The sequence below is a fragment of the Mauremys reevesii genome, linkage group 4 (assembly GCF_016161935.1).
Source record: "Mauremys reevesii isolate NIE-2019 linkage group 4, ASM1616193v1, whole genome shotgun sequence".
NCBI classification, from domain to species: domain Eukaryota; kingdom Metazoa; phylum Chordata; order Testudines; family Geoemydidae; genus Mauremys; species Mauremys reevesii.
Genome location: NC_052626.1, coordinates 120473892 through 120585406, shown reverse-complemented (window position 1 = coordinate 120585406; position 111515 = coordinate 120473892). Strand labels below are relative to the sequence as shown.

Here is a 111515-nt window from a genome sequence, read left to right as displayed (position 1 = left end):
ACTATATCACCATACAGAGATGCCTGCTGGGGAGTGGGTGATAGCAGGGTAATACCCGCATAGAGCCCCTTGCTGGGGAAGGAGATAGTAACACATGCACAATTCCTTTGCTGTGGGATGGGGGGGAAGGGGGATGGTAACAGAATAACACCCGCACAGATCCCCCTGCTGCGCGGGGGTTGGGGGAGGGGGAGGGGAAGGGGAATGGTAGCAGAGTAACACCTGCACAGAGCCTTCTATGGGGGAGGGGATGGTAACCATAGAATCATAGAAGATTAGGGTTGGAAGAGAACTCAGGAGGTCATCTAGTCCAACCCCCTGCTCAAAGCAGAAACAACCCCAACTATCTCTAGCTTGCTTCTTGCTTGCCTATATAAACCTGCCCCTGGAAATTTCCACTACTTGCATCCGAAGAAGTGGGTATTCACCCACGAAAGCTCATGCTGCAAAACGTCTGTTAGTCTATAAGGTGCCACAGGATTCTTTGCTGCTTCTACAGAACCAGACTAACACGGCTACCCCTCTGATACTTAACCCCAACTAAATCATCCCAGCCAGGGCTTTGTCAAGCTGGGCCTTAAAAATCTCTAAGGAAGGAGTTTCCACTACTTCCCTAGGTAACCCATTCCAGTACTTCACCACCCTACTAGTGAAATAGTTTTTCCTAATATCCAACATAGACCTCCCCCACTGCAACTTGAAACCATTGCTCCTTGTTCTGTCATCTGCCACCACTGAGAACAGCCAAGCTCCATCCTCTTTGGAACCCCCCTTCAGGTAGTTGAAAGCTGGTATCAAATCCCTCCTCACTCTTCTCTTCTGCAGACTAAACAATCCCAGTTCCCTCAGTCTCTCCTCATAAGTCATGTGCCCCAAGCCCCTAATCACTTTCGTTGCCCTCCGCTGGACTCTCTCCAATTTGTCCACATCCCTTCTGTAGTGGTAGGCCCAAAACTGGACACAGTATTCCAGATATAGCCTCACCAGTGCCAAAGAGAGGGGAATAATCACTTCCCTCGATCTGCTGGCAATGATCCTAATAATGCAGCCCAATATGCTATTAGCCTTTTTGGCAACAAGGGCACATTGTTGACTCATATCCAGTTTCTTGTCCATTATAATCTCCAGGTCCTTTTCTGCAGAGCTGCCGTGTAGCCAGTTGGTCCCCAGCCTGTAGCAGTGCATGGTATTCTTCCATCTTAGGTGCAGGATTCTGCACTTGTCCTTGTTGAACCTCATCAAATTTCTTTTGGCCCAATCCTTCAATTTGTTTGCGTCACTCTGGACCCTATCCCTACCTTCCAGCATATCTACCTCTCCCCCCAGCTTAGTGTCATTCGTGAACTTGCTGAAGGTGCAATCCATCTCATCATCCAGATCATCAATGAAGATGTTGAACAAACCTGCTTGATACCGGCTGCCAACTAGACATGGACCCATTGATCACTACCTGTTGAGCCCGATAATCTAGCCAGCTTTCTATCCACCTTATAGTCCATTCATCCAATCCACAGTTTTTTAACTTGCTGGCAAGAATACTGTAGGAGACTGTATCAAAAGCTTTGCTAAAGTCAAGATATATCACATCCACTGCTTTCCCCTCATCCACAGAGCCAGTTATCTCCTCATAGAAGGCATTCAGGTTGGTCAGGCACGACTTAACCTTGGGGAATCCATGTTGACTGTTGCTGATCACCTTCCTCTCCTCCAAGTGCTTCAAAATTGATTCCTTGAGGACCTGCTCCAAGATTTTTCCAGGAACTAAGGTGAGGCTGACTGGTCTGTAGTTTCCCAGATTCTCCTTCCTCTCTCTTTTAAAGATGAACACTACATTAGTCTTTTTCCTAATGTCTGGGACCTCCCTTGATAGCCATGAGTTTTCAGAGATAATGGCCAATGGCTCTGCAATCACAACAGCCAACAACCTCAGCACCCTCAGATGCATTGTATCCACCCCCATGGACTTGTGCATGTCCAGCTTTTCTAAATAGTCCTTAACCTGTTATTTCACCACTGAGGGCTGCTTACCTCCTCCCCATACTGTGCTGCAGTCTGTGAAGACCGAGGCAAAAAAAAAGCATTGAGTACTTCAGCTTTTTTCACATCATCTATCACTAGATAGCCTCCCCCATTCATTAAGGGTCCCACATTTTCCCTGACCTTTTTCTTGTTGCTAAAATAGCTGTAGAACCCCTTCTTGTTACCCTTCACATCCCTTGCTATCTGCAACTCCAGTTGTGCTTTGGCCTTCCTGATTACACCCCTGCATGCTTGAGCAATATTTTTGTACTCCTCCTGAGTCATCTGTCCAAGTTTCCACTTCTTGTAAGCTTCCTTTTTGTGTTTAAGCTCATTGAAGATTTCTCTTTAGCCAAGCTGGTCGCCTGCCATATTTGCTATTCTTTCTGTACATCAGGATGGTTTGTTCCTGCATCCTCAATAAGACTTTTTTAAAATACAGCCAGCTCTCCTGGACTCCTTTCCCCGTCATATAAGCCTCCCAGGGGATCCTGCCTATCAGTTCCCTGTGGGAGTCAAAGTCCGCTTTTCTGAAGTCCAGGGTCCATATTCTGCTGCTCCTCTCTTCCTTATGTCAGGATCCTGAACTCAACCATCTCTTGGTCACTGCTCCCCAGATTGCCACTCACTTCTACTTCCCCTACCAATTCTTCCCTGTTAACACACGCACAGATCCTGCTGCTGTGGGAGAGCGGGGGGAGGAAGAAAGGGAATGGTAGTAGAGTAACACCTGCACAGAGCCCCCTGTTGGGGAGGGGATAGTAGCAGAGTAACACACACACAGATCTGGCTGCTGTGGGGCCTGTGGGAGGGTGATGGCAGCAGAGTAATACCCACACAGAGCCCCCTGCTGCGGTGGGAAGGGGGAGGTAAGCAGAATAACACCTGCACAGAGCCCCCTGCAGAGGAGGAATGGTAGCAGAGTGACGTTCCTACAGAGCCCTCTGCTGAGCAGGTAGTAGACAGGGGCCCACACAGGGCCACTTACAGAGGAGAGGCATCAGCAGCTGGGATATTTCTTTTCCTCTGCCCCTCCAGCTGCCTGAAGGAATGTGCACCAGACCTTCAGGGTCTCCTGCTCCCACTGGTTTGCTGTAGTGCCAGGAACAATCAGTTGCACACATACAAAATGGGAAATGACTGCCTAGGAAGGAGTACTGCAGAAAGGGAGCTGGGGGTCATAGTGGATCACAAGCTAAATATGAGTCAACAGTGTAATGCTGTTGCAAAATAAGCAAACATCATTCTGGGATGTATTCGCAGGAGTACTGTAAGCAAGACATGAGAAGTAATTCTTCCGCTCTACTCCGCGCTGATTAGGCCTCACCTGCAGTATTGTGTCCAGTTCTGGGCACCACATTTCAGGAAGGATGTGGACAAATTGGAGAAAGTCCAGAGAAGAGCAACAAAAATGATTAAAGGCTAGAAAACATGACCTATGAGGGAAGATTGAAAAAATTGGGTTTGTTTAGTCTCAAGAAGAGAAGACTGAGAAGGGACATGATAACAGTTTTCAAGTACATAAAAGGTTGTTACAAGGAGGAGGGAGAAAAATTGTTCTTCTTAACTTCTGAGGATAGGACAAGAAGCAATGGGCTTAAATTGCAGCAAGGGCCGTTTAGGTTGGACATTAGGAAAAACTTCCTAACTGTCAGAGTGGTTAAGCACTTGAATAAATTGCCTAGGGAGGTGGTGGAATCTCCATCATTGGGAATTTTTAAGAGCAGGTTGGACAAACACCTGTCAGGGATGGTCTAGATAATACTTAGTCCTGCCATGAGTGCAGGGGACTGGACTAAATGACCTCTCGAGATCCCTTCCAGTTCTATGATTCTATGAATATGCAGCTGACACACAGTTCTACCTTCCTTCACTGCATATGACCACACCACTACCACCAATATGAGCCAATGTTTGGATGAGATCAGCTCATGGATGTAGGGTTGCCAGGTGTCCCAGTCAAAAAGGGAAACCATCTGTGTCCAGTCAGTTACACAAAAAGTCCGATTACATGCAGTAACTGGCCACCACCAGGGGGCAGTAAGAACAGCAGCTGCTGCTGGAGTCTGGAGGAGCTCTGCTTACTAGCCGCTGCTGCTCTTCCTGCCCCACAGCCTGATGGAGAGAACCGGCTGGCTCCTGGACCGGGCTCCAAAGTAGGTACCTGCGCTGCCCAGGGAGTGGAACCTGTCTGCCCCCCCCACTCGCTGTGCCCCAATTTCCCCACCTCTCGCTCCAGGGATAGATCCCTGCCACCTTGCTGTGCCCCAGTTTCCCCATCCCAGCCCCTCGCTTCAGGGACTGACCCCTGCCGTGCCCCGCTGTGCCCCAATTGGGCAGGCGGGTAGGCTCCGCATCAGCTCCTCCAAGCCTGGCTCTGCAGGGCATAGGTGAGTCCCATGGGACAATGGGATTGAGAAACTTGCCTCATGTGAAACTGTTCCTGTCCCATAAGGCATTGCAAACCCTTCCCAAAGCACCCTGCGATAGTTTCCCACAGTGTACTGCTCTCTGTGCCGATGCAAGAGCTGCTAGTGTGGATGGGCTCTGCTGACACAAGGAGCATAGTGTGGACATGCAACAGAGGTTTAGTTAAAACGGTTGCTGTATGTCGGCATAACTTTTGTCAACAAAACTCTGTAGTGTAGACAAGGCCTACATTACGACAAACTCCTCACAGGTGCCTTGCTGGGTGCTGTGAAAGGGAGCAGTGTTGGGCTGTGCAGACCCAGCACTGTTCCTGCACGGTGGGAATGCCTTCAGGGGACACTGCAGCCCTTGCACACCACTGGAGAAGAGAAGAGGAGCTGCAGGTAGGGCTGGACTCTGAAAGCTGAAGGACTGTGGACAGCAACACTGTGATTTGATGGATAAGACTGGAGATCTACGTTTTCTTCCTGGTTCTGCCACTTTACCTCACTGGGCTTCAGTTACTTTTTTGTAAAATAGTTCCCTGCCTCATAAGGGTGCTGTGAGGCCTCCCTAAGTAAGGTTTTGGAAGTGCACAATATTGCTAGGCCAGGCAGTGATGGTGATGCAATGGTGAGAAGTGCCATGGAAATGTCAAGAAATCAGAGGTGAGTTCTGGTTCAGCCCCCCTGCTCCCAGCCCAGGGCCCCAGCTTGCATGCAAATGAGCCATGCATTCTTGAAGGAACAATGGGTCAGGCCTCTCTCTACACAGTTATAGAACTTTTCACCATGTGGAGTAACTCTCCAGGTTACAGTACAACAGGGTTTGCACCATGTGGAGTACAGTGCAGTTTGTAGTGTAAAGGGGAGGTTGCACCATTCTGAGTAACACTGTATCTTAAAGTCTAACAGGGTTTGCACAATGTGGAGTAACACCACAGCTTAAGTAAAATGGGATTTGCACCATGCAGGATAACACAGCAGCTTACAGTGTACCAGGGTTTGTACAGCACAGGGTAACTCTGCAACTTACAGTGTAATGGGGTTTGCACCACACAGAATACCATTGCAGCTTACAGTTTAATAGTGTTTGGACCACATTTCAGTGCGGGGAGGGTAACATTGTCCTTTAAATCGGCTTCGGTACCCAATGACTGGAAGTTAGCTAATGTAACGCCAATATTTAAAAAGGGCTCTAGGGGTGATCCCGGCAATTACAGACCTAAGTCTAACGTCGGTACCGGGCAAATTAGTTGAAACAATAGTAAAGAATAAAATTGTCAGACACATAGAAAAACATAAACTCTTGAGCAATAGTCAACATGGTTTCTGTAAAGGGAAATCGTGTCTTACTAATCTATTAGAGTTCTTTGAAGGGGTCAACAAACATGTGGACAAGGGGGATCCAGTGGACATAGTGTACTTAGATTTCCAGAAAGCCTTTGACAAGGTCCCTCACCAAAGGCTCTTAACGTAAATTAAGCTGTCATGGGATAAAAGGAAAGGTCCTTTCATGGATTGAGAACTGGTTAAAGGACAGGGAACAAAGGGTAGGAATTAATGGTAAATTCTCAGAATGGAGAGGTGTAACTACTGGTGTTCCCCAAGGGTCAGTCCTGGGACCAATCCTATTCAATTTATTCATAAATGATCTGGAGAAAGGGGTAAACAGTGAGGTGGCAAAGTTTGCAGATGATACTAAACTACTCAAGATAGTTAAGACCAAAGCAGATTGTGAAGAACTTAAAAAAGATCTCACAAAACTAAGTGATTGGGCAACAAAATGGCAAATGAAATTTAATGTGGATAAATGTAAAGTAATGCACATTGGAAAAAATAACCCCAACTATACATACAACATGATGGGGGCTAATTTAGCTACAACGAGTCAGGAAAAAGATCTTGGAGTCATCGTGGATAGTTCTCTGAAGATGTCCACGCAGTGTGCAGAGGCGGTCAAAAAAGCAAACAGGATGTTAGGAATCATTAAAAAGGGGATAGAGAATAAGACTGAGAATATATTATTGCCCTTATATAAATCCATGGTACGCCCACATCTCGAATACTGTGTACAGATGTGGTCTCCTCACCTCAAAAAAGAGATACTAGCACTAGAAAAGGTTCAGAAAAGAGCAACTAAAATGATTAGGGGTTTAGAGAGGGTCCCATATGAGGAAAGATTAAAGAGGCTAGGACTCTTCAGTTTGGAAAAGAGAAGACTAAGGGGGGACATGATAGAGGTATATAAAATCATGAGTGATGTTGAGAAAGTGGATAAGGAAAAGTTATTTACTTATTCCCATAATACAAGAACTAGGGGTCACCAAATGAAATTAATAGGCAGCAGGTTTAAAACAAATAAAAGGAAGTTCTTCTTCACGCAGCGCACAGTCAACTTGTGGAACTCCTTACCTGAGGAGGTTGTGAAGGCTAGGACTATAACAATGTTTAAAAGGGGACTGGATAAATTCATGGTGGCTAAGTCCATAAATGGCTATTAGCCAGGATGGGTAAGAATGGTGTCCCTAGCCTCTGTTCGTCAGAGGATGAAGATGGATGGCAGGAGAGAGATCACTTGATCATTGCCTGTTAGGTTCACTCCCTCAGGGGCACCTGGCATGGGCCACTGTCGGTAGACAGATACTGGGCTAGATGGACCTTTGGTCTGACCCGGTACGGCCTTTCTTATGTTCTTATGTTCTTATTGCATCTTACACTGTAAAAGGGTTTGTATCAGGCGGAGGTAACACTGACGCTTCCAGTGTAACAGGGTTTGCACCACATGGGGTGTAACACAACTTATAGTGTTAACAGGGTATGCACCACATGAGAGAGGGTGGTAACTCTACAGTTGACAGTGTTTGCACCACATGGGGGTGGGGTAATACTTCAGCTTACAATGTAACATGATTTGCAGGGGGTGGTGGGGGTAACACTGTAATATATAGTATCAGAGGGGTAGCCGTGTAAGTCTGGATCTGTAAAAGCGGCAAAGAGTTCTGTGGCACCTTATAGACTAACAAACGTATTGGAGCATGAGCTTTCGTGGGTGAATACCCACTTCACCCACGTACATGCATCCGACAAAGTGGGTATTCACCCACGAAAGCGCATGCTCCAATACGTTTGTTAGTCTATAAGGTGCCAAAGAACTCTTTGCCGCTACTGCAGTATATAATGTAACGGCCTGCACTGTGCATGACAGGATTGCATTGCACAGGATAACACTACACCTTATAGTGTAATTGCACCATGCACGGGATCAGTGCAGTGTACAGCGTAAAAGGATTTGCATCCCATGGAGTAACATTGCAGCTGACAGCAAAGTGGGGTTCGGGCCTCGGCTCAGTGACCCGCAGCTTACAAAGCAAGCTACAAACGTGCTCCCTCCCGTGGATTGGCCAGTGTGCAGAGCGTGGTCATTTTATCCCCACGCACGCCTCGCAGCTCTTGCAAGCCTCTTGCTCCCGGGCCCGAACGGAGCAGAGGCCATTTTGGAAATCCTGGGAGGTGGGTGGGCGCACACACCCTCCAGGGCTGGGGTACAGGGTCTGTTGCTGGGCAACAGGAGAGGGTTCCGTTGCTGGGTAACGAAGGGCGGGGTCTGCGCGGGGTCACGTCACCAGCGTGCGCCGGGTGGTGCCGCGCGGCCGCAGCGGAGCCCAGAGCTGGCGGTTGGCGCGGCGGAGGCGGCTGGGCCCCGGCGAGCAGCTCTGGGTGCGCTGCTGCCCCCGCCCACGTTCCGTTTAGCGGGATCGGGCCCCGCGCCAGCCTCCGCGCGCAGGGGTCCCCTCAGCTGAGCCGCCCGGCCCGGGGGCCGCCGTGACTCTCCCGGGCGCCCCCAGTGCTGGGAGAGCCCCGGCCAGGCGCCCGGGAGCTGGGCCCTCCCGTGCCGCCATGGCCCCCAAGGACATCATGACCAACTCCCACGCCAAGTCCATCCTGAACGCCATGAACGCCCTGCGGAAGAGCAGCACGCTCTGCGACGTGACTCTGCGCGTGGAGCAGAAGGACTTCGCCGCGCACCGCATTGTGCTGGCGGCCTGCAGCGACTACTTCTGCGCCATGTTCACTAGCGAGGTAGGGCGGGAGCCGCTTGCTGCGCCCAGCGCTGGCAGGTGTCTTGGCCAGAGCGCTCTCGTGCCGAGCCCCAGGATGGCTGCGTTGGGGTTTTGTCAAACTCCTGAGGGCTGAAAGGTTTTGCTGAGAGCATCCCCCGGCGCACTGCCATGGTAGCGCTTAGCCCCCTTGTCCTGAGTACAGCCAGAGACAGTCCCTGTCCCTCAGAGCTTACAGCCTGTCATAGAGAAGACTGAGAAATGGTTGGGAGGGAAGAGGTACAGACAAGAGAGGGGATTGGCTTATGGTCATACAACAGGTCAGTGGCAGAACCATAGCGCTGAGCTCCAGGTCTAGTGCCCTATTCACTGGACCAGGCTCTTCTTCATAATATTTGATAATGATTTACACTAATTGCACATTCTTTCTTTGCAAAATGCTGAAAGGCGATAATGTTTGAGCTGCAGTTCACTGTTTGGTTCAGATTGCTAAATAGGCATGCTGTCTGTGGCTTTGATTCAAACTTAATGCTGGAGCAGATAGAAAAAAAACATGAAGGGGGCAGTAAGGGATTGTGGAACTGGGTTTATAAAAGATACATTTCTGTTGCCTCTTCTTACCAGAGAAGAGAAGATAATTTCCTTTTTCTAGTAGCCTCCGAGTTGGTATGGAGAGAACATGCTGAAGCAAATGGAGAGTCTATCTCCCTACAATGCCAGTAGCCCTTTCTGGAGATACCATTTCTCCCCAGATCTTAGCAAAAGATGTAAATAGATATATGCCTTTACCTTATGTTTCCTCATTTTCACGATTTTCAATTTTGCATTGTTGTCCTTCAGCAACCTTGGCTGGCTTTTATGCAGTGTTTGTGTAGCTGAATATGTGATTTTAAAAAATTGGAGTGAATTTATTGCTGGTAAATATACAGGATTCGCTTTTCTGGAGATTGATGCTCTCTATCCAACAATAGTCACAACATGGGCAGCAAGCAATACAAATTTCCCCGTACACCAGCCACTAACTCCCTGTCAGTGAAATTTAGCCCTTATCAGAGGGAACACACCTAGCAGTAGCAAAGTCAGTCCTTGGGACCTCTGCTGAGACTGCCAGTAAGGGCCAATGGCAGCAGTGATTAGTGTGCATTAGGAACTAGGCTGAAACCGTTTCTCCATGACCCCCACAACACACCTTTCAAGATCCATGGGTCCTACACATCATGTGGTATACCTCATCCAGCGTATTAAGGGTATGTCTACATTGCAGTCAAACCCACGGCTGGCCTGTGCCAGCTGATTTCAGCTCATGCTCCTTGGCCTAAGGAGCTGTTTAATTGCCGTGTAAATGTTTAGGCTGGAGCTCAGCCTCTAGGACCTTGTAAGGTGGGAGGGTCCCAGAGCTTGGGCTGAAACCCATGCTGAACCATCTACACTGTAGTTAAACAGCACCTTAGCCTGAGGCCCACAAGCCCAAGTCAGCTGGGACGGGCCAGCTGCAAGTGTCTAATTACCGTGAAGGCATATCCTAAATACCCCAATAACTATGTGGGTGAAATGAAACAATCAAACTCTCAAATGAACTCTCACAGGGCAGGTCTACAGTTAAAATGCTGCATCAGTGCAGCTGCGCCGCTGTAGCAGTTAAATGAAGACATTTCTGTGTTGACAGGAGAGCTGCTCCCATCGGTGTAGTTAATCCATCTCTGCGATGCGGAAGCTACGTTGATGGGATAAGCTCTCCTGCCGACATAACGTTGCCTACATCAGGGGTTAAGTCAGTATAACTATGTTGCTCGGGTGTGGATTTTTTGTAGTTATACCAATATAAGTTTGTAGTGTAGACCTGGCCACAAAAAAATGAGAATACAAAAACACCATATTACTCGTGGGTGGACACGTCACAAAATGATCATTCCATACCTGACCTCTTAGAAGAAACCTGCACAACATCTTCAAAAGATGAGCCTGGGAGCTTACATTCATAATTTTGTTAGATAGTAAAAATGAAGAACTCAATAAAGACATTGGATTTATAGCTCATTTCAACAATCTGTAATCCACTATCCCTCTTTTGTCCTACCACTGCGAGGTATTAACTGTTCACTTCACCTTGAATGGTCTCTTGCAACATGTTAACGCCTTTCCTTAAGAATATGTTCCGTCTTGTATTAAGCTGTGGCACTCTGAGTACCTTTTCCAGACCTGAAGAAGAGCTCTGTGTAAGCTCTTCAGGAAAGATTATTTCCTTTCACCGACAGAATTTGGTCCAATAAAAGATACTACCTCACCCACCTTTGTCTCTAATAACCAAATAGAATCACAGGCCATGCTTCTGTCTAGTTTCCTTCTTCTCCCTGAGTTTTTAATATTTACTTTAAACATTTTAAATCCCTGTTTTAATGTTAATTTTTCTCCTTCTCTGCTTTACAGGAGGAGAAGAAGCCACTGATCAACTGTTGAATCCCTGGCTGTTGACAGCACTTTTTCGCTGCCTCTGTGCTGAGTGGAGTGGGGAAGCTAAAACAACCCTTCAGTTTTAACTTCAAAGTTCTTCCTCATTGTGAAAACTGAGGGGCGGTTTCAGCGTGTTTGTACCCCTACTTCCTGATTTTGCACTGGGACTTCTGTCTCTGAGGAGTCTATCACAACATCCAAGGATGCTCTAAGAGCTGATCACTGGCTCCGATCCTGAAAAGCCCGTATGGTTTCAATGATTAGCAAAAGTCCTCTCTAGAAACTGTTTTGTCTGGTAAAAACAACATGTAGAAACATCTTTCTCATTTTGAAAATAAACTACCTTTGAGTCTGTTCAGGTTTTTGTTTGGGCATCATCACTGTAGCGTGAGCACTTTCCAATAGTGCATTAAGCCGCAGGACTAGCATTTGTCATGTTTCTTTTTTCTCTCCAAGATGAAATTGTAGTTTTTTGTTTGGGTTTTTTTAATCATTTAATGTGTCCTGTGTGTCTATATCAGCAAAGGCAAGGTGGAAGAAAGCCTTGCAGTCAGAGCAGAAGGTGGTGATGCTTTGGTTCGATGACCTTGGGCTTGCCCTAAGAAAGCCCTGTCTCCTGCACAGGATGAGCAGTACTCCTGGGGGACAGCAACTTTGTGCCTGAGAAATGGAGCTGCCTGCATTCCTTGTCCAGGAGCTTTAAGTGATCTTTTAGGTATCCTAGGCCCAAACCATTGATGTTGCTAAAGGTCTTATAACTCCTTGAACCTTTTCTAATAGCACTAAACCATATTGAGATGTGCTTTCCTGGACCTTCCTAAGGCATTCAGGAAAGCATGGGTTTTTGGTTTATTGCCTGAATAAAGATAGTAAAAATTCTAATCCTGGTCCCTTGTCACCCTAATTGGTGCTGGATGAACAGAACTAAGTGAATGCACTTGATAGTAAATATGAGGTAAATGATCTTAAATATTTCCAAGATATAGAGCTACATTAGGTGATTTAACAGCACTACATTTATACTAAAGAGAAACTTACCAAATCTCATTCCATTCTCTTAGCAATAGTCTGAATATCATTTGCTGTGCACTTGTGTGTAGACAATAACTGAATCCAGTATAAGCAGCAAAGAATCCTGTGGCACCTTATAGACTAACAGACGTTTTGCAGCATGAGCTTTCGTGGGTGAATACCCACTTCTTCGGATGCAAGTAGTGAAATTTCCAGGGACAGGTATATATAAGCAAGCAAGAAGCAAGCTAGAGATAACGAGGTTAGATCAATCAGGGAGGATGAGGCCCTGTCCTAGCAGTTGAGGTGTGAAAAGGATAAATGGACACAAATCAGACATTAGGAATGGCAATATACAAAAACCTGTAGGAGAACACTTCAACCTCCCTGGCCACACAATAGCAGATCTTAAGGTGGCCATCCTGCAGCAAAAAAACTTTAGGGCCAGACTTCAAAGAGAAACTGCTGAGCTCCAGTTCATCTGCAAATTTGACACCATCAGCTCAGGATTAAATAAAGACTGTGAATGGCTTGCCAATTACAGAACCAGTTTCTCCTCCCTTGGTTTTCACACCTCAACTGCTAGAACAGGGCCTCATCCTCCCTGATTGATCTAACCTCGTTATCTCTAGCTTGCTTCTTGCTTGCTTATATATACCTGTCCCTGGAAATTTCCACTACTTGCATCCGAAGAAGTGGGTATTCACCCACGAAAGCTCATGCTGCAAAACGTCTGTTAGTCTATAAGGTGCCACAGGATTCTTGAATCCAGTATGTGTTCAGTATTATTAGGTTTGTTCTTGGTCATTTTTTTTTTAAATGATGATAATGGAAAAATGATGGTAGGGTCCCCTCAGATACCCAGTCTAACTTCAAACTACCCATATATTGATTAATGGAGATGAGACTTTCATCCTAGATGCATGCACTCTGATTTCATAGCACTGTTTGCTGCCTGGGCTGGTGAATGGAGGCTAAGGCAGAACATTCTCAAGAAATAAATGATTCCAAAATAATACAGATTTATAAAGCAAGGTCAGCTCCTCACACTGAATGTGTTAAAGGTCTTCATTCAACAGGGCATTGAGGCAGAAGGAATCATGGTGATGCAGTGGCTTATAATCTCTTTTATGGAAGATCATTTACAAGCAAGCTAAATGTTTTTGTGGTATTTGAAAGAGCCAAAATGAAGCAGAGTTTGGATGTCCTTGAATAAAAATCCCACCTGATAACCACAGAGACAGGCGGTATAGTTCTTGCAGATTGTAGGTGCTGTTCTTGATAATCTGGGCATTGAATTACTGCCAGTGTGTTATGAAATAGTAGCTATTGCTACCTTCTCATGATTAAAGTTGCTAGTGAGTATCTGAGTCCAGCTTTCCCCAACTGCCCTTCTTCCTGGTCCACAAGCAGAGGCTTCCAAATTGGTAGACTGGGTTTGGGGCCAAGGAAGAATTTTTCTACCAGATTTAAAGTGAATTGGATCAAGAGTGTTTCCTAACTATTCTAAATACTGGAGCTCTTCAAAATCTGAAAAGTTTGTGTGTTTTGGCACTTAGTTTCAAGAAAAGTTGAGAGAGAGAGAGCATGCATGCTTAGTTTTCTGGTCTCATCTAGTTTAAGAGTTGATGTCCAAGTCCAAAGCTTAGGTGAGTAAAAAGCTAAGAATTTAAATAGGAGCTTCACGTGCCAGCCCAGAAGGCAGAGGAGGTAGCTGAGCAGGGATGGGTTCTTTGCTCCTCAGGACACCTGTATGCACTGTGTAAAGCCGAGGAAAATGACTGTGGGGAGCAGACTAGGAAGTCTTTGCCCCTTCACTTTCTTGGCATCCCTAGTCCCCCTTCAGATCCTGTCTCCTTGCTTTGCTTCCTGTACCTATATCATCCTCAGCAGACCTGCTAAGATGTTTACTTCCTGCTTATTTCAGGATGTTTACAGAAGTTGGAGAGGTATAGGGAAAGTATAGCGCTTGGGGACAGTAAGGTCAAAGATGGGAGAGTCACTCCTTCCTCTTTTTCATGAGCCTTGGGTGGGGCTCTTCAGGGACGTCCTACAATCCTTATTCTGTTCCTCAGCCCCCAACAAGACTACACATTGGCTTTGCATGGTTGACAACTCTGTCTAGTTCACTGGAGAGAGGGGTGTGTGCTTTGATTCTCCAAAGCATTGGCCCAAGTGCAGCACCATTCCTGCACTCCTTAGATTTTCATGTTTGGCTTTCCATCATCCACTCTTCTCAGTTTCCCATCCTCATCCTTGGTGACCTCAATCTCCACATTGATACCCTCCCCACCACACACACACCTGACTTCTTGTCCTCCTGTCTTATGATTTTAAACCATGATATAGCTTGCTCACTTACCAAAATGGCCAGTCACCTGATTTTGTTTTCACTAAAAAACTGGTTCCTTCTTGATTTCTCTGTATCCAAAAGCTTCTTCAGTCAGAAAATCTGTCCTGGTAAAGAAGGGATGTGAAAGCAGCAATTTTATCAAATGGAAAAAGAGAAAGTTGATAGTAGTAAATTAGCAGTTATGCAGTGCAGACAATTGATAAGGCAGAAAGTAAAAGCATTATTGGGGGAAAAAAATACACAGTAAGATGTTAGTTGGCTAATTTATAATCCATTTGACAGATCTCAAAAAGTAACTAAATGGGGACTCATCATCTAAAAACATATTTAATAGTGTAACTAACTTACCTTGGGACATGCTGGATTCTCCATCTCTTGGAGTCTTTAAATCAGGAATCGATGTCTGTTTCTAAGAGACATGCTGTAACTCACCAGAAGTTATGGGCTTGAAGTCCTGCACTTAGGAAGGAAGAATCCCATGCACCGCTGCAGGCTGGGGACTGACTGGCTAAGCAGCAGTTCTGCAGAAAAGGACCTGGGAATTACAGTGGATGAGAAGCTGGATATGAGTCAGCAGTGTGCCCTTGTTGCCAAGAAGGCCAACGGCATATTGGGCTGTATGAGTAGGAGTATTGCCAGCAGATTGAAGAAGTGATTATTCCCCTCCATTCGGCACTGATGAGGCCATATCTGGAGTATTGTGCCCAGTTTTCGTCCCCCTACTACAGAAGGTATGTGGACAAATTGGAGAGAGTCCAGCGGAGGGCAACAAAAATGATTAGGGGGCTGGGGCACATGACTTACAAGGAGAGGCTGAGGGAACTGGGGTTATTTAGTCTGCAGAAGAGAAGAGTGAGGGGGGATTTGATAGCAGCCTTCAACTACCTGAAGGAGGGGTTCCAAAGAGGATGGAGCTAGACTGTTCTCAAGTGGTGGCAGATGACAGAACAAGGAGGGGAGACGGTTGGGAGAGGTCCTGGTGCTCTCCACGCCAAATTTATACATTGGGAGCGAGAACAACAAGATAACAACAGATATAGCCAGAGGGGGGCAGGCAGGTGTAAGGAAGAGGCGGGGGACGGATACTAGATCTACAGGTCATACTGGTAGTACTGTGTCCCTACCGAGTTGGGTGAAAAGAGTGAGAGGAGCCCAACAGCAAAAATTAGGATGTTTGTTCACCAATGCAAGAAGCTTAGGTAATAAAATGGAGGAACTGGAGCTCTTGGTCCGAGAATTGAAGCCGGATATCGTAGGAATAACCTAGTGGAACGGTAGCCATGACTGGAGTACAGGTATGGAAGGGTATGTGCTGTTTAGGAAAGACCGATGCAAAGGTAAAGGGGGGGGAGTAGCATTGTATATCAATAATGAGGTGAAATGTAATGAAATAACTAGCAATGCAATGGATAATACGGAGTCTGTCTGGGCAATGGTCACATTGGGGAAGAAAACTACTAGAGCCTCACCGGGATAGTGATTGGGGTGTGCTATAGACATGGGATCTACCCTAGAGACGGATAGAGAGCTCTTTAATGTTTTTAAGGAGGTAAACACTAATAGGAACTGCTTGATCATGGGGGATTTTAACTTCCCGGATATAGATTGGGAAACAAATGCTAGTAACAATAATAGGGCTCAGCTTTTCCTAGACGTGATAGCTGATGAATTCTTTCATCAAGTGATTGCTGAACCGACGAGGGGGGATGCCATTTTAGATCTGGTTTTGGTGAGCAACGAGGACCTTGTTGAGGAAATAGTTGTAGGGGACAACCTTGGCTCGAGTGATCATGAGCTAATTCGTTTCAAAATAAATGAGAGGATAATCAATAGTGCATCTGAGACTAGGGTTTATGATTTCAAAAGGGCTAACTTTACTAAACTAAGGTGACTAGTTAGGAAGTAGACTGGCCTAACATATTTAGGGATCTAAGGGCAGATGACGCCTGGGGTTACTTCAGGTTGAAGTTGCAGGAGATGTCAGAGGCATGTATCCCAAGAAAGGGAAAACGGCTCGTAGGTAGCAGTTTTAGACCGAGCTGGATGAGCAAGCGTCTCAGAGGGTCATTAAGAAAAACAGAAAGCGTGCAAGGACTGGAAAATGGGAGGGATCAGCAAAGAAACCTACCTTATTGAGGTCAGAGGGTGTAGGGAAGCAGTGAGAAAGGCAAAGCAGCGGGTGGAGATGGACTTAGCGAAGGGGATTAAAACCAATAGCAAAAGGATTTTTAGCCATATAAATAGGAAGAAAACCAAGAAAGAAGAAGTGGGACCGCTTAAAACTTTGAACGGAGTGGAGCTTAGGGATAATCTTGGAATGGCACAATATCTGACCAAATATTTTGACTCGGTCTGCAATGAGGCTAATGAAGGGCTAAGGAATAGTGATACAGGGACCGATGGGAATGAGGATATGGGGTAGACATTATGGTATCGGAGGTGAAAGCCAAACTTGAACAGCTTAACGGAAGTAAATCGGGGGGCCCGGATAATCTTCATCCTAGAATATTAAGGGAACTAGCGAGTGATATTGCTAGCCCGTTAGCGATGATTTTTAATAAATCTCTAAATTCGGGGATTGTACCGTTGGACTGGAGATTAGCTAATGTAGTTCCTATATTCAAGAAGGGAAAAAAAGTGACCGGGTAACTACAGGCCTGTTAGTTTAACATCTGTAGTATGCAAAGTCATGCAAAAAATTTTAAAGAGAGAGTGGTTACGGAGCAGGAGGCCGATGGCAACTGGGATAGTTTACAGCATGGATTTACGAAGGTAGATCGTGCCAAACCAACCTGATCTCCTTCTTTGAGAAAGTAACAGATTATTTAGACAAGGGAAATGCAGTGGATCTAATATATCTAGATTTCAGTAAGGCGTTTGATACGGTACCGCATGAGGAATTACTGGTTAAATTGGAAAGGATGGGGATTGAAATGAAAATCCAGAGGTGGATAAGGAGCTGGTTAAAGGGGAGACTGCAGAGGGTCATATTGAAGGGGGAACTGTCAGGTTGGAGGGGGGTCACTAGTGGAGTTCCTCAAGGTTCAGTTTTGGGTCCAATTTTATTCAATCTATTTATTGCTGACCTGGGAACCAAGAGTAGGAGTGGGCTGATAAAGTTTGCGGACGACACCAAGTTGGGAGGTATTGCCAATTCGGAAAAGGATCGGGATATCCTCCAGGGAGATTTGGATGACCTTGTAAGCTGGAGTATTAGTAACAGGATGAAATTCAATAGTGAGAAGTGTAAGGTTATGCATTTAGGGATGACTAACAAGAATTTTAGTTATAAGCTAGGGACGCACCAGTTGCAAGTAACGGAGGAGGAGAAGGACCTAGGAGTCCTGGTTGATCGTAGGATGACCATGAGCAGGCAATGTGATGTGGCCGTTAAGAAAGCAAATGCGGTATTGGGATGCATTAGACGAGGTATTTCTAGTAGGGATAAGGAAGTGCTAGTCCCGTTATATAAGGCGTTGGTGAGACCTCATTTGGAGTATTGTGTGCAGTTTTGGTCTCCCATGTTTAAGAAGGATGAATTCAAACTGGAACAGGTACAAAGAAGGGCCACTAGAATGGTCCGAGGAATGGAAGGCCTGTCATATGAAAGGAGACTTGAGGAGCTCGGTTTGTTTTCCTTAACCAAAAGAAGGATAAGAGGAGATATGATTACACTCTTTAAATATATCAGAGGGATAAATACCAGGGAAGGAGAGGAATTATTTCAGCTCAGTGCTAATGTGGACACGAGGACAAACGGATATACATTGTCAGTTAGGAAATTTAGGCTAGAAATTAGACGAAGGTTTCTAACTATCAGGGGAGTGCAATACTGGAACAGCCTACCGAGGGAAACAGTGGGGGCGAAGGACCTCCATGACTTTAAGACTAAGCTAGATAAATTTATGGAGGAGATGGTATGATAGGATACCGGGCTTAGTCAATAGGTTAATTAAGTGCCACACTGGTAAATAGTACAATGGGTCAATGATATGTTATTCTTAACCTTTTTCCAGAGGGTATGGCTGGAGAGTCTTGCCCGCATGCTCGGGGTTCAGCTGACCGCCATATTTGGGGTCGGGAAGGAATTTTCCTCCAGGGTAGATTGGCTGTGGCCCTGGAGGTTTTTCGCCTTCCTCCGAAGCATGGGGAAGGGGTCGCTTGCTAATGGAGTGGGGAGATCGGCTAATGTGGCCTGCATCTTGCAGGAGGTCAGACTAGATGATCATATTGGTCCCTTCTGATCTATGATTCTATGATTCTATGAAGGAGAAATGGCCTCAAGTTGCAGTGGGAGAGGTCTGGGTTGGCTATTAGTGAAATAGTGTTTCCTAGGAGGGTGGTGAAGCACTGGAATGGGTTACCTAGGGAATCTCCCTCCTTAAAAATCTCCAAGGCCTGGCTTGACAAAGCCTTGGCTGGGGTGATTTAGTTGGTGTTGGTCCTGCTTTGAGCAGAGGATTGGACTAGATGACCTCCTGAGGTTTCTTCAAACCCTAATATTCTATGATGTGAGAATCACTGGGTGAAGTTCTCTGGCCTGGCCTCTGTAGGAGATCACAGTAGATGATTTTAGTGGTTCCATCTGGCCTTAAGTTTTATGAATCCTCTCTCTCGGATTGCCACTCAGTCTCATTGTATATGGTCCACTCACCTTCTACATCCCACTTCTCTGCAATCCTCAGGCTGCTGCCTTCCTACACTCTTCTTACCCACTTTCTTTTGCACCCTCATTCTGCTTTCTCCATCACCTTTGACTCCTGTTCCCCTCTCTTCTACTGTAAAGTGCATCCCAGTAACCCACGGCACTGGCTCAGTCTGTTTCCTCCGCTCCTGTGTTGTCTGCACCTTAGGAAGGCCCAGGACTACACTGATTTCCTCCACTACTGGATTATTTTCTTCTCCTTCAACTCTGGCAGTTCTGTGGCCAAGCAACAATCCTTCCTCACTGAATCCTTATCCATAACCATTTAATCTCATCGTTTACCAGAGACGCTCAAGTGCTTTTCTCTGAATCATACTCGTCTGGTGCTGACACTGCCACCTTTAGCCATATACAGGCTTCAGGGGAAAAAAATCTGCTTCACAAGTCACATCCTGAAGACCTCATTAAAGGCCCGTGCATACTGACAGGAGATCCTCAACAGCTTGCAGGAGCAGGTTTTGTGGTTCTGTATGCTAGCCCATAGTGATTAGGTCCTATGATGGTGTCACTTGAATAGATATGTGGACAGAGTTGGCATCGGGCTTTGTTGCAAGGAAAGCTTCCTGGGTTAATGTTTTTGTTGTATGGTGGGTGGCTGCTGGTGAGTGTTTGCTTCAGGTTGGGAGGCTGTCTGTAAGCCAGGACAGGTCTGTCTCCCAAGACCTGTGAGAGTGAGGGATCATCTTTCAGGATAGGTTGTAAATCTTTGATGCGCTGGAGAGGTTTTAGTTGGGGGCTGAAGGTGACGGCTAGTGGTGGTGTTACTTTCTTTGTTGGGCCTGTCCTGTAGTAGGTGACTTCTGGGTACTCTTCTGGCTCTGTCGATCTGTTTTTTCACTTCAACAGGTGGGTATTGTAGTTGTAAGAATGCTTGATAGAGATCTTGTAGGTGTTTGTCTCTGAGGGATTGGAACAAACGCGGTTGTATCTTAGAGCTTGGCTGTAGACAATGGATCATGTGGTGTGTCCTGGATGGAAGCTGGAGGCATTTAGGTAAGTATAGTGGTCAGTAGGTTTCCGGTATAGGGTGGTGTTTATGTGACCATCGCTTATTAGCACAATAGTGTCTAGGAAATGGACTGCTTGTGTGGACTGGTCTAGGCTGAGGTTGATGGTGGGATGGAAATTGTTGAAATCATGGTGGAATTCCTCAAGGGCTTCTTTTCCATGGGTACAGATGATGATGTCATCAGTGTAGCGCAAGTAGAGTAGGGGCATTAGGGGATGATACAACCACAGGTTGTAAGAAGATATTTATTTGGGAGCGAGACCTGTCCTCGCTTACAGACAGCCCCCCAAACCTGAAGCAAACACTCACCAGCAACCACACACCATACAACAAAAACACTAACCCAGGAACCTATCCTTGCAACAAAGCCCGATGCCAACTCTGTCCACATATCTATTCAAGTGACACCATCATAGGACCTAATCACATCAGCCACGCCATCAGGGGCTCGTTCACCTGCACATCTACCAATGTGATATATGCCATCATGTGCCAGCAGTGCCCCTCTGCCATGTACATTGGCCAAACCGGACGGTCTCTACACAAAAGAATAAACGGACACAAATCTGACATCAGGAATCAGAACGTTCAAAAACCAGTAGGAGAACACTTCAGTCTCTCTAATCACTCAGTGACAGACGTTAAGGTGGCAATTTTGCAACGGAAAAGCTTCAAAAACAAACTCCAACAAGAAGCTGCTGAACTTGAATTAATATGCAAACTAGATACCATTAACTTAGGTTTGAACAGAGACTGGGAATGGCTCGGTCATTACACTAATTGAATCTATTTCCCCATGTTAAAGTATTCTCACACCTTCGTGTCAACTGTCCGAAATGGGCCATCTTGATTATCACTTCAAAAGTTTTTCTTCCCTGCTGATAATAGCTTCTCTTAACTAATTAGCTTCTTGCAGTTGGTATGAGTATTTCCACCTTTTCATGTTCTCTGTATGTATAAATATCTTACTGTGTGTTCCATTCTATTCATCTGATGAAGTGGGCTGTAGTCCACGAAAGCTTATGCTCAAATAAAATTGTTAGTCTCTAAGGTGCCACAAGTACTCCTGTTCTCTTTATTAGAAACAGAGTCAGCAAGTTTACAATAGAGACATGAAACCAATTATAAACTGATGCTCTGTGAAGCACAATTTCAAGTATTTCACCTGCACATATATAAGTACTATGGCTTCTCAGAATTTAATATGTCCATATTTGATGAATCCTTTAAAGCCTTTAGAAAAAGTATTTGATCCAAAATAACACATTTTAAAAAATTACAAAAGGAAGATGGAAGGTTGGCATTGCCAAGTTGGCCAGAGTTAAGGTTGATTGGGTACCTTAACTGTGCATTTCTCTATTTTCATGTTTTTCATGTAAATTTAACCTTGGCTCTGAAATTCCTGGCTTTTTAATAGAACGACGAAGTTCTTGTAAGGATTTTTTTATCCTTAAATTACTGATCTGTCCCTTCAATCTTAACTCTGGCTTAATGGAATATTTTGTGGTGTGATTATAAAGACAGGCGTGAGATGGCTGCTCCACACAACCCATAATGTGTCAGGTAGCCAGTCCAAGGTGAAGAGTTGGGGGCAGGGGACGGGACTCTCCTTCCCTCCTCACATCTGCATATCAAATGACACAGGTGCTGACTTCTATTTTTCCCGGTGGGTGTTCCACCCCAAGGCCCCACTCTTGCTTGGCCTGTTCTCCCAAGGCACTGCCCTCGCTCCACCTCTTTCTGCCCCACCCCCTCCCCTAAGTCCCCCTGCCTACTTGCTGCTCCCTCCTCTCTTCCCCCGAAGGGCCCCCCCCAGCCTGCCCACCCACTGGTCCCTTGTCTCTGCCCCCTCTCCCAAGTGCTTACCAAATAGTTGATCAGGCCACCAGCACCAGGGTGAAACCACTGTGGATAGGGCAGTGCTTAGCACTGCCCTATTTTTTTCCCTGGGTGCTTGAGCCTTGGAGCACCCGCCAGGTGATGTTAGTGAGTCTGCCATTCATCTTAGGTTAAATAGTACCCATTAAGCTTCTGTTGTGTCAAATCTCATCTGGCTTCTTCCAAAATACAGTTTCCCTGAGGCATCCTTCTACACAAAATAAATACTGTCTCCTCTACACACCCTGAATTCTCCAAGGGAATTCCTTCATCTTTATCTTTTCCCTTTTTACATGCACTGAAAAGGCAGAGTACTCTGAAAGGACAACTGGATTTTTGGTCTGACTTCTGGAAAATAAACCATTATCTCCCTTGCTTTTAATTTGTAGCTTTCAGAAAAAGATAAACCATATGTGGATATCCAAGGGTTGACAGCCTCTACTATGGAAATCCTGCTGGACTTTGTGTATACAGAAACGGTTCATGTGACAGTAGAAAATGTCCAGGAATTGCTCCCAGCAGCATGTCTGCTTCAGCTGAAAGGTAATTGCAAACCAATTAACCATGCAGTTGATGCTGTTTAGAGCTCTGGAATGTCTGACTTGTAAGTAAAGGAAAGATTGCAGAAGGCAGAATAGGCTGCTGGGCTGTTTCCAGACCTAAGTCTTTTTGTCTTGAAATTGCGTAATAGCTGTTTGTCAAATGTGCTGCTGCGTGTACTCTGTTCTCACTGATAAGAAAGTTTGAACCTCGTGGAGATATGGTGATAAAACAAATAAGTGTCCCAGGGCATCTCCCACTCTCAGGTCTTATAAATCCCCAAGCAGTGTAAGACTTCCTTTTGAGTCTCTCCTATATCTGTCAAGTTATTTTTAATATGTATAAATAGTCAATGGCCTAAACATACAGTCTGTTGCTTTATTTTTTTCCTGGCCCCTGAAGAAATGTTTGCCTATATGCCCCTTTGTGTGTGCATACCTCTAAGCAACGCTTTGGGGTTTACTTTTCAATATAGACTAGAGCTTAGTTTTCTAAATTACTTTCCAAAGCAGTGATTGGATAGCAGAAGTGCATGAGCTCACTCACTCATCTCATTTCCATAGGTGTGAAGCAGGCTTGTTGTGAGTTCTTGGAAAACCAGCTGGATCCATCAAACTGTTTGGGCATCCGAGATTTTGCTGAGACACACAACTGCGTTGATCTAATGCAGGCAGCAGAGGTCTTCAGCCAGAAACACTTCCCAGAGGTGGTTCAGCATGAAGAGTTCATCCTCTTAAATCAGGAAGAGGTGGAAAAGCTCATCAAATGTGATGAAATTCAGGTAAAGGTAGCAGGAGCTGTTGTGCAAATCAGTGAGAGCAAAATACTACTTGAAAGAAAAGCAAATCGCGGTATGTCTAGTGCCATTGGTTAGCTCAGCCACTCCAAGAGTATTATATCTCAGGCAGGCTCTGAATGCTCTACTGACATCTGCTTCTTACTGAATCAGCTGCATAATCTGAAACTGAGGGGTAGAGTGTAACCTCCCCTCTACAGCAAGGTAGCTGTCATTGGAGCATGGAGAATGAAACATTGGTTACTGTGTTGGTTACTAGCTGATATGAAAAGACCAGTACTACAAACCGGAACCAAATTAGTTACAATCAAGGAGAAAAGCTAAGACACAACAGCCACGGAGGCTATTTCTCTTTGGTGTAGAACAGAAATCGTGAACGCTGGCCTGGGCTTGACAGTTGGTGATCGGTTGGGTTAAAAGTTGTAGTGAAAACAAAAATAGTTACAATGGGATATATTTATTAGGCATCAGGTTATGCTTAGGCCAGTGTTGATTGTTGATAGGATAGTGCTTGTGGATTCTGCTTTCATCTCCAGTGTGTTCTGTACAGACAGGAAATATCTCACTCTTCTAGTTTCACTGGCATTCATGGGAGTGAAACCCATGTCCCGGGATAAAGTTGTACCCCAACATAGCAGACACTTATGGAGCTGGTTTACATTAACTTTAGAAGTTCTGGAACAGAACAAATTTAGAGCAAATTAAAAAACACCCTGGCATTTGTATTGCTATTCTATAGGCATCACTAATAAAATAGTGATTTTAAATTAATTGAAAGCTTCTTAATCCAGCTGCATTTTGTGAGGTGTGCTTGGCCAGCCCAATGTTGGGTAATGTCCTCTGTGGATGTGAAGTCTGAGCTCTTCCCCCTTGTCTCCCTTTGCTCATAGGCTTTAAGGCCAGAAGGGACCATTATGATCATCTAGTCTGACTTCTTGCACATCACAGGCCACAGATTTTCACCCATCCACACCTGCAATAGGGCCATAACCTCTGGCTGAGTTACTGAAGTCCTCAAATCTTGATTTAAAAACTAAAAAGTTAGAGAATCCATTGCTTACTCAAATAATCAATTGACCTGTGCCCCACACTACAGACAAAGGTGAAAACCCCCCAGGGTTACTGCCAATTGGACCTGGGACGGGAATTCCTTCTCAATCCCAAATATGGTGATCAGGTAGATCCTGAGCATGTAGGTGAGACCCACCCACCAACCAACCTCCTGGGAAGAATTCTTTGCAATAACTCTGAGCCTTCCCCATCTAGTGTCCATCTCTGGCCACTGAAGATATTTGTTAATAACAGTTGCAGATGGTCCATATGCCATTGTAGGCTACCTCATTGTACCATCCTCTACATACATTTATCAAGCCCAGTCTTGAAAGAGGTTAGGTTTTTGCCCTTACTACTCTTCTTGGAAGGCTGTTCCAGAACTTCACTCTTTGGTTTCAAGCCTAAACTTGTTGATGGGCAGTGTATATCCCTTTTCTTTTGTGCCATCATTGGGCCTTAAGCACCAGGGAGAGAGAGGAGTTAAGTTATCCCTCTGATAGCAATTATATCTCCCTTCTGCCTTCGTTTTGTTAGGCTAAACCAGCCAACCTCCTTAAGTCTCCTCTTATAAAGTTGGTTTTACTTTACTCTGATCATCCTAGTAGCCCTTCTCTGCACCTGTTCCAGTTTGAATTCATCTTTCTTATACATAGGAGACCTCACCTGATGCATCCTAGGATTGTGTGAGCATTTTTCATGGCTGCATCACATTGGTGGTTCATAGTCATCCTGTGATTAACCAGTCCATCCAGGTCTTTCTCCTCTCTGTTGCTTGCAACTGATAAATCCCCAGCTTGTAGCAAAACTCCTGTTGTTAATCCCTTAATGTGTGATCTTGCACTCTCCACTATTAAATTTCATCCCATTTCTATTACTTCAGCTTCAAGGTTGTCCAAATCTTGTATGATATTCTGGTCCTCCTCCATATTGGCAATACCTCCAACTTTGTGTCATCTGCAAAATTTATTAGTACACTCCCACTTTTTGTGTCAAGGTCATTAATGAAAATGTTAAATAAGGTTGGTCTCAAGACTGATCCTTGAGGTGTTCCACTTGTACTTTCTCTCCAGCCCAATAGTTCACTTTTCAGTATGACCTGTTGTAGTTTCCCCTTTAACCAGTTTCTTACCCGCCTATCGATTCTTGTATTAATCCTCATCTTTTCCAATTTAACTAATAATTACCCACATGGAACTGTATCAAATACTTTACTGAAATCCAGTTAGTTTAGATCGACTGCTTTTCCTTTGTCTAGACTAAAAGTCCTATCTCAAAGAAAGAGATCATGTTGGGTCTGGCACAATCTACCTTTTTGTAAAACCATGTTGTATTTTATACAAATTACCATTTATCTCTGTCTTTAATTACGCTCTCTTTCAGAATTTGTCCTAACATTCTGCCTACAACTGAGGTCAAACTACTGGGCTTGTAGTTTCCCTGATCACTTCCTCCACTTTCTTAAATATAGGTACAATAGTTGCAATTCTCTAGTCATAATGTATGAATCCTGAGTTTATTGATTCGTTAAAAATCTTTGCTACTGGGCTTTCAATTTCATTTGCCAGTTCCTTTAATATGCTTGGATGGAGATTATCCCGGCCTCCTGATTTGGTCCCATTAAGCAGTCTGAGTTTGGCTTCCACCTCATATGTGGTAATTTCTACTTCCATTTCCTTGTGCCCGTTAGCCATCTGGCCACTGCCCCCAAGATCCCCATTAGCTTTATTGAAAACTGAGGCAAAGTATTCATTTAGATGTTGGGCCATACCTAGATTATCTTTAATCTTTATGCTGGATTCCCCCTTCTTTTGTTGTTTTCTTTTTATTTATATGGCTAAAGAACCTTTTATAATTGGTTTTAATTTCCTTTGCAAGATCCAGCTCTGCTTGGCTTTTGGCAGTTCTCACTTTATCCTTATGCTTCCAGACCTCCAGGAGGTAGCTTTCCTTGCTAATCCATCCCTTCTTCCATGCCTTTCTAGGCTTTCTGCTTTCTCTTAGTAACCTGTTTGAGATGTTTGGTCTGCAACCCTTCCCTATGAGTTTTTCCACCCCCCTTGCTTGGGTTGCAAGTTGCAGGTGGTTTCTATATCTTTGACTTAAAATAATTCCAAGCCTCCTTCATGTTTGCTGTTGTATACATCAGCTCTGGTCAGAGGGGCGAGTGTACAGATATTTTGGCTCCAAAAGCAGTGGAGACTTTCATGTTAGGAGCATTTTCTGCAAATAAATTAATAGCATTTTCTACCCAGTATTTTTGGTTGACCTAGAGAGCTCTTTTTGGTTCTTATGCAGAGCATCTTTTTCTCCATTTCCTGAAGGAGCTATCAGACATTCCAAAAACAATTTGTGTTGGTGCCCAGTGTCCTATTTCAGAAAGAAATTAAAGACCTAAATGTATATCAGTCGTTCTTTGTATGGTGCTCAGCAGCATTAGGAGTGCATGCACCATTCCCATGAATGTGGTTTTTTCCACCTAGGTGAGCAGTAAACTGCAGGAGTGTATAGGGGATCTGTGATCTTCAGGAATTTAGGACCAGATTTACAGTCCCGCAAACTTAGCCTTTGTGTTTTTTTTTTTTTTTTGAAGGTTTATTGGTTGCCTGAAACCTGGCAAATAATTGGTCTCAAGTTTTCTGGGAAAATTGATTCTTTTTCATAAATTAAAATAAGTAAAACATTCCCCTGTATAAGAAACTCTGGTGAGTGTTACTTTTAATAGAATAGTTTACTTATGTAGCTTAATACATTGATACCAACAGTTACAAGATTGAAAGGGGCAATATTTGCGTGAAATGACTCTGCATTAACTGGACCAATGTGTAGATGCCTCTGCCTCTTCTCACTGTGTTACAGGACTGGCCCACCTGCTCCAGTAAAGATTTTGAACTCTACATTGGGTTTTGTGGCCTTAAATTATAATTAAAGCAAAGAAAAGTTAAATATGAAAAAATGAATTAAAATAACATTGAAGGGCCGTCTTAAATTCACCACTGCGGGAAATTCATAATTAATGTTTAAAGAGCCCAGCTGAGATTGGGACCTCATTGTGCTGGACGCTGCACGGGCAAAGATTAAGAGACAGTCCCTGCCCTAAAGATCGTAGAGTCTCTAACTAAACCAAACATGGTGTGGGGGAGTGGCAGAACTCATCAGCAGAATGACAGGTGGCAAACGGCATGGTAATGCCACAATGTCTTTTAAGCTCTTTTGAGGGAAGATTTTCAGCCAAACAGAAAAGGAGGGAGAAGAGTCACTGAAGACAGAGAGGCAAATGGTGTAAGAGAGGGGAGAAAAGGGAGAGGGATGGGAAGGGAGGAGGCTAGAGTGAGGCAGAGGTGAACTGACCATGGGCGGGGAAGCAAACAGCCAATCAGCAGATGGGAGAGACTGTCTAGTAAAGCTGTGAAACAGTCTGATAACATCAGGAGTCCCTGCTGCAGCCAATATCGGGTCAGCCTGGGCTGTCCTAGGCATACACATAGAAATTTGGGGCACCACTGGGTCTTAGTGTCCACCCTCTCCCCCCCCCCCGCCAGCCTCTTCCTATCCCTGTTCTGACCCTTCCTGCAGGCTCCCACAGCTGGCTGTTGCTCCCTCCTGACTCTTATTACAGAGAGCATCTAGTAACTTAAAAGTCAAAAAGCCTGCCAGATCTATTAGCACAACATCAAAACTGTTAAAGAGCCATTCAATTGGTAATGAGGCCATTTAACAGGCATTTGCCAACCCCTACAAGGTGCCACAAGTACTCCTGTTTTTTTTTAAAGTATATACTGTCACTTTCAGAATTTACTGACAAAAACAGTTGTGCATCACTGTAGTAAGATCAAGTGTTTACTCAGAACATGTTAGTCTACAGGACCTTAGTTTAAAATTTGTTTTAAAAATATTTCATTAGTGAGTTGGTGTAACAATGTTGCCTCTGGCAGGACACAACTGAGAGTATCAATTCAGGACAGATTGCTTAGAGCAGTCATAGCCCCAGGCTGGTGATTCTCCACCTCTAAGGCAAACCAAACCAGCCAAACAGAGAGGACTTCGGTCTCACCCCACTGGTTAACCTTAAATCATACAAGCAATTCCCTTAGACACGCCAGTTTCCCAGTATCACCACCAGTGCCACTCATTATGGGGATGAATGATTATGAAAACCAATACCCCAGTAAAAGAAAAAAGGTTCGCCCGATCCCAAAGGACCAGGCTCCAGACCCAGGTCAATATACCAGTCAGATCTTACCCACAAATCACACTGTTGCCAATCCTTTAGAATCTAAAATCAAAAGGTTTATTCATAAAAAGAAATAACCATTTCTAGCTCTCATCTATATTTAAGTGAAATCAATTACATACAATAATGACAAAGTCCTTGGTTCAGGCTTGTAGCACTGATGGAATAAATCAAGTCTCTGGAGTACATTCACAGTTGGGATGGGTCATTCAGTCCTTTGTTCAGAGCTTCATTTTCTAGCAAGTTTCCTTCAGAAGTAAGAAGCAGGACTGAAGACAAGATGGAGGAGATGCAGCAGCCTTTTATAGTCTCTTGCCATATGGCGTTTGCTTTCTTTGTTCCAAAACAAGCTATCCCGCACATGGCATGGAAAAAAATCAAAATTCTGTCCATAGGCATGACCCTGCATGCCTTACTGAGTCACAAGGTGGATCTGCCTTCTCTCAATGGGTTAGTTGTATAGCTGATGGTCCTTAATGGGCCATCAAGCAAACTGGACAGCGCTGACGCCAAATTGTCTGGGGTGTCACCCAGAAGCACAGAACAAGTTTGAAATACAGACCGTATAGAGCCAATACTTACAACTTTAAATACAAAAATGATACATGCATACAGATAGCATAATCATAACCAGAAAACCATAACCTTGTCTTAGACACCTTATTTGACCCCCTTTTATACAAGATTTGGTGCCACTACAGGACCTTGGTTGCAACAATGATCTATACAGTCCCAGTTCATGTCAATAACGTCACAGTTGGTGAAGATTATAAAATCACATCTGTAAAAAATCCTTGCATAGATTTTTAGATGCACAATCATCTTTAGCTTTAAATGCTTGAATCTTCTCAAACACTTTTTTTTAAGTAAATCCTTCAAAAGACCATCCTTCTCTAAAATACTTATTTGTGTTTAAAAAAAAAATTGCTTCCAAAGTCTTCCTGTCCTTTGTCCATCCCTTTCTCCCTTCACCTCCCCCCCACCCCTGTTGAAGAGAGGCTTTAAAGGGACAACACCCCTTTCTTTCCACATAGCTGGATAAAGAGTTTCCCTTTCTTTACTTCTGATTATCTGATGAACTAGTTTTAAGAGAACCCTCCAGCAAAATCAGTACCTAGTAAGATATAAAATCCTTTGTTATGCCTAAAATCTTTGGAAACATATTTTTTAAAGTTGGTGAAACTTCATAAACGTCTATTGTTATGGAGATCACACACAGTAAATTAGCGTTCCCTTTTTCTAAAAGCAATGAACATTGTTATGAACAGACTAAATCTCTGTGACTGATTAATTTAAAATAATGTCTTTGTTTCAGTGAGTTAAATATGTAGTAAACTGGAATGATTACTTTATAAAGGCTTAAGAGTACATTTAAAATATAAAATCAGCTTAGAAATACTGATGAAGAAAATGTAAAACAGAGAACTGCATCATGTATTTCATAATATTTAATGTTGTATTCAGCAAGACAGCTGACTCACCCTTACTACAAAGTTTTTGTAAATAAATCTCTGACAAACTTCAGGGTATATCAAAAAACCTGTGACTGACATTTTTAATTCCAAAATTTAGTGCTTTTAATTAGGTACTTTCTGCATAGCCAGTCTTCACCTTCTGGCATGCAGTGGAAAACATGCCCCATTTTCTTTAGAAAGAAATTGCAGAAGAGTGTTCTCCCCCCCCCCCCCATGTCATTTGCTTCATTTGGGTTCAGGGATTTGGCTGGAAGGGGATGAGCGTGGAGTGGGAGGGAAGAGAGGAGGGAGAGGGAGAGGGTGGGGCCTGGGCAGAGTGAGGGCGGGATCTGGGGCAGAGCCGGAGTGGAGTATGGGCAGGGCCACAGGCAGAAGAAGTGGAGAGCTACCATTCCCAAGCAGCAGCTTCACCCACTCACCTATGACAGCAGGTAAGAGCAGGTTAGCTCCTGGACACCCAGTGCGCACTGCAGTCTCCTTAGGCAGGGGCCATATTCACAGAGCCGAATGCACCAGCACCGCACATTCTGTATGAGGGAGAGGATACAGGGCTCTCTGTGGGGAACTGTGACTCTCCACCACCGTGAGGTGGGCCGGGCGGCTTGGTATCCTTGCTGCCTTGTGTGTCCCCCCCCACCCCCTCCCCTGGCTGTGAGCCCAGGCTGCCGTAGGGCATAGGGGCACCAGTTTAATACTACGTAGTGCCCCATAAATCCTAAGGATGGCCTTAATGTCAGCAGCACTGTCTTGGAACTTCTGTCTTCCCCACACCTACATGGTTGTGGGGCTGGGTGGTTCCACATAGATTTCAGTGGAGTTCCATTCTATGCATCCGAAGAAGTGAGCTTTAGCTCACGAAAGCTCATGCTAAAATAAATTTGTTAGTCTTTAAGGTGCCACAAGTACTCCTGTTTTTTTAGTGGAGGAGGAGTCTCTTCTGCATAGCTCTTGCACAAAGGGTGCTTTGGGTGGAGGTATGCCTGTTTGTAGAAATGCAAAAACAGAAAAGACCAAGTTAGTGCTGATTACTGGTTAGATAGTGAAGGTGAGTCAGTAACAGAGATGATGAAACAACTTGAAAAACTAAATTGCACTATGTCACCAGATCAGGATGGTGCTGAAAGAGGCTTAATTAAAAGAAGCCACCCTCCAGTTGACTTGCTGGATTAACTGAATTGTGATCGTCTAGCCTGACCTTGTGTATAACACAAGCCACAAAACTTCCCCCCCAAAAAATTTGTAGTGAGTATCTTTTAGAAAAACATCCAACCTTAATTTAAAAATTGCCAGTGATGGAGGATCCACCATGACCATTGGTAAATTGTTCTGATGGTTAATTATGCTGACTGTTGAAAAATATATGCCTTATTTCCTGTCTGAAGTTGTCTAACTTTGATTTCTAGCCATTGGATTGTGTTATATCTTTCTCAGCCAGATTGAAGAGCCCATTATTAAATATTTGTTCCCCATGTAGGTATTTACAGGCTGTGATCAAGTCACTCCTTAACCTTCTTTTTGTTAAGCTAAATAGATTGAGTTCCTTGAGTCTATTACTGAAAGGCATATTTCCTAATCCGTTAATCATTCTCGTGGTTCTTATCTGAACCCCCTTCAGTTTATCAGTATCCTTCTTTCTGTGAGCACCAGAACTGGACACAGTATTCCAGCAGCAGTCACATCAGCGCCAAGTATAGAGATAAAATAACCATTCTGCTCCTACTCGAGATTTCCCTGTTTATGCATCCATGGGTTGTATGACCCCAGGGGTCTCAAACTCAATTTACCTTAGGGATAGTGCCAGTCCTCAAATCCTCCCAGAGGACCAATAATGTCACTGAAGATTGTGTTCATGCCACCTCCCAGCCTGTTTCCCACCCTTTTCCCTCGCTCCCTTGGCCTCATGCTGCCCTGACTGACTCTGCCTGGCGATTAGTGACGCTGCCTCCATGGCTGACCTTGCCCAGCGACTAGTGATGGTATCTCTGTCCCTCTCCCCCAGCCAATGGGAGTTGTCGGGGGGGGGGGGGGCGGCTTCTGCAGCTGACAGCTGGCAGCATGGCTGAATTGTTCTCTCCTCGGCGGCTCCACCAGCAACAGCAGGGATCGGGAACTGCTTGCAGGGAGCCGAGCTGCCTGAGTTGAATGACATCAGGATGGAGCAGTGTTGTGAATCTCTCCTGCCCGCTCCCCTCCTGTCCCCTCGGGCCACGAGGGCCGGATGAAAGAACTTTTTAAAAAGTTTCCGTGGGCCACAGTGGGGAGGTTCTCTGGCTACAGATGGCCCGTGGGCCAGGACTTTGAGACCCCTGTATTAGCCGCTTTAGCCTTAGAATTACACTGGGAGCATATGTTCTTCAACTGGTTGCTCATGTGCATTCCAATAAGTGTGAGCGTGTGCTGCGTGCATGATCATTGGAAGGTTTTTCTCCTAGCAGTACTTGTTGGGTCAGCTGTGGAGACCCCTGCAGTGGCGCCTTTATGGCAGTGTATATAGGTCCCTGCTGACCCGCTGCCTGCTAGGTTCCTTCTTACCGCCAGTGACGGTCATTGGAGCAGCTCAGTCTCTTGCATTCGCAAGTGCCTATCTAGTGGTTCCCTTTTCTTAGTTGTTAGTTCATTATATAGTAGTTTGTAGTTGGACTGGACTCTTACTAGCTTCCCCAGGCACCGTGGCATGCCTTGGTCTCAGGGATTTAAGGCATGTGAGAGGTGTGCGAAACCTATGTCCACAGGTGATCCACATGCTACCTGTCTCAAGTGCCTAGGAGAAGGCCATCAGACAGATAAGTGCCCAATTTTCAGGAGTTTCAAACCTAGGACTAAGAGCAAGACTATCATTTGAAGCTCCTCCTGATGGAGTCGGCCTTCCATCCACAGCTGGCACCAGAAGCAGCACCGGAATCATCGGTAATATCAGAACCCAAGGCCTATGGCCCCACACAGAATTATCGCTGCATATCAACGTGAGGGAACTGAGGGTGGTTTGTCTGGCATGCCAAGTGTTTTAGGCCCACCTGAAGGGTGCACATGTGTCAGTGCTGACAGACGACACTGCAGCGATGTTCTATATAAACAATAGGGTGGTGCTCACTCCTCTCCCCTGTGTCAGGAAGCCCCTGAGCTGTGGGATTTTTGTATCGCCCACTCAATACACCTAGAGGCATCCCATCTTCCGGGAGCGCAAAACAAACTAGCTGATTGCCTCAGCCATTCATTTCATGGTCACGAATGGTCCCTCAGGCTCTCCCCACATAGACCTGTTCGTGACGCAGAGCAACAGGAAGTGAGAGCGGTTCTGTTCTTTCCTGAACCACAGCTCAGGCTCCATTGTGGACACCTTTCACTTTTCAAGGAAAAGTCACCTGCTGTATGCGTTCCCGCCCTTCTCTCTCATGCACAATGTCCTCCTCAAGACTCGCTGGGACGGGGCTTCCTTGATCCTCATAGTGCCAGTGTGGCCCCACCAGCAGTGGTTCACCGTGTTGATGAACCTCTCAGTGGACAGGCCAGCGGTGCTTCCTGTATGCCCGATCACAAGGACCACGGCCATTTGCAACACCCAAACCTGGAGTCCCTCCACCTCACGGCGTGGAAACTCTATGGCTGAACTCTCTTGAGCGTCAATGTTCGGACCCGGTAGGAAGTAGGAAACCCTCCACTCATGCCATGTACCTGGCAAAGTGGGAAGCGTTTTTCCATCTGGTCTTGACAAAGGGGAACTGAACCGCAGCTAGCATCAATTCCCCTTGTTTTGGACTACCTGTTATACCTTAAGCAGCAGGAGTTAGCAATATCCTTTCTCAGGGTACACCTTGCTTCCATTTTGACTTTTCACTAGTGGGGGCAGCGGGTAGGTCAGTCTTCGGTAATCCCATGGTGGGCAGGTTTATCAAGGACTTAGACAGACTTTATCCCCAGGTATTACAGCCCGTTTCCCAGTGGGACCGTAACGTAGTCCTGTTTGCACTCATGGGGGCCCCCTTTCGAGCCCATGGCAACCTGCCCTCTGTCCTACCTCTCCTAGAGGGTGGCCTTTCTGGTGGTCATAACCTTGTCCAGAAGGATATCCGAGCTCAGAGCGCTGACTTCTGAGCCCTTCAGACGGTATTTTATAAAGACAAGGTGCAGCTATGCCCTCACCCTGCGTTTCTGCCAAAGGTAGTCTCTGTTTCATGTGAACCAAGACATATTTTTACCTGTGGTCTTCCCTAAGCCTCATGCCAGTAACAGAGCACATGTTCCAGTCCCTGGATGTTAGGCGTGCCCTAGCATTCTACATTGAGCGACAAAGCCATTTCGTAAGTCGCTGCAGCTCTTTATTGCAATCGCAGAAAGGATGAGGGGGCTCCCGATCTCGTCTGAGTGCATTTCATCATGGATCATGTCCTGTATCAGGACTTGCTATGACCTGGCAAAACTTTCAGCCCCTCCGCTTACAATGCAGGTGCAGGTGTTGTCAGCGCAGGTATTGTCAGCAGCGTTCCTGACGCAGGTCCCTATCCAGGACATATGCAAGGCAGCAACATGGTCTTCCATCCAGACCTTCACGTCACACTACGCCATTACTCAGCAGGTGAGGGATGATGCAGCCTTTGGCAGGGCAGGCCTGCACTCAGCAACCAGGTGAACTCCAACCCCTCCCCCAGGGAAACTGCTTGGAAGTCACCTATAGGAATGCACATGAGCAATCACTCAAAGAAGAAAAAGCAGTTACCTACCTCTCGTAACTGTTGTTCTTCAAGATGTGTTGCTCATGTCCATTCCAATTCCTGCCTGCCTCCCCTCTGTCGGAGTGTTCTGGCAAGAAGGAACTGAGCAGGAGGCGGGTTGGCAGGGACCTATATACACTGCCATAAAGGCGCCACTCCAGGGGTCTCCACAGCCGACCCAACAGGTACCGCTAGGGGAAAAACCTTCAGACGATCGTGCACACGGTGTGCTCACACACCTATTGGAATGGACATGAGCAACACATCTCGAAGAACGACAGTTACGGGAGGTAGGTAACCGTTTTTAAAGATGATTATCATGACTCCCAAATCTGTTTGAGTAATTACTTCCAAGGATAGAGTCCCCATCCTGTAAGTATGGCCCATGGTCTTTGTTCCTATATGTTTACATTCACATTTAGCCATATTAAAATGCATGTTTGCTTGCACCCAACTTACCAAGTGATCTAGATTGTACAGTGTTAGTGACCTGTCCTCTTCATTATTTACCACTCTCCCAATTTTTGTGTCATCTTTTGTGGATCAAAGTTCTAACAGATAAAACACAACATGGGGTATTAGTTGCAGGGCCAGCTCTAGGTTTTTTGCCGCCCCAAACAAAAAAAATTTTTGGCTGCCCCAACCCCAGCCCTGGGCCCCCCACCCCTGCTGCCCCCCCCTGGGCTCTTCCCCCCCGACCCCACCCACCCCCCCCCCCCCCCCCCCCCCCCACCCCACCCCCCCCCCCCACACCTTGCCCCAGCACCACTCCCCTGGGTCACAGAACACAGACAGGATTGGTTTTATGGTTACAGAACTGATTGGAGGATATCTGGATGCATATTATAAGTGTCCTCCATAAATGGAAAAGTTGAGGTGCCTTTATTATTCTTTGTTCCACTTTTTGTTTCTATGGGAATGCCAAACCACTCGGAAGCATTTCTTGCTCAATTTTATCCTACTTTTCTACAGCAAATTACAGTGGATCAGTTATATTTGATTTGGAGAAATGCAGTAACAGCTGGTGTTCAAATCTGGAAGACTGGTGCTAGATTCTTTCTGAATATTAGCTGGCTCAGAAGTGGAAATCCTCCTATGTGCCTGGTACTGTATCTAAAGCTGCCGAAGTCCCCTAGCAGAGCCTCCCATCCCTTACTTTTCATTTTAAATTCTAGTGGGATCCACATACCTCTCTTACTAGGTTTCAGATAGAGAGGGGCACTGTCCATTTAGTCCACACAATTCCTCCTTTGGGGTCTGCAAGGTGAAGTTACACCAGTATCCCTAATCCAGTCTGGGGATGGCTTCTGAAGGGGATATCTGGGCCAAAGCCTTCTACTCCTTGGGCACACTTGTTCCCCATTCACAGTGCCACCCTGCTCTAGCAGTGAGCTCTCCATTCACAGCAAGCTGCAGCATGGAGTTCAGCTGCCATACTCCCTCCCCCTCCCTTTCCTGTTGATAGCGGCCAAGGGCATGCTGGAAAATGTAGTTCTTTCCCTGCTCCAGGGCTGGCTCTATAGGCAGGGAGCTAACCAAGGAACTACAGCTCCCAGGGCCCCCTGTTGGTTCTCTGCTCCCAGGCTCGATCCCTGTGGGCTGCCGCCCCTGCAAATGGGCTGCCCCAAGCACCTACTTGCTTTGCTGGTGCCTAGAGCCGCCCCTGATTAGTTGGTGTCTGCCACAAACCCATAAATCACACTAGGGAACAGAATAGTGCTCTCCTTATGAATCTTTCCAGATCTAATACATCCAAGGGTGCTGAGGGAGTTGGCTGATGTGATTCCAGAGCCACTGGCTATTATCTTTGAAAATTGGTGCCAATCGGAGGAGGTCCCAGATGATTGGAAAAAGGCAAATATAGCGCCCACATTTAAAAAAGGGAAGAAAGAGAACCCGGGGAACTACAGACCAGTCAGCCTCACTTCAGTCCCTGGCAAAATCATGGAGCAGGTCCTCAAGGAATCCATTTTGAAGCACTTAGAGGAGAGGTCATCCTGTTTATCCTTTTTAACAACTAGCACAACATTAGGTCTCTTCCAGCAGGGCTTTGGAGCTGTGCAAAAACCTGCAGCTCCACTGCTCTGGAGCTGCTCTGGCCTCCACTCCAAAGCCCTGTCTTCCAGTCTTCTGGAACTTCCCCATCCTCCAAGTTTGATTGAAAATCAACGTTAATGATCCAGCAGGCTCCTCAGACAGCTCTTTTTAAAAAACTCTTTGATGGATGTAATCCAGACCTGCTGACTTAAAAATGTCTAACTTTAGTAGCTGCTGTTCGACATCCTCCTGAGGTACTAGTGGAATGGAAAGAGTGTTATATGATATAACTACATCATCTGTGTTTTTTTCCCTATTACAGAACAGAATAATTTTGTGAACACTTCTGTCTTTTCTGCACTATTATTGATACTTCTACCATTTCCATCTAATAATGGACCAATACCATTGTTAGAATTCTTTTTGTTCCTAATATATTTAAAACACTCCTTATTGTCCTTAATTCTGCTGACCATAGATTTCTCCTTTTGTTCCTTTTCTCTGATCAATTTTCTATAATTGTTTGCTTCTGATTTATATTCATTACTATTAACTTCCCCTTCCTTTCATTTGTTTATATATTTATTTTGCGTGGTAGGGGTGTGGGGCAGCACTTACATTAGGGGAGGCTCCCTGGCTTCCCCTCTAAATCAGTATTTTTAACTAGTACAGCCCATCTTCCTCAATTGTAGGATTGTGGCTTTTGGGTATCTAGAAAAGTGTTATTAATTCCCAAATATCATTCACATTTTTCTGATTCTTCTTCCCAGCTGATTTGGCTAATAATTGTTTCCAGCTTTATAAAATTGGTTCCTTTTAAAGCATCAAGTATGTGTATCACTGGTCTATAGTTTATTCTGCTTCCACATTATAAATGTGATCGACTTACGATCAGTTGTTCCTAAGCTACTGTATATTTTTAGTTCTGTGATCAGTTCCTCTCATCAAGACAAGGTCTAATATAGAATTTCCCCCATGTTGGATGCAACACTTTTTGAATTAGGAAATTCTCATCTACAGTGTTTAGAAAGGCAGGCAGCCCCTGGGCCAGCAGCAGCAGTTTGGGTGTGTGGGAGGGAGCTCAGGGCTGGGGCAAGGGGTTGGGGTGTGGGGCGGCGCTTACCTCGGGGGTGCTCCTTGGCTCCTACCGGCATGTCCTTGCAGCTCCTAGGCAGAGGGGCAAGGGAGCTCCGAGCGCTGCAGTGCACCACCCCTGTACCTCCCATTGACTGTGGTTTCTGGCCAATGGGTGCTGCGGAGCTGGTGCTTGTGGCAGGAGTCTCCCTGGCCACCCCTGCACCTAGAAGCTGCGGGGACATGGCGGTCAGAGCCAGGAGCCTGCCAGCCCCACCAGCCTCACACACACGCCGGCCCCAGCACAAGTCCCAACCTGCGCGCCTCAGGGCTGGGACAAAGCGTGGTAGGGGTGTGGGGCAGCACTTACATTAGGGGAGGCTCCCTGGCTCCCACTGGCATGTCCCTGCAGCTCCTAGGTGGATGGGCAAAGGGGCTCCGTGCACTACCTGCCCCCCGCAGGCACCGCCCACCACAGCTCCCATTGGCTGCGGTTCCTGGCCAATGGGAGCTGCAGAGCCAGCACTTTTGGTGGGAGCAGTGCTCAGGGCTGCCCTTCCCCCTAGGAGCTGCAGGGACATGCCGGTGGGATCTGGGAGCCTTCCAGCCCTACCCACTCTCCTGCCCTTCCTCCACCAGCACCAGCAGGGGTCCTGGGCTGTGTGTTGCTGCCTGCCCTGCCCCACCCTCATGCACCAGCAGGAGTCCCGGGTGTCCCCCCTCTCCCCCGCCGTAGCTGTGCCGTCCACCCTCCCGAGCACCCACAGCCCCCTGCCCCAAGTTTTTAGTTAGGGGTATATTGTTTAAAAAAAACAATACCCATGACTAAAATGTAGCCTTAGTTATGAACTGTAAAGCCTCTTCTCTGACTTGACCTCTCTCACCACTTCTTGATGGCCAGCTCCTTTCGGTACTGATGTTTCCTGAACCTGGCTGTCAAGGAACTCCTCAGCTTCTCTTATTCTTAGTAGTGTCTCTACTTGTTCCTCCAATCCAAGAACCTTTTCTTCCAGCACAACCAGCAACTTTCATTTCATGCACAGGAAGCCCCCTCTGGAATCAGGCAGGAAAGAAAACATGGCTAAATCCATTGCAGAACACCATCTTGTTCCATTATTACATTACTGGTCACCTTGAAATCACACACAGAGCTGAACCTTGCGGGAAAGCCTTTCTAAAATCCTCCAAAAGTCTTTTTGTTAGCTGCCTCTGTTCGTCGCTTTCAAGTTCACTTAGCAAGTGTCTTTTTATACCAAATCTCCCTGCTTTGCTCATCTTTGCCTCTGCCTCCTCTCTACCATGAAGAGATTGACCACTCAGAGACGTCAGAAAGCAGGGCAGATGGCAGCTCTAAGGGTCAGAGATATGCAGCCCTTTCCAAGGCACCGATCAACAGATCTGTCTCAGAGGCTTACTGTGAGGTCCATGGCCCAGCTATGCAGCATGTACGCACAAGTAAACAAACAACCCACAGACAGACCAAATGCACCACTTACCGAGTCTCACTACCTCCAAGCACAGAGTCCACAGTTGTGCCCTCCAAAATTCTCATGTTAGCTGCCTCTCTTCGCTTAGAGGAGCATAGAATCATAGGTACAAACCAACAAGTATATAACACCTGTTTGAAGTCTGAATAAACAAATATAATAACAGCTAGAGGAGAACTGTTGGGTACCCAGTTTGCTCTTCCCTTATATCTTACTTAATAATTTCCTCAGGCACTGGTGTACATGGGTCCCTTCTAGTCTCTGCCTATAGTACATAGTATTCTTGTCTCCTGTGGGCTGTAATAGTAGGTCTAATTTTAGTTGTTGGGTTTAGTGTGTGGGTGGTGGTGATGGGCTGTGATATAAGGGAGGTCAGACAAATGATCTGGTGGTCCTTTCTAGCCTTAAACTCCATGACTCTGCGACAGTTCCCAAGAGCATACTTGCTAATCGCAATATAAGAGGTCAAGTCCTGGCATCTATGGAAACCTGTTAAAGAAAAAGGAAGCAAAGTACAAGAAATTTTTTTGTCATGACGCAAGATTAATAGTGGGGTGCCCTGCAGATCTGTGCTAGGACTAGAATGCTATATATTTATGCTCCAAAAGAGGAAGTGACAGTAAGATGACAGAACGTATTGACCTAACATTTTTGGTTAGTCAACATGAGAGAGGAATTCCAGAAGGACCCAACCGAAAAAACTCAACCCAACTTGTGGCTATGCAACGAGAAATGAAGTTCAGTATGGGGAAGTGCTAGATAATATTCACTGGAAAGAACAGTTCAGGCTCTGTATGCATGCTGCTGGCTTCTGAATTAGTTATGTCTTCAGTATTTGCCAGGAGTAAATCTCAATATCTGTGCGCAGCTCATTGTATAGGAGCCACCAAAACAGTGAATATCATGTTAGCATTTATCAAGGCAGTGATAGAAAATACTATGGAAAACATTATATTGGAGTGACATTTCCCAGGGTACAATCTGGACTGTTGAACCACTATGTCCAGGGCCGGCACCAGGCACCAGCCTACCAAGCACGTGCTTGGGGCGGCACCTTGGGAGGGGGCGGCACTCGGGGTTTGTTTTTGGTTTTTTTTTGTTTGGCCAGGCGGTGCTGGCGGGAGGCGGGGCTTAGGAGGTGTTGGGGGGCGGGGACGTGGGCGGGGCAATGCTCAGGGTGGAGCCTGGGCGGGGCAATACTCGGGGGCGGGGCTTGGTTGACGCTCGGGGGCGGGACTTGGGTGACGTGACACTCAGGGGCGGGGACTTGGGCGGGGCAATGCTCAGGGTGGGGACTGGGCGGGGCAATGCTCTGGGGCGGGGCTTGGGTGACGCTCGGGGGCAGGGCCTTGGGCAGCGTGACGCTCGGAGGGGGGCGGCGCTCCTTGTTTTTGCTTGGGGCGCCAAAAATGTTAGAGCCAGCCCTGACTATGTCCCCTTAAATCTCCAACCTGGGGTGCCTTTTACACTGCTGTGACAACAAACCATTCCTGGTCCTGCTCACACACAGCCTCTGTCATGCAAAATCACTCCCAGCTGAATTACATGAATGCTCAAATCAGCCACTCATGAATTTCATACAGGGCAACACCAGCAAACTCCCAGTCCCAGACTTGTCCCCAGAAGTGTGCATCTTGTACTGCTCAGCTCTCTCCTTCTGGGCAATACAAGCTCATAGAAAGTCCATCATTTCATCAATGGAAAATGATCTGCACCAGCCCTATTATCTCAAGTGGAGGTTCCCAAACAAATACACACTGTTTTAGGTAAAACAATAAAAGTTTATTAACTACAGAAGGATAGATTTGAAATGATTGCAAGTAAAGAGGCATAAAAGTCAGAATTGGTTACAAAGAAAATAAAAGGTAAAATGCAAACTGATATCTAATTTAACAAGCAAAGTGAATTGAAAAGCAAAAGGTTTTCTCACCACAAGCTTACAGATGGCTGGATTGCTTCAGCCAGGACCTTCCCTGAGTTTAATGATGCTTCCTTTGTCTTTCAAACATTGTTGGTGTCATGACTAGAGATGAAGGGAGAGAGGTGATTTGAGAGCCTCTTTTTCTCATTCTTATACCCTTCTCCTCTCTTGGAGGATCACCCCCAGCTGGGGTTCAGGCAACAGTCACTCTGTTTGCACAGAAAACCCCCAATTGTTCCAGTGCCAGTATGTGAAGTTCTCGCTCACACCCTCCTTCCTGCCAAAGAATGGCCATGTAACCAGATGATAGCTCATGATAATCTATTTGATTATTCTGATACCTGGCCGGGACATCAGTGTGTCTTTTGTCTCTGAAAAACTGGTTTGGGCCTGCTTTTCTAACTTTGGAACATGTCACAGCAATATTCTACATTAGAATCTTATAACCTTACACACAATGTTGATACACAGATTTTACCAGAACAATAATGTTCAGCACATTGAGTTTTGAAATAACTCACAAGGCATACTTTGTATAAAATTTATCATGGTCTTGTAAAAAGGATAAATATAGGGGTACAGTCTGTCACAATGGGCTATTACAGAAACTTGAGGGCAGGTTCTCACCTGGAACATTATGTTCAGTTTTGCTCATCACAAATCAAGCAGAGAAATAATGACTAGAAAAGGTCTACAGAAGAAGAAGAAGAAGAAAACTGATAGATCTATCACAGAACATTCAGTTCAATAAGAGCTGAAAAAAGGCTACCCTTACTTAGTTTTCAAAGTAGGTGGGGAAAAAAGAGAAATGCTCACTACCGTAATGAACTCCTAGTCATCCATTCCCAATAATACAAGCATAAAAGGCCATTCAAAATTAAAAAGTGGCAAATTTAAAATTGATGCAGTGGAAGAATTGTCTTAGGGTACGTCTATACTTACCTGCCGGGTCGACGCGTAGCGTTCGACTTCTCGGAGTTTGAACTATCACGTCTAATCTAGACGCGATAGTTCAAATTCTGAATTGCGCTCCCGTCGACTCCGGAATTCCAGCACCGCGAACGGCGGTGGCGGAGTCGACGGGGGAGCCACGGACTTCGATCCCGCGGCGTCTGGACGGGTGAGTACTTCGAACTAAGGTAGTTCGAGTTCAGCTACGCTATTTGCGTAGCTGAACTTGCGTACCTTAGTTCGACACCCCCCGCCCCTTAGTGTAGACCAGGCCTTACACAATTAACCTGTAGAGTGCACTGCTGCAAGAAACTATTGAAATAAATCACTTTAGGCTTGGCTTGAAAATGTAACAGACACCTACTAGCTGGACAACTATATCTACCAACCAGAAAATATTTCTGTCTTTCTCTTTATCTAATGCCAGCTAACAGACACCTTAATAAGAAATTAGCAAACAAAATCTCTGTATAGTGAATCATAGAATATCAGGGTTGGAAGGGACCTCAGGAGGTCCAACCCCCCACTCAAAGCAGGACCAATCCCCAACTAAATCATCCCAAGCCTGATATTAAAAACCTCTGAGGAAGGAGATTCCACCACATCCCTAGGTAACCCATTCCAGTGCTTTACCCACCCTCTTAGTGAAATAGCGTTTCTTAATATCAAACCTAGACCTCCCCCACTGCAACTTGAGACCATTGCATCTTGTTCTGTCATCTGGTACCACTGAGAACAGTCTAGATCCATCCTCTTCGGAACCCCCTTTCAAGTAGTTGAAAGCAGCTATCAAATCCCCCCTCAGTCTTCTCTTCTGCAGACTAAATCATCCCAGTTCCCTCAGCCTCTCCTCATAAATCATGTGCTCCAGCCCCCTAATCATTTTTGTTGCCCTCTGCTGGACTCTTTCCAATTTTTCCACATCCTTGTAGTGTGGGACCCAAAACTGTGGGTATGGCTACACTTACGGTTTGCAGCGCTGGTAGTTTGCAGCGCTGGTCATCCAGCTGTGTAGGAGCAGCGCTGGTGTGTGGCCACACTCACAGCTACCAGCGCTGGTGTGTGGCCACATTTGGAGCATTTGCAGCGCTGTTGGGAGTGCTGCATTATGGGCAGCTATCCCAGCATTCAAGTGCACCAACGTGCTTTTCAAAAGAGGGGGGTGGAGGGTGGTGTACTGTGACAGGAAGCGGGGAAGATAGAGAGATTTTTTTTTTGACACCACTGTGTGTTAGCTTCCTGATTGGATCACAAAATGTTCATGAGCCCTTAGTCTTAACTCTAATTGCAAACAGCCTGCCTCCAACACGGACTCCCCCCTGTTTCACTCACTCCCTGTGGTGTACTGTGACAGGGAGCGGGGAAGAGAGAGATTGGAAAAATCACAAAATGTTTGCGAACCCTAACAGCCTGCATCCAACACTGTTTCCCCTGCCTCTCATTTGATCGTTCACAGCCAGGTACAGATAGCTCCTGTTTGCTGTGATCAGTGTTTGTTTTTATAGATAAGCAGTTCAAACGGAGCTCCGATCGGCTCCGTTCTGTTTCATTCACTCTCCCTGCCTCTCATTTGATTGTTTACAGCCAGGTACAGAACGGAGCTCCGATCGGAGCTCGTTCACAACAAAACAAAGAGAGGCTGCATAACAAAACAAAGAGATTAATTTATAAAAGCATTCTGGGATACACCTTATTTCCTGGAGGCCAATCACAGCGCTGGTGTGTGGCCACACTTGATGACCAGCGCTGCAGCACCAGCGCTGGAATCCTTATTCCCCATGCCGAGTGAGGTATACGGCCAGCGCTGCAGCCAGGGAGTTGCAGCTCTGGAAGTGCCCTGCAGGTGTGGCCACTTACTAATTGCAGCGCTGGTGGAGGCTTTCCAGCGCTGCAAATCGCCAGTGTAGCCATACCCTGTACTCCAGATGAGGCCTCACCAATGCCGAATAGAGGGGAATGATCACGTCCCTCGATCTGCTGTCAGTGCTTCTACTAATGTAGCCCAAAATGCCGTTAGCCTTCTTGGCAACAAGGGTACACTGCTGACTCATATCCAGCTTTTCGTCCACTGTAACCCCTAGGTTCTTTTCTGCAGAACTGCTTCCTAGCCATTCAGTCCCTAGTCTGTAACAGTGAATGGGATTCTTCCATCCTAAGCGCAGGACTTTACACTTGTCCTTGTTGAACCTCATCAGGTTCCTTTTGGCCCAATCCTCCAATTTGTCTAGGTCCTTCTGTATCCTATCCCTATACTCCAGCATATCTACCACTCCTCCCAGTTTAGTGTCAAACTTGCTGAGAGTGCAGTCCATGCCATCCTCCAGATCATTAATGAAGATATTAAACAAAACTGGCCCCTTGGTGCACTCTGCTTGAAACCAGCTGCCAACTAGACATGGAGCTCAACTACCCGTTGAGCCCGATGATCTAGCCAGCTTTCTATCCACCTTAGAGTCCATTCATCCAGCCCATACTTCTTTAACTTGCCAGCAAGAATACGGTGGGAGACTGTATCAAAAGCTTTGCTAAAGTCAAGGAATAACACGTCCACTGCTTTCCCCTCATCCACAGACCTCAGTTATCTCCTCATAGAAAGCAATTAGGTTAGTCAGGCATGACTTGCCCTTGGTGAATCCATGCTGACTGTTCCTGATCACTTTCCTCTTCTCTAAGTGCTTCAGAATTGATTCCTTGAGGACCTGCTCCATGATTTTTCCAGGGACTAAGGTGAGGCTGACTGTCCTGTAGTTCCCCGGATCCTCCTCCTTCCCTTTTTTAAAGATGGGCACTACATTAGCTTTTTTCCAGTCATCCGGGACCTCCCCTGATTGCCATGAGTTTTTAAAGATAATGGCCAATGGCTCTGCAATCACATCCGCCAACTCCTTTAGCACCCTTGGATGCAGTGCATCCGGCCCCATGGACTTGTGCTCGTCCAGTCTTTCTAAATAGTCCCGAACCACTTCTTTCTTCATAGAGGGCTGGTCAGCTCCTCCCCATACTGTGCTGTCTAGTGCAGCAGTCTGGGAACTGACCTTGTTTGTGAAGACAGAGGCAAAAAACCCATTGAGTATATTAGCTTTTTCCACATCCTCGGTCACTAGGTTGCCTCCCTCATTCAGTAAGGGGCCCACACTTTTCTTGTTGCTAACACACCTGAAGAAACCCTTCTTGTTACTCTTAACATCTCTAGCTAGCTGCAGCTCCAAGTGTGATTTGGCCTTCCTGATTTAACTCCTGCATGTCTGAGCAATATTTTTATACTCCTCCCTGGTCATTTGTCCAATCTTCCTGTTCTTACAAGCTTCTTTTTTGCATTTAAGATCAGCAAGGATTTCACTGTTAAGCCAAGCTGGTCGCCCACCATATTTACTATTCTTTCTACACATTGGGATGTTTTTTTTCCTGCAACCTCAATAAGGATTCTTTAAAATACAGCCAGCTCTCCTGGACTCTCCCCCTCATGTTATTCTCCCAGGGGATCCTGCCCATCAGTTCCCTGAGGGAATCAAAATCTGCTTTTCTGAAGTCCAGGGTCCGTATTCTGCTGCTCTCCTTTCTTCCTTGTGTCAGGATCCAGAACTCGACCATCTCATGGTCACTGCCTCCCAGATTCCCATCCACTTTTGCTTCCCCTACTAATTCTTCCTGGGTTGTGAGTATACAAGTTGATATCTAGATTGTTCAGCCATCTAACTGCTGCATTATCGAGTATAGCATGGTCTTGCAGTTCACCTTCCAATCTTCTAGTTGTGCACTCCTCCATCAAGTGTTGACTATATGCATTGCTGCCCTGCAGTCATTCTTGTAAAGATTGGGCTAAACCAAATTTATGTATTGTAGCAGCCATGATGGCTATTCCAGGAACAGTCCAAGATTTGCGTCCCAGGTTGCAAACAAGTGGGTGTAAATTTGGGCTTCTGAAGTTCACCAGCATGCCTGGATTGGGATTGTTGTTGCTCATGTGCTGGTCCTGTTGTCCCTCTGTTTTCCCATTTGCCTATTTTCTGTTTCAGTGGGGTTGGGGAATGGATGCAATGAGCTCTAAGTGTTTCTGGCAGCAGGAGGAGTGTTGGGGAGAGCAGGAGACAGCAACCCATGTGTGGATGGTAGTTTTACTCAGCTCAGGAGCTGAGATTTTAATGCTGTACCAGCCCTTACTCTGGAGATTGATTTTTTTTTTTATCATGGGGACACTATATAAGTGGCAATATCACTTGTTTTCACAGAATTAAGGATCCTGTAACATTCAGATCTGCCTCAGCCATTATTTCAGTGAGTGCTCTATAGACGTTACAATGGGGAGGAAATGAAGCTGGTGTTGTTCAAATTCCTGGGGTTTACAGCAGCTTCTCCTGTCTCTAAAGTGGGATTTTAGCAGCAGATTTGTTAGGTATGGGGATCTGCTGTTCGGGTATTAACAGAGAAGGGCACGATCACTTCTACTTGCTTATGTATTTCAAGGATGCTCTCAGAGTATCAATTCATGCCTTTGATATGTTTAGATTTTATGCTGTGTTTTTGATCAAGCCCACCAAGTACAATACTGAAAGGAAGAAAATTAACTTCAGATATAGTTTTAAAGGGAAGTGACCAATCTTGGCTGTATGCTTTATGTTTCAGAGTGAGTTTCTGTATGTAGAACTGCCCCCTTATCCCTGGGACTGTGCTCTCTGAGCTCTCCTGGTAAGAGCTTTGCCTCATCTTTAAACCTACCGCATCCTCCAAGGGTTTGCTGATATGCTCACTTGGTTTGGCTGGGGTATCTATCTTGTGGCTGAAACCCATGAGGTTTTACCAGACCCCTACATCTGCCTAATATCTGGCCTGCCCTTACTTCTGAAGCAAGACCCATCTGAGATGCAGAATCCAAAGCATAGGCAGTGGAGCTGACTTTCCTATATGACTGGAATGAAATCACTAGTCGTGTTGGCAGTAAGGTGGGTACTCATGTCCCATTGCTGTTTCTTGCCCAACCCCAGTGACTTACTGAAACCTTAATTACTTACGAGCCTTCTCCTTAGTGGTTGCACTTTTAGAGTGCCCTGGAATTACCGACAGTCAAACAATTTGTATTTTCAGAGCCTAGCTAAAGTGCTCTAGGCTGTCTGCAACAGATTTCAGTTTTACAGAGTCAGTAAATATCTCTGGGAGGGGGTGGGTATTTGAAGGTTGGTTTCTTCAAGTGGGGAGAAATGGACCAAGAAAGCCAGAGCATCTGGTGTTAAGAGATTAGTGTTTGGGCATTTGAACATGGGCTGCAGAGGGTTAATGGGAGCACGATGAGTACATTTTAATGGCTATAGAAAGTTCCAGAAAGCTATTGGGAGTAGGGTGGTGATATAAAAGGAAACAATTGGGTGGCACTTTAAATAGGAAAAATCAAAGAGAACTTCTTGGTGATCATTTGTAAATATCCTCATGATAAACCGTTGCTTAAGAATTCAACCTTTTTGCTAACTGAGAAGCAGAGTCAACAATTTGGAAAGTTATTGTTCATCCCAAATCCAGTCACTGGAACAACCCTCTCTGAAGTCTGATCAATGCTTTTTCTTTTTAGGTGGATTCTGAAGAACCTGTTTTTGAGGCAGTTATAAATTGGGTGAAACACTCAAAAAAGGAACGGGAGGACTCCTTGCCAGAGCTGCTGCAGTACGTGCGCATGCCGCTTCTTACCCCACGCTACATCACAGATGTCATAGACACCGAGGTATAAACAGCACAGTGATCCTGTGATATAGAAAGGTTAAGAGTCAATATTATTCCTTTGCATCCCATAGTTCAGCCCCACATATCTCAATAGAACACACTGGGGAGTCTTTCCATACTGTTTCCCTTCAGCGATGGCCTATAATTAAGGCTACGTTTTAGTCACGGGTATTTTTAGTAAAAGTCATGGATAGGTCACGGGCAGTAAACCATGAACATGACCTGTCCATGACTTTTACTATATACCCCTAACTAAAACTTGGGGCAGGGGGCCGTCGGTGATCTGGGATAGCAGTCTGGGGGTGCTGGAGGGAGCAGGTTGCAGCGCGCAGCCCAGGCTCTGTGCTGGGGAGGGAGGGGCGGGTAGGCCCCCGTTGATGCTGGGTGGGAAGGGTTGGTGGGGCTGGCAGGCTCCCGACTCCTACTGGCATGTCTCTGCAGTTCCTAGGGGGAGGGGTGGCCAGGGAGGCTCTGTGCACTGCTCCCAACACAAGCGCTGGCACTGCAGCTCCCATTGGCCAGGAACCGCAGCCAATGGGAGCTGTGGGGGCTGTACCTCCGGGCATGGGAAGCGTGCGGAGCCCCCTGGCCCCTCCACCTTGGAGCTGCAGGGACATGCACTCCGCCCTGCACTCCAAGCCCCAGCTCTGAGCCCTCTCCCACACAGTCAAACTTCAGCTGCTGGCCCGGAGGCTGCCCATGTTGTTTCCTGTGGCAAACTACATTAGAATGGTTTCACTGGTATAATGAAATTGATCTAAAACTAATATTATTACCTTGATGCCAATCCTCAGCATAGACGTAGTTGAACTAGTTTAAACATTGCTTAAATTGTTTTATCTTAGTTTGGTAATTTACTCGGTCTTGTTTGTTCAACCACAGTTAGGGAGCCCTGCAGTATCTGGCACTGTGCAGGTTTTTGGCCTTTTTTCGTCTGTAGCACTTGCAGCCTTTCTCTGTTGCCAGCAGGTCATCATGCAAGCCAGAGTTTTAATGTCATTTAAATCCAGTGGAACTGGTTCTAACATGATTGTTTCTAGGGAATTTAAAACAAATCAAACATACAACATATGCATGTTTTCTCCCAGCCTTTTATACGGTGCAGTTTGCCGTGCAGAGACCTTGTTGATGAAGCTAAGAAATTCCACTTAAGGCCTGAGCTCCGGAGTCAGATGCAGGGACCCAGGACCAGAGCACGTCTAGGTGAGCAACAAAGGAAAAGACACTCAGGAGGTTCTCTGGGACATTGCCAGGTATTGTATTTAGATGCTTGTCTACTGCCTTCTGACTGATGATCTCAGTGCTTCACAGATACCAATGAGCTAACTCTCACAACCCTTTGGGAAGCAAGTAATAGTCATCTAGTCCAACCCCCTGCTAAAAGCAGGACCAAGTCTAGGTTGGATATTAGAAAAAACTATTTCACTAGGAGGGTAGTGAAGCACTGGAATGGGTTACCTAGGGAGGTGGTGGAATCTCCCTCCTTAGAGGTTTTTAAGGCCTGGCTTGACAAAGCCCTGGCTGGGATGATTTAGTTGGGGTTGGTCCTGCCTTGAGCAGGGGATTGGAATAGATGACTTCCTGAGGTCTCTTCCAACTCTAATCTTCTATGATTCTATGACTCGGACCCTCCAGCCCTGCAGGGTCCTGGGATCCTGGGTCTGAGCCCTAGGTTAGCATATTTGCAGTGTGTATGCAAGAGGGGTTTGGCTTGAGCCTTGCCTGAGACCTGGGCTTAAATTGTTGTGTAGACATACACTCAGAGAACAGGCAGAAATCAGACAGAAATAGGAGAGAGCTCTGTGGAGCTTTGGGATAAAATACATGCTTCAAAATAATTTGCTTGTTTACATAGTTTTAAGGTGACTGCAAAGGAAAGAAATAGTTTGATTTTTTTTCCCCTTCTCTGTGATGTACAAGGAAGGATTAGGCAGAATATTTAGCATTTTTTCTTTTCAGGGCTTGGCTATCCTTGTTTTACTTGGCACTATTATGGACAACTGGGGAAGTAGTAGGATGATGATGGAATGAGTAGCAAGGAGGTGAAACTGGGCAACTGAGTGGGGGAAGAGATTTTAAAACGATTACACTGTTCTTTGATGTATTTATTTACTTATTTAACTCAAACTCCTGACAAACATTGGAGGGAAAATAAGTTTCCTTGTTAAAGATCCAACACTGCTCCCCTTTAAGTAGGGGCTCAACAGGCTCCCATTCCACTAATCTGCACCTTCAAGAGACCTCCAGAAAAAAACAGAAGAGGAAACATTATATTCTTGATATTTCTAAGCTAAACAGAACAGGCAGGAAAAATCCTTTCAGGCCTTCTTTATACATGATAAAGAAGCAAAAAGGGCACAGAACTCTTTTCTTTCCTTTATAGGAGAAATATTCAACACAATTAACTTCATGGTCACCTGAAAATGACTTTATTTGTAATTTAATATTTTCAGAAAATAGTTCTTCCCCCAAATCATCCCTTCTGCCTTTAATTATGAGTATTTTGTAGCTGACTTGCTTCCTTCCATCAGGATAGGTCTCCTAACGTGCTTCAGTGGGGTAGCTAGGTAAGTACAGCAGCAACTCTGGTTGCATGAGGAGGGGATAGGGCATTGATGCTCACAGTGAAATGGTGAATGAGGGAGGGTGCTCTCTCTGGCCTGCATCTGAGGGGTAGCTTAGATGATGAGAAAGGAGAACAATTCTTGTGAGAATAAGCTAGGAGGAGCATGCACCCTCCACCAGCCGCTTTGAGGTGTGGGGAAGGCTGAATATTGTCTGTATGGAGTGGGGAGGGAGACAAAGAGCAGTGACAGCAATATTCAGTTAAAGAGGCAGCTGTGCCCCATCATTCCTGGCACAGACCATCCCTCCAGTGGATCCAAAAGTTTCATTAAAGGATTCTTTCTAGGTGACCTTTTGGTGGCAGAGGAATTAACTTGACTCTGGACTTTTCTTCTACAGGGGCTAACGAGGTTCTGCTAGTGATTGGAGGCTTTGGTAGTCAGCAGTCACCTATTGACGTGGTGGAAAAATATGACCCAAAGACCCAGGAGTGGAGTTTCTTGCCGGTAAGGAATCATCTGCTTTCCCACATTTTTCACCACCAGTAGGTCCTGCAAATGTAATGGATCAAAATACTGATAGGTCTAAACATTATGATAAGGGGATAATTGCTTAGTGTTCCCCATATGGACTGTCAATTCTCTTCCGCTTAGAATTGGAGATTTATGTTCAGAGGGACTGCTGAGGTTTAGATGTTGCCAGAAGTATTAATGATTCAGCATCCTTCCTCCGCTTGACTGAGATTTGCACCGGTGCCCCAACTCAGTACCAAGGCTCTTTGCTGTTTGTGAGACTGTCTTTTAGGTGAGATATTAAATTTAGATCCCAAGCTCTTATGGCTGTTAAAAATTCCCCTGAAACTTTTTGCAACTGTTTGTATGAGTTTCTGTGTTCCAGCTTGGATGATTGTAATCTACCTCCTTAAATTACGACTGCAGTTAGATTCTGTATTCTCCATTTCCTCTCCTAAGCTGTTGTGTAGTGTTGCTATTAGCTGTTAAACAGCTGCCACGCTGGAGGCTGTATTTCAGTGGTGAAATGATGCTAGTGTATAAACAGTGTGTAATAAATGAGAGAAGTTTGTAGAGCACAGTAAGATGTGTGGAGGAAAGATGCCACTAATTGATGGTCATTAGTCTTAATATTGATAACATAGACATATCAGGTATTTTGGAAAGATTAATTAAAATATCATCTCAGGAAATATACATTGAGAAAAATGTCTTCATAGATTAATAGATTTCAAAGCCAGAAGGAACCACTGCATAACACAGGCTGTATATCTTCCCCAAAATAATTCCTAGAGCAGATCTTTTAGAAAAACATCCAATATTGATTTTAAAATTGTCAGTAATGGAGAATCCACCACAACACTCAGTAAGTTGTTCTAATGGTTAATTACTCTTGCAGTCAAACATTTACACCTTGTTTTCAGTCTAAATTTTCTCTAGCTTTCAGCCATTGGATTGTTTTTTACCTTTCTCTACTAGATTGAAGAGCCCATTCTTCTTCAAAATGAGTGTCCCTGTGGATGCTCCCTGTGGATGTGTTGGTGCGTCCCTGCGCCTTCGCTCAGAGATTTTTACAGCCGTACTCGCACGGGCCATTCATGCGCGGTGCCTGCCTCATGCGCCCGCCGTGTCTCAATAGCACACATGCATGGCCAGTCTTCTCAATTCCTTCTCTACTGTCCCTGGCCTGAAAGCAACTTCTTTGCTTTTAGCTAGTCTAGTTAGTTTTACACAGTTTTACCCTGTATTTAGTCAGATAAGTTTTATTTTTTCCTTCCCAGTCCCTCAAAACAAACAAACAAAAAAACCCAGTTTTTTCTTCTTTCCTGTTTTTCCTGTCAATTCATAATCTGACTGGCTCACCAGGTTTTAAGTGCTGCACTCCTATTTCGGATGGCCACTATCAATGTGTTTGCTGCTTGGGGGAGTCCCACATCCCCCAGAAATGTATCTACTGTAGTAAATTAAAAGCCAGGGGGGAGGGATAGCTCAGTGGTTTGAGCATTGGCCTGCTAAACCCAGGGTTGCGAGTTCAATCCTTAGGGAACGGGGGTAAAAATCTGTCTGGGGATTGGTCCTGCTTTGAGCAGGGGGTTGGACTAGATGACCTTCTGAGGTCCCTTCCAACCCTAATCTTCTATGATTCTATGAAAAGACAGAGACCTCAGGCTCAAGTTAATATTAATGGAAAAGTCCCTCGTACCTGCCTCCAAACCAGGTGCGGATTCCTCAGTAACACAAAGCCCTCCTAGGTCAGCAAAAGAGGAGTAATAAAAAAAAAAAAAGGGAGGGGGGCAAAAAAACGACCACCTGTCTCGCCTCACAAAGACTTACCACTTCCCAAACGATCTCCAAGCAGGTTTGTCTCCTCGGTGCCGACCACTCCATGGCTCAGCACATATGAAGCGCCAGGCACCTCTGGCACCGCACGTACCCTGGCTGCTTCCAAGGCACACCGTCCCGATGCCAGGGCTTCAGGCTTAAAGTTGCCTGCCTCTTCTCGTGCAGCACTGAGCAGCACCCTGAAAGACCCGGTGCCAATTCAACTGAGCCTGCCCATGTCACAGCCTAGTGCAGTTGCTACTGTGGCACCGGCACCTCAAGCCACTATTCCTGCCCCTACGGCACAGCAGCATTCAGGACCACCCGACTCCATGGTATCACAATTGCAGCTAACAGAATGCACTCTGGCTGCAAACACTGCGGCACCACAGTTTGTTCATTCAAGGGATTTGCTGGTATCACTGACCCTATAGTTCCCTCTGCTTGATACTGATCTCTCACCAGACCTATCAACGTGGCCCCGACAGCTCCTGTTCCCTCTCACTTCTCTAGTTATGAGGATGCTGATGTTCAGGGTGGTTTTTCACCATACTATTCCTCCCAATTCCAGACCCCAGTCAGCTTGGGATACAGGAGATCAAGATCTTCATACTCCAAGGACCTACCACCCTGGTATGCACACCCATGGATGGGATCACCCATGCCATTTCCCAGATAGTGGCATTAATGAGGCCCCTGGGAATCATACAGGAGACACCATGGTGACCGACACAGCCCCAGAAAAGGTGACACCGCATCTCCTCTTGAACCTGTGCATACATCTGCGACTGAACTACAGGAACAACCCGCAGTGCTGCACGCAGAAAAAGAGGCATCTGACACCTCTCCGAACAATATTAATTAACCCACCATCCCCACCGGATGAGGCTATTATGCTCCCACCTCCAACAACAGTGGATGATTTTTCTAATTTTCAGGATCTCTTCAAAAGAGTGGCTAATGAATTTAAGATTACCCTGGAGGAAGTACCAGAAAATCAGCATGAGCTGACAGACATCCTGCAACCTTCCAGTGCATCTAAGATTGCTCTCCTATTAATGCACCATTATGGATCCTGCCAAGACTATCTGGCAAACGCCAGCCACTATAACACCTACTTGCAAGCTAGCAGACTGGAAATACTATGTCCCTTCCAAAAGCTCAAGAGTTCCTTTTCATGCACCGAGCACCAAATTCACTGGTAGTTGAAGCAGCTAACCAGAGGAACAAACAACAGCATCTCCCGTCCATCCCCTTTAACAAAGACAGTACAGTAACTCCTCACTTAATGTTGTCCTGATTAACGTTTCGTTGTTATGTTACTGATCTATTAGGGAACAAGCTCATTTAAAGTTGCACAGTGCTCCCTTATAACGTTGTTTGGCAGCTGCCTGCTTTGTCCACTGCTCGCAGGATTCTCTGGAAGAGCAGCCCCTCCTTGTGGGGATTAGAACCAGAGGGGCCGCCCCCCATCAGCTCCCCTAAATTCCCTGTAAGGTGTGTGGCTCGGCAGCTGCCTAGCAGCAATTCAGGTGGCCCTCCCCCCACTGCCGTGCTGCTTCTGCCCTGCCCTCGAGCTGCTCCCGGGAGCTTCCTTCTTGTGGGGGGAGAGGGGTGCTGATATCAGGATGTGCCCCTGCCCCCCTCCCCCCCTCCCGTTCCTTACTCCCTCTCTCCAAAGTGGAGGGACAGGACTCAGGGACAGAAAGGAGGGAGCTTCCTGGAAGCTGTTGCTTCCTGTCTGAACTGGCTGATCTGCTTAAAAGGGCAACATGCTTGAAGTGGGGTCGGTGTACTTAAAGGGGCAATGCATCTCTCTCTCTCTCTCTCTCATGCACGCATCTCCCAGCAGTTTGGAAAGTCAGCACCTGTGCAGCCGTGCATGTGCTGTCAGGAGGAAGGAGTGGTGCGCTCCAGCTGGATAGCATGGGCTCATCATCATGTTCAGTTTTTGCAGGGAAGTGTTTGCAGCCACTGCCCTGCATCTGTGTGTTTCCTCCCTCCTGCCTCAGTCCGTGCTGCCTTGTAGAGTGTGAGGCTACATTAACAACAGCGTATTAATCCTTGAGGGCTCAGCCGAGTGCTAGTTTATCATTTAGCAGCAAGGCATTCCCTGGGAAATATCCTACCCTCGTACTCTACCAACTCAACCAAGCGTCACAATCATTCATTGCCGTGTACAATATTAAACTCTTTGTTTAAAATTGTTTATATACACATACAGTATATGTTTTAATGTCTTTTGTCTGGCGAAAAAAATTTCCCTGGAACCTAATCCCCCCTATTTACACTAATTCTTATGGGGAAATTGGATTCCCTTAACATCGTTTCACATAAAGTCGCATTTTTCAGGAACATAACTACAACATTAAGTGAGGAGTTACTGTAAAAGGTTGGACCTACTTGGTTGAAAAGTTTGTGTCATCCACACTACAATTCAGGGTGGCTAATTACGTGGCCCTATTGGCCAAATGTGACAACAGAAATTACAGGAAACTCATGGACTTTATTACCGATATTTCTGAGGACAAGAGCCAGCAATTCAAAGCCGTAGTCTCCGAGGGGCACTGCAACAGCAGTCGTGATGCGTTGGGCCTCATGGTTTACATCTTATAGATTCGTAGATTCTAGGACTGGAAGGAACCTCGAGAGGTCATCGAATCCAGTCCCCTGCCCTCATGGCAGGACCAAATACTGTCTAGACCATCCCGGATAGACATTTATCTAACCTACTCTTAAATATCTCCAGAGATGGAGATTCCACAACCTCCCTAGGCAGTTTATTCCAGTGTTTAACCACTCTGACAGTTAGGAACTTTTTCCTAATGTCCAACCTAAACCTCCCTTGCTGCAGTTTAAGCCCATTGCTTCTTTTTCTATCCTTAGAGGCTAAGGTGAACACATTTTTTCCCTCCTCCTTATGACACCCTTTTAGATACCTGAAAACTGCTATCATGTCCCCTCTGTCTTCTCTTTTCCAAACTAAACAAACCCAGTTCTTTCAGCCTTCCTTCATAGGTCATGTTCTCAAGACCTTTAATCATTCTTGTTGCTCCTCTCTGGACCCTGTCCAATTTCTCCACATCTTTCTTGAAATGCGGTGCCCAGAACTGGACACAATACTCCAGTTGAGGCCTAACCAGCGCAGAGTAGAGCGGAAGAATGACTTCTCGTGTCTTGCTCACAACACACCTGTTAATGCATCCCAGAATCACGTTTGCTTTTTTTGCAACAGCATCACATCTTCTTCTTTCCCACACAAGATTCAGAATACTGTGGAAGATCTCCCCTTTGATGGAGACAAATTATTCGCCACAAAGACCAACAAAGTGTTGCATACCATGAAGGATTCCAGAGCAATGCTCAGGTCCCTAGGCATCCACACACCATTGACTAGAAGGAGACAATATAGGTATCAGCCATATCCGATATCCGACCTACACTCAACAACACCAGAGGCCATATGATCACCAACAGCAACAATGCCAGAGACCTAGGTACCAATGTCGCTGCTCCACTCTGTCAACACCTTCCCAACCCCCTCTACCTAAAAAGCAGATTTGAAGCCTTGCTCAAGGGTATAGAAGACTTCCCACCACTCCAGCGCTCATATTACCTACCCATATTTTTAGGCACTGCTTGCTACTTTTTTTTACCACAAATGGCAGAACATTACTACCGACAAATGGGCCTTAGAGGTCATCAGAATGGGTTACTCCATTCCCTTCCTGTCCATACCTCCCACCTACCTCATCCCTCTTCAGGAACCCCTCTCATGACCACTTGCTCCACCAAGAGGTACAACATCTCCTGCAAATAGGAGCCCGACCAGCACAAAGAAAAGGGGTTTTACTCCTGTTATTTTTTAACAGAAAAGAAAAATAGAGGATGACGGCCCATTCTCGACCTCAGGTGACTCAACAAGCTCATCAAAAAGCAAAAATTCAAAATGATTACCCTCACAACCATAATTCCAGCTCTGGAGCTGGGAGATTGGTTTTCAGCCCTTGACCTGCAGGATGCCTATTTTCTTGTAACTATACATCCTGCCCACAGGCGTTTTCTCTGCTTTGTTCTGGGCTCACAGCACTACCAGTACAGAGTTCTGCCCTTGGGCCTCTCAATAGCTCCCCACATCTTTTCCAAAATTCTCACGGGGGTAACGGCTCACCTAAGGAAAAAAGGAGTCATAATTTTACCTTACCTGGATGATTGCCTCCTCAAAGTGCGGCATCTTGAGGAGGCCGTTTGATCCACCCAGATGACTGTCAACTGTTTCCAGGGTCTTGGCCTACATATAAACAAACAAATCCACATTGATTCCTACCCAACAACTGGAGTTCATAGGTGCACACCTCGATTTGTTAACAGGACTCGCATCTCTCCCATTCGACAGATTCAACACCATAAGAAATCTGATCGCCAAGTTGCAGAACATCCCTCAGGTCACTTTCTGAGACTCCCTACAACTTCTGGGCCATATGGCCTCTTGTACTTTTGTGGTCAAAAACGCACGCCTCTATATGTGGTGCTTCCAAGGCTGGATGACCAGTGTCTACAGGCCAAATGTACACGGTCTAAACAGACTTCTATCCATCCCTACTAAAGTCAAGGACTCACTCATATGATGGATTCTTCCACACAATTTCTGCTCTGGAGTCTCATTCCCACAGGACTCCCCCTCCATTATAATTACTGCAGACACCCCCCCACCCCCCCCCCGCTGAAGCTTCTTTACACATAAACCTTCTAGAACTACGAGCAGTCTGCAATGCTTGCCTCCAATTCCTCCCCTTCATCAAAAACCAAAACAGGATCAAGACTGAAACATCGCCTGCATGTTTTATCTAAACAGACAAGGAGAAGCTCAATCCCATCTCTTTGCACCAAAGCTATGAAGCTTTGGAATTGGTGTCTCCAACACAATATCCAGTTTTCAGCTTCTTACCTACCCGGTTTTTTAAACACTGCCGCGGACGAGCTCAGCAGACCATTTTCCCTAGATCACGAATGGGAGATAAACAAGACCATCCTACACAACTATTTAAAATATGGGATTACCCGAAACTGTAGCTTTTTGCAACCACAAAACCAATTATCCAGAATTCTGCTCCAGAGTTGGCCTAGGGAAACACTCCTTGGAGGACACGTTCATGATCCAATGGAGCGGCAAATCACTGTACGCATCTCCCTCCCCCACCCCCCCGATGCCACTTCTACACAGAGTGTTGCTCAAAATACGGACCGACTGTGCCAGGGTCATACTAATAGCCCCTACGTGGCCCAGGCAGGCGTGGTACGCTTTTCTTACTGGGATGTCTATTTGCCCGCTGATTCCACTGCCCCTTCTTCCAAACCTATTATCAAAGTGGTTGACTACACCACCCCAGCCTCTTTATCATGAAAGTGTAACTTACAAATGTAGATTTATTTTTTTTAACATAACTGCACTCAAAAATAAAACAGTGTAAAACTTTAGAGACTATAAATCCTCTCGGCCCTACTTCTTTTTCAGCCAGTCGCTAAGGCAAACAAGTTTGTTTACATTTACGGGAGATACTGTTACCTACTTCTTATTTATTATGTCACCAGAAAGTGAGAACAGGCGTTTGCATGGCACTTTTGTAGCTGGTGTTGCCAAGGTAGTTACGTACCAGATATTCTAAACATTCGTATGTCCCTTCATGCTTTGGTCACCATTCCAGAGGACATGCTTCCAAGCAGATGATGCTCATTTAAAAAAATGGTGATTAATTAAATTTGTGACTGAACTTCTTTGGGGAGAATTGTATGTCCCCTGCTCTGTTTTACCTGCATTCTGCCATATATTTCATGTTATAGCAGGCTCAGATGATGACCCAGCACATGTTCGTTTTAAGAACATTTTCACAGGAGATTGGACAAAGTGCAAAGAAGGTACCAATGTGAGATTTCTAAAAATAGCTACGTCACTCCACCCAAGGTTTAAGAATCTGAAGTGCCTTCCAAAATCTGAGAGGGATGAGGTGTGGCACATGCTTTCAGAAGTTTTAAAAGAGCAACAGTCCAATGAGGAAACTACAGAACCCAAACCACCAAAAAAGAAAATCAGCCTGCTGATGGCATCTGATTCAGATGATGAAAATGAACATGCATCGGTCTGCTCTGCTTTGGATTGTTATTGAGCAGAACCCATCTTCAGCATGGACGCATGTCCTCTGGAATGGTGATTGAAGCATGAAGGGACATATAAATCTTTAGCACACCTGGCACGTAAATATCTTGCGACGCCGGCTACAACAGTGCCATGAGAACTCCTGTTCTCACTTTCAGGTGACATTGTAAACAAGAAGTGGGCAGCATTATCTCCTGCAAATTGTTACCAAACTTGTTTTGTCTGAGCGATTGGCTGAAGTAGGACTGAGTGGACTTGTAGACTCTAAAGTTTTACATTTGTTTTATTTTTGAATGCAGTTATTTTTTGTACATTACATAATTGTACTTTCATGATAAAGAGATTACTCTACAGTACTTATATTAGGTGAATTGAGAAATACTATTTCTTTGTTTTTTTACAGTGCAAATATTTGAAATAAAAATAATAATGTAAAGTAAGCACTGAACACTTTGTATCCTGGGTTGTAATTGAAATCAATATATTTGAAAATGTAGAAAATATAATTTTTTTTTAAATAAATGGTATTCTATCATTGTTTAACAGTGCGATTGATCACACAATTGATTTTTTTTAATCGTGTGACAGCCCTACATGTTTTTTTTTTTTTAAATAATATGGCATTTTTCCTTGATTGAGGGATTGTGGCTTTTGGGGCATCTAGTAAAGTGTTCTTTAGTTGTTTCCAGCTGTATGCTAGAGCAACAAAGATATGGAAACATGGTTTAGTTAGTATGTGATGCACAACTTCTGAAACTTCCTTATGAGTTGACTAGCTAAAGAAACCTGTGAGAGAATTAGAATGTAAATTTAATTTACTTTATTGAAGTACACTAAGAACTCGTAACATAAATACTGTAGAGCAGTGGTTCTCAAAGCTGGTCTGCTGCTTGTTCAGGGAAAGCCCCTGGCGGGTCGCGCCGGTTTGTTTACCTGCCGCGTCCGCAGGTTTGGCCGATCACAGCTCCCACTGGCTGTGGTTTGCGCTATAGGCCAATGGGGGCTGCGGGAAGTGGTGGCAAGCACATCCCTCGGCCTGCGTCGCTTCCTGCACCCCACATTGGCCATGAGTGGTGAACTGCGGCCAGTGGGAGCCGTGATCGGCCGAACCTGTGGACACGGCAGGTAAACAAACCGGCCCAGCCCACCAGGGGCTTTCCCTGAACAAGTGGCGGACCAGCTTTGAGAACCCACTCTTCCTTTTGTTGGAAACGTGTGTTTTGCCTCTGCAGAGCTAAAGTTGAGTCTAGATTTCTATTTTAAGCCTCTCTCTAACTACTGATTGGAGCAACTGATTTGTTTGTAAATGTCAATGTTTACTATAGGGCAGGCAAAGTTTTTTTTAAGATCTGGGAAAAGTGTTGGATTCCAGATGTTTGTGTGCTGCTTAATTAAAATGGGCTGTGTTCTAATGTGTCATCCCCCTTCTTCTCCCCCCCCCCCCCCCGTTCCCCAACAAGTAAATCTTACTTTTTTTTGGCTTCCTTGTTCTCAGTTGTGGAAAATGTTATGCACCGCTGCAACTCCTTGTGTACTTGAGAGTAGGGCTTTTTTGAAATCACAGGAAAGGATTATATAGGAATCTTAATATTTTAGCCATAGAGATTAGTAAAGGATTAGGGTAGAGAAGCCAGTTTCATTATCCAGGAAAGTGCCATTCCTGCTTGCTGCTATTTTCTGTGAGCTAGAGAACTACAGATGTTCTCCAAGATCAGAAAAGGAGAAAGGAGTGGGGGAGAGGGAGGAAGAGAAAAGGTAAGGGGGAGAAATTAGAGACTGAAGAGGGAAATTCCAGGGCAGGAGAGGAGTGGTGGAAGTATGCTGTCTCTCCTGCAACACTAAATCAAAACCCTCTGTGTGATGTGATTACAGGGCTGTATAAATGGCTGCATCATTGCCGATTTGTTTTAAGTTGCTACATAAGCTCTGCATCCAAAAATATATATATCAATATATAAACCTGCAAAGGACTTTATCAGATTGGGCCTCTGACCTTTTTGCTCCTTTTAATCTGGATAAAAAAAAGGAATGGACGGGTTTTTGTTTGTTTCTGGCTTTAAAAAAAATTATTTTTATTTTTTTTACCTCAGAAGTATCTATCAGGAGTGTCAACTCTGATCTGCCCTGGTTTTGCTGAGTGTCTCAGAGCATGTGCACTATCTGCTTTCCCACCTTAATTGCAGGTATGAGGTTGGGGAATTGTAAACCAATACATCCTTTCTCCAAAATATTAATATGTTGTTGACATTAATTAGCTGGTTTTTTTTGTTTTTTTTGTTTAAAGTTTTTAAGGGATTAAAAACCCCTTCTCTCAATTATTATAACTCTCGGTTTCTTATGATGTCATCACATCACTAAGTCTACAATCACCATAGAGTGTGTCTACACAGCAACTAGATACCCATGGCTCGGGTGTCTGGGCTCAGGACCCTGTGGGGCTGAAGGGTCCCAGACCTAGGGCCCAAGCCTGGACATCTACACAGCAATGAAACAGCCCGAGCCCTGCGAGTCCGAATGAGCTGGCGCGGGCCAGTCACAAGTTTTTCTTTGGTGTGTGGAAATACCCTCAGAGCCTAGACAGAACCTGAATTTCTATTATAGGAAAAAAACCAAGGGAAAAAACTTACAAAAAACCATTCACATTCTTCTTTTATCCATTGTAAAGAATTTTTTTAGAAAAGGCTGTAGCCCTATTCTTTCCTTTGCAGGTCACCATTAAGTCTCATATGGTCCAGGAAAAAAAATCAAACTATGAATGGAAATTGAGCCATGCAGTGATGTTTTGGAGGTGCCAGGACTCAGGAGACCTGAGTTCTGTCCCCAGCCCTGCTTCTAGGACACACTGGATTTTGGTCACCTTTCTGTGCCTCAGTTTGATTATCTGAAATGGGGATAGTGATACCTTCTTTTTAATCACTTTTTGATCTGCTGATAACAAGCACTGTATGAAGGCTAATTATTACTATTATTTCATTAACTGAGTGTGCAGAGACACTCTCATGGAGCTATAGTTTCATTGTGGCTTGCCCCATTCATCTCAGTGGGGCCTTAAAACTGTGAAGTTTATTGATGATCATTTAAATGTCAACAGTAACTATTTCACCACTGATATTTTAACAGAGACACCTTGCTAACATGCATGTTTGTTGCTGAATGTAATGGGAGATAGTGGAGAGAGGACACTGGAGGAGCTAGTGGCTCCTGGGATGGAGAATGAGGAACACTACTCCCCAAATGTAAAGCCACCCCCACCCCTACCAAGTGGGGGGAGGTGGGAGAAGAGAGGGAGGAGCTGCATTTCCTACCTAGAAGAGCCTGGATGCCATGAATTCCCAAATCCCATTCTGCTCTGGGAGTGAAACCCCCAAGATGTTCCCTACACATCTGCCAAACTTTCCAGCTCTCCCTCTTGACAATTACTACAGTGCTGACAAGTGGTGGGAATGCAAACATCTCCGGAACGTTGAAATTTTGGGGGCAACAGAAAGTAAACTGAATTTAATTGCAAAATAAATAGTGCAAAGGATGTTGGACTGGGAGGTGGGAGGCTGAGGGGGAGATCATAGGGAAGGGGATCCATACACACAGATCCAGGATTCCTACATATAATTTTCACCCAGTATGCCACATAGAATTGAGGGCTTTGGCTATATAAACAGGTCCCTTTCAGTGTAAGAGCAAAAAGGGATGGAATAATCTAGGGAGACTCTGATAGTTTTCAATGTATTGGTGTCATTTTCTGTCTTTGACACTTCTTCAAATGTGTTAGAGCATCACCCGTAAGAGGCGCTATGTTGCCACGGTGTCCCTGCATGATCGGATTTATGTGATTGGGGGATACGACGGCCGCTCCCGTCTCAGCTCTGTGGAGTGCTTGGATTATACGTCGGATGAGGATGGCATCTGGTACTCGGTGGCTCCAATGAATGTTCGTCGAGGCCTGGCAGGGGCCACTACCCTAGGAGGTACACTCTGATCAGCACTTGTCACAGAGGCCAGACAGGTCCATTGCCAGCATGAAGTACAGTGTGTCAGCACCTTCTGAGGGCAGGTAGCCGATAAGGGAAGAGGAGTAACTGACTGGAGATTGTATCTCTCAGCATTTGGAGTTTGAGAAAGAAAATCACTTGCCCATTAACCGTAAGAGCAGCTCTTCCTCTTCTTCATCCTAAGAGTATGTGTTTCTAGCTCCAGGGAGCGGGAATCTTCCATTCTATACCCTGAAGTTCAGAATTCATCTCCCAGGCAGTTGTTAGAAACATGCTGCTTCCAGAGACCAACTTCTGTGTGTCCCAGCTGGAAGTCACTGCTGGGACCTGGTGCTAACTAGGGTGACCAGACAGCAAGTGTGAAAAACCGGGACAGATGGTGGGGGGTAATAGGAGCCTATATAAGAAAAAGACCCAAAAATCGGGACTGTCCCTATAAAATCGGGACATCTGGTCAGCCTAGTGCTAACAGATTGGCCCCATTCCCCCTCTCTCGGCTGGGAGCACCTTCAGGGGCCTGTATTGATTCATTTGCTGCAGTTTAACATGTTTTTAAACATTTGATGAAATGTCATTTGCAGTGAACAATTTGAATATAACCAATACATGTAGATATTTTTCAGTAAAACTGTATGAGGGAATGTAGCTAAGGAAGGCCTTTAGGCTGGTATTTATGCAGCAGGTTTCAAGCATAGTGTGTTGCATCTTTTAAATATTCATTCTAAGGAAGTGCTGATGTAACATCAATGAATGGCAGTGTCCAAGTGACCCTAAGCCTCTTCTGTGCACAGGGACACACATACATGGTGTGCATGAAATAGTATAAAGGGTGGGAAGTGCTGGAGAGGGAAGGACATGTGTGTGTATTCATGTCTCTCTGAATCTGCTCCCTGTATTATGTTGCAGATATGATCTACGTTTCTGGTGGTTTTGATGGAAGCCGGCGTCACACCAGTATGGAAAGATATGACCCAAATATTGATCAGTGGAGTATGCTGGGAGACATGCAAACAGCTCGGGAAGGAGCAGGACTGGTTGTAGCTAATGGTGTTATCTACTGCCTCGGTAGGTGACCTTAGGATCCATCAGCATTCTGCAAGTATTAGTGTTCCACCCAGAATTCAGGGCAAATACCATCTATAACGGGCTCCTGGGATGTGCAGAATACAGCCTAAAAGAGAATCCCAGTTGTTGTATACTTCGCTCTCCTGAGATATTGGGTAGCTCAGTCAGCAGACAGATTTCTCACATAGTCACTGCTGAGGAGACATTTTGATGGCTTGTACTGAAGCCATGGGAGGTGTGCTGGGCCATGTGCCAGCTGAGATATGAGGAAGTTGGGGGATGTGTGCTTGCTGGAATGTGCAGGCTATGGGATAACTAGTTCCTGGGAGTAGCTTTGGCTATGGTGCCATTGGAACATGGAAAGGCTGAAGTGGCCTGTTCTGAGCTGCTTGTGTTCCAGCTCCTCTCTCTGGAGGCCAGAAGGCCCCAGCTGCCCATACTGAATGTTGTGAGTCCCAGATGGAGAATGGTTTTAAACTCTTAAATGAGCTCATTCTTTGGATGCTTCTCCATGGCCCTTGGTCAAGGCAGCGCCATGGCTTTGTTTTCTGACCACCCTCGTCATGGTCCTCTTCTAGGGGAATCTCGTGTCTCGCGCTGTCTGCTACATTTTCACTTACTGCTCCATCCCAGGTTTCCCAACCTTCTCTTGTTCCCTTCTTCTCCTTGCCCTCTGGGCTGGTAGCACAGTGTTCTTCCCCTGCTGAGGCAGTGTGACATGGCCACTCTGTGTACAATTTCCTGAAAAAGTTGAAATGGCTGCCTGTGCCTTCCACCTCAGGTCATCCCCAGCCCCTCCTGTCTGTGGCCTCCAGAGCTTCGATCCCTGCCTGGTGCAGGCTAGATTCTGTGTTTGCTTTTGTTCAGCCTTGCAAGGTGCTGTGAGTAGTGTTGCTCACGCTGCCAAGGAGTCACTAAGCCAGAGCCATCTGGGATGGAGCAGACACAGGCATTGCAATGTTCTCGTTGCAGAAACAGTGATTGGGGTTGAACCCACTGTTTGTTCCCATGTTGTTTCAGGTGGCTATGATGGGCTGAACATCCTGAACTCTGTAGAGAGGTATGACCCTCACACTGGACACTGGACAAATGTCACCCCAATGGCCACCAAGCGCTCAGGTGAGAACTCTGATATGCAGGGTGCACTGCTAGATTGAATAGAGCAATGATTTCTGGCCTGCCTTCATATCCTGGAGGCCATCGTATATCTGCTGGCCTGTGGGGCTTAGCACTGTTATAGATGCACAGCGATCCTAGCAGCAGTCTTTACGCAGCCCTGGGTGACAGTTGACTTAGCTCCACAATGAGGCTTTTCTTGCTCTCTCCATTATAGCCCTGATGCCAATGGGACAGTGTTGTTCCCAAACGACAGGTCAAGATATGCCCTGGCCAGCAGTGTTCCTCTGTCTCTATCAGGCACTCAGTACCCTAACTTCAGAATGCCTCCCACAAATGAAAAAGATCAGCAGTGCACTTTCTTCCTTTCTGGTCACCAAAAGGCAACCTTAGGGGTCTGATGGGTTTTATATTTGGTTTGCTTTTTAGTTTTTTTAAAGTGACCACAAAGGTGCTAGTGTGGGAGAACCTGAGTGAAGAGGGTGTTCACATTCAGCTTTGAATGTTATGAAGTTAGTTGTCATTCTGATTTCATCTTGCAGTAAGTTTCCATGGATTTTCTCTATCTGCTATGAAGGTTCTGTCTTCCATAGTCACTAAACCTCCTTAGTGGCTGACAATTTCATTGTCGAATTCAGTGTAGCCATTGGAGGGTGCCCCTTCTTCCGAACCTATTATCAAAGTGGTTGACTACACCACCCCAGCCTCTTTATCATGAAAGTGTAACTTACAAATGTAGATTTATTTTTTTTAACATAACTGCACTCAAAAATAAAACAGTGTAAAACTTTAGAGACTATAAGTCCACTCGGCCCTACTTCTTTTTCAGCCAGTCGCTAAGGCAAACAAGTTTGTTTACATTTACGGGAGATACTGTTACCTACTTCTTATTTATTATGTCACCAGAAAGTGAGAATAGGCGTTTGCATGGCACTTTTGTAGCTGGTGTTGCCAAGGTAGTTACGTACCAGATATTCTAAACATTCGTATGTCCCTTCATGCTTTGGTCACCATTCCAGAGGACATGCTTCCATGCAGATGATGCTCATTTAAAAAAATGGTGATTAATTAAATTTGTGACTGAACTTCTTTGGGGAGAATTGTATGTCCCCTGCTCTGTTTTACCCGCATTCTGCCATATATTTCATGTTATAGCAGGCTCAGATGGTGACCCAGCACATGTTCGTTTTAAGAACATTTTCACAGGAGATTGGACAAAGTGCAAAGAAGGTACTAATGTGAGATTTCTAAAAATAGCTACATCACTCCACCCAAGGTTTAAGAATCTGAAGTGCCTTCCAAAATCTGAGAGGGATGAGGTGTGGCGCATGCTTTCAGAAGTTTTAAAAGAGCAACAGTCCGATGAGGAAACTACAGAACCCAAACCACCAAAAAAAAAAAATCAACTTTCTGCTGGTGGCATCTGACTCAGATAATGAAAATGAACATGCATCGGTCCGCACTGCTTTGGATTGTTATTGAGCAGAACCCATCTTCAGCATGGACGCATGTCCTCTGGAATGGTGATTGAAGCATGAAGGGACATATGAACCTTTAGCACACCTGGCACGTAAATATCTTGTGACGCTGGCTACAACAGTGCCATGAGAACGCCTGTTCTTATTTTCAGGTGACATTGTAAACAAGAAGTAGGCAGCATTATCTCCTGTAAATGTAAACAAACTTGTTTGTCTGATTGGCTGAACAAGAAGTAGGACTGAGTGGCTCTAAAGGCTCTAAAGCTTTACATTGTTTTATTTTTGAATGTAGTTATTTTTTGTACATAATTCTACATTTGTAAGTTCAACTTTCATGATAAAGAGATTGCACTACAGTATTTGTATTAAGTGAATTTAAAAATACTATTTATTTTGTTTTTTACAGTGCATGTACTTGTAATCAAAAATATAAAGTGATCCCTGTACACTTTGTATTTTATGTTGTAAATCAAATCAGTATATTTGAAAATGTAGAAGACATCCCCAAAAAATTAAATAAATGGTATTCTATTATTGTTTAACAATTAAATTAATTGTGCGATTGATTTTTTTAAATCTCCTGACAGCCCTAGTATCAAGTATAATTTGCTCCACTCTGGGATAGCTTGGAAGGGAATACTGGTTCTTCTACAAGTGCTTGCCCATGTCGATTCCATTTTAGGTGTGCATGTATCCACATGCACAGTTGTCATAGATTTCTGCTTTAGTGGTATCTATGTAGGGCTGGCTGTGGTGCCCCCTGGAGTGGTGCTCCAATGCGGCAGTATATCAGGCAATGCCGGCCCTGTGTGCCCTCTCAGTTCCTTCTTACCGCCTGTGACAGTTGGTTGAGTGCCTTGTCTTGCTTCGCAAGAACAGTAGCAGTTTATCCTTTGAGTTGCCAGTTGTGGTTGTAAATAGTTTCATAGTTAATTAGCTAATAATGTTAGTTAGTCAAGAGACTCCTCATCACACCGCTGCTCGCCTACTAGGGTCAGTAGGCACACTCAGGCCACAATGGCTCCGCCGTGGTCACCGGAGGGGCAGTCGTAGGATTGGACCATGACTTCTCAGCCTGTCACCGAGGCAGGGTGACTCCCTTCCGACGCAGGAGACAGGCGGCACTGGATGCAGTGCCGACACAGCAGGGGCCGTCTCCTCCTCTCCTCCCCCCCCCCCCCCGCGGCAGTCCTGGAATCCATGGGGGGTGCCGGTGATGTCAGTCCAGTACTCCCAGCCCTCCCTGGCCACATTGGACAAACCGGCCAAGGTGCAGCCGGTTCCACAATCGGAGCACGGCACCGCAGCAGAGGCGGAACCCGCACCCCGTACTCTGGCGCCAAGATGATAAAGCTATTGCGGAGAAACTAAATGGATTCTTTGCATCAGTCTTCAAGGCTGAGGATGTTAGGGAGATTCCTAAACCTGAGCCGGCTTTTGTAGGTGACAAATCTGAGGAAGTGTCACTAGAGGAGATTTTGGAATTAATTGATAAACTTGACATTGACAAGGACTGGATGGCATTCACCCAAGAGTTCTGAAAGAACTCAAATGTGAAGTTGCGGAACTATTAAGTAGGGTTTGTAACCAGTCCTTTAAATTGGCCTCTGTACCCAACAACTGGAAGATAGCTAATGTAACCCCAATGTTTAAAAAGGGCTCTAGAAGTTATCCCAGCAATTACAGACCGGTAAGTCTAACGTCAGTACCGGGCAAATTAGTCGAAACAATAGTAAAGAATAAAATTGTCAGACACACAGAAGAACATAAATTGTTGGGCAAAAGTCAACATGGTTTCTGTAAAGGGAAATCATGTCTTACTAATCTATTAGAGTTCTTTGAAGGGGTCAACAAACATGTGGACAAGGGGGATACAGTGGACATAGTGTACTTAGATTTCCAGAAAGCCTTTCCCAAGTTCCCTCACCAGAGGCTCTTGCGTAAATTAAGCTGTCATGGGATAAGAGGGAAGGTCCTTTCATGGATTGAGAACTGGTTAAAAGACAGGGAACAAAGGGTAGGAATTAATGGTAAATTCTCACAATGGAGAGGGGTAACTAGTGGTGTTCCCCAAGGGTCAGTCCTAGGACCAATCCTATTCAACTTATTCATAAATGATCTGGAGAAAGGAGTAAAAAGTGAGGTGACAAAGTTTGCAGATGATACTAAACTGCTCAGGATAGTTAAGACCAAAGCAGACTGGGAAGAACTTCAAAAAGATCTCACAAAACTAAGTGATTGGGCAACAAAATGGCAAATGAAATTTATTGTGGATAAATGTAAAGTAATGCACACTGGAAAAAATAACCCCAACTGTATATACAATATGATGGGGCCTCATTTAGCTACAACAAACCAGGAAAAAGATCTTGGAGTCATCGTGGATAGTTCTCTGAAGATGTCCACACAGTGTGCAGAGGCGGTCAAAAAAGCAAACAAGATGTTAGGAATCATAAAAAAGGGGATAGAGAATAAGAAGGAGAATACATTATTGCCTTTATATAAATCGATCGTACGCCCACATCTTGAATACTGCGTACAGATGTGGTCTCCTCATCTCAAAAAAGATATACTGGCACTAGAAAAGGTTCAGAGAAGGGCAACTAAAATAATTAGGGGTTTGGAATGGGTCCCATATGAGGAGAGATTAAAGAGGTTAGGACTTTTCAGCTTTGAAAAGAGGAGGCTAAGGGGGCATATGATAGAGGTATATAAAATCATGAGTGATGTGGAGAAAGTAGATAAGGAAGAGTTATTTACTTATTCCCATAATACAAGAACTATGGGTCACCAAATGAAATTAATAGGCAGCAGGTTTAAAACAAATAAAAGGAAGTTCTTTTTCACACAGCGCACAGTCAACTTGTGGAACTCCTTACCTGAGGAGGTTGTGAAGGCTAGGACTATAACAGCGTTTTAAAAGAGAACTGGATAAATTCATGGAGGTTAAGTCCATTAATGGCTATTAGCCAGGATGGGGTAACGAATGGTGTCCCTAGCCTCTGTTTGTCAGAGGATGGAGATGGATGGCAGGAGAGAGATCACTTGATCGTTACCTGTTAAGTTCACTCCCTCTGGGGCACTTGGCATTGGCCACTGTTGGTAGACAGGATACTGGGCTAGATGGACCTTTGGTCTGACCCAGTACGGCCGTTCTTATGTTCCTCAGACGCAGTCTAGGTCCTGGGGGGCTCCTAGGTCTGACTCCTACAGGAGAAAGAACAAGGACAAAGTGCCTAAGAGGCATTACCCGTCCTCTTCCCGTCTGCCTGCTCAACCTGACCCTCCCACAAGTCAGGGAGACCATAAGCAGTCATTTTGAGAGTGTGCTCGAGGACAGAGCTCCAGCCACTGTACTGGATCCAACCCTCCCTTTCCTCAACCGCCTCCGTGTCACCTTGGACCAGTGGGTACTAGGTATGGTTTCCTCTGGTTATACCTTGCAGTTCACAGCTGACCACCCCTCCCACTTCTCCCTTGTCCCTCTTCAGGGACCCTTCTCACAAGCAACTCCCTGTTCAGAAGGTCAAAGACCTCCTTCACCTGGGGGCAGTGGAAAAGGTTCCTCGGAATGTGGAAGGCAGAGGATTCTACTCCTGCTACTTCCTATTTCTGAAGGCAAAAGGAGGCCTCAGACCCACCTGCGTCACTTCAACAAGTCACTCCAGAAGTTGAAGTTCCACATGGTCTCCCTGGCCTCCATCAATCCCTCCCTGGATCCAGGAGACTGGTACACCGCCCTCGATTTAAAGGATGCATACTTCCATATTTCCATCTTCCTGGGGCACAGGTGCGTCATAAACTCATAGACTTTAAGGTCAGAAGGGACCATTATGATCATCTAGTCTGACCTCCTGCACAATGCAGGCTACAGAATCTCACCCACCCACTCCTGTAACAAACCCCTAACCTATGTCTGAGTTATTGAAGTCCTCAAATCATGGGAGGGCATCATTTTCAGTTTACAGCAATGCCCTTTGGTCTTTCGTCGGCCCCAAGGATATTCACAAAATGTGTAGCACCAGTTGTTGCTTACCTGAGACTTCAGGGAGTCTAAATATACCTGTACCTCGATGACTGGTTGATAAAGGGCTGGTCTCTGGGTCAGGTGCGGAGGCATCTCAACCTGGTCTGTTCCACTTGTTGTGACCTGGGGTTTATAATAAATGAGACAAAGGAAACCTTAACCCCTGTACAACACATAGAGTTCATCAGTTCGGTCCTCAACTTCAATCGGGCCAGGGCTTTCCTCCCTGAGACTCAGTTCCAGGCCATGTCGGACCTTATTGCAGGCCTGCAGGCCCACCCCTCACCACCACCCACGTGTGCCTGAGGCTGCTGTGCCACAAGGCAGCATGTATTTGCATGGTCTGGCACACACGACTCCACTTCAGACCGGTTCAGTGTGGCTGGTGTCAGTCTACGTCCCCAACTGGTAGGGTGGTCAGGATTCCGGACAGCGTCCTGGTGTCCCTCATCTGGCCGCAGGATCCCGCGTCGGTGTTGGAAGGTGTTCTCTTTGCCATCCTCATCGGTGACCCCTGTCTCTGACGCCTTGGGCCTGGACTGTGGAGCCCACCTCGGCAATCTCAACACTCAAGGCCATTGGTCCAGTCAAGATCGTTTCCTTTTTATCAATGTCAGGGAACTCAGGGCGGTCTGACTGGCCTGCCAGGCCTTTCTACCTCATATTACAAGACAGGGTGGTACAGGTCCTGACGGACAACGTGGCTACAGTTTTCTATATCAACAGGCAGGGTTCCTTTGCCAGGAAACCCTCTGGCTCTGGGGCTTCTGTCTACAGTACATCATCCATCTTGTAGCCGCTCACCTTCCGGGGTCCAAGAACCCATTGGTAGATCGCCTCAGCAGGACGTTCTTGTCTCGCCATGAGTGGACCCTTCATCCAGAGGTGGTCAGCTCCATCTTCCACAGGTGGGGAATTCCCCAGGTGGACTTGTTCGCTTCCAGGCAGAACAGGAAGTACCATGTCTTCTGCTCAGTTGGGGGCAGGGACAGAGGAGCCCTGTCTGATGTCTTTCTGCTCCTATGGTCGGGGGCTTTGATGTACACCTTCCCTCCAGTACTGTTGCTTCCCAAGATTCTCATGAAGATCAAGCAGGACAGGGCAACAACACTGGTTCAGCACCCTCTTGGGCCTCGGTAGCAACCCTGTTCCAGCTACCGCTCAGGTCAGACATGTTGTCCCAGAACCACAGAGCAGTCTTCTGCACCCCAACCTGCCGGCACTGCATCTGACAGCCTGGCTGCTGTGTGGTTAAACGTGCAGGAGCAGCAGTGCTCGGCAGAGGTTCAGCCTATTCTGTTGGGAAGTAGGAAGCCCTCCACCAGAGCGAACTACGTGGCCAAGTGGAGACGGTTCACCTGTTGGATTGGTGACAAAGCTGTTAGTCCCGAGCGGGCTTCACTGCAGCTTATTCTGACTACCTCCTGCATCTCAAGCTCCAGGACTTGTCCCTCTCATTGATCAAGGTCTTTCTAGCAGCCATCTCGGCCTTCCACCCGCCGTTACAGAGTAGGTCTGTTTTTGCTTGGGATATCAATTCCTTAAAGGCTTGAAGTGCCTCTACCCACAAGTCAGAGACACTGTCCCTCCATGAGACTTGAATCTGGTGCTGTCTCAGCTCACAGGTCCTCCCTTTGAGCCCTTGGCTTCCTGTTCTCTCCTCTCCTGGAAGGTCGCGTTCCTGGTTGCAGTGATGTCGGCCTGCTGGGTATCTGAGATTCAGGTGCTCACCTCAGAGCCGCCGTATATGGTCTTCTACAAGGACAAGGTCCAGCTAAGGCCGCACCCGGCTTTTCTTCCTAAAGTAGTCTCTCAGTTTCATTGGAGCCAGGATATTTATTTACCGGTCTTCTTTCCAAAGCTGCATAAGTCAGAAGAGGAGCGCAGGCTACATGCCCTGGACATTAGGAGGGCTCTGACTTTCTATGTGGATAGGACCAAGTCGTTCCGTAAGTCGATGCAATTGTTCATCGCAGTGTCCGACAGGATGAAAGGTCGCCCATTATCTACTCAAAGAATTTCTTCTTGGATCACTGCCTGCATTCGCTTCTGCTATGACCGAGGGAAGATGCCATCCCCGGCTATTGTCACCGCCCACTCTACCAGGGTGCAGGCCTCTTTGGCAGCCTTTCTGGCCCATGTGCCTATCCATGGCATCTGTAGAGCAGCCACATGGTCGTCTGTCCACACTTTTAGATCCCACTACGCGCTGACCCAGCAGGCCTGGGACAATACTGGCTTTGGTAGGGCAGTACTGCAAGCCGCTAAGCTGTGAACTCTGAGCCCACCTCTGTTGATACTGCTTGTAAGTCACCTACAATGGAATCAACATAAACAAGCACTCGAAGAAGAAAAAAGTTACCTACCTTTCATAACTGATGTTCTTCAAGACGTGTTGCTCATGTCTATTCCATTTCACGCCCTCTCACCCCTCTTTTGGAGTTGCCGGCAAGAAGGAACTGAGAGGGCGCCGGGCCGGCGGCACCTGATATATGGGAATGCCACTCTAGGGGGCGCCACAGCTGGCCCTACGGATATCGCTAAGGCAGAAATCTCCGACAACTGTGCACATGGGCATGTGCACATCTAGAATGGAATGGACATGAGCAACACATCTCGAAGAACAACAGTTACGAAAGATCGGTGACTGTTTTTTACTCTCCCACACAATCATCTGGCACAATGGAACTTTCAACAATAAAAGTAAAGCTCCTCTCTGCAGGAGACAGAACTCATGTCTGGGGTAGCCTGAGACTATGGAACAAAGTCTACGTTCCTGGGGGAGTATCAAAAACCTCACTACTTTCTGTGAGTTCTTTCCCCTTGCTTTCTGTACTATAAGCACACAGCAACAGGTATACCTATATTTAAAAATAATAGATGCTACCAACCCAAGATACCCCACTTCATGTGCTTCTCCATATGGGGAGAAAATGAGAGAATAAACAACATGTGACATATATAGTCACATGGCTTAATGCATTACTGGAAGGCTCTTGGATACTATGGTGGTGAGTGCAGTATAAAATAATAGAGTATAGAATAGAATCCCAGGGTAGCTGGCTGTTTCTGTGAAGATGATCAGCAGTAAAATAGTTAATAGTGTTGACTGTAACAAGGTGTCAGTATTTACAACCCTGACTAGAGATACAGATTGAGACTGGAAATAAGATATACACTGTTAACAGGTAATTAACCATTGGAACAACTGACCAAGGGTCACGGTAGATTCTCCATCACTGACCATTTTTAAATCAAGAAGGGATGTTTTTAACTGATGTGCTCAGGAATTCTTTTGGGGACGTTCTTTGGCCTGTGTTTTACAGGAGGTCAGACTAGATGATCACAGTGGTCCTTTCTGGCCTTGGAATCTATGACTCTATCCAGGGCTCAGCTGTTAACCTTCACTCTTAGCAGGATTTAGAACCCTGCATAAAGTTACTGAGCACATTCTGCTGGCCCAGTGTGGTAGGTGCTTCACAGCTGCACCAGATCTGAAAGGTAGTGTGGCTAGGAACAATAAGGCTGGGAAAGAGTTTAGGGTGAGGTTTATTTTCTGTTGTTTGAGTTACCAGTAAACCACATCCCAGGGAAAGGGTAACTTTGACCTTATCCAATAGGTATGGTCATTTTGGAGCAAGGTGGGATTTTAATTCTGCTGTGCTTCAGTGCCACCACATCACTGAGGCTGATGACAGGTTCATGTCCTTAGAGCCAGATATTGCCTGGCTGGGTGAAGAAGGTCTAAGAGGGATGGGGTAAAGGAATTCCATCCCCAGCTTGGTACAGAGCAGTTGCCTTCTCCCCACTACAGCCAATGAGCTGAGTAGCAGCCAGAGATGAATGCATTCACTGTGCAGGGGTTAGACCTATGTGTGCATATCATTTGTACGGCCATCAAACTACTCCTCTGTACTGAGTCCCCAGCATGGCCTCCCACACACTCAGTAGAATCACGGCAGTTCAATTGGGTTTAAACCTTTCTGCACCCTTGAGTTGGGCGAGCATGTTTAGAGCTATTGCTTCAGCTCTGTCTGCAGCCTGACCCCAGTGCCCTGCCCCCTCCTCATGCATATTGCCCAAACTGTCCACTAAAAGCAGAGAAATCCAGTTGTTGTTCTTCGAGTGCTTGCTCATATTGATTCCAATTAGGTGTGTGTGCGCTGCATGCATGGCCGTTGGTGAACTTTTACCCTAGCAACACCCAGTAGGTCGGTCGTGGAGCCCCCTGGAGTAGCACCTTCATGGTGCTGGATATATACCCCTGCCGACTCAGCGCCCCCTCAGTTCCTTCTTACCACCCGTGACGGTCGTTGGAACTGTGGAGCCCGGCTTTGCTGCTCTCCACTCTCCCTAGCGTTATTCCTCTGAACAGTGTTAATAGTTTATAGTTAGTATAATTAGTTTTTATATAGTATAGTATAAATAGTTCTATTTAGCGGGTTGGCAGGGATCTTCCCTCCTCCCCACCGGTAGCTTGGGCTCATGCCCAAGGCTCTGGGCTTTAAACCCTGCGTGTCCTGCTCCAAGCCCATGCCAACAGGCGACCCCCATGACTCTTGCCTAAAGTGTCTGGGGGAGTCTCATCAGACCGAGAAGTGCAGGATCTGCAAAGGTTTTTGGCCCTGGACTAAAAAGGAGTGGGACTTTCGTTTTGCGACAGCTCCTCATAGAGGTGGCTCTTAGCCCTCAACCTCCAGCACCGTGCCAAGACCCAGCACCAAGCGCTTCGGTGCGCAGCACCCCGATGGCAACAGTAGGAACTGCACCGCAGTCAGACTCTGATAGAGACCCACGGCACCGGCGTTCCCTGTCACCGCAGCCGGCATCATCGGTCTGGCACCGCTCGCACTCACCTGGTCAGAAGCGGCACTATAGACCAGTAAATGCTGGCCCACCTCAGCAGACACCAGCTTCCCTGGACCCACCCTCGGCGCCGCATCCCATAAAGGAGCGACCAGGGGCACAAGTGCCGACTTCGGCACCATTGATTCCGGCACTGAGAGCGGAGCCAGTGAGTCTGGACTCCCCGACACATAGCGTGGTTGAAGTCCAGTTGCCATCGACTCCAGACACATTTGCGGCTGCAAGGGATCTGATTGGTATGACAGCGTCGACATCCCCTCAGCAGAGAAAGGCTGCTCGTGTGGTCCCATCCCGGGGCAAGCCGGCTTTTATCCACCTGGCACTGTCGGTTGAGCCACAGCACTGTTCCTGCTCTCGGCACCATTCCTGCTCCCAACACCACTCGCAGTCCCGACCTCGCTCACAGTCCCAGCACCGCTCTCCTTCAGGGCACCGGTTGTACTCGCAGCACTGATCAGACTCCCGGCACCGGTCTTTACACCATTCTCGGTCCAGACGCCACTCCCAACGACTATCACCGTCGAGGTCTAGGTCCAGATCTTGGCACAGGTCCAGACCCCGGCACGAATCTAGGTCACGGCACCTCTCCCCCTCGCGGCATTGCTTTCCATCTTCGTGGTACCAATCTCCATCGCTTTGACGCGACTCAGCGCAGACCCACTCGGCACCACCGTGGCCATCGCCCTCTGCCTCTCATTCGACAGAGTCAGATGCGGGGTCGCGTCTGTCAGACCGCTGCCACTTGGATCACGTCTGAATTCAGGGGCTGCTTATTGGCAGGCACAGGGACAAGGTCCAGTCCAAGGGTCTATTCAGTGGCCCTTTTGGATGTCGTGGGCGTACCACCAGGCCCAGGGTGCTCCGTCAGGGGCTTCATTCAGCCCCTTCCGAGCCGCGGGTGCCAGAGGCCTCTGTCAGCCATCTTGCTCCTGGGGGCATGGAAACCAGGGCGTTGTCCATCCAGGCTCCAGACCCTTCTCCAACCCCGCTTCTGGATCCGGACGCTGAGATCGCGGGCTCAGGACTCCGAGACACAGCTGACCAAGAGGGCCCAGATGATCCTCTTCCTCCTGTGGCCTCCTCCTCCTCCTCACCTGATGAGGCAGTGGCAGGCACTGCTATTTCGGGTCCCCCCCCAATAGACCACTGTGCCCACCAGGACCTCTTATGTAGGGTGGTGCAGAATATGAACCTCCAAGCGGAGGAGGTTCTAGAGGTGGAGGACCCTGTGGTTGACATTTTGTCCGCAGAGGCTCCATCCAGGGTGGCCCTACCGCTCATCTGGACCATTCAGACCATGGCCAGAACAATCTGGCAAATACGCATGTCCATTCCTCCAACTGCTAAAGGGGTGGAGCGGAAGTACTTCGTCCCCTCCAAGGGATATGACTATCTGTACACACATGCACAGCCTTTTTCACTGGTGGTAGCCTCAGTGAATGAGAAGGAGTGCCATGGTCAGCAAGCCCCAGCACTCAAATCAAAAGAGGCCAAACGCCTCAATTTATTTGGGCGCAAAGTTTACTCCTCAGGCGGTCTTCAGCTCCAGATCGCAAACCAGCAGGTGCTCCTGAGCCAATACAACTATAACTCTTGGAACTCCATGTTAAAGTTCAAGGAGCTGGTTCCTTTGGAGTTGAGAGAGAAGTTTGGAGCCTTGGTGAAAGAGGGCAAGACGGTGGCGAGGACCTCATTACAGGCCTTGTTGGACACCGCAGACTCTGCTGCTTGGACCCTCTCTTCGGGCATTGCAATGAGACATATATCTTGGCTGTAAGCTTCTGGCTTACCACTGGAGCTTCAGCAAACATTACATGATCTCCCCTTTGATGGAGAGGGCCTGTTTTCAGACAAAACTGACACGAGGCTTCAGAGCCTTAAGGACTCAAGGGCCATAATGTGATTGCTGGGGATGCACACACCGGCTACCCAGCGGAAGCCATTTAAGCCTCAGCCCCAAAGCTCCTATCCTCGGCCGAGGCAGGACTTCTATAGGAGGCGGGGGTGCAATACCAGGAGGAAACCCTCCAACCACCAACCCGCCCAAGGCCCCTCCAAGCCCTCAGCAAAACTTTTGAAGGGATGTTCGATGTACTGGATGATGTACCGGACCTCGGTCAGGATCCTACCCCACCCTTCCTGAATTGTTTATCCCATTTCCACTGTGCTTGGTCCCGTATAACCACGGACCATTGGGTTCTTCGCACAGTGGAAAGGGGATACTCTGTCCAATTTTCTTTCTCCCCACCCTCCCTCCCCTTCCCTCTTCAGGGACCCTTCTCACGAGCAACTCCTCATTCAGGAGATTCAAACACTCTTATCCATGGGGGCAATTGAAGATGTTCCAAGAGAACTAAGGGACAAGGGGTTTTACTCCCGTTACTTCCTAATACCCAAGGCAAAGGGCGGGCTTCGGCCTATTCTGGACTTGCGCGGACTCAACAAATTCATTAAGTTCTGCATGGTCTCCTTGGGTACCATTATACCTTCCCTGGATCCTGGAGACTGGTATGCCGCCCTCGACATGAAGGACGCATATTTCCACAGAGCAATCCATCCGGCACACAGACGCTTTGTTGTCAACCGCGAACGCTACCTGTTGACGGTCCTTCCGTTCCGCCTTTCCACGGCCTCCCAGGTGTTCACCAAATGTATGGCAGTTGTGGCAGCCTCTCTTCGTCGGAGACGGATACAGGTATACCCATATCTCGATGACTGGCTCATCCAAGGTCACACCAAAGAACAGGTGCAATCCCACGTTCAAGTGGTCATGGACACATTTTCTCCGTTAGGTCTTCTCTTCAGTGTGGCGAAGTCGACTCTAGAACCAACCCAGAGAATAGAATAGAATTGAACGGGGCAATCCTAGATTCCATGCGTGCCCAAGCCCTCCTGCCGGACGCGCGTTTCCACACTCTGACGGGCCTCATCCAGAGCCTTCAGAGGTTCCTAACCTCAACGGCAAGAACATGCCTGAGTCTCCTGGGTCATATGGCTTCCTGCACATACGTGACCAGACATGCTAGACTTCGGCTCCGACCGCTTCAGGCCTCCCTGGCATCTGTCTACCACCCAGGTCAAGACAGCCTGAACCTGGTGGTCACTGTTCTGGAAAGGGTCCTGGCCTCCTTCCAATGGTGGCTAGACCCAAGGGTGGTATGCGAAGGAGTCCCTTTCCACACCCCTCAACCCTCCTTGTCCCTCATCACGGACGTGTCAGCCCTGGGATGGGGCGCCCACCTTGGGGACATCCAGACGCAAGGTCTATGGGCCCCATCCGATCTCTCTCTCCATATCAATGTACGGGAGCTGATGGCAGTGAATCTTGCATGACAAGCCTTTTGGGAGCGGTTGCATGGTCATTGTGTGGTGGTCCTCACAGACAACACCACGGCCATGTTCTACATCAACAAGCAAGGGGTGGCTCGTTCCTCCCCCCTCTGACAAGAGGCCATTCGACTCTGGGAGTTCTGCATAGCCCATTCCATTCACCTGGTGGCATTGTTTCTCCCAGGGGTCCAGAACACGTTGTTGGACCACCTCAGCAGGTCCTTCCAATCCCATGAGTGGTCACTCCAACCCGATGTCATCCACCCCATTTTCCTAAAGTGGGGGTTTCCCCAGGTTGACCTGTTTGCCTCATGCAGCAACTGGAAGTCCCAGCAACTGGAAGTCCCTCCAGGGCCACTCCCCGGGCTTGCTCACAGACGCCTTCCTACTCCCGTGGACGAGCAGGTTGTTGTACACTTTCCCACCGTTTCCCCTTGTACACAAGGTCCCGATCAAGGCGCACAGGAACAGATCACGACTGATTCTGGTCGCCCCAGTGTGGCCCAGGCAGCATTGGTACACCACGATTTTAGAGATTTCGGTGGACACCCCGATTCTGCTGCCTCTCTTTCCGGACCTGATCACGCAGGATCGCGGCCACCTCTGTCACCCCGACTTGCGGTCCCTCCACCTCATGGCATGGATGCTGCATGGCTGAGCCACTCTGAACTTCTCTGTTCTCGTTTGGTGCATCAGGTCCTGTTGAGCATCAGGAAACCTTCCACTCAAGCTACGTATATGGCTAAATGGAAGCGATTCTCATGCTGGTGCTCTCTCCACAACATGCTTCCCCTCCAAGTGTCCGTGCCTCTCATTCTAGACTATCTCCTGGAACTAAAACAGCAGGGCTTGGTGATATCATCCATCAGAGTTTACCTGGCAGCCATCTCAGCTTTCCACCTGGGAGCGAATGGGCGATCTGTCTTCGCCAACCCCATGGTTGGTAGGTTCCTCAAGGGCCTGGATCATCTATATCCACAGGTACAGCAGCCTATACCCACGTGGGACCTCAACTTGGTCCTCTCCAGACTTATGGAACCCCCGTTTGAACCTTTGGCCACATGTTCCCTTTTGTACCTCTCTTGGAAAACAGCTTTCCTCGTTGCGATCACTTTGGCGAGGCGGGTCTCTGAGCTCAAGGCTCTTACATTGGAACCACCTTACACAATCTTCCCATATGGATAAGGTGCAGCTACAACCTCACCCTGCCTTTCTTCCCAAGATGGTATCAACTTTTCATATCAATCAGGATATCTTCCTCCTGGTTTTCTTCACAAAACCTCATGCCAATAGTCAGGAAAACAACGGCTTCACTCCCTCAGTGTTCGTAGGGCTCTTGTCTTCTACACTGAATGTATGAAACCATTCCGGAAAACGACACAGCTCTTCATCGCGGTAGCAGACCGGATGAAGGGTCTTCTGGTCTCCTCCCAGTGCATCTCTTCTTGGATCACATCATGTATTTTTGCTTGCTTATGATCTGGCCGGGATCCCAACCCCCGCATCTCACTGCTCACTCCACAAGGGCTCAAGTCTCGTCGGCAGACTTCCTGGCCCAGGTGCCAATCCAGGAGATCTGCAGAGCTGCTACTTGGTCTTCAGTGCATACGTTTGCCTCACACTATGCCATCGTTAGACAAGCCAGAGATGATGCAGCATTTGGTAGGGCGATCCTACAATCCACGGTACTTCACTCCGACCCCACTGCCTAGGTAAGGCTTGGGAGTCACCTAATTGGAATCAATATGAGCAAGCACTCGAAGAAGAAAAGACGGTTACTTACCTTTAATAATAATATCATATATGGAGATATACCTATCTCATAGAACTGGGAGGGACCTTGAAAGGTCATGGAGTCTAGTCCCCTGCCTTCACTAGCAGGACCAAGTACTGTCCCTGACAGGGTACCCTGATCCCTAAATGGTCCCCTCAAGGATTGAATTCACGACCCTGGGTTTAGAAGGCCAGTGCTTAAACCACTGAGCTATCCCTTCTCCTTTGTAACTGTTGTTCTTCGAGATGTGTTGCTCATGTCCATTCCAAACCTGCCCTCCTTCCCCTTTATTGGAGTAGCTGGCAAGAAGGAACTGAGGGGGCGCTGGGTTGGCCAGGGTATATATCCAGCGCCATGAAGGCACCACTCCAGGGGGCTCCGCGGCCAATCCACCGGGTGTTCCTCCGACGGCCGTGCACACAGCGCACGCACACCTAATTAGAATGGATATGAGCAACACATCTTGAAGACAACAGTTACAAAGGTGAGTAACTATCTTTTTTTCAGTTGGATGGATGAATGAAAACCACAAAGTTTACCAAACTTTCACTGAATTGTCTCCTTTGAGGTAAGAACAATCAGGAAACACTTGAACCCTAACAATCTATTTTGCAGAAAGTTGAAGCAAGTAAGAAATGTCCTTTCCATCACTGTTAAGTGCAGTAGCATCCCTGCCATAGAGTTGCAGTTATGGAGAGAGTGCTTTCCATCCAGCCTAGCTGCAGTGATAATCGTGTGCTGGTCACTGTTGCTCAGCGTAACTCCCCTTCCCCTTCCAGGAGCAGGAGTAGCGTTGTTGAACGATCACATTTACGTTGTTGGTGGGTTTGATGGGACAGCGCATCTTTCCTCTGTGGAAGCCTATAACGTTCGCACTGATTCCTGGACTACTGTGACGAGTATGACAACGCCTCGTTGCTACGTGGGTGCCACCGTGCTGAGGGGACGACTGTATGCAATAGCTGGGTAAGAAGGGTGGGTCTTGCTGGTCTTTGAGGGGTTGTCTACACTGGGAACTTGTTTGGTGGTAGGAAAGGAGTCCTCTAACACGCTGCTAAACAAGACTTAATCCTTAGTGCAGACGAGGACAGCCATGTTTAAAATGTATTAGCAGGGAGCGTCCAACCCAGGCTGGGGGAGGGGGAGTGGTTTGTTGTCACTAAGCAAACTAATAGCCAGCAAGTAAGTTTAGTGCAGTGAATGCAGATCCTGCAGTAGAGCTTCAAAACAGGGGCTCTCCATGTATTTCCCTTTTGGCGCACCCAAAGAATGACAGGCCATGGTATCACCATAGTGAATTAAACAAGCAGCGCCATGTGCTGGGACGCTGTTGAGCTGGCCAGGGAGATAGTGGGAGAGGTGCTCTGGAACTGCTGTACTGATCTTAATTCAGCCCTCCTTCCCTGTACACAGAACTTTAGCAGCATTTTGGGCCTTCGAATGCCCAGGGTAACTCCTTAAGCTCCCACCCAGGGCTCCGTACTCCCCTCTCTCCCTCTCAGAAGTCATTGCTCACCTGTACCCTCTGTCCTTTGCAGGTATGATGGCAACTCATTGCTGAGCAGCATTGAGTGCTATGATCCTATCATTGACAGCTGGGAAGTGGTGACCTCACTGGGGACACAGCGTTGTGATGCTGGTGTTTGTGTCCTTCGGGAGAAGTGACTTTGGAGAAGCCCAGGTGAGAGAAACTCCTTAAGAAGGACAGGCTGAAGGAGGAGAGTCTCACGTGGTTTGCAGGGACTGCTCCTGATAGCTGGGGATGCAGGGACTGCAGGCACCAGTGCAGCATTCTTTCTGTGCTGCTTGAAATACGTTGTGTGGACAAAGACATCTCCCCAGCAGCCACTTGAAATCAGGAGCTCTGTGTGAAGCTAGAAAAAGGTACTTGAGTGTGTCAGGAGAAGTTGCATCCTTTGCCAACCTGCCATCCCAACAGCTAACTTTATCAACACAGCAGATATGCTTGGAGCTTTGGCTGGTCAGCCAGCCTAATGAATGTTTAGGAAGATACGTACTTACAGCTGATCTGACAGTCACCTCTGCACCTGCAGTCCTTGCAGGGTCACTGGCAGCTCTGAGCTGCCTGCGTGTTTGAGGGTGGAATCCAAACTGTTCTTGATGTACCAGCTTCAGATTCTCATACAAACTAAATGTTTAAAGCTAAGTGTTCCATGTACCAAGTGCACTTCCATGCAGATGATTGCCAGTATGCGCTACACTGGAGCTACACCTGCAGGTTATACATGGACCTGTGTACAAACGACAGAATTCGCACACTAATGCTTTCAACTACTGAGACCCAGATGTGGTGAAGGAGGAGAAAGGCTGGCACTCCAGGTAATAGTGAAGGAGGGAGAAGCGGAGATTGGGGTGTTGGCAAGACTGCAGTATCCCAGTCTGCCTACTGGAAACAGACTGGAAGAGGTGAGAATAATGTGTTTAACATGGTCGAATTTTCTTCAAGAAGATTGATGGACTTGTCTTGGGAGTGAGAGCTTTTTCTGGCAGCAGAAACCTCACTCTGCTGCTCACCACAACCCTGTTAGTGTTTGTCATCGTGCAGAACAAGTGGAACCAGCAGATCCCTTGATGACTGAGACATGGGAGGGTAGACAGGACTCAGGATCAATTTAGAACGTACATGTACTACTGAATAAGAACCATTCCCTGCCTCAAGACACAAGGCATTTAGAACTGGCACTTCAAACCCCTTTCATGCCTTTACTCTCAGCTGTTTACTTCCTTGGTCTTCTCATGCCCATAATTCTGTGTACAAAACATACAGTCCAAGCTCCACAGCTGAAGCTGCAAATAATGCAGCTTCATCCATTGGCTTGCTAGACTGCCCTCCCCTTCAGCCCATCTTACATCTTTGGATCAAAGACCAGAAGCCCCAGTCACTCCTGCCAAGCCTCCCACAATGTCTGGGTTTTGGGTGGTGGTGCTCTTTTTGTGTGCTGTTGATTCTGTGCTTCGGGGATGGGGTGGGACCAGGGACACGGTAGAAGGAGTTAATGATGCACTTTCAGCCAACACTCTGAATTCCTCCATTTGTTCCTATCACATGTTTTGTGTTTCATTTCCTATGTATCTTTTTAGTGAAAGTATCAAAAATAAAATATCTGTAGTTTGTTCTCTGCCCTCTAGACATGCATTTAAGGGCTATGTTGGGGATACACCTGTATAGTTGCCTTAAAAGACCCTCATTAGACGAGTTAGTCATCCATGTTGAAGTTCTCTTTAGTTGTGACTTTTTGACCTGCAGTTTACAAGCCTGGGTGAGTGGTTCTTAATAGATGTGTCCTGTCCATTGTGGTCAGTGTTACAAACATCTTTTGGAGATAGGAGGTCTAGAAGAATTTGCTGCTGCCAAATCGATTTGAGTCCAATTTAGGAGGATTCAGGAAAGGATTGGACATTTATGTGATTCATGGAACATCTAATCTAGATGGAGATTGAGAAATGTGTTACTTTTGAGCTAGTGGGGTGAGGCACCGCTTGTTGTGTGTTGTATTTCCTGTTGAGCCTGAAAACAGCAGCTTGTATTTGCTTTCTTGCCAATGGTGTAATTGCAAAATACCCTCAGTGCCTCCCTCCCCACCCTCACCAAATCCTTCAGTGATCCTGGTCCTGGGTTGAGGGCGCTCCTGCAATCCTCTTGCTTGTGACTTAGTTCCCTTGCAAACATTGTCTCCTCATGTTTTCTGGATTTTAAACATGCAGGTTTCCTGCAGTACTGACCCTCTCTGCATTAAGGGGAGAGCAGAGGTACTGGCTGGACCACTCTCTAGCCCTCCTCCTAAGCAATGAGTATATGAGGAAATGCCTTTCTGATGAAGTGTGAGCTCCCATGCAGGAATAAGATCCAAACAGGAGCCCTATCCAGTACTCACTGGGAAGCACTAACTATTTCCATAACTGCATGCAGGACCCCAGAGCAGTAAATAGGAAATGCCCTAAGCCAAACCTCCTATGAGTTACTGGCATGAGGAGAGAGACTTCTGAGAGTTCCCAGGCTATTCCAACGAATGAAATAACAGGGCCTAAACCAGGTTATAGGGGACCTTTCTAGGAAGAGCTGTATTGTAAAGGTTGTATTTGCTGGAGGGGCATGGCATTGCTAAATATATCACAAATAAAAGAAATCCTAACAATAGTCTAGGTTGATTAGTGATGGAGATGGTAAAATTGTGTATATTGATTGAGAAAAGGCAGAAGTGCTCAATAAATATTTCTTCTCTGTTTCCAAAGAAGCTAGATGATGATTTCACACCTTACAGTGATAATGAAATACTCTGTTCCAACAGCAACTGGGGAGGATGTTAAACAGCAGCAGTTAAAGTTAAGCATTCTTAAATCAGCAAACTGGATAACTTGCACCCAAGAGTTTTAAAAGAGTTGGCTTAGGAGTTCTCTTGACCATTGATGTGGAATTTTTAAAATCTTGGACTGTTTCAGAAGTTTCAGAGGACTGCTTTTTAAAAAAAAAGGGGGGGGGCAATGTAGTATCAGGGTTTAAAAGGGTAAATGGGACAACCCAGGTAACTCTAATGTGGTTAGCCTAACATCGATCCTTGGTAAAATAATGGAAAAGCTGAGGTTGGATGCAGTCAGTAAACAATTAAAGAATGGCAGCATAATTCAGGCCATTCAGTATGGTTTTGTGGAAAATAGATCTTGCCAAGCAAACTTGATACTGTTTTTTGATGAAATTACAAATTTGGTTGATAAAGGTAAGTGTGATATATTTAGACTCATGTTTTTGACTGGCTACTGTATGGAATTCTGATTTAAAAATAGCACTGAACAAACTCAAAGCAGCACATACTAAATGGATTAAAAACTAGCTGGACAAGGTGGGTGAAGTGATATTTTTTTGAACTTCTGTTGGTGAGAGGGACACGCTATTGAGCTTACACCGCACTCTTCTTGGTGAAGAAGTCTCTGTGTAAGCTTGAAAGCTTGTCTCTCTCACCAACAGAAGTTGGTCCAATAAAAGATATCACCTCCCCCACCTTGTCTGTCCAATATCCTGGGCCCACCACAGTTACACCAACACTGTGTAAAAACTACCTAGCTGACAAACTGGTTACGTTATAGTTCTGAAAAAATAATTATCGAATGGGCTGTCTATTACCACCGATCTCCTCGCTACCCCGTTAGCAGAAACATCATCCATCTCCAGATTAGTGGTGAGGCCTGCTGGCTTGACAGCATGGAGAAGAATGAAGGCTCAGCAGTGCTGTCAAATAGATGATGCCTTCACCAGCACTAAATCCAGGCCGTTTTTGTAAAGGTGAAATTATGGTTATATGCAAATTATTTTCACATATGCAAATTAGTGTATTATATTTACATTAGATGTTCCACATAAAGATGAACAAAACTTGGCAGTGATGCCACTGTAGAGGCTAATCTCTGGTATGTCTAGACTGGGATAAAAGGTGTTTTTTTGTGTTAGCTAATAACTTCTAACAAACGTGTTTTACAACTCCAGTTTAGAAGGGGTGAGGCTTACTTTCATACGTGCTAAATAGTGCATATTGGAGCCTGGGGGAGCCAAACATCAACTCGCCCAGTGTAGTGCATGCTGAAATCCACACTGCCCTGTTTCCACCAGAGTGTAGGGTGAGTGTTAGGAGACATCAGCTAAGGCACGCTATCATCACACCTTTAAATCCTAGTCAGGACAAAGCTAACATGGAAAGGGATGTGTCAAGTCACATTAACCCAATCAAACTAGTTACCCTATATACTTGTTCATTAGCCATTCGTTTATAAGCCGACCCCCCAAGATGGATAGGTAAAAATAGCAAAAACTGTATGACCCTTTCATAAGCTGTCCTTATATTTCAGGGGTTGGCAAAGTTTGGCTCCTGACCCATTAGGCTAAGCCACTAGTGGGCCTGGACGTTTTGTTTACCTGGAGCGTTCACAGGCACGGAGCCTCTCAGCTCCCAATGGCCGTGGTTTGCCATTCCCAGCCAATGGGAGCTGTGGGAAGTAACACCACTTCCCACAGCTACCATTGGCTGGGAACGGCAAACCGCGGCCACTGGGAGCTGAGGGACTCTGTGCCTGTAGGCGCTCCAAGTAAACAAAACCTCCCACCCGCCAGCGGCTTACGTTGACAGGCCAGGAGACAAAGTTTGCCAACCCCTGCTATATTTTAAAACTTGGCATCACAAGAAACGCTCAAAAGTTTTGCCAGAATTATTTAATGTAATCTAACGAAAAACCTGTTGTTATAATAACTGAACTAATATTTATTCACCTTCAAAATTACAGTCAGTATTTAAAATCAGCAAATGGATATTTAAATAAGTACCTTAGAACAATATGAGACTTTAAAAAGTCTTAAAATCCTTCAAAGTCTGAATCAGTCTCTGATTCACCAAGCAGTTCACTAAACTCGGCTACAGTCACAGCTGCACCTGCATTGTCATCGTAGATGTCAGCAGTGTCATCTTCAGACTCAGATTCCTTTTTATCATCAGTCTCTGTTGTGTCATCATCAAATATGGCATCATCTTCTGACCCATTGAGTGCATTGCTGATACAGCATTTCCAAAATGATTTTTCTGTCATTTCCGAGGATTTCATCCACGCGTCCTTGACCCACTGAGCGATCAGATTGATTTCGGATTTCATAAGATTCCCGCCTTTTGTCAACTTCACCATGCCCGAGCACATCCATTCAGACCACATTTTGCGTAGCCTGTCTTTAAAGGGTTTGTTCAGGCAGACATCAAAAACTGAAGTTAAGCCACCAGGTTTTACAGCCAAAGTAGTTTTAATATTTTTGGCCACATTTTTCACCTCATCCATCCTGTGTGCCCTGAACATGTCCCAAACGAGCATAGCAGGTTTCTTGAAAAGTGCTCCTGGTCTCTTATTCCACACTTCTCCAGCCATTCAATAGTCCCACTTTCATCCATCCCTTTTCGTGTGCACGTACGATTACATCAGCAGGAAATTTCATGTTTTTAGGTAAGGTTTTTCTTTTAAAAATAACAAGCGGGAGCTTTGATCCATTTGCCAAACACAATAAAACCACCATAAAATGGATTTTTTCATGGCCAGTGGTTTTAATTAAAACTTTTTTCACCAACACCGGTTGCCGTTCTGTTGCTCGGAAGATGGAATGTCATCGGTGTTTCGTCCATATTTGCTATTTGTGACCGTTCAAATGCATATTCCTTTCGATATTTTATAATAAACCTTTGGAAAGATTCGATTTTTTTCTTCCAGATCTCTCGGCAGCTTTTGTGCTGTCTTTGTTCGCCGACGAAGACTGAGACTATGACAGTTCATGAAGCGAGTACTCCAACCTGCTGATGCGACAAACATTGACAGCTTTACTGACTTGTATTTGTTGTCTTTCAACATTTGCAGAGCACACAGACGAATTCCAGTTCTAGTGACAATGTACCTATTTTGTCGTCATTCAACAACCCAATTATTGAGATATTTTTCTAGCTCAGGAAAGGAAGCACACTTTGTTGGATGTTTTTTCTTGCTTCTTGGCATGTCTTTTAGTGTTTTATTTTTTCACCATTCTCTTACTTGCTTCTCATTGATACAGAATTCATGAGCAGTGGCGCAATTATTGTTTGCTTCTGCATGTTCAACAACTTTAAGTTTGAACGCTGCGTGATAAGCAGACCGTTTTCTTTTTATTTCACCGTTCATTTTAAATACTAGTATGAAAATAGATTATTATAGTTATAGATTTTTTAGGACTTTATATAGGAATGTCACCAGCTTTATCACTGTTAAATTATTATTGTTCTTTGTTTATTTCAAAGCAGCCCTGTAGATTGGCATGTCTGTAGTGATAACAGGCTATTTACATTTTATTAGCAATTCCATCGATTCGGTATGTTATATTTTCATATTTTCTCGAGACTTACGAGGTCCATTGGCAGAAATGCATGAAGAGATCAAATTACACACTAGCAGACTGACACCAGTGCTATAGTACTATTGTTCATGGGTTTTTTTCTGATTGGCTTGTAAGGCATAGCATTTTGTGAAATGCATGAGGCAAATATCATGCAGATCTGCAGCACTGCTCTTTTAGTATTCATTTCAAGCCAATCTAGTCCACTAAACAAAGCCTTTGCAACTTTAAAAGGCTGCAGTATTGACATCAATAAATGGGCGGCAAACTTTGGCTCCTGGCTAGTCAGGGTAAGCTGCTGGTGGGTTCGGACGTTTTGTTTACCTGGAGCGTCCGCAGGCATGGATCCCCTCAGCTCCCTCTAGCTGCGCTGAGCCATTCCCAGCCACTTCCTGCAGCTCCTATTGACTGGGAACGGCGAACCACGGCCACAGGGAGCTGAGGGTCTCTGTGCCTGCGGATACTCCAAGTAAACAAAACAACAGTGTATTAGATATTCAATAATTCCATAGTGTTTAAAATCATCAAATTTTGGTGTAGATCCGTTTATAAGCTGACCCCCGCTCTTTGATGCTTCACTTCTTTACCAAAAATATTTGGCTTATGAACAAGTATATATAGTAATTTGGTTTTTAAAAGCCACCTCTGTGCTGTATTTTGTGAAAGCACCTTTATCACAGACCCCCAGGCCAAACCTTAAACTTTTGACTCCCGCAACAGACCTTTGTGAAGTATCTAGACTAGCATTTAGAGGCCTATTAGTTAACTTGCATTAATTGGTAATTAATTGAGTTGCAACAGGGCCACAAATTCTAGCCTAGACAAATCCCGGAGGCCAGGTTTCCAGAACTCAGCATGTTAGGTCCTAGCTGAGGTCACAGTAGGAGATGAACACTTTTGCTAATCTGGCCCAGAGCTCAGCTTCCATTTGACAGTCAGGCTCCAGTTTCAGGTGCTGAGCTCTGGAAAATCAGATCTTTCATGACCTGGCCTGTCTTTTTCCCTTGACTAATGAAACGGCAACTGGGTCATCAGACATTGCTTCAGCTACTGCCTTAGCAAGAGTAGAATGGTGGCTAAATGCTTTTATTTCAACATGTTGGGTGTTGCACATTTGTGAAATCAAGGGCGCAGTTTTCTGCAGAGAATGGAATGAAAATGCTGCTGAACTGTTTGGGCTTTCAAAGGCATTCTGCAGTCTGGCTGAATCCAGTTGTCTGTTCTGCTGCACCTCTTCTGGGTAGGTGTGCGTGTGTTGTTCTGTCCCAGCATCTCACGCAGGGGAGGGAAATAGAAACTGGCAATATAACAATGCCTTAGTCCTCCTTAACCAAACCTTCCATTATCTCTGCCCGGCACAACTCCAAGATGAAGGGAAGGGTGCAGTACTGTGGTCTTCCTGAGGGATTCTTCAAGGCAGGGCTCAAAGGGGACAGAGTTAAGGACATGTGGAAAGTGTCACTTAAACTTTGCATTCCTGGTTTTTGTAAGCGTCTCCCCCAGCTATCAGTGATTGGTGATATCAGTAGAAGAGTGTGGGCAGCCCTTAATTCAGCATTTCCTGGATTGCTAATGTTCAAATGTGGGGTTGTAGAGTCCCACTTTCTGGATAGGTGTGGGGAGCAAAAAGCCCTCGTGTATGTTAGGAATCAGAACTGCCGCTTAAGGATACATTGTGTAAGAAATTGAGGGTTTGTCTACGCTACAGAGGTATATGGTGTGATGCTCCTCCTGCCAGTTTAACTTTCCTGCTGCACCAACATAATAAAATCACCTTGATGAGAGGTGTAGCACCTAGGGCGATGTAGGTAGAGTGATGCAGCGTCAGTGTAGATGCTGCATTGCTTATGTTGCCCTAAGTGGCCTCCAGGCGGTGTCCCACAATGTCCATTGTGACTGCTCCAGTTGCCGTTTTGAAGGTTACTGCCCTGCAGCCAGATACACAGGCATGTGCCCCTCCCCCTTTAAAGCCCCAGGTAGTTTTGAACTTGCTCTTCCTGTTTGCTAGGTGTGGAGAGCTCACATAGCAGCTGCCCAGCTGTGCAGGATGGCTTCAGGCAGCAAACATGCTCCTGCCTGGAGTACACAGGAGGTAGTGGATCTCCTGGGTCTGTGGGAAGAAGAGGCCCAGCTCTGCTCCAGCTGCAGGAACTTCTTGGGGGCATGGAGGAGAAGGGCTATAATAGGGGGACATGTAAAGAATTAAAAAGCTGCAGCAGGCATAGCAGAAGACAAGGGAGGCAAATAGTCACCCTGGTGCAGATTTGCAGGCATGCTGCTTCTACAAGAGGGGGCTGGGGTCAGGGTGCTGACATGCAGGTGGGGGAGCAGTCAGGGTGAGGGCTGTGGGGGAATAAGTGGGCTGGGGACGGGGTTGTGGGAGCAGCCAGGGTACTGGTATAAGGGTGAGGAGCTTTTGGAGGGAGCAGTCAGGGTGCTTAGCCTCAGACTATAGAAAAGTGGGCATGGTTTTAAGGAAGAAAGAAAGATACCACTGGCATTCACTTTTTCATATAGATGTAAACTGCACAGGATTAAATTACTGATGGAGAGTGGGAAATAGATACAATTTTTGTATGCCTATTGTAGTTTATTCATTAAAGAAAAGGGATTTACTTCTTTTGAGGAAGGTTTTTGTGTTTTAATTCTGGCTGAAACCTTCTCCAATCATACAAAGCTTAATTAGAAAAGAAACAGCCTTCCAGGGGACAGCATTCCAGGACCTCCCTACACTCCCCCTCCCAACCCCCATTCCATGTATCTTCCAGGGCCGCAGCAGCACCCAAGGCACTCTGCCCCATAGGAAATTAAATAGAACAGCCACACATACACCCAGCTGTGAAAGCTGTGTTGGTTCACCCTGTTCCCTCCCCTTTAAAGATACTTTCCCCTGCATATATGAAGTTTTCCCCCACATTACATAAGTAGGTTTTGTGGAAGAAAACAAGTCCTGACTCTGCATTTGTTAGCACCAGGCTAGAGACAGTTTATTATGAGTAATTGCAAGGGAAGACTGTGGCCAGACAGGGGGTCCCCCTGACCTTAGGCAGATCTTTGTTTTACAAGCAATATAAGGCAAGTATTTATACCTTCCTGTTACATACATCAACGGCTAATGGTTATCCTTTGTTTATACAAACTCCCTTCAGACTCTACCTTATCTCAAGGTTTCTGCTTAAATCAGCTTAAATCCTTATCAGCAAAAAGTGAGGCGAGAATTCTGCATCTCTAAGAACTCTCGCGTTGTTAGGGTTACTCTATCCTTAAATTGACTAAAACATTTATCCTGCTTTTTAATTCAGCTTCCACATGGGTATGGGTGTGGAATAAAATTCTATGTATGGAAACTGAAGTTATCATAGAATATCAGGGTTGGAAGGGACCTCAGGAGGTCATCTAGTCCAACTCCCTGCTCAAAGCAGGACCAATTCCCAACTAAATCATCCCAGACAGGGCTTTGTCAAGCCTGACCTTAAAAACCTCTAAGGAAGGAGATTCCACCACCTCCCTAGGTAACCCATTCCAGTGCTTCACCACTCTCCGAGTGAAAAAGTTTTTCCTAATATCCATCCTAAAGCTTCCCCACTGCAACTTGAGACCATTACTCCTTGTTCTGTCATCAGGTACCACTGAGAACAGTCTAGATCCATCCTCTTTGGAACCTCCTTTCAGGTAGTTGAAAGCAGCTATCAAATCCCTCCTCATTCTTCTCTAATGCAGACTAAACAATCCCAGTTCCCTCAGCCTCTCCTCATAAGTCTTGTGCTCCAGCCCCCTAATCATTTTTGTTGCCCTCTGCTGGACTCTTTCCAATTTTTCCACATCCTTCTTGTAGTGTGAGGCCCAAAACTGGACACAGTACTCCAGATGAGGCCTCACCAGTGTTGAATAGGGGGAATGATCACGTCCCTCGATCAGCTGGCAATGCCCCTACTCATACAGCCCAAAATGCCGTTAGCCTTCTTGGCAACAAGGGCATACTGTTGACTCATATCCAGCTTCTCGTCCACTGTAACCCCTAGGTCCTTTTCTGCAGAACTGCTTCCTAGCCATTCGGTCCCCAGTCTGTAACAGTGAATGGGATTCTTCTGTCCTAAGTGCAGGACTCTGCACTTGTCCTTGTTGAACCTCATTAGAATTCTTTTGGCCCAATCCTCTAATTTGTCTAGGTCCCTCTGTATCCTATCCCTACCTTCCAGCATATCTACCACTCCTCCAGGTTTAGTGTCAGAATATCTGCTAACATTCACCAACAATAGCAATAGGTGCATGTGAATTGTTATAGTTGAACACACACAGCAATCACTACAAGGTACATTGCACAATGCTAACAAACAATGCCAGGCTCAGCACATTACAGCAACACATGTTACTGTGGCTCATTATTAAAATGCTCCTTCAAGGCCTCCCTCAGCCAAATAGCCCCCCATTGGGCTCCTCTTATAGCCTTGTGTTAATAACACACAGCTCAATACTGAAGAGCAGTGCAGGATCCACGCTTTCTGACACAATGGCTGGCTCGCAGGTTACCAGGGCAGTTGAAAAGCAGCTGGAACCCTAGTAGGATGCCCATGGAATTATGGGATTGAAAAACCTGCATCATGTGACACTGAATCTGCCCCTATGAGGCATTGCAAACCCTTCCCAAAGCACCCTGTGGCCAGTTGCACAGTGGGATAGCTACCCACAGTGCACTGCTCTCTGGGTCAATACAAGAGCTTCTACTGTAGATGCGCACCACCAACACAAGGAGCATAGTGTGGACATGCAACAGAGGTTTAATTACAGCAGTGGCTGTATGTCGGTGTAACTTAAGTTGACATAACTTTGTAGTGTAGACTTGGCCTCTGTTAATTTGGGGTACGTCTACACACATAGGCGCCGACTCCTTGGGTGCTCCAGCACCCACCGGCAGCTCCCCGTGGCCCCATCCCGCCCCCCTGCTCCAGCTCACCTCCGTGAGCACGCCACCACGTCCTGCTTCTCCCCCCTCCCTCCCAGTGCTTGCACTGCAAAACAGCTGATTTGCGGAGCAGGGAAGAGGGGGAACGTGGCACGCTGGGGAAGAGGCAGGGCCTGGAATTTGGGGAAGGGATCCAATAGGGGCAGGGAGGGGACGGAGTTAGGGCAGGAACTTTGGGGGTGGGATTGGAATGGGGGTGAGAAATTGTGAAACAATTAAAGTCTTGTTTTCACAGGGGTTTCCTAAATTAAAAATCAAAACTAAAAACCTGTGGGCCAAACAAGACAGGCACCACTTTGTCTCAGAAGATGGGTTTTCAAAGGGCTGGTCTACACTACGGGGGGAAATCGATCTAAGATACGCAACTTCAGCTACATGAATAACGTAGCTGAAGTCAAAGTATCTTAGATCGAATTACCTACCGTCCTCACGGCGCGGGATCGACGTCCGCGGCTCCCCATGTCGACTCCGCTACCGCCGTTCGGGTTGGTGGAGTTCTGGAGTTGACAGGAGCTCATTCGGGGATCGATATATCGTGTCTAGATGAGACGCGATATATCGATCCCCGAGAAATCGATTGCTACCCGCTGATACGGCGGGTAGTGAAGACGTAGCCAAAGTTTTCTACAAGGTAGCTACTCTTTAGGCCAGGGGCAGGAGTGGGTGAGAATGAGTCACTGCTTCTTTTGGACTGCTCATCCCCAATAACTCCCTCTGGGTAACACCTGCCAGGGGCTGGCTCGCTGGCTCTTTTATTGACACTGTGCAGAGCCAGGCCCCTAGGGAAACCTTGCCTGCCAAGCCACCAGCGCGGCGCTTTGCTGAACCCCCCTGCTGCTTGCCCCCTTTCCAGCAGCCGCACAAAAGAGAAGCGAGAACGCAGCAGGCACCTGCCCGGTACTGTCAAGAGCAAGCGGGGTCGGGCTCGTCACCATGGGGGTGCAGAGGCTGCTTTCCCCCAGTGATTTGGCAGCCCGGCTGGGGGGATGGGCCGAGGCCAGCAGGTGGGGGAGAGGCGGCGCCTGGCTGACAGCGAGCTAGCGGCAGGCAGGGGGCATGAAGAGGCGGATTTCCTCTGCGTGGCCGGTGACTCCTCCCCAGGGGAAGGGATCCAATAGGGGCAGGTAGGGGGCAGAGTTAGGGCGTGGACTTGGGGGCGTGGAGTTGGGGCGTGGGGGCATGGGCACCCACCAGCGCCAGAGGAAGTTGGCACCTATGTCTACACAGCAAAAGAAACCCCACTACACTATCAGAGTCTCAGTCAGCAGACTTGGGATCACACTACGGTGGAGACATTTGGTGCAGACTAGCTGTGTAGACATTTGGGCTCCAGCGGGAGCTCAGGCTTTGAACCCAGCCCTGTCCCTGGGCTTCAGAGCTCAAGCTTCTGCCCAAGCCCTAATGTCTATGAGCTACTTGTAGTGCTATAGCATGAGCCCAAGTCTGTTGACCTGGGCTCTGAGACTCTCTGCCACAGGATTTGTGGGTTTTTTGTTTTGTTTTGTTTTGTTTTTTGCCATGTTGATGTACCTTAGGGGCTGCACAAGGCCACTTTGGGCTGATCTTGGGAGAACCCAGTCTCCAAATATGACAGAGGAAGTCTCATCCACCTTCCACCTGACCATGCTGTGACATGACCTCGCTGGCTCCTTATTGGTACGTTAGCACGAGCAGGCAAAGTCCCTGGAATATTGTCACAGGCATAAGCTCATTTAGCAACAGACTATTGTTCACTGGAAGAGGGTACAGAGGCAGCGCCAATCTTGCTGCTGGTACTGCTGTACAGTAGGATGAATTAATTTTGCTTTCTCCCAGTGGCAGGGAGCACAAACACACCCTAAACTTTCCCCCAGCGTTACTTCCTGACATTTCTTACCCTTGGAGAGCTGTATCGGGGGGTTGCCAAAAAACCCAGCCAACCAACAAGACCAGTAACCCTGTTACAAGGCTAACTCTGTGTGCACCCCATCCAGTCCATAACCCCAGCTCTCACCTCATGTAGCACTCTTCTCCCAGAGCCTGGCATAATCCTCAAATTTCCTAATCCCAGCATCCTGCAGCTATTTAACAAATAGTTGTATGACCCGCTGGCTAAATGTGTGTCATGTCCCAGCTAATAGTTGGGCCACCCAAAAGATAAATCATAGAATCATAGAATATTAGGGTTGGAAGAGACCTCAGGAGGTCATCTAGTCCAACCCCCTCTCAAAGCAGGACCAACACCAACTAAATCATCACAGCCAGGGCTTTGTCAAGCCAGGCCTTAAAAACGTCTAAGGATGGAGATTCCACCACCTCCTTAGGTAACCCATTCTAGTGCTTCACCACCCTCCTAGTGAAATAGTGTTTCCTAATAGCCAATCTAGACCTCCCACACTGCAACTTGAGATCATTGCTTCTTGTGTCATCTGCCACCACTGAGAACAGCCTAGCTCCATCCTCTTTGGAACTCCCCTTCAGGTAGTTGAAGGCTGCTATCAAATCCCCCCTCACTCTTCTCTTCTGCAGACTAAACAATCCCAGTTCCCTCAGCCTCTCCTCATGTCATGTGCCCCAACCCCCTAATCATTTTCGTTGCCCTCCGAAGGACTCTCTCCAATTTGTCCACATCTCTTCTCTAGTGGGGGGACCAAAACTGGATGCTATACTCCAGATGTAGCCTTACCAGTGCTGAATAGAGGGGAATAATCACTTCCCTTGATCTGCTGGCAATGCTCCTACTAATGCAGCCCAATATGCCGTTAGCCTTCTTGGCAACAAGGGCACACTGCTGACTCATATCCAGCTTTTCATCCACTGTAATCCCCAGGTCCTTTTCTGCAGAACTGCTACTTAGTCAGTCGGTCCCCAGCCTGTAGGGGTCCATGGGATTCTTCCTTCCTAAGTGCAGGACTCTGCACTTGTCCTTGTTGAACATCATGAGATTTCTTTTAGCCCAATCCTCCAATTTGTCAAGGTCACTCTGGGCCCTATCCCTACCCTCCAGCTTATCTACCTCTCCCCCCAGTTTAGTGTCATCTGCGAACTTGCTGAAGGTGCAGTTCATCCCATCATCCAGATCATTAATAAATATGTTGAACAAAACTGGCCCCAGGACCAACCCCTGGGGCACTCCGCTTGATACCGGCTGCCAACTAGACATCAAGCCATTGATCACTGCCTGTTGAGCCCGACAATCTAGCCATCTTTCTGTCCACCTTATAGTCCATTCATCCAATCCATACTTCTTTAACTTGCTGGCAAGACTGCCGTATCAAAAGCTTTGCTAAAGTCAAGATATATCACATCCACTGCTTTCCCCATATCTACAGAGTCAGTTATCTCATCATAGAAGGTAATCACATTGGTCAGGCATGACTTGCCCTTGGTGAATCCATGTTGACTGTTCCTGATCATCTTCCTTTCCTTCAAGTGCTTCAAAACTGATTCCTTGAGGACTTGCTCCATGATTTTGCCGGGGACTGAAGTAAAGCTGACTGGTCTATAGTTCCCCGGGTTCTCTTTCTTCCCTTTTTAAAATATGGGCACTGTATTTGCCTTTTTCCAATTGTCCGGGACCTCCCCCAATCGCCACAAATTTTCAAAAATAATGGCTTTGCAATCACATCAGCCAACTCCCTCCGCACCCTTGGATGCATTAGATCTGGACCCATGGACTTGTGCATGTCCAGCTTTTCTAAATTGTCCTTAACCTGTTCTTTTACCACTGAGGGCTGCTCACCTCCTCCCCATACTGTGCTGCCCAGTGCAGCAGTCTGGGAGCTGAAAACCTGGTCTGTGAAAACCGAGGCAAAAAATGCATTGAGTACTTCAGCTTTTTCCACATCATCTGTCACTATGTTGCCTCCCCCATTCAGTAAGGGTCCCACACTTTCCCTGACCACCTTCTTGTTGCTAACATATCTGTAGAAACCTTTTCTTGTTACCCTTCACATACCTTGCTAGCTGCAACTCCAATTGTGCTATGGCCTTCCTGATTACACCCTTGCATGCTCTAGCAATATTTTTATACTCCTCCCTAATCATCTGTCCAAATTTCTACTTCTTGTAAGCTTCCTTTTTGAGTTTAAGCTCCGAAGATTTCACTGTTAAGCCAAGCTGGTTGCCTGCCATATTTGCTATTCTTTCTATACATCGGGATGGTTTGTTCCTGTGCCCTCAATAAGGCTTATTTAAAATACAGCCAGCTCCCCTGGACTCCTTGCCCCCTCATATTAGCCTCCCAGAGGATCCTGCCCATCAGTTCCCTAAGGAGAAGTCTGCTCTTCTGAACTCCAGATGTGGCGGTGCCCCCGATAAGGCTTTATGGAAATATGCTTATATATGACATAACTGGAATGTATATATGACATAATTGGAATATGTTTTATGCTACATATGCCATGTAACATATCTTGGTAAAGGTTATGATCTACTGAATACATTCCTCATCTTTGCATGCATGTATCATTTTTGTACTTGAAGTTATGAATATTGGCTGTATACTTGCTTGATTTCTAAGTAAGCTTTGTAAAGCATTTTGTCAGCTTCTTTGGAAAGGAATTTGCAAAGTGCCCAATCAAGAAGCACGTAAGGAACAATTAATCTTGGAATGCTCCAATCCGCATAAGAAGACTACCTGAGGACATTCAAGGAAGCATGTGAACCATGGCTGCTACCCTGTAAGTTCTGAGTCATGAATGGACATGTGGCTTGCCCATGTGACTCAAAAACTCCATCTTGGAGCTGGACTTTGCATAGGAGAGAGCAGAGGGTCTCCACCCACAAGAGAAAGTCTATTTAAACCCCTGGGAGACCCCTCCATTTTGTCTTCAGCTGGCAAAAGAGAGAGCCTCTCCACACCCAAGGATACCTGAAAGAAACTGGAACAAAGGACAGTAGCTACAGGGGGTGTGAGTGATTGCTGGACGCAGACTAGCAGGAGACTAGTCTGTAAAAGGAAGCTTACTGGAACTGGTGACGTTTTATTTGTATTCAGTTTCCTAGACATAGACTTGCATGTTCTATTTTATTTTACTTGGTAATTCACTTAGTTCTGTCTGTTACTACTGGGAACCACTTAAATCCTATTTTCTGTATTTAATAAAATCACTTTTTACTTATTAATTAACCCAGAGTATGTATTAATACCTGGGAGGGCAAACAGCTGTGCGTATCTCTCTATCAGTGTTATAGAGGGCGAACAATTTATGAGTTTACCCTGTATAAGCTTTATACAGGGTAAAACGGATTTATTTGGGGTTTGGACCCCATTGGGAGTTGGACATCTGAGTGTTAAACAGACAGCTGTTAAGGGACGTGGTTCAGGCCTGGGTCTGGGTTTGCAGCAGACTAGCAAGTCTGGCTCAAACCAGGCAGGGCATTGAAGTCCTAAGCTGCCAGGAAAGCAGGGGCAGAAGTAGCCTTGGCACATCAGTTGGCAGCCCCAAGGGTTTTCTGTGATCCAACCCGTCACACCAGGGTCTGTATTTTGCTACTCTCTTTTCTTCCTTTTGTCAGGATCCTGCACTCAGCCATTTCATGGTCACTGCTGCACAGGTTGCCACCCACTTCTACTTCCCCTACCAATTCTTCCCTGTTTGTGAGCAGCAGGTAAAGAGGAGCACGGCCCCTAGTTGGTTGCTCCAGCACTTGCACCAGGAAGTTGTCCCCAACACTCTCCAAAAACTTCCTGGATTGTCTGTGCATTGCTTTTTGCTCTCCCAGCAGATGTCAGGGTGATTGAAGTCCCCCATGAGAACCAGGTCCTGTGATCTGGAAACTTCAGTGAGTTGTCCGAAGAAAGCCTTGTCTACATCATCCTTCTGATCCGGTGGTCTATAGCTCATGCCTGTCCCTGCCAGCAGGTATATGGGATCTTGGGGAACAATTACCACACGGGTGGGGTGCAAAATAAACTTTATTAAGAAAATACAAAAAACAGGGAAAATTCAATAGTGAGGGGTATGGGTTGTTAAGGTAGACAATTGGGCATGGGTTTCTTTTTTGGTAAACAGTAAGGGGGTTTCAATAGTGGGGTACAACACAGTAGGATACAATACAGTGGGTAATCAGTTAACACTGAGGTATAAATGTAACAGGTAGCTAGCGATTTCTATGTAAAAAGGTGTGTCACAGCAGCATATAACCAACTAACAGTTATGGATAAAATGTGTTAAATAACAAACAATTCCAGGTAAAAATGTGTCACAGTGGTGTAAATGTAGAATGTGAGGGGTACCAGAAAGGAAGAAAGTAACCAATGGGGTTTTATGCTAGAGATTTAAACTTAGTGAGACAGAGCAAACAGGTTGCAAGCTTAAGCAGCAGAGAGAGTGTAACAAGGTAGAAAGACACAGAGAAGCTGGGGGGTGAGTGTTTGCAGTGGGAAGACAGACAATTACAATTATACAGAACACAGCAAAATCTTATCTATGAGCTAACTTAACCAAGACTACACAAATTAAAACACAATGCAACAATTCTCTAAGCCTAACTTACAAAGTATAATGCTAAACTTAACTTAATGGGTGCACCTTATGCTAAGGATAGTTCCAGAGGGCTGAGTGGTGTGTGTCCAGGACACAGCTCCAAAGAGGGGGGGGGGGGGTGACTGCAGCAGTGGATACAGCTGAAAATAGTCCAAGGCAAAGCCCACAGGAGCAGAACTTAGCAGCAGCACAAACTTATTTTCAGTGGCAGAGTGCCACGGGGTTTAAGAGAGAGGTTTTAAAACGCAGACCAAGGTTTAGCTTGAGTCTATGTGCTGGGGAGACAGAGCCAGCAGCTAAAATAATAAAATAAAAGTATAGAAAGTTTCACAGAGGGATTCTTACCATCCCACAAGGCAGCAGCAGAGGCAGAAACAGCAAGCACATCAGAAGGCTCGGTACAATCTTGATAATCAGGAGATCTCTCAGGCAGCAATTCGTTCTTCGTGGGGGGGGTTCAAAAACGGGGGTACGCTCAAAAATAAAATGAGAGCGGAGAAAGGACCCCCAGAACCCCTGGTTGATCAGACCAGGCAGCAATGCAAGAACCTTTCTGAAGTCTGTTCAAAAAATGTCTGTTTATAAAGGCAAACCCTGGCAGCTTCCCGCCAGTAACTCTGATTGGCTCCCCCTCTTACAGGTAGGAGAGAAGGCAGAGGAAAAAAAAACTGCAGGCAGCCACCAAGACATGTTTGGACTAGTCCTGAGCCCAGAGGTATGACTCATGCCCAGGATCTTAAAAACACAATAGGTCTTGCAGCTCTGGACAGAGCCTACCCTACACCAAGCCCAGGTTTTAACAAGGTGATAACAGGACTAACCCTTTGAATAGGGCAGTGGTCCCACTTAGCATAAGTGGCCATCCCTTTGAGAAGGGCAATGGCTTTTGTTAAACAACGTAGGGGGCCCTCCCTTTGAGAAGGGCAGAGGCCCTGGTAAACAACTTAACAGCCAGGGAGGGGCGGCCACAGAGGAGAACAAGAACAAAATGGAGTAAGGGGGCAGCTTTAAGAAACAAAATGGAGCTGTAACAGACAATGCCCACCACAACATCACCCTTGTTGCGCTCACCTCTAAACTTAACCCAAAGACTCTCATCAGGCTTTTCTCCAGTTTCATACTGGAGCTCTAAGCAATCATACCACTCTCTTACATACAGTGCAACTCCTCCACCTTTCCTCCCGTACCTGTCCTTCCTGAACAGTTTATACCCATCTATAAATCACTCCTGCAACAGAAGTCTGTGGTGGGGATCTGAAGCTCCAATGCTCAAGCCCTGCCGATGAGCCACAGGAGAGTCCTTTTGCTTGTATATAATGTCATTTATTTGTTTTTATAAAATTGTTTCTTTAAGTCGCATAGTGAGTATGTCCTGAATCAGGTGTTGCAGTTAAAAGCTGATGATTGCTCAGTTATGGTGGGATGCACAACACAACCCAAGTGCCGTTCTAGTCATTTTGCTGGCTTGTGTGGCCTGCAGCCAGGTGGGAAAGCTGAGAGGTCAGTGCAGGATAGCTAGTGTGAGAAGAGCTGCTACTTTGTCATGCTGCTCCCTTGAGCACATAGTCCACCAGTCCTTGGTCTGGTGAACATGTGTTTCTTATTTACTATTTGTAACTTGCCCATGTGTGGGTCCTCATGAGTGGGGGAGAGGTTCCCAGCATGAGTGGAGCAGTTTGGGACTCCTAATGGGGTCTGGGAGCTGGATTCTCAGCAGGGGAAGGAAACAAGTTTAGAATTAGCAGCTCAAGTTGTTCTCTGGCTGCAGTTTTGCCCTTCTGATAATAAGGGCATAAGTTCCTGGATTCTCAATCCTTGTCAGTCTTGCCACTAACAATGGCAGCACCCAGTAATGGCTGTTCCTGGGGTCTGAATAAACCCACTCAGCCCTCAAGCACCTAGTAAAACAAAGAACAGATGCAACACAGTTGTGTAGAACCCAGTACGTGATGTCCAGAGAGCCTGTCTCTGCCTACAGGAACCTCAAACCACCCTGAGAGCAGTTCCACAGCATGTTGTCGGCCTCAGCCTCCCAGCAAGCAGATGATGTTGTATATTACATTGGTGGACATGCAGGTGAATGAACCGGTGATGTTGTAGCTGATCTGGTTAGGTCCTATGATAGTGTCGCTGGTGTAGATATGTGGGCAGAGTTGGCATCGAGGTTTGTTGCATGGATTGGTTCCTGAAGTGTAACTATGGTGCTATGCTTAAGGTTGGCAGGTTGTCTGTGGGTGAGGACTGGCCTGCCTCCCAAGGTCTGTGAAAGCGAGGGATCATTGTCCAGGATGGGTTATAGATCACTGATGATGCGCTGCAGAGGTTTAAGCTGAGGACTGTAGGTGATGGCCAGTGGAGTTTGCTCCAGCCCCTCAGACAGAGACCAACACCTACAAGATCTTCACCAAGCATTCTCAAAACTACAGTACCCGCACGAGGAAATAAGGAAACAAATCAACAGAAGCCTCCTGCTGCAAGACAAGCCCAAGAAAGAAACCAACAGAACTCCACTGACCATCACCTACAGCCATCATGTGCCAGCAATGCCCTTCTCCTATGTACATCGGCCAAACTGGACAGTCCCTGCGTAAAAGGATAAATGGACACAAGTCATATATTAGGAATGGCAATATACAAAAACCTGTAGGAGAACACTACAACCTCCCTGGATACACAATAGCAGATTTAAAGGTAGCCATCCTACAGCAAAAAAAACCTTCAGGACCAGACTTCAAAGAGAAACTGCTGAGCTCCAGTTTATTTGTAAATTTGACACCATCAGCTCAGGATTAAACAAAGACTGTGAATGGCTAGGCAACTACAAAAGCAGTTTCTCGTCCCTTGGTGTTCACACCTCAACTGCTAGAAGAGGGCCTCATCCTCCCTGATTAAACTAACCTCATTATCGCTAGACTGATTCTTGCCTACATATTTATACCTTCCTCTGGCAATTTCCATTACATGCGTCTGATGAAGTGGGTATTCACCCATGAAAGCTTATGCTCCAATACGTCTGTTAGTCTATAAGGTGCCACAGGATTCTTTGTTGCTTTTTACAGATCCAGACTAACACGGCTACCCCTCTGATACTTAATTACATTATGATCAGTATTACCAAGCTGTCCAGCTATATTCACCTCTTGGACCAGATCCTGTGCTCCACTTAGGACTAAATCAAGAATAGCCTCTCTTCTTGTTTGTTCCAGGACCAGCTGCTCCAAGAAGCAGTCATTTAAGGTTTCAAGAAACTTTATCTCTGCATCCCGTTCTGAGGTGACATGTATCCAGTCAATATGGGGATAGCTGAAATCCCCCATTATTATTATTGAGTTTTTATTTTTATAGCCTTTCTAATCTCCCTGAGCATTTTGCAGTCGCTATTGCCAGCCTGGTCAGGCGGTCAGTAATATATCCCTACTGCTATATTCTTATTATTCAAGCATGTAATTGCTATCCATAGAGATTCTATGGTACAGTTTGGTTCATTTAAGATTTTTACTTCATTTGATTTCACGCTTTCTTTCACGTATAGTGCCACTCCCTGACCATCATGACCTGTTCTGTTTTTCCAATATATTTTGTACCCTGGTATTACTGTGTCCCACTGATTATACTCATTCCATCAAGTTTCTGTGATGCCTATTATATCAATATCCTCATTTAATATGCAGAACTGTAGTTCACCCATTTTATTATTTAGACCTCTAGCATTTGTATATAAGCACTTTAAAAAGTGTCACTTTTTAGCTGTCTGCCATTACATGATGTAATTGAATGGGACTCTTTCATTTGACTGTTTCTCATCAGATCCTACCCGTTTTTTATCATCTTCCATTCTCTCCTCCTTACTAGGACATAGAGAATCTCCAGTAATAGATCTCCCCTAAGGGATGTCTCTGTCCGAACCATGTGCTCTTTCACACCTGTCTGCTTTCCCCCAGCCCTTAGTTTAAAAACTGCTCTACTACCTTTTTAATGTTAAGTGCCAGCAATCTGGTTCCATTTTGGTTTAGGTGGAGCCCATCCTTCCTGTATAGGCTCCCCCTTTCTCAAAAGGTTCCCCAGCTCCTAATAAATTTAAACCCCTCCTCCCTACACCATCATTTCATCCACGCATTGAGACCCTGCAGTTCTGCCTGTGCATGGAACTGGAAGCATTTCAGAGAATGCTACCATGGAGGTCCTGGGCTTCAGCCTCTTACCTAGCAGCCTAAATTTGGCCTCCTCCTCTCCCCTCCTTTCCTCTCTCCTATCCTTCCCTATGTCATTGGTTCCTACATGTACCACAACCACTGGCTCCTCCCCAGCACTACACACAAGTCTATCTAGATGTCGAGAGATCCGCAACCTTTGCACCAGGCAGGCAAGTCACCATGTGGTTCTCCTGGTCATTGCAAACCCAGCTACGTGTCGTCTGTTTCTAACAATTGAATCCCTCATAACTATTATCTGTCTCTTCCTAATAACTGGAGTCTCCTCTCCCAGAGAAGTATCCTCAGTGCAAGAGGATACCACAACATCATCTGGCAGAAGGGTCCCAACTATGGGATCGTTTCCCTCTGCTCCAGTTGGATGTTATCCTTCCCTGAGACTTTCATCCTCCTCAACAGCGCAGAGGCTGTCAGACTGGGGGTGGGACTGTTCTACTGTGTCCTGGAAAGTCTCATCTATGTAACTCTCTGTCTCTCTCAGCTCCTCCAGTTCAGCCACTCTGGTTTCCAAAGCCCATTCACAGTCTCTGAGGGCCAGGAGTTCCTTGCACCAAATGCACACATACACCACCTGCCCATAGGGCAAGTAATCATACATGCTGCATTGAGTGCAATAAACTGGGTAGCCCCCACTCTGTTGCTGGACTTCTGCCTGCATTGTCTTCTCACTCCTGCAGCTCTTTTGTTTGATGTTTTGTTTTTGATCAGGGGGTGGTTTTGGCCTTAAATTTAAAGAATAAGTGACTCTAGCCTCCCCCCCCATCTAAACTCCCTCACAAAACTCCCCTGTTCAGTGCTCCTGTTGGCTAGCTCCTCTGGTCACTTAGGAGTGGTCTCTTTAAAGCCCTGGTCTTCCTGAGTAGTCCTGCCACCTGGTTAAGGGTTGATGGGTGCTAAAGGGCTTAGGGATCAAAGCCTCATTAAGAAGCTTTCAGCCTTGCCTCGCAGCCCGCTAGGCTCAGCACACAGTCCCCCAAACAAACAGATCACACAGTCTATTTCAGTCAAGCAGCAAGCACACCACAAATACATGCACTACAGACAACAAACTTACCCAAAGGGTCATGTAATCGCTCCTCCTTCACCTGGAGAACTCCCTTGCAAAACTCCCCTGTTAGCTGCTCCTGCTCGCTAGCTCACCAGTTTGGAGTCCTTCCCTTTGCCATAGCAATGGCACTGCGAGTCTTCACAACAGTTTTCACCGTTGTAGCAGCACATATATGCCACCTCAGCTACTCTGAAGGCCTTATCTCAGCCAACCTAGCTCTTCTCGCCCTCCTCACCTCACCTTTCTTGCTATTTGCATCAACGAGAAGGTGGTACTTTTACCTACCCAGATGATCAAATGTATCAGGGCACAACAAGACTCCATTATGGTACGCGCCTTCCCCGTGGCAGAATGCTTTTCTATGCTGACTTCCATAACTGCAGACCTATGCCACAACCCCCGTACCACCATCCGCTGCTGTCTCTCCTTCCGTAGCCACATGGCAGCCTGTACTTTGGTGATACCGCACGCCCACCTCCACAAGCATCGCTTACAGATGTAGCTCCTTTCAATCTACAGACCACATAGAGATCATTTGGCCAGCAGAGTCCTGCTCCCCCAGATGGTTCTGAACTCCCTCACATGGTGGACCCACCCTTCCAAGGTCCTGGTCGGTATCCCTGTTACACCTCCTACCCCACAAGCCACCATCACCACAGATGCCTCCCTCGCCTCCCTTAGGGAGCCCACTTGGACTGTCACACAACCCATGGCGACTGGACACCACAAGAGGCCAGGATGCATATCAGCCTCCTGGAGTTGAGGGCAGTCCGTTTCACATGCCAGGCATTCCTCCGTCTCATCCGATCCCATCACATCCAACTGCTCTCCGACAACATTGCAGTGGTAGTTTACATCAACAAGCAAGGCTCCTTCCCTCTGCTCCAAGTCCATCCACCTTTGGAATTGGTGCATCAATCATCAAGTCACACTCCAGGCCATGTACCTCCATGGGCGGAGTTTGGAGGAGAGGTGCTGCCTTCCCAAACTGCAGGGCCGTAACCAGAGCAGGGCAGCAGCCTAGGGCGCAAAGCTGTGGGGGAGGCACCCCTCCTCCTCCTCTCCCACTTCCCACCAGGCCCCGCCCCTGGGCAGGTCAGAGGCCGGAAGCCAGAACCGAGCAGTGCAGGGCAGCTGGGGGCCGCAGCATTTCCCCATCTCCTCCTGCTGCTGCTGGTGCCTGAGGCTACTGCTGTTTTTCAGCTTCCAGCCCCTTTTGACTGCTCACACAGCCAGTAAGAGCCACTCAGGGGTGGGAAGGACCTGGCTCTGGGGCTGGCAGAACCCTCAAGGAGCAGTGATCGCCCAGCACACACCCCCTAGCTACTCCCTCCCTGCATCTTGAGCGATTTTCAAACTTTGAGCTGAAACCCTCCCCTTTGAGTTATAATTTTTGGTTGTGTTCTCCCCCCCCTCCCCCACCCAGACAGGCTGGGTGGCCTGCTGAGGTGAGTCAGAGGGTGGAGGTGGCTCAGCCTGGCTCTGTTCCCTCTCCCCACACAAAATGTAAAAGTCAAACTATGCCTATGCATACCTCCTGGCTGTCCAAAACTCCCTAGCAGGACTCTCCACATGAACCATCAGTGGAAACTGCACAATGCCACACCGAGGTACCTCTTCCACAAGTGGGGCACCCTATCCTGGGACCGCTTTGTGATCCCCGAGAACTGCAAACTGCCCCACTATTGCTCTAGAGGAGTTATGGGGGCAGGCGCACAAGTAGGGTGACCATATGTCCTGTTGTGGCCGGGACAGGCCCTTTTTAAGCCCTGTCTTGGCCGTCCCATCTTTATTGGCAAATGTGGGCATTTGTCCCGTTTGCTCTCACCAGCTTGATCAGTGGGCAAGAGCAAATGCCCATCTTTGTCAAAAAGGTGGAGTGCAGGGTAGAGGAACGTGCGGGGGGTTGGGGTGAGTGGAAATACCAGCCCCACACCGGGTGGAGGCAGGGCTTGAGGGGGGAGGGTTCCAGCGGGGGGGAAGAAGGGTTTAAGTGACTAGTGACAACTTCACGCAGGGGGAGGTGGGTGCTCAGGCAACCAGCAACAGTCTCGGATGCACAGAGGGGTGAGAGGCCTCAGGTGAGAGGCTTGAGGGGGAAGAGCTCGGACCAGCCCCACGTGGTCTCCCATTTTCCCTTTAGGAAATATGGTCACCCTACTCAATGCCCTTTTCCTCTGGACAGACATCCTATGCCATGCCTTCACCCCATCTCTGTGATGAGATAACTGACTCTGTGGATATGGGGAAAGCAGTGGACATGGTATACCTTGACCTTAGCAAAGCTTTTGATACGGTCTCCCACAATATTCTTGCCAGCAAGTTAAAGAAGTATGGATTGGATCAATGGACTATAAGGTGGATAGAAAGCTGGCTAGATTGTCAGGCTCAATGGCTCAATGTCCAGTTGGCAGCCGGTATCAAGTGGAGTGCCCCAGAGGTTGGTCCTGGGGCCAGTTTTGTTCAACATCTTTATTAATGATTCGGATGATAGGACTAATTGCACCCTCAGCAAGTTCGCAGATGACACTAAGCGGGGAGGAGAGGTAGGTACTCTGGAGGGTAGGGATAGGGTCCAGAGTGAACTAGACAAATTGAAGGATTGGGCTAAAAGAAATCTGATGAGGTTCAACAAGGACAAGTGCAAAGTACTGCATTTAGGACGGAAGAATCTCATGCACTGCTAGAGGCTGGGGACCTAAGATCCCTCTAAGCTGCGTGGATGCGCAGCTGCCTATCAGGGCCGCCCAGAGGATTCAGGGGGCCTGGAGTCATCGGCGGCGGGGGCCCTCCCTTCAGCAGTAATTTGGCGGCAGGGGGTCCTTCCGCTCCGGGACCCGCCACTGAAGTGCCCCGAAGACCCGCAGCAGGGGCTCCCCGCCACCGAATTACTGCAGAAGACTCTCGTGGGGGCCCCTGTGGGGCCTGGGGCAAATTGCCCCACTTGCCTCCCCCTCTGGGCAGCCCTGCTGCCTATTAAGCCATGCACAGGGGCTCAGGGCTGTGGTGGGGAGAGAGGCATGGACCTGCCGTGGTGGGGAGAGGCACCTCTCCCCACCAGCCCCAGCATGTACTTGCCCTGGACTTGCTGCGGCAGGGGGAGAGGAGCCCCTCCCCCAGCCCAGCCCAGGCCCACCAGCACTGCCGAGGAGAGGAGCCACTCCTCCGTACCGGCCCAGCCCAGGGCTACCAGAGCTGCCGCTGGGGAGAGGTGCCTCTCCCCTGGCTCCGAGCTGCTGCGTGAGAGAGGGCTGCGGGAGTCCTCTCCCTCCACTTCAGCCCCAAGGCAGCCTGCACTCCATATTCCTCATCCTTGGCTCCACCCCAGAGCCTGCACGTCCCCCGCACCCCAACCCTCTGCCCCATCCCTGAGCTCCCTCCCACACCCCAAGCCCTCATTCCCAGCCCCACCTCAGAGCCATCACCCCAGGCAGATCCCTCACCCCTTGCACCCAACCCTTTGCCCCACCCCTGAGCCCCCTCCCACACCCAAACCCCTCAGCCCCAGCCCAGAGCCCACACCCCCAGCCCTGAGCCCCCCTCCTACATTCTGAACCCCTTGGCCCCACCAGATACATTTTGTTATGTGCAGCAATATGGAGGTGATGTGTCACACATCACCTCCATATTGGTGCACATAACAAAATTCATTCTGCACATGGACATAAAAAATTAGAGGGAACACTGTTGGGGACCGACTGGCTAAGCAGCAGTGCTGCAGAAAAGTTCCTGGGGATTACAGTGGACGAGAAGCTGGATATGAGTCAGCAGTGTGCCCTTGTTGCCAAGAAGGCTAACGGCATATTGGGCTGCATTAGTAGGAGCACTGCCAGCAGATCAAGGGAAGTGATCATTCCCCTCTATTCGGCACTGTTGAGGCCACATCTGGAGTATTGTGTCCAGTTTTGGGCCCCCCACAACAGAAAGGATGTGGACAAATTGGAGAGAGTCCAGCGGAAGGCAACAAAAATTATTAGAGAGCTGGGGCACATGACTTATGAGGAGAGGCTGAGGGAACTGGGCTTATTTAGTCTGCAGAAAAGAAGAGTGAGGGGGGATTTGATTGCAGCCTTCAACTACCTGAAGGGAGGTGGGGGGAGTTCCAAAGAGGATAGAGCTCAGCTGTTCTCAGTGGTGGCAGATGACAGAACAAGGAGCAATCATCTCAAGTTGCAGTGGAGGAGGTCTAGGTTGGATATTAGGAAATACTATTTCACTAGGAGGGTGGTGAAGCAGTGGAATGGGTTACCTAGGGAGGTGGTGGAATCTCCCTCCTTAGAGGTTTTTAAGGCCCAGCTTGACAAAGCCCTAGCTGGCATACTTTAGTTGGGGTCGGTCCTGCTTTGAGCAGGGGGTTGGACTAGATGACCCCCTGAGGTCTCTTCCAATCCTAATCTATGATTTCCCTCCTCCTGAAAGTCCTACACAAAATTCGCTGGGACTGAGCTACAGTAATACTTATAACCCAATTCTGGCCCCATCAGTATTTGTTCGTGGCCCTCCTGTGACTCTCTGCTCCCACACAGCTAAGTCTCTGCACACTCCTGGATCTCATGCAAGATTGAGGCCAACTCTGGCATCCCAATCCAGGCCCTCTTCACCTCACAGCTTGGTTTTTGGATGGGGCTTGATGATAGACAGGGCATGCTCCACTCCAGTGATACACATCCGTACACAAAGCAGGAGGGCATCCACCAGGGCCTGCTCCTGGGCAAAGTGTAAGTGCTTTACCTCATGTGCCCACCGACATCAACACCCTCGGGGACAATATCCATACATGTCATCCTCAGCTACTTCTTGAATTCAAAATGTTGGGCCTGGCCCTCAGCTCCATATGGGTCCACTTGGCAGCACTCAGTGCCTTTCTTCCTCTGGTGGACAGTGCCTCAGTATTCACATGCCCTACCCCCATCTGTTTCCTGAAGGGTCTGCTCAATACCTTCTCGCCAGTCCTGAAGGCCACTCCCTTGTGAGACCTTAATCTCGTTTCTTCCGCCCTCACAAAGCTCCTCTTCGGGCCTCTGGCAAAATGTTCTGTCTCCATGAAAGTGATCTTCTTAGTGGCCATCAGGTTGGCTAGACAGATCAGCAAACTGGCAGCCATGATGGCAGATCCACCTTACACCATCTTCCACAGAATAAGGTTTTCTTATGGCTGCACCCAAAATTCATACCTAGGGTAGTGTCGGAATGCCACCTAAATCAGTGCATCTACCTCCCTGTCTTCTATCCCAGATCGCACACAGACAGAGTACTACACTCCCTCAACATCCAAGGTGCACTGGAATTCTACCTCCAGTGAACCTGTGCCTTTTGGACGTCACCAAGACTCTAGCTATTGCTAATCGATGCAAGGGACAAGCCCACTCCTCATAACAAATTTCCAAATGGGTCTCCAGGTGCATCCATGAATGTTACACATGAACCAACGTATCTCCACCTGATAGAGTCATGACGCACTCTATGCGAGCACAAATAGTCACAGGTTAACAGACACTGCCAGGAAAACATTCTGGCGCATGAGCACCCACACTTAGACTCCCTATAGGGACCACACATCTCTAAGAACCTCCAGTTACAGGTAAGTAACCTTTTCATGGAGGTTAGCCCCATCAGTCGTTATTAGTCAAGCTAGTCAGAGGCACAACCCCATGCTCTGGGTGTCCCTAAGCCTCTGACTGCCGGAAGCTGGAAGTGGACAACAGGGGATGGCTCACTCAATAATTGCCCTGTTCTGTTAATTCCCTCTGAAGCATCTGTCGGAAGACGGGGTACTGGGCTAGCCGACCCATTGGTCTGACTGGGGCCTAGTCTACACTATGAGTTTATCTCAAATTTAGCAGCGTTAAACTGAATTAACTCTGCACCCGTCCACACAACGAAGCCCTTTACTTCGATATAAAGGGCTCTTAATATTGATATCTGTACTCCTCCCTGACGAGGGCAGTAGCACTGAAATCCGTATTGTCATTTTGAATTAGGGTTACTGTGGCTGCAATTCGACGGTATTGGCCTCCGGGAGCTATCCCACAGTGCACCATTGTGACCGCTCTGGACAGCAATCTGAACTCGGATGTGTCCCTGCCAGCAGGTAGGGGATCTTGGGGGACAATTACTGCACTGGTGGGGTGCAAAATAAACTTTATTAAGAAAATGCAAAAACAGGGAAAATTCAATAGTGAGGGGTTTGGGGTTTGTCAAGGTAGACAATTGGGGAGGGGTTTCTTTTAGTAAATAGTATAGGGGGTTTCAATAGTGGGGTACAATACAGTGGGGTACAATACAGTTGGTAACCAATTAACACTGAAGTATAAATGTAACAGGTAGCTAACAATTTCTATG

The 111515-nt window shown here is 46.7% G+C and overlaps 1 protein-coding gene across 2 annotated transcripts; it reads left to right on the top strand.

Annotated features, from left to right (window-relative positions):
* The first annotated feature begins 8054 nt into the window (after positions 1 to 8054).
* Positions 8055 to 83710, top strand: KLHL12 (kelch like family member 12). Of its 2 annotated transcripts, XM_039535879.1 has the most exons (11): positions 8055 to 8510; positions 22285 to 22438; positions 22999 to 23216; positions 47730 to 47879; positions 48967 to 49081; positions 50843 to 50949; positions 62700 to 62895; positions 63826 to 63984; positions 65005 to 65103; positions 81355 to 81541; positions 82114 to 83710. In XM_039535879.1, the coding sequence occupies exons 1-11, from the start codon at positions 8328 to 8330 to the stop codon at positions 82238 to 82240; spliced, it is 1695 nt and encodes a 564-aa protein (XP_039391813.1). In that variant the 5' UTR covers positions 8055 to 8327; the 3' UTR covers positions 82241 to 83710. The 2 variants fall into 2 exon arrangements, with proteins under 2 accessions (XP_039391813.1, XP_039391814.1); XM_039535880.1 differs by lacking the exons at positions 22285 to 22438; positions 22999 to 23216.
* Positions 83711 to 111515: the final 27805 nt, after the last annotated feature.

Excerpts from the sequence above, each read along its gene's own strand:
- KLHL12 (XM_039535879.1), top strand. The coding sequence starts at position 8,328 with ATGGCCCCCAAGGACATCATGACCAACTCCCACGCCAAGTCCATCCTG. Across the intron at positions 22,439-22,998 it reads ATGTCTGCTTCAGCTGAAAG|GTGTGAAGCAGGCTTGTTGT; the intron begins GTAATTGCAAAC and ends TCATTTCCATAG. Across the intron at positions 23,217-47,729 it reads TCAAATGTGATGAAATTCAG|GTGGATTCTGAAGAACCTGT; the intron begins GTAAAGGTAGCA and ends TTTTCTTTTTAG.